At 41.6% G+C, this 105,848-nt stretch overlaps 4 protein-coding genes and 2 long non-coding RNA genes across 9 annotated transcripts; 2 read left to right on the plus strand and 4 right to left on the minus strand.

The window, feature by feature from the left end:
• Positions 1-4,843: 4,843 nt before the first annotated feature.
• Positions 4,844-12,744, plus strand: LOC112562990. Of its 2 annotated transcripts, XR_003098948.1 has the most exons (4): positions 4,844-6,578; positions 7,113-7,279; positions 8,448-9,234; positions 11,571-12,744. XR_003098948.1 is itself a non-coding variant. In XM_025236659.1 (3 exons), the coding sequence occupies exons 1-3, from the start codon at positions 6,317-6,319 to the stop codon at positions 8,868-8,870; spliced, it is 852 nt and encodes a 283-aa protein (XP_025092444.1). In that variant the 5' UTR covers positions 4,844-6,316; the 3' UTR covers positions 8,871-9,380. The 2 variants fall into 2 exon arrangements, 1 of the variants encoding a protein (XP_025092444.1); XM_025236659.1 differs by lacking the exon at positions 11,571-12,744 and having other exon boundaries at positions 8,448-9,380.
• A 1,991-nt stretch (positions 12,745-14,735) lies between these two features.
• Positions 14,736-27,658, minus strand: LOC112561314 (ankyrin repeat domain-containing protein 13D-like). The gene is made up of 14 exons (XM_025233719.1): positions 27,463-27,658; positions 25,241-25,376; positions 24,426-24,550; positions 23,892-23,937; positions 23,581-23,634; positions 23,152-23,241; positions 22,610-22,796; positions 22,279-22,345; positions 21,885-22,049; positions 21,480-21,759; positions 21,078-21,236; positions 20,027-20,124; positions 19,635-19,708; positions 14,736-19,020 (listed from the first exon to the last, which is right to left on the minus strand). Exons 1-14 carry the CDS (start codon positions 27,556-27,558, stop codon positions 18,792-18,794), a joined length of 1,806 nt encoding a protein of 601 aa, XP_025089504.1. The 5' UTR covers positions 27,559-27,658; the 3' UTR covers positions 14,736-18,791.
• Positions 27,659-35,657: 7,999 nt separating this feature from the next.
• Positions 35,658-42,992, minus strand: LOC112561315. Its single transcript, XR_003098668.1, has 2 exons — positions 42,149-42,992; positions 35,658-35,967 (listed from the first exon to the last, which is right to left on the minus strand). It is a non-coding gene; the product is annotated as an uncharacterized LOC112561315 (long non-coding RNA).
• A 9,946-nt stretch (positions 42,993-52,938) lies between these two features.
• On the plus strand, positions 52,939-58,971 carry LOC112563046. Its single transcript, XM_025236743.1, has 7 exons — positions 52,939-54,255; positions 54,734-54,976; positions 55,457-55,591; positions 55,710-55,867; positions 57,301-57,860; positions 58,008-58,245; positions 58,389-58,971. Exons 1-7 carry the CDS (start codon positions 53,215-53,217, stop codon positions 58,783-58,785), a joined length of 2,772 nt encoding a protein of 923 aa, XP_025092528.1. The 5' UTR covers positions 52,939-53,214; the 3' UTR covers positions 58,786-58,971.
• A 1,708-nt stretch (positions 58,972-60,679) lies between these two features.
• On the minus strand, positions 60,680-94,087 carry LOC112561801 (MLX-interacting protein-like). Of its 3 annotated transcripts, none has more exons than XM_025234536.1 (18): positions 93,607-94,087; positions 85,725-85,831; positions 84,824-84,897; positions 84,096-84,236; positions 83,727-83,907; positions 83,477-83,566; positions 81,374-81,483; positions 80,535-81,155; positions 78,852-78,978; positions 77,788-78,011; positions 77,299-77,419; positions 75,251-75,408; positions 73,946-74,065; positions 72,799-72,880; positions 71,584-71,683; positions 70,980-71,103; positions 69,011-69,140; positions 60,680-68,505 (listed from the first exon to the last, which is right to left on the minus strand). In XM_025234536.1, the coding sequence occupies exons 1-18, from the start codon at positions 93,972-93,974 to the stop codon at positions 68,360-68,362; spliced, it is 3,024 nt and encodes a 1,007-aa protein (XP_025090321.1). In that variant the 5' UTR covers positions 93,975-94,087; the 3' UTR covers positions 60,680-68,359. The 3 variants fall into 3 exon arrangements, with proteins under 3 accessions (XP_025090321.1, XP_025090322.1, XP_025090319.1); XM_025234537.1 differs by having other exon boundaries at positions 73,952-74,065; positions 80,535-81,158; XM_025234534.1 differs by having other exon boundaries at positions 80,535-81,158.
• Positions 94,088-97,799: 3,712 nt separating this feature from the next.
• LOC112561803 lies at positions 97,800-98,774 on the minus strand. Its single transcript, XR_003098726.1, has 4 exons — positions 98,672-98,774; positions 98,513-98,565; positions 98,111-98,329; positions 97,800-97,824 (listed from the first exon to the last, which is right to left on the minus strand). It is a non-coding gene; the product is annotated as an uncharacterized LOC112561803 (long non-coding RNA).
• Between the last annotated feature and the right edge of the window lie 7,074 nt (positions 98,775-105,848).

The following is a 105,848-nucleotide window of genomic DNA, read 5'->3' on the forward strand; positions in this document are numbered from 1 at the left end:
AAGCGCATACTCACACTCCTGAGGAGCATGCTCTTAGCACTTAAGTACAAGAACGAAACATGGACAGCATGCGAGGGACAGGAAAACAGACAAAAAACATATCAACTATAAAAGAATAAACAACAGAACTAAAGAATGAAATCAAATACAGAAAACACTAAGAGGAACCAAATAACAAGAATAAGAGCAGAGAGTAACATGATATTACAAAAGGAAGGAGGGACAAAGGACTAGAATTATGGTAAAGGCTGTTAGGAGTAATGTTCACGGAAGAGGTGCGTGTTCAGTGCACGTTTAAAGGATTCAATGGTGGGTAGGTGGCGGGTATGGAAAGAGAGAGAGTCATATATTGTTTACCTGCACAATAACTAAAAATCCCGTTGTCATATGTTGTTGTTTTTTTATGACAGGAAGAGTAAGGAGACGATCATCAGACGAGGAGCGGTGCTGTCTAGCTGGGGTGTAAGGGAAGAGCAGTACAGAGAATCTTAGTGAGAGTAATTTAAAGCTAGACAAACACAATAATAGATAATAGATAATAGATAATAGATAATAGAGGAGAATTTTAGTGAGACTAAGTTTTAGAAAATAGAAAAAAAGGACGAGGAGTAAGAATTACAAATAGAATAATGGCGGAGAACGTAGCCGCTGCAATAAAATCCACAGAAACAGCAAGCAACGCAGTCACAAGCAGTAAAAACAACAACAAAGGAAAGACTAAGACAAACAAATACAACATGTAGTTACAAGAAATCTATGGATACGGAAAAGCAAAGACCTTGCACAAGAAAGCAGAGAAATCGCGGGACAACCAAGCAACTCAGCCTGTCAGGCGCAGCCTCGTTTCCAAGATAGTCTTGACTTTAATAACATTACATAATAGATATCAGTCGCCATCTTCAAGAAAATTTTATTGTATTCTGTATTATAATTGTTAAAAGATCATAATCATTTATAACAAATGCATGATGCACTGGAACAACCAGCACCTCGTGTCAGGAGACAAAGTAGCGGCCTTTGATTATTCTTCCCTCCACACGGAACTTCTCTGTATGTAAATTAGAGATTCCAATGCACTGGTGTAACTACCACATCGTGCGACGACTCCCCTAGAGAACCAATATTTTATCGGCTTTGTTGTCTTGACAGGGAACGTGTGTGTATAACTACCACCTTGCTTGAAGCCAGAGTTCAAACCTCTGGCCTGCAGTCTTCTGTCTCCTCCACCTGGCGCCGCGTGCCTCACCAGCCATGTTCAGCCACCTGCTCTTACTGTTGTGTTTGATAACCGGAAGTCTGGGTGAGTAGAGCCACACTTGTTGTCTTCATCTGCAAAAATATGTCTGATGGTAAACATATTAGGTTGAGAGCAAAGTGTCCTTGTCGACATTTCTTCGCATTCTTCACCATCTCACTTTTTTAAGAAGACGTTACAAATGTTTTTTTTTAATTTACTGATTGTTTGTTGTTGCCTGTAAAATTAGTTTTCCTTTAAATCATCGGTCAACTGGCAGAATAAACGAAAATTATCGAGAGAAAGGCGAACAGAACAAGAAAAGCAAATGTGATAGTGATTGAAGAGGTTTATTGAGCATTGAAATGAATGAAAATAAATGTAAAGATGTCTGAAGTCATGGTTGCTGGAATCCAGGCAGACTGGTCGCTTTCCCTACTGAGACCTCCTCCAGTCACCTCACTAAATTACTAAATTACCACTTCACCTGCATTTCAGTCATCAAGGAGTTAAGGAGGTTATACTGTATTATAAATTACATTAAAATATTACAATAAAATATTGAATTAAAGCATACTTTTGATAAATATCAATTAATAATTATCGCTAAATGTAAATTATTATTGCAAATCTCTTGATAATTTGTAATGGCTTTAAAATATAAAAATAAGAATAAATGCAAAATTTGTAAAGCGCATACTCACATTCCTAAGGAGCATGCTGCTAGCGCCCAAGAGCAAGAACGAGACATGGACAACATACGAGGGACAGGAAAACAAACAACATACGACCTATGCTCAGTTCATCCGAGAAATCTTTGTACACTCTTATTTTTTCAGGAATGTCTTTCTTTAGTCGCCCTTCTAACAGGAGAAATCTTTTCAGTGACTGTAGTGCTGGGTCTTTGCTCAATTGTATTTTAAATAAGTCCAGCGTTTCACTGGAGATCGACAGACTGTTGATAATGAGGTGAATCTGTGCCTCCCAGTCATCGCTTGCCGCTGACTGTGATGGAAGCGTGGCCATGGACAATGTGTGTGATATGTGCATTTCTTGTCCTGGTGTGTAGACCACCTCAGAATTATACTTCATCAAGATCAGCACTGGGCAATGTGTGACAAGCATTTCTTGCCCTGCTGTGTAGACCAGCTCACTATTATACTTCATCAAGCGCAGCACCATTCTTTGAAGTCTTGGAGGTGCCGCTGACTGTGGCTTCTTGAGGACTGGTCCCAGAGGCTTGTGATCACTTTCTACTGTTACTGGGCGCCCGTACACATACTAGTGGCAGTGTTCTATGCCGAAAACTTCTGCCAACATTTCTTTTTGTATTTGAGTGTATCTCTTCTCACAGTCACTCAGGGATCTTGAGGCAAAAGCTACAGCTCTCTCTTCTTGCATCAACACGGCACCAAGTCCTTCTGGTGTTGCATCCACTGACCAAACAACGAGCTTACAGGCCGGAACTAGAGACTGGATAACGAAATGTTTTAGCTCATGGATGACACTGTCATGTTGCTGTAGCCACACATTCACTTTCCTGCTTTAGTAGAAGACGCAAAGGTGCTGCTATAGCTGAGAGGTTGGGAAGCAATTTGCCCAAATAGTTTACCATGCTGAAAAACTTTCCAGTTCCTGGATGTAGATGGTATATCTTGAATAGTTTTAATTTTACTGGAATCTGGCTTCAGTCCATCCTGAGATATTGCACGGCCAACGAACCTTCATTCATTCACACGGAGGCTGCACGTGGAGGGCTTCAGCTCGATGCCTTCTGCTCTGGCAGTTTCCAGCATTTGATCAGCTCTTGGTCGTCTTCTTCCACAGTCTTGCCGCCGCTCAGCATTTCATCCATGTTGGCTTCCACGTCTGGAATGTGCTCAAATGCCTGGTGAAATCGCTCGGCAAAATCCTGTGCAGAAGAATTCAGCCCGAACTGTAAACTACAAAGCTTGTGTCGACAGAAAGGTGTGTTGAATGTGGTCAGGTCGGAGCTTTCTGTGTCTTGTCTGATTTGCCAGAATGTGAGTTCGTGTCAAGCATACTAAATACTTACGTGTTGTTGCCACTTTGCCGACTTGCAATCTTCTCGATGGTGGGCAGCTGATAGTTCTCACATTTCACCGCCTTGCTAAGGTCTCGTGGGTCTCAACATATTATTAGTTCGCTGCCTTTCTTCTGACGACCATAGAATTCACCCAGTCATTCTAGTAGTCCCCCTTGTCAACGACAATTTTCTCCATTTGCTGTAACTCGTCTCGAAGCGCTGTATATATATATATTGTATATCTCATATTTCCAAGGCTTTGAAGCACATCCACACAATCTGATAAAGCTGGATCATCTTCGATGACTTCTATGCATTGAATTAGATTGAGGGTGTGGTAACTGAACAGTGCCAGTGTCGCGTGACCACCCCCGACGTCCCCGGATGCTCACAACCAGCTGGCAACGAGCGCCCACCTTCTCGCTCGGCCGGAGACGGTTCGCGACGTAACAATCGAACAGCAGCTGAGCGCAGACCACACAGAAATCACAAAGACAAAATTGACATAACAGAACAAACTAATTTACTACATACGTAAAATAACTCTAATAATAATATATAAAAAAATAGAAAAAAATCAGACGCTCTAACGCTCACACACAAATAAAAAGGGAATAGATTAAAAATAAGTAATCAAAACAAAAGGAGTATCATAAAACAGTTGCCCGGAGCACAGGCGAGATACAAAGTAATTACAAGGAGCACACGCCACCCGCACGTACTGCGGGGTGGCAGATCAAAAGTTCGCTCAAAGTGTCGCCCGTCCTCTGGCCCTGCGAGCCGCCCCCTACCCCCCTCTTCCTCTCCTCCAGCTGTAGGCCTGACGAGAGGGGGGGACAGGGGGCTGGTGTACCCGGGCCCGCGGCTGTCAAGGGGGCCCGGCCTTGGTCAGTGGATTTTTTTTTCTTCTTCTCCTTTTCTTTTTCTTTTAAAGAAAGGTCTAAGGACAGAACACCCAAGCATTACACATGCAGAAGTTGAGTTTCAAGTCTGTAGAATACAATTTTGGGGTGCTGGGGCCTGTCGTGAGAAGTGTAGTCAGCGGGTATCATATTCTCATTTACTAACCACTCGCATGTAAACAACTTTATGTTCAAGTAGTGATGTAGATCCTAGTGCACTTGTCCTACTGTTTGCAGTCTATATTTCGTTACTGAATGAAGTGTAGATATTGAGATTCGAATTGTAAACATACATTATATACTGGGAAAATAATTTACGATTACAAGTACAAGGGGCCAGGAGAGGTCGTCTGTCCCGGGGCCCGGGCTGGCTCTCGTCGGCCCTGTCCAGCTGGCCCCCCTTCCTTCCTCTTGTCAAGGTGCGAGACGATCGGGTAGGTCGCTGGTCACGTGACCTCCTGCTCGACGGTGCCCACACGAGGCTGGCCGCACGCTCGCGCAGCGAGGTCACGAGTTCACGCCGACGAGGTGACGAGGGTGCAGGGTGGACGGTTGTGGTGGACGCAGCGTCGAACAGTGGCATAAAAAGAGATGTGGAAACACGTGGGCGCGGATGAGGAGCACAACGACAACAGGAAGAACACAGAAGAATGAAAAATGAGCCTGTAGAGAAAACAATCCAACCAATCAAAAGACGGCTCTCCCACAACTGTACAGTTTGTAAATAAATATTCTAGTACAAGTATATACATGTGACCATTAAAGCACCGGTCCTAAAACACACAAGTCCATTGGAGAAAAGCGGGCGCGCGCCACATGCGCCGAGACCCGGCCTACACAAATGCCATCCTAACAAGATGCATGTCTTACACTCAAACGAAAAATTAGAACGTGAAAAATATACAGATACTCTAGCTCATTCACACTTCCACCCCCAACTAAAGGCCCCCAAGACTGCAGTGGTGTAGAACCCAAGGAACCCAAAACGGCTCGTGACAGGTCGGTTTGTCGAGAAGAAAAACGCCGGCTACCGGGGCCACGGTCTAGCACCGTCCCCCACGTCCGGCACCGTTCGCTGCTGGGTGGCGACTGTCCAGAAACTACAGCAAAACACGACAAGGACTCCACGCGCGCGAAAAGAACAAAAGTAAAGAAGAAAGGAGGGGGGGGGAGAAAGTCAAAGGGAGAGGGGGGGGGGTTGCGGTCCGGTCCCGAAAAGAAGAAACGACAGCGCCGCGAGTCAGGGTACAAGGGCCGCGTGAACTGTCCCTTGGTCCCCCTCCTCCGCGCGCACACACCCACCGACAGGTCAATACAGTACGGACACACAACACGGACTATACAACACAATCGCCGACACGCGACAGCCAAGATCGGCTTGATGTTTATATTGACAACCTGGAACTCCCTGTCATGTTTGTTGTCCTGAGTGATGCAAGTACGCGTGTTATTTACCGATGACGAAAAGTCGTTCACCACAGTATGTTGTTAGATGAGCCTTGGAGGCTTATATCGTGTTTTCTTCAGTCGACCATAAAGATGGTATCGCAGTATGTTGACCTGTGCGCCTGTGTCCAGAATGAGGATGATGCCGCGCCCTCGCACCTTGACCACTGAAGTCCACTGAAGTCCACTCCGTGGATGCATTTGATTGACAGCAACAAAGTCGTCGTCGCCTAATTTTGTCGATTCTTCAATGGTCTGCACAGGTTTTGATTTGCATTCTGCAGCAAAATATTTTATTTTCCGCATCTCTTGAAGGTCTGTGGCTTTTGATACTCGGCAAATGTCGCCAGCCGTCTGGAGCGAGAGATGAGCTTCTTGTAGTCGTCTTGCTCGTAGTTGGTCACTCTTGGTGCCTCTCACAACTCTGTCCTCGTCAGCCGAGTGTCGTTACTTACTGGACAGACGTGTGGACAGACGAGTCAACATGGCACACACCTTTCCCCCCGACAGTGGGTGGGCACAGCTCTGTCTCCTGTCTGCCCAGCTCCCCGGGACCAATGTCTCGTGTGATGAGGAACCACAGTAACATGGAAACAATTGACATTGGTATTTGTTCTCTCATGTGCAGGTTCTGTCCCGTGTCTGTGTGAAAATCAAGACCTCGAGGTACATCGAGATTCTACCGCTATGCTAAATTGTGGTTGCCTAAGTAAAGAGAACAGCATAGTCTGGAGTATAAATGGAGAGTTGGTCACACGGTGTCCACCATTTTCAAACGAAGCAAAGCAAGAAATGTGCACAACTTTAACTGATGACTCCAATATTTCCGCGAAAAGAACATCTGCATCATCAAGTGTGCTCACAGTCAGTTCTGTATCTGACCTGAACAACGTGAGCTGTGCAGTCCCGGAAACTGAAGAACAAACAACTTGCAAAGTGGACCTGATATGTAAGTGAAGGCATCTGAAATAATAGTCCTAGAAATACACACTTTTAAGCATTTTTGTTATACATGATAAAACTAACATTTTGTTGAAGTACCTTACCTTCAACCAGCTGGACGAGAGTTTGTCTGCTTTCCAAAGTGTTTACAATGATATCTTTCTTGTTCTCTCCTCCACGTGAATGAGTAAGGTCGGTGAGACTTGGGACAATATTTTGCAACAAGTCTGTCGCACAGATTTAAAGCTAGAGAAAAAAAACAGAACTAACAGTACACAGACAAATAGAGACATGGATAAATTGCAAGAGAATGTTGTGTAGAGTTTTGTGTACTTACCGTGGTCGTTATTCCGTAAGGTCAGTCGACTGAGTAAAGTGTCTTCTTGCATGTTAACTGTATTTTCTCTTTATTTTTTCACCTTTACACTCTTCTCTCAATACGTGGTGCTGTAGCCAGGAAAGCAGTAGTAATATAAGATGTGAATTATTAAAGAAGCCAACAAATTGATGATGTGGTTTATAAGACAGTAACACATTGCAGACCCCGCTAACGAGTCGTCCTGCCATGTGAAGGTGGACACAGGTAGAGACACAGGTGGAGACACAGGTGGAGACACAGGTAGAGACACAGTGTCAGCTCATTGCAACATCACCAAGGCGTATTCAGCTAATGGACGATACAGGTGTGACCTGTATCAGGTCCTGCAGGTGAGCATTTCCACGGAGCTTTCCAAACCAAATGTCATCTTGTACTTGCAGTGCTGCCTCCAGTGAATTATCTTGCATTGTAACTGCCACTTTTTCTTTTTAGTAGATTTTGTAACTAGGTTTCCCAAGCTATCATTGCCATCAGAGATTAATTAAGTTGCTCAGTTCAACCCTACCTACGCCACTTCCCCACACACAGCAGTTGAACATAAGTATTTTTCTGTCGGCTCTGTAGGTTGAATGTCTGATATATTGACATTAACTACAAGATAGAAGGCGAGGACATTTAGTCATCAGTTTTAATTAAGCTTTAAGTAATATGAGAATCGCTATTTTTCTCTCGTTTTTAAACAAAATAAATCTCAGAAATAAACTCGCATCCTTTCGAATTTTCGTTTCAAGCAACTGAGCTATATTTTCTTGTAGTCAAATGTAAAGAAAACGGGTTTTATGTTTTGATGAGCTCTAACATCATACATGAAAGTATATATCATACAACAAAGTGCCTGGCTATAAAGTAGGAACCATGCAGCAGTAGGTTCGATCCTGCAATAACCGCAGTCACCAGGACAGTGAACCTTGTCGGCCCAAAGACTTGAGAACAAACAGACTGCTTGGAATTAATGGCAGCATAATCACTAATCAGTAAATGTGGCCTCAACGACCCCTGACTTCCTCCACACCTCTTACATCTCTCCTTTATACTGTTAATTATTCCCTCCACGTCCTTCCCCCTTCCCTACACGTGCAAAAGTCAAAGGTACATGATGATGATGATGATGATGATGATGATGATGATGATGATGATGATGATGATAAATAATAATAATTTATTGCAGTTGGCTCAATAAATAGTTATGACTGATTGTTGGCTAAAATGATAAAGTTTAAATAGAGTCAATGACAGATGTTGACAACCTGTACGGTTTCTCTGTGAAAGAAGACACACAACACAAACACAAACCAAACACAACACAAACACAACACAACACAACACAAACACAAACACAACACAACACAACACAAACACAACACAAACACAAACACAACACAAAGTAAAGTAGGAATTGTTTTTAAGGTAAACATCGTCCCCTAACTTTTTGAAATCGTTTGGTCGACTACAATGTAGTCGGCTGTTACAAGTCTTCAATTCTGTTTTTTTTCCAAGAATGAAACGAAAACACAGCTTCTTAGTACAACCACAATAAAGACATTGTCGAGAGACAGCGAGGGCGACATGAGAGGAGAATGCTCTATCACGGCACGAGTTCTGAGGGGAGGAGAGCTTAAGATGCTAATCACCCCAGGAGGGGTGGAAATCAATTTAAATAGAAACGACGACCCCAAGGACATTTCCACCACATTTCCACAAGGACATTTCCATCCAGGGCACATAGGTCTCCCCACAGACCTCCCTGACAAAGACAGTACGGTGCCTCTAGAGCTGACCACTGACCACGTGACGACCTCAGCTACCAACGATGGTAAGCTTGTCTTGTTTGTCTTTAAATATTTTACTACTCGAGTCACTCCACGTGTTGCTACAGAAAACCGTATTTCGTCTGAGATGTGTGATAACAGTTGTGTGTAGTTGACACTTGATGTATCGGTGGCTTAGCGTTCAGTTCTTCCTGCAACAGTTGTGTGTCTGACAAATATTTCTAGGTAAACACATAACGGACGCCGTAGTCTCCACACAGTAAACAGTCATCGCAGTATTTTAATGTATGTGTGGATTTCTGTAATATTGTTGGCACAAATTCTCCACATGCTGGTAGGTGGAATTTCACAGGATTTGTTGTTACATGAATCCATCACTTTGTGACAGGCGGTGCTACCACGTGCACACCTGACGTCGCTACCACGTGCACACGTAACGTCGCTGGGTGGTTCGCGGGGGGAGTCTGTTTAGGACTCCTCATTGCGACAGTGGCGATCCTCTGCTGTAGAGGAAGGTAAGGAGAGCTCTGTGATGATAAGAAACTTAAAACATTGAGTAAACTGTAAGACGAACACAGGCCAGGACAGCCACTGCCAGACAGACAGACAGTCACACAGACAGACAGACAGACAGACAGACAGTCACACAGACTGACAGACACACAGACCGACAGACAGACAGTCAGACAGACACACAGACCGACAGACAGACAGTCAGACAGACACACAGACCGACAGACAGACAGTCAGACAGACACACAGACAGACAGACTGACAGACAGACAGACAGACAGACAGTCACACAGACAGACACACACACAGACAGACACACACACAGTTTAAGTTAATCTCATGTAAATGAGAATGCCTGCAATAGTAATACATCAAACAAAGTCATCATTGTTACTTCTCCCTCCCCCAAGACACTCACCTGCTCGTGCCTACAGACAGACACACAGACAGACACACAGACAGACACATAGACAAACACGGGTGTACTCGCTGAGACACTCGTTCTTCTCTCGCTCCGCACTGATCTGCCTGAAGAAAACACAAAGCCATGTGAAGAAAGATAGACACGACCGGGACAAACTGTGTTGTGATTATTCAGGTGGTAGGTACAGTCCCAGGTGGCCAACGCCAGACCACAAGGACCCTGCGTCCCTATACTTCCACGTCTTCCCTGCTTACCCCGGGTGCACTCCGTCCCCGTAACACGCGCTAGAGGCGGGGTGACTGGTGAAGACAGGTCACTTGTGTTCATGATCAGTCACAGTGTTGCCATGGCTACAGTTTCTCGAACTCGGGGAGAGAAGCAGCCGTTTAGGTCAACATGACAGGTAGAGATAGTGCGAGCTGGTGAAGCCTGCTCTCCTCTCAACTTGTAGCGTCCGGTGAATGGACTGCTTCTTCCTTCTGTCTGCCTCCGGGCATCCTCCACTATTGGTACACTTCGCACTGACAGGGGCAGTCCATTGGAGGGTGTCACACGTGTGTAAACCGGTGTGTTTGTGTGTGTGTGTTTGTGTGTGTATGTGTGTGTGTGTGTGTGTTTGTGTGTGTATGTGTGTGTGTGTGTGTGTTTGTGTATTTGTGTGTTTGTGTGTGTGTGTGTGTGTGTGTGTGTGTGTGTGTGTGTATTTGTGTATTTGTGTGTGTATGTGTGTGTGTGTGTTTGTGTATTTGTGTGTGTGTGTGTGTGTATTTGTGTGTGTTTCTGTGTGTGTATGTGTATGTTTGTGTGAAGGAGAGGGAGGGTAGTGTCGCGTAACGCGATGCGCGACTCGCTCTCACAGTCACACAGACACACAGGGAAAATCAAAGGGAAATCAACTAATGAGATAGTGACGAGCCCCACCCCCAATGAAAATACTGTAAACACACATACGAGTAAACACTCCCGTAATACATGTACAAGTAAACAAATAGGTGGCCGCGTAGTCCAGCACCGCACAGGATGTCAACACAACAACAGCTACCTCCCCTCCCAGACACTGCCTGGGGTCACGCGCTGCCCCACAACCCACACACCCCCCTACACACACAAACACACACACAAACACACACACAAACACACACAAACCTCCTGGCAGCCACCTTCGATCACATTTTAGACATGTGCGCACTGGCCACGCAGCCATCCACCCGTAAAACCGGCGACAGGAAATACCCTAGTTACTCACCCAGCGGCTCGTGATGCGTTGGTTCTGTCGGTCACAGGAAGCACAGTGGATGCTACTGGTTGCTAGGATCCGCCCCCTGCACCAAGCAAATGCTCAGCACACCAGCATGTCTCCGCACCAAAGCTCTTCTCTCCTCTCATTTCCAATCCCTACAAGATATACTCACGGTCTACTGTTCGACAAATAGGAGAAAAAGAAAAAAAAAAAAACTTCCATCCGTCCCACACTTCGAGATTCCGCATCCCTATCAGTCAGCAAGACCTGCAACAGTAAACCCTGTCAGGGGTGCGCCCACCCCAGCTCCCGGCGCCCCTAGTTTACAAGGCGCTACTAAGCGGGTGTGCTACCTACTACAGTAACTACACGGTGTCTGGCGACTGATGCGCGACACACCTGCCCTCTGCCCCCAAACACAACAAAGAACTACCTACACTAACCGCCGGCCACCCCTACACGGCCCCCGCACCTCCGCCCCTGCAGCAAACGACAGACGACAGGTTGATCCGCGGGTTTCGAAGCGAATACAATCTGCTGATTGGTTAATCACACCCACACACCCACACACCCACCCACAACTCCCGGGTCATTTCAACAATCCCATAATGTCACCTGCCCGCCACAAGTAATTCTTGTCTTACCTCGTTGTTATTGCTTTTGTCTGCTCACAGGAAAAAGGAATCGAAAAAGCCAGCAACCACACCCGTGTGTACTGCTCTATCTTCTATTACAACACAAGAGAGGTCAGAGGGGTCAGATCCACCTGTACCTGCAGGTATAGAACCAGTGAGGCTTGCTACACCTGGAATACCTGGCATTTACTGGCTCAGATTCAGAGCCAACAAGGTTGTCCCCCAGCCACTGGATGTGTGACTATAGCTACTATTGGTTTTTCACTTTCTTTCTTTGTTTGCAGGTAGTAATTGTTTCGAACTTGTATTTCTTGTACACAGTATTTATATTTGCCTTGGTAATAGCTTTCAATCTTGTTGCTGCTTAACAAATAAAATGAATTGTTTTCACATTATTGTACTGTGTTTTTAAGTTCAATTAGTTCATCACAATTATTGAAATACACATCACACTCATCAAGTCAAACATCAATACATGTTAAAGCCCTTATAACTACCTCTCCAGCCAGCAAACCAACCCACGCACAGACAGACTTGCACCTTATAACTTTAATAATAATAATAATAATAATAATAATAATAATAACAACAATAATAATAACAACAACTGGTGTAGCTCAGAATCCCATTCACACAGGAACATGCACATCACTAGAGGCACGAGTGAATGTCTCGTACCTGAAGGAACAGAGAGATGGACAACGATGAAGATGAGGTTCAAAAGACAGTGAAGACACAGAGATGAGAGAAGCAACAAGAAGTAATCAACAAAGAGATGTCAACAGGATAGACTAATCAAAGATATAAAGTGGGAGATAAAGAACTGGTTGTCGTAGACTGTACGAGCAGTAGTCAAAGACATACAGAGTGTCTGAATTCACACTTTAAAGAGTGCATGGTAGGTAAAAGAGCAAAGGTCACTGTCAGTTTTGGTACCTCCGGCAGAAGAAATGATGATGTTACATGATTTGTCCTTCATTGTGAGGAAAGTCTTGCGGAAACAAACAGTATTGGTCTTCATCTTGCTGTGGAAATGGGAGAAACACTGTGTGGAGAGGACCAGGCTCCTCCCTTTTGTAAAGTCTAACAGAATGATGGACTAAGGCGGTGGTTCTCAAAGTATTTCGGACCGCGGACCAATTTATTTAAGTAAACATATGGCGGACCTACAAGGCCTAAAAATCATTCTGTACTATGAATTTCAAATTTAAATTGCCGCATTTGTTTTATTACAATTCAAAACTAAATGTACTTCTGTATAGTAATAAGTTGACATAAAACTACCTACCTCGTTATTTGTAATTAAAATGTTAATGCGAGGAATACATCACTTTAAACATCACTTTGCTGACATATGACGACTGTCAGCCGCGGACCACCTGACCTATGTCCAAGGACCACTAGTGGACCACACTTTGAGAACCACTGGACTAAGGCACTTCAGGCCGAACTGTGAAACAGTTTGACACCCACGGGCTGATTCTTGTATTGAATTCCGAACAAAACATGTTGGCGTGTAAGAAACAACACTGTCTTCTCTCTACTCTGTACCCGGGTCTTGCCCTCGCCTTACAGCGGGTGGCTGATGCAGCACGTGTTGGGTAGGAAGCAGGGCCTGTGGCATGTACGTGTGTCTGCACTTTGAAATGCTTTTGTTTACGATACTGAAGTGAGTAAACACCAATAGTCTCCGATCACAACTTCCTTTCTGGCGAAAAGTTTTCTTTTATCGACTGATTAAACATTACCTTCCAGCATCATCCAGTCTTCTTTGTTTATTTCTTCGCAGGAGTTTTGAATCTCCACAAATTCGTTGTTTTCACCTACGTGTCACCAAGTACACAACTGACATCATCAGACCATAATTGTTCTCTTCGCACAATCTCAGTTTTATTCCCACAGAATCGCGAGTGTAAATGTTAGGATGGACCCCAGAATAGTCCGTGATGCATACATCTGTACGCTTTACAAATATACATCGATAGTAGACCAAGGTGGACACAATGGACAGTTGACGTGGTCATCAGACCGGAACTGGTGATGTGGAGGAGAGCACACAGAGGGTAAAGGCCATTGTGTTAAGGGTCAGCACATCACTGCGTTAGGTGGCCCCACAGGGGACTGGTTGTGTGTTACACGTGCTTGTCCTCGCCTCCCCCCTGCAAACATGCAGTGAACACTCGGGATTGTCATTAGTGATTAGTCCCAGCGGTGAGTGTTTACAGTTTGTTTACACAGTTTGTTTACACAGTTTGTTACACAGGAAAGGTAAAGGCTGTCGTGATTGCAAAACTCGTGGATAAATAAAAATCGCTGGGAACATTACGAAAATGCAACAAGGTCTGGAGCTGCAAGTGTCGGTGTGCAGAGAAGCACTGAACACACACACACACAAACACACAAACACGCAAACACGCTGAAGTGCACCCAACTGCACGCAGAGCTGCTGTCATGTGATCCTTCATTAACCGGTGTCCATCGGGACAAGAACATCGGTAGGGAGCGCATACACCGAGCAAGAATCCTCAGAACAACAACTAGCACCCTTCCCACACTTCTAGAGTCCGCATCCCCATCAAACAGACAAACAAAAACAAAAAACAAAAAACAAAGCACTAGCTACACTGACCGCTGGGCCCCCGCACCTCGACCCCCCTGCAGCAAGCGACACGCGACAACAGCCTTACCTCGCCTTCTGTCAGACCCGGGTACAGCCTCCTGCTCCACCCCACCGGCTGTCTCCCTCTGCTGCTGGCATCTGGTCTGTGTTCGCCAACTCAGGGACTGGATGGTGACACACAAACTTCAACTAAACGACGACAAGACGGAAGCCCTCCTGTGTGAGAAGACATCAACCTTCACGGGTATGTCCGCCAACTGACATCAAGATGGACGATAGCAACATCACCTCTACGTCCTCCGTCAGGTATCTGGGATTTATTGTCACTGGGTGTAAACACTTGATAAATAGGCTACAGCTGTCAGTCTATTGTGATAACAAGTTACAGCTGTCTGTCAGTCTGTGTATTATGATAGACAAGTTACAGCTGTCTGACAGTCTGTTATGATAGACAAGTTACAGCTGTCTGTCAGTCTGTGTATTGTGATAACAAGTTACAGCTGTCTGACAGTCTGTTATGATAGACAAGTTACAGCTGTCTGCCAGTCTGTCAACAGTTTTAGTTTTAGTTTCTGTAACATGAATTTTTTTTACATGGTGGGGTTGTTAGCCCTACCCTAACCTATTTTACCTCTAGGTGAGGTGTCCACCTTAGTCGCCTCTTACGACATGTCTGGCTGGACGGCAGGGACCCTGTTCTTACAATGCTTGCTAGGCAAGCATACCCCGGGGTCCCACAGGCTGATATCTGATGACTATTCTAACCATCCTGCTACCTACTATAGGCTGATATCTGATGACTATTCTATCCTGCTACCTACTATAGGCTGATATCTGATGACTATTCTAACCATCCTGCTACCTACTATAGGCTGATATCTGATGACTATTAGTGATGACTTTAGTGGCCAAGAATGCTGCTTAGCCTTCTATTGACACTTCTAATACATCGTAATGTTTTTTCTGCAGCTTTATAGATTTCTTGACAGTTGAAAAGCACAGCTTTACAGTCCAAATTATCATACAAACCATAACTAAATAAATGTGCTGCATATGAATCCTACACAGAATGGTGTTCATGCACACACTTCGTCAAACAAGCCAAGAAAAATAGCCACTGTGCTCAAAGCTACCAAAAGCTTCCATTCTGTCAGAAAAGCTCACTTCTTTACAACTGCCTAGTTTACAAATAGCATTACTGTATCTGCGTTTGTGTGAGTGTGTGCATGCTTGTGTGTACACGTGTCTGTGCAAACCCAGACTTGCATGAGTGAATATGTGTATTAAGCATAAAACACAATCACTTCTATACTCAATATCATGCACCAACCAACTGAAGAATTTCCTCAGCATGAAAAAAATGTTGTAAATAAATTAATCACTGTGCAAATCTTTAAAAAAAAATGATATACCTCAGTAATCTCAGCTGACTCACAATGTCTAGAGAGTTACATAAACATAATGCACTAAATATCAAGGAGTCACAGTTATCGTGTCTTTATGCTAGGGCGGTTAATGAACTGTCATTCCTTGGTGAAAAAGGTTCAAAAATTAAAATGTTAACATTTTTAGGGGACATGGATGCTAGCAAAAAGAAGTAGACCACTGAGCACAAATCTTTGCAAGAATAGTTTTCTCACCACTTCTGCTTATTTTGCAGAACTTTGAAAAAGAAATAGTTTTCTTCTTAGCAATAATCATAGGATTTACCATCAAGATCTGCTTGGCCAGTTCATGATTGGGGTCAAATATTGTCAAACCTGTTACCATTAGGTCATTTAATGCTTTAACTGCATACTTTCTAAGCTTCCTCACCACTTAATTAAGGTCAAGAGGTCACGGCATAGCTGATGTAGTGACAGTGGTTGCATAGCTACCACCCACTCTACAAAAGCCTCTTGTAATTTCTTCAAATATCATCTTCATCTGAGGCATTTTATTACAATGTAGAGGGCATTCTTAAATATCATCGCCATATGTTTGAGGCCTTTTATTACAATGTTTGGGGCAGAAAGTAAAGGATGAGGTCAAAGAAAATGAAAGCCACAATTTAATGAAACATAAATCAATGATAAATGTCTTTGTCAAAATATCCCTGCTTAATCTACAGGAAAAATCTTTAAAATATTTCAGTGATGAGCCCAGTCAACTGTGTTCAGCCTCTGAGAAAAACGAATCCAGTCAACAATGATATTAAATGTTTATGACCTCTCCCTGTTCTGCACAGTCCGTTTGGCTTACTTTAGGCAGTAACCCAAGACTATATGGCTAAAGGGAAAGAATCTGTGAGTCAATCCAGTGGAGGACAACTACCACAGTCTACAGCATTCTCTGTACAGGTTATTTAAAAGGCAAAACAGTAAAACCAACCAGTGAACAAGATAAACAACAATATCGAATATCAATGTAACACATTAAGAAGCCTTTTATCATTTACACTGTGTGGATGCAAATGTTTGTACAAAAGTGTGCACAACATAATCACCAGTTGTACATAAACTTCAAAGCACTAGGGCTCTCGTCTACAACAGGAAGTGAAGCATGCTAAAATGTACACAAGAATAATTTATATTGTACTAATGCTTCAGCGTTTCTTAATTTCTATAGCCAGGCGTGTGTACTGCAAGGATATATCCACTCAAACACTCACACAAGGAGACAAACCACATAACTGCATGTTTTTTGCACTCTGTCATTTATGCAAAGTGCTAGGTATGTATTCCTACACAAACATGTTCTGCACAGGTATACATACCCCATACCTAAGCGGTGTGTGTGCGTTTGTATGTGAAAGGTATGTCCCCTTTTGTTACACAAACAAATCTCCTTCACAAAAACGGAATGCATGTAAGAAAGCACATTAATGACAAGAACTAGCACTTACTACTTCAGCATGTTTCTATGTACTTTCTTAGTTCCTAGCTCACATGCTTCAACTTACCGCTTAATCTATAAAGAGATGGCAGTAAACACAAATGCACTACCGTGTACCTAGAATCCCTCACACACACACACACAGCCATGTCCATCATTAAAAACTATACCATCTAGAATTATTAATGGTGAAAACTTACAGGGGAATCATAGCAAGGATTAAATTATTTAAAAAGTTTGCTGCTGCAAAGTCTGTGACCTGCACCAATGAACAAATATTAGTCCTGCACCAACAGTTTCTCACACACATATCTGGGAAAGAATTGTTTTTTCTATGTGCATGAACACAATAATACCTTACACAGCAAAATTATGTGCTCAGACTTACAACAAAGCTGTCATGCCAGCCTATCTGTCAACAGCTAATGTTATTTTCAGTAAGCAGATTCATATTTTCTCACCACCCTCATTTGGAGTGCAAATGAAATTTATATCAGGAATGTAAAGCATACAACTGATCCAATGAATCATCAAGCTTCTTTACCATTCCAGATTTTCAGTGTTGGTTCAGGACAGGTTATTTAGACACAAAATTGCAAGTAAAACACATCACTGACCCTAATATTTGAATTCACAGAACACTAGTGACTACTAATCTCAGACATTGTGCCTAAATAGCAGACCTCTCATCACAGCTTGCTAAAAATGACTAGAGGAAACAAGCTCGCACTTGGATGCAGACAAGCACACATGTATGCATGCAGATAAGCAAAATGTCTAGTCCATGAAAGCTTCAGCTAGTCAGTTAGCCCACTTGAAAATGCTTCGCAGAAAATGCCATAGCTCAGTACGAATCAACCTTTGCCAATGGAATTCTCTCGTTTTCAAAAAAAGGAATTTTGGCCATTGTCTATTTTTAAAACCATGCCAGCTTTCATTTTACTGGACTGCACCATATTGCATTTTCAGGTAAGAATCTTTCTTCATGTTTCAACTGCTAAAATTTTGATCAAACTGATGTGATGAACTTTTTGTGAACAAGCTGCTAAAAATAGTTGATCTTAAAATTATTGCAGATTTCATAAATGAATTATTATACATCATGAGATTTGTTAAAAATTAGATTATGCTCACACTTGTACAAAGAAGCCTCACCACTCTGCTGGCAACACTTTACCAGAACAGGTAAAGGTGTAGAAAAATCTCATTCTGATATGGTTTTCTGGTACAAATTTATAAACAGACATGAAACAGATTGTTGCAGATAATGCAAGAAATTCTGCAAGTGAGCATGAAATACACGAATGCATTTTTCCTCTTGCGAATATACACACATGTATACAAATATACACACATGTATACATAAGGCAAGCACATTTACAAGTTATTTTCATCCATTTTTACTACACTAAGTCACTCCATCTCCAAAACATAAGTCTTATTTTTTTTCCAGCAACAACAAAAAGCAAACACTGTGCCTCGCTTCTGTCAATTCAACGCTTCTGTGGAGGAAAAACAAACAAGTGATAAAAAAGCCGCATTTAGTTCTGCACCTCCTTCACATAAAATCCAAGGCTTGTGATTACATGGGAGACACGAGCAGAAAATGACCGTCTGCTGAATGATGGCCCCAACTCCCAAACCTGGACTCAACATCTGCATAGGATATGGACACATGCATGTGTAAGCAACACTTTGTGATCTCCCTTACACAGGAGGGAATCTTCTGTGCAGAGACCAGGGGAGTCTTTGCATGCTGCCTAGCATCATTTGTCCGTCAGCGATAGCTGCAGAATGCGCTCCAGTTCCTCCTCTTCCTGCCGCTGTTGCTCAGCTGCTGCTTCTGCATCTTGCTGTGACAACTGCAGGGCCAGTCGCAGCTGTTCTTCGTCATCAACCAGGGCTCGGGGAGCAGGTGGCACCGACCTTGCAGCAGGCCCCTCCATAGCCATTGGGGCGGAACTTGGTGTGTTCATTAAGCTTGCTGCTATAGCCCTATTTAATGCAAGGATTTATGATGATTTTAATGGACATTTCAAACTGTTTCAAAGTGCCAATGACAATTACAGGAAATAAAGTTTCCCCATCCCCATACAACACAGAATGTTTCCTGACTTGAGCAAGTTGAATGTTAGAACACTATGCATTTATATTCTGAACTCAATGATGTGGTACTTCAAACCCATCTTTTCCCCACATACTGTCTGCCAGTCCTATTTTAAATGCTGAGATACCCCAGCATGCTTTGTGTGCATGTTTTTTTCAATCTTGTGTTTATGTCAGTTGATATATCTCTGTTTGTTTGCTTTGTCAATTGGATGTTCTTTGGTGAAATGTAGAGCACCTTCTGTTAAGAAGAAAAATGCTGATAAAAATTCTCTTTATCAGTAATGTAAAAAAAAAAATGTAAAGAAAACATTTCATTCCTTTTCTGACTCTTAACAAGTTTAATGTTGAGAGCAGTATGCACTCATTTTCTGAACGTAGTAGTTGTTTTTAATTGTATACCTATACATGCTTATATGTAAATAATCAGCACCTTTTTAATGAAGCTGGAGAATGCATTAGGGTTTTTAATTTTATATGTATTCATACTTATATGTAAGCACCTTTGCATTTGCCTGTCATCCTCCTCAGGGTTTGAGCCAGGATGACTGCGATTCAAAGCCTCCCAGAATGTCACCTGCATGCAAAGTAGAGATTGAAATCGATTGTTTCAAGTGACACATTGACTTGTTGCAGTCTCCAAATGTGCGGGACTACAGTTATCATGGTACTTAATTTCAAGCAGAAGCAACATTGTTTTGAAAACAACAACGAGCTTGGATGACATCATATATAAAATAGTCGGCACTCTCTTTACACGGAGTCTATGATGGGAGTTAACTGACTAAAGGGAAACAAGTATCGGCTGAGGAATTCACTCAGCCAGCCTGCAGCTCTGCAATAACTGGTGATAATGAGACATGCGAAAAACAATTCAGAATAAACTGGACCATACCTGTTCCTCTTCTGTTCCAGACTGCACCAAACTCTGCTGGATGGCAAACTGCAGCAGCTCATCATCTTCATCACGAAGCCGCTCGTGATGTGCATCGCCTATAAATCCACATCAGAAATAGTCACAGCCCTGTATCCATGGCCAAATTTGTTTATTCTGTTGCTACAGCTCATAATACAGTGTGACATTAATGCATGACTGATATATATTTATACACACACATGCACATAGTGCATAAAAGCATATTGATTATAACATTCTATTTAGAAGCACACTGCATATCCTAGTCTGTTCAATCTGAACATAGAACATTTAAAAAAAAAAAAGCAGAAATAATATCCTAAAGAGTGTGGATATTAACAGAAGTCAATGTATGTGATTTGCTCTGCTTGTGTTGTTGGAATTTACTGTGATACACTTTGTAGTTTTGTCTGAATTTTTAACCCTTTGAGGACCAGGGGACATATTTGTCCCATACTTTTAAATGGACTTCAAATGCGATTGAAAAAACGTAGAGCAGACAAATTTGTATGAAACTATTTAGCATGTCACTGACTTTATATAAATAAGGCTGGTTTGGCTATGTATGCATTAGTTTCATTGTTAGATTGAGAGGAATTTTCCATTTGAAGTGAAATTTGATTTTTTTTTTTTTTAAAAGCAAAGCAAACTGTGCCAAGCGGACAAACACCCACTGGTTTTCCTTGGGCGCGGTGTCCTTTATGTAATGTATTAATATTTTTGTTTCAGGATTGTGCTGATTTTTCAAAATTATTTGATTTTTTTGCTGTGGGACATATATGCCCCTATGGGCCATAAGAGAACCAACTTTTATGTTGTGCCTTTAACCTTCGGGTTTTAGAAATAGATGCAACAATGACCTAAATGAAGAACCCAATGCCTTTGAGATATTTCAAAAATCCTGTGATTCTTCTGGCTTGATAACTCTTGTTGATGAGCAAAGTACATGTAGCAGAAGATAATTCCTTTCCAAACTGCTAAGATGTTTTTACCTTTTTCTTAATAAGGTTTTGACATTAAGAAATCTTACCACTCCGGTTGTATGTGGATGGTGCTTCAAAACATCGTTCATCTACTGAACATGCCATGGGCATTTCTTGAATCACATTAACATGGTTGGCAGGCGTCACTGAACCAAAGATATTGCCAAAAGTAACTCTGGCATTGAGTACATGGAAAAGAGGAATTTCTGCAAAGAAATATTTCAATACAAGTTACAAATCAAGTTAGCAAACCCAAAAAATCTAACAGAAAATACATAAAACTTCTTCTAGCACAGAAAATTCATCTCTAGAAATGACATTTTATATGGCATATCGAAAGTTCTAAAAGAAAGAAACAGTTTAATCAAAATTTATTTCCAGTCACATGCTCACACGCATATACACAAGCAGACATGTTGGTTCATATGCAAACACCAGAGGTCACTGACCAATTTTAACAGGAAATCCAGAGGGCAGTTGCAGCGTAATGAAGTCACGGAGCTTAGCGAAGTGAGCATTGCTGGTAGCCATGAGATCGATGATAGGCAGGACTTGTTCCTGTAGTGACAGCGGGAAATCTTCACACAGCCACAGCGTTGCCCTGAACTTCTGAACCTTCGTGGACTGCTCAATGGGGCGGCCAATATCGCGGTCACCCAAGTCAACATGAGCATTAAAATATTCTTCTGGAGTGATTGAGGAGGGGTTGTATGACACAAGACTGATTGTCTGTAGGTAGAAAAAGTCAAAAGTGAAATGCACACAACCATGTACACGCACACACAGACATGCACTCAAAGTACGCACACAGATTCACATGTACACACAACTCATGAAGCTTCCAGAAAGCTTACCCCATTGCCATTGCTACTAGACTGGCTGAGGGTTGGATCTTCAGTGGCCCCAAGAAAAGTTTCAAGGGGTGTCTTGTTGTTCCGTTTGGACCGTTCTTTGTCTTGTTTTGTTAGATGCTCTGTCCGTGACTTGGTAATCAGTTCCACATTATTGGCACCAAATACCTGCACAAGCAGCGCTGTGTCAAACTAAAAAGAACATTAAGTTCACTTCCTGTCAACTGAAATTTGTTCAACAGTTTCACTTTTACTCACACTGCTGCTATTTGTAAAGCAGGTTTTCAAAATTATTTCAACACAGCAATCAGTATGAAAAAGAAAACTTCCACAAATCTGGAAAATCTGCTTAACTGGAAATCTGCCATTAATATGTCTTTTCAGAAATGATCATTACCTTACACTCATACCCATTAACAGATTCCATCTTGTCACTGCGCCACCCCCACAGCCCTGATCTGCTCCTGCAAAGGGAACAAACTTTGATATGAGAAGCCACATTATCCCACCCCTTCAAATGCCTTAAAGGATTCAAGGAAAGAGCACAAGGGGCCTCTCCAATTCACGGTAGCCTTCTAACCTGCAGTAATTTTACTTCTATTACTGAAAGCTGCATTGAATTTGGGTCTGTTAATAAATGCTGCACCAGTCACATCCAGTCCTTTTGCATTTCCTTCAAATGAGTAACCACTAATTATTGTGTTTTCAAAGAAATGTGGCATTCAGACCTTTCAAAGGAAATCCTATTTGTATCAATATAGGTGGTAACAACTGGGGATGTAAGTCGTGCAGCAACAGCTTCCTCGGATGGTCGCATAAGGGAAGGATCAGCTGCCACAGGTAATGTGCGGATGGTCTCGGAGTAGACATCCTTGTTATCGTGATCAACCTCCATCATCACTGCTGCGCCAGTGCCTATAAAAAAAATAAAGTAGCATCAATGCTCAAAATTAACTTCTGAATTCACAAAAATACTACCTCAACAGACAACAGATGACAGTAAGATACAGATCAGCAGCCTATTCCTCCAACCACCTTCTCACCCAGTCGCCCCAACCTACCCTCTGAGTATTACACACCCAGTTTGACCAAGCACCCTTCATTGAGTACAGTAACTTCTTGATGGTAATGGTACAACAGATACTAACAGCTTTGTCTGAATAAACACTGGGAGATGTGAAACCCATTACTTTTACGGAATAAATGGTGAGCATTTTACATAGAAGAAGGCTGTTCCCCTTCCCCCACATCATGATACGTGTTGCCATACCTGAACTTTTGAAAATGTAGCTGCGGCTGCCTCGCTGCCAAGACATGTTGTCAAATCCCAGCAGAGTAGTATCGATCCGCACACTGGAACCTGAAATGTGTGTCACAATGGGACTAGTTTTATCTGGTCATCAAGCACAAACTCATATTTAAACAATACAACTCCCCCTAATTCATGTCTGAACAAATCACATGTCAATGTTAGATTGAACCAGCAAAGCCAAGCAGTCGTACTTGTGGGAGCATGATTCATGACAAAGAATGGCAACAGTTCAAACAATCAGGATTCATGACAAAGAATAGCAAGATTTAAACAATCAGGATTCTGCAACTCTCTTGATTTTTCAAACATTTAAATATTTTTCTCTAACAGCTGAGTGACTACAATCTAAGTTGCTGTCTTTAGTTACAAAGTACAGCTGGAACTTACCACTTTTCCACACCCGATATGTATCACTTGGGCACATCCTTGATATGAGGGGCACTGGAAGAACAGAAATAAAAGAAATAAAATCTGATGATTGATTGGGGATAAATGGTATCACATACATAAAATAAAATCTGATAATAGTTTGGTGATAAATGGTACCACACCCTTAAAATATTTCATTTCACCTTTCCACCATCCCAGCTCATCATTACAAGCAAAAATTCTTGCAGGTCTTAGTTCAAACATTGATTGAAAATCATGAGTTAGTGATACTACAAGCTTTAACCAACTTTCTTTCTGGAATCACTTACCCCAACTGGTGAATTCCCACTTCATCTCCACATAGAAGTCTTGTGACTGCAGGAAATGAAAAAAATTGATAATACAAGTGCTGTTTAGTCGCTTCCACAATTTCAGTTTTATTCCCTTGCCAGTGTGTCATAAGATAACTATGAATTCTACCACTGGGATGTGCTAGCCTGCTTAGCATAATGACTTAGGTTATAAAGCAACAACATTAATCAGAAGAGCATCATGAAATGAAGTTTACCTTATATGCTCAAAGAACTTTCAAGCAGTATTTTTTAAAGTTCATTTTAGCATTTTTATTTCATCATTATCATTTTTTTATGTACTATGCAACAATGTTTTCCATGTTTCCCAGAAATCAATGCAGCTAAGGTGCTGCCTACAGTTAGCTGATCAGAGAGTGAACACTCTTGATGTCACTTGTTAAAAAAATTGCTCTTCCTGAAGTTTGTTTTTTTTAAAAGATGGATGCATTTGAGAGTACATAATAATGTTTACAGAAACAGTATCCTTCAACCATAAAGCACGTTTCCAACCTCCTTGAGTTTCTGCAAGAGTTCTGGCACACCAACGGTGCGCTTGTTATAACGCTGGAAATCTCGGTACTGCAGTACCAACTGCACCAGTTCTGGGTCTCCACTGCACACAGCCTCATGTAGCACTGGAAGCATGAACATACATTAAATAATATAGACCACAGTACATAAAACACACCAGAGTAAATAATATACACTCAGGTAACTGGATACTGCAGCCCTCCAGCTGTAAAACTTCACTGGAAGACACACAAATAGAGCATTTTAAGCATCCAAAGCTATTAATAAACTCAAATTTCTCAAATGTATACATTGATCTCTTCTCCACACCAATTCCTCATAATGTGCATAAATATGGGAATGAGTGCAACAGTATATCCTTAGTGTGCAAGAAGAACTGATGCATAAGCCAAGCAGCATCATTTAGTTTAGGCAAGCATTTATTTTCCCTGTAGCTTCCACAGGCATTTTATTCCTTGGCACTAGCACTGAGCCCAAAAGCATTTGGCAACAGCCACTGAACTTTCCCCCATAAAGAATAACATTTTTGCACTTCTGATTATCAAAGTCTATTAGTACCACTAAAGCTCTTAGATTTAGAATAAGGCTTCAAATCATCTCAAATAAACATGCAGGTTTGCATTCCATAAACCACCACATCATGTCCTTGAGAAGATGATATGGCCTGGCATATGAGAGTAAAACAATAAAACATGTTCTTGTAAAGAATTTTCTTAAAATAGTTTGTCGCAGAGTGTTATGCATACATACACCAAGATGGGGGCGGGAGACGAGGAGAGAGATGAGCAACTTACCTGACCAGCACCCTTTGTTCTCTGCAATGGCATCTGCTCCATGTCTCAGCAACACACGTGTGCTTTCCAAATGGCCCAGACTCACCGCCAGATGGACCGGTGTGCGGCCTCTTGGATCCTTCAACTCGATGTCATGCTGACAGAAATATTGAGATAGAAGGTTTTCCTCTGTTTTTAAACAATGTTGCTATGAACTTTTTTTTATAACTTATTTATTATTCCCCTACTGGTGAATAAAATAAAAATATAGATTTGTATTGACAAATCTGTTTCTGTTCTTCGTTAATCTTCAAAAATACACTTCTCCTCAGAATCCTGTAAATCTGTTTGCACTGAGCTGTCAGTGCTGGAGAAGTACGCCACCTAGAAGTGTAAGAACACCTGCTATATCCATAAATGCAGGACTGTGCTTATAATTCTTTGATCGTGTTATGCACTCATCATGGCTTTTCTACATATGTGTTATACAGAAACATATATAGTGGATTTCCCAAACATTTGCTAAAGAGAGTAAGAAGTATGTCATTCAGACTTTAGAAACAATTTTTTCAAGGATGCTGTATCTATTTCATCTTGTTTCCTACACAATCTGCTTCTCAAACTATGCAGCCAGCTGAAAAATCAAGATATGACTGTAAGCAAACAAAAATATTTTTACAAGTGAAGTGCTGCAGACTGAGTTTTAACAAGCAACAAGCCTTGAGATTCTGCTTCTAAGATATTGTGAAAATTTATCATACATTTATCATTATTGCTATATTACATCTAAATATTTTTATTAAGCAACTCCAAATAGACAAGAATTTTATATATTCCCAAATCTAAAATATTTTTTCTTTTTTTTTTTCTTCTAGAAAACTCACTAGTGTCCTGGCAGACTTTGCATTTTCCTGTTTTATTTCATATTCCTTTATTAATGACAGGTGCAGCCTTTCTTACATCGACATCATTGTTTTTACTATTGTACACAGCAGGGTCAGGGTCAAACAAGAGAGCAATATAAGGCAAATATTTTCTCATAAGCTTACGTTGTCCCATTATGCATCTACTTGTATAAAACTTTGACGAGAAAATGTATTAATGGCTACACATGTAAAAAAGATGAAGAAGACAATAATGATTATTTATTTTTGCCCAAAACGTATTTCGATAAACAGATGTCCACTGTAGCAGATCAATGTAAAACACAATGAGCAAACATGCATAGACTACAACAAAAGGGAAATATTAAAACTCCTAATAAGCTTACTGCAGTGATTATGATAAAAAAATTAATCTGTTCATGAAAACCCTGTTCATAAACGATCAACAAAGTCACTATAAATTACTTCTGTAAAAACAATTATGTTTTTTTAGCAAATGCATGCTTTTGGATGTGATTAACAAGCTTTTCACAAACTTTCTAAAATAATTATAGTAACATCACATTATTTTGTGACTTTCCTGTTCAGGAAACCCTTTTGATATAGAATCAATAAAGTAAATATGGATTTTGTCCATTATGTGTTTAATAAAAACAAACTAAGCAGGCATCAGCATTGTTAAAAAAGAGTTTAAAGGACAGAAACATGATTACTATTAGAATGTAAAGATAAGACTTATACAGAAAGATAAAAATGCTAAAAACTTAATTTACTCAAGGGTAGAAGATCACGGTGTGATTTTATTCAGACATAAAATTGTTAATGGCACTGATAATATTAATAGGCATACAGTTTTCAGTGAATCATTGATATGTCATACCAGATATTCTGAGGGAAAGATTTGTTTACTAACCACTGCCATTCAAATATAAGAAAATTATGCCATTATGGAAAACAAAACACTAACAGCTTTAAAAATCTTCTGGATGGGCTTCCAAAAACTTGATAATCATATTTTAACGCACGAGAGTCTTTTAGTATGCGCATTACAATAAAATGACAAAATGAAGTGACGTTGAACAAGCCCTGAAAAAAATCCTGGGCTTAGAAGTGTTGGTACCTAAAAATACCACTGCTGTACTACCTCTATCTACGTTTTTCTTGGAAAATGTATATTCTTGTTAAAACTTACGACTGATCAATCAGCCCTCGTGCCAAATAGAGTAGTCACATTACAATTACTACACACTGATATCAGAATAAGGACGTACACCAGCAATGTATCCGAGCCAACATCGCTGAAAGCTGAGGAACCAGATACAGTATAACGAACTGATTTTCGGTTCCAGTTTGGCTCACCTGTTTTTTCTTCAGCACCCGATCGAGTTCCTCATAGTTATTGTGCCAGGCCAGCCAGTGCAGTGGAAACTCTTGTTGTAATGTCTTACTTGCCATTTAGCCTTTCTCTCGCTGGAAAATAAATTTACTTGAGCATCGCTTGGCTTGTAGAAGCACTGTAAGGACTTCCTGCTCCACAGGTCACAAGGTCACTTCCGGCTAGCTGCGGTGTCAGCGGATGTGTGCGTGTCGTCTGCTTTATGCTGAGCTTTTTCTTTTCTTTTTTTGAAAATATATTTTCTATCCTTGCCTTGTTTTTATTTTGTTTACATTTACAGTGAATTAAAATAAGCTATGTTTATAGGTTACATGCGTGGATAATTAATAATGTTTAAGTAAACAACGATTAATACTTTGCTGGCAGACGGCGGCTAAGATGGCCTCAGTGCTGTGACTCTGGAAGAAAGGAGATGGAAAGACTTCGCTCAACGTTAATTGCGGCTGACAGAATAATGCCACAGATGCAGACGGGAAGGATGACCTATGCGGTCATCAGGACTCTGTATGTAAATGTACATTTGGGTCTTTGCAATCCACTGAAAAGACTGGGCTGTCTGGGCACATCCGTGGTTGCGTACTTACATGAGCTTTCGCCAACCCCTGACCGGGTGTCGTTTTTTATTCCTTTTGGACTCAAGTCTTGATCTGTTGTTCTGTTTCTCTTTGCCTCTTTTTAAATAAGTTATCATGTGAATTATTTATTTATTTCGCGCTTTCATATCGACACGGGTTGGTCTGCGCATCTCCAACGCCAGTTGGCCGTCAGAAGTTTGTTGAAGGTGGGTTCTCTGGAATGGACAGAGTGCTCAACAAAGCGGTGAGTCCCCTCGTGTTCCCACAGCGAGCAGTCTACTCACCGTGAGTCAGGACCAGCGCTGATCACCTCATATGTATATAAAGCCGTCACCGAAGCCTCAGTCGCCGCCTAGACGCTTCTTTGTGTAAACAACTTGGACATCGATATTTTTTCTCAACCTCAGTAGCTGTTAAGTCGATAACTACTCGATCGTTCGTTGTTTCTGTTGCTGTCTGCACTTGCTTATCGACGCAAATTGACTTATGTTTGAATGTGATGATATCACTAATAGCAGTATTAGTAATTTTCTAAAATTTGTTTTCCAGGACGAGTCAATAAATTCAGTTTTATTCACACTTAAGGCGCTAGCAGTGTGTCGTAAAATATCTCTCAATCCCTTTTCCACCAATCTACATCGTCAGCGCAGCCAGGTGGCCACCGATTGCCGTTATAGACACAAGATTAACGACGTACAGCAAGATTACTGTTTTGTTGAATATCCCAATATTTAAGCGTCCTTTCCCATCCAGCAGTTTTCTTTAATTTCGCTCAAAAAATGATTTCCTCATTGGGTTATTCCCGCCGTCTTATTAAAGCCGAGGTGTGGATCGCCACAGTCTGAACTTCGTGCACGCCTTCTTTCCCGAAGGTGGAGAGGGGAAGGGGTCATATGTGAACCATCTATGTTGTGTTATCGAGAAATGTGATCGAGGGTAAATAAACTAGAATGTAAAATAAGTACGTTGTCATATTTCAAACACCAGCTGTGTATTAGTGTCATGTCTCTCGCTATTTATATGAATGTGTGGAAGATCACATTTTTAACTCTCAAGTGATTCGCCTCTTGAATGTATATAGGGCAGAAATTGTCCAGAACATGAAAAAAAAAAAACAGTGGCAAAACAATGGCTGACGGTGACATCCAGACTCGTGATGGTGACTGCATCAGATATCCGAACCCAGCTTCTCTCTCTTGCACACTTTTAAGCCCACACACACATTCATACGCACACCTATAGTTGGAAGTATATCAAGTGGTTTATTTAAACTTCAGAGTCTTTACCTTTTTCCTTGACAGCTTAGCGATTGAATAGAATTGAGAAGTTTCTGTGTTCTTCAGTACTAAATAAGTGATTCAATATTTGTGTGGACTCAACCGATCACTCGTGTACGCTGGGAGTGGGATGTCGGAAAAACACATTTTTGTCGTCAGGATGACTTCTGCCGCCACATAAACTTGTGAATAAACCATCGAGCACCTCCTGGACATGGCCGCTCCTGAACATACTGCGTGCACCTCTTGCCATCTTGTCCTTGCGCTGGGGATGGGTCTTCTGCGTGTGGGACTTTACGTGTTTCTTCATTAGAATTTTCTGACTGCTTTTCGTCAGGTGTGGCTTCAGGTTAAATTGGTTCTGACTTCATCGGGATGACATTTAGTAGCGGAAATAAAGAGCTTGAGATTATAGCATATTGGTTTATATATATGTTGGTCGGCAAAGACGTCCTGTGATGAAAATATGAACAAATTTCTAATTGTGGATATTGAATAAACTGCATGACTATGGTACGTACACTTTATACAAATGCACAAAGATATCTGACCTCTGCTATTTGTTTTGTTTTTTTAATCTTTTTAGTTTAACCCCCAGTGAAAACATGAAATTCATCACTAAGTTGTTTGCAAATTTAATGAAACTTAAAGCTGTCAATTTTTTCTTTACGAAAATGGCTTATGAATGTGAACATTACCCGTGGATCGCTCAAATTAAAGATGACAGACAATATGAGAGCAGATGATAATAATTAATGCTTTAAACAATCAGCAAACCTCTTTCCAAAACATAGGTGAAAACTGCAAAGTTTAAAAGCTTGTATCTCTTGTAGCACAGGGGAGGAACCTTTTTTTTCATCCGACGACCATTTTGATATTTATAAGATCATGCATAGGCCATACAAAATTATCTACTTTAAGACCGACCTAAAATTCAAATTATTCGGGTGCTAAGAGTCTGCATTTTTGCGTGCTATAGAAGCGGTTTTCAGAACCGGAGGATTTATTGTTTGTTTGTTTGTTTGTTTGTTTGTTTGTTTGTTTGTTTGTTTGTTTGTTTGTTTGTTTGTTTTTAACGCCGTGCCAACAAGCAAAGCTATATCACGGCGACAAAAAGTAATCTTACCTTTAAAAAGTTTAGGGACAAACAACCCCTGAGTACTATAACCATTACATTATTAAAAACCAGCGCAAGAAGTAAACAATATGTAAAAGCGTGGGTAAAGCGTAAAATGGAGTGGTGAAGCCCAAAAAAGCCACCAACAAACCAAAAACCAAAAGAAAACAGAGGTCATGTAATTCCTTAAATCTTATGGTAAAGTTCTATCCTATGTAAAGACTGCTGCCAATGGGACGGACCTGAACAAAGAAAACAATTTTCTGTAAAAATTTGCCGGCGGATACTCAGGAGCTCAGCACAAACAACCATAATATGCACCACACTAAAACTTCCCCTACACCAGGGACAAACAGGTGGCGGTTCACCTCGTAAGACGTAGGAGGTGTCCTTGCGTGACAAAGGTGTGTCCTATCTTTAATCTTTAATCTAGCAAGGACCACCTGCTCCCGCTTCACAGGATGGCACGAAGGTAGGCGGTCAGAAAGACAGGAAAGGGTGGCATGTAAGTTATTTGACCCAGTGTCCCAGTGGCGTTGCCATAAGAACTGAACGTAGGCCGAGAAGAAAGGTTTAGAGTCTGATGAAACAAGTGTCTGTAATTTGCCAGGGGACTGACATGCAGCCTTGGCAGCCTGGTCTGCCCGAACATTGCCTGGTATACCAGCATGGCTAGGAGCCCAAACAAAGACAATGTCCTTTTTACGATAAATGAGTGCTGCATGAACTGTATGAAACTGGACCACAAGGGGATGGTCAGAATCATTGGAAAGGAGAGTGTGGAGGGCAGATAGAGTCTGAAATAATCAGAGAATTGTGCTCCGCAGAGCGGTGAGCATGCTGCAAGGCAAGCAAGATGGCGTGAAGTTCCGCCGTGAAAATAGAACATTTGTCTGCCAGTCGGACTGAAGCAGTTGGCAGGATGGAACTGCTGCCGATGCGACTGGGCCACCACTTGGAACTTTGGCGCCACCTGTAAAGATGGAACAGAATCCAGGATAGTCAGAAAGGAGTGACTTAAAATGTTAGAGAAAGAGGAGGTCACTATAGTGTCCCCTCTTTAAAAGCTGTAAGATCCAGACGAGTCTGTGGAACAGGAAGGGTCCAAGGAGGAGCTGGTAGTAGAGAGAGAGGCTCTACCTGTTGAATATCTACTCCGGCAGCTTGCAGGTGAGGTGCTACTCGGAGTGACAATGGCTTTTGTTCCTTGCTACGAATGGCATACAGGGCAGCACGCTGAGGTCCGCAGCCTTCTAGCTAAGCTAGGGCAATACGGGTGTGTCAGCCTCGTGGACACTCGCTGCTCTGGGGTACAGACACAGTATCATCGTCAACCTGGCAGGTTGGCCTCGTCAACCCCAGCGGCCCCGGCGTAGGAGAGTTCGTCACGGAAGATTATTCAAGGAAGTGTAGATGTGTGTAAGTGTGAACGTCCCTGGACATCACCAACCGTAAGTGAGAATTATGGGAACTATTGAAGTAACATTGCTTTATAGAGATGGAACTACGGAGAGGTTGAGAGTCGTCTATGGCATCGATGTTTAGTTTACGGCTTGCAGTCATTTACATTATTGATTTGAGTTACCTAAAGTTTGTTGCCCTACCCTAAAATAAATACAAGCTCCCGCATGATATAGTAGTGTGAGTCCACGTACACATCATTGTAGTCTGTTGACAGAAAGGACACGTGTGGGATGCAGTGTGTTGTCTGTGTGTCGGGTGTCGTCCCCGACACTCTTCAGTCACGTGATCTGGCAACCGTTTTGTAACAGTCAGAAGATTCTGTTTATCTTTTCATTTCAGTGTTGTGTCTGACAACAATCAGTGCGAAGTTTTATCAGATCTGGTGTCCACGTGAGTAATATCTCCAAAGAAGTTTATAACGATTGATTTGCTACCTTTTTGAATGTGAGGTTGTGAATGGTGCACCAGCGTGACGTAGTACACTTAGCGGCGCTCGTTGATTGCAGGTATGAATCGCGTACTTGGTTACGGGTAATTAATTAATGGAATGGTTTTGGAGGCTGGAATTTACAGGGTAGGTTTACACCACCTACGTCTGATGATGTCTCTAAAAGGCTATACATGTATAAGCATTCAGGTTGGTGTAATGATGAGCTTGCCGTGTTTTGTCTACTTGTACTCTATCCGCAGTGTCAACGGCCACTGCTCTTCTGAGTCACCACAGTCCTTTTGTAATTAGCTACCCTAATACTGTGGTCTTCTTGCATGAAAAACATTGGGAAACAACTGTTTGGAGTTTGTAAAATGTGTTTGTAATTGTAGCGGGCACGATTTTTGAGAGTTGGTGTTGTGTGGGAGGTTCACTTCCTTTCTTTATCACGTTGTACGACCCAAACACAAATTCGTCAGCTGAATTCTTTATTGGGATGACGGCTGGCGAAGTTATGAAGACATGAAGAAACAGGCGAAGAAGATTTGGGAAGAAAACTGAGGAAGTGGAAGTGAAGGTGAAAAAAAGGGAAAGAAAAAGAAAAGGAGTAGAAGGAAAAGAAGGAGAAGAAAGAAGAGAGAAGAGAAGAAAAGAGAAGAAGTAGAAGACTTGTTGCCCTGAAATCAAAACAAGAAAGTTCCATTACACAAAACCTCCCTAGAGCAACTTCCATCACGTACACTATACTCCACATGGCATTTCCTAAACATATGCAAAAACCTTTCTATAGCAAATCCCCCCACATACATTATATTCCTCATGGCATTGCCTAAACATATGCAAAAATCTTACTACAGCAAATTCCATCACATGCATTATATTCCTTACGGCATTGCCCAAACATATGCAAGAATCGTTCTACAGCAAATTCCCTCGCATACATTATATTCCTCATGGCATTTCCTAACATATACACAAATCTTACTACAGCAAATTCCATTGCATACACCTCCTTTCTCCCTCGAACAAGTTTAACATCAGAAATCTCCATGATATTATTCATTACACGGGATTTTGCTACACGTGGAGAACACGTGGAGAACACGTGGTACCCTCTCTGTACCTAAACCCATAACCTACGTATTTTCAAACTCAAGGCACACAAAACTACATCCATCCTTTCACAATATGGGTCCTAGATATTTAACCACCATATTCCCTAGCTAGTATCCCCTTATTCAATCAGCGTCGGCCATAGCCTCAAACGCTAAGATGGGAGCAGTCCTCCCCCTCAAACGAAATCATAAGACATCCTACTAAATACTAAATCCAACCTCCACAAAAACTGTAACATTCTTTAGGCCAAAGCCTTGGCAAACGAAATACAAGGTTATTTCAATGAAATACAAGGTTATTTTAACCAACCTGATTTAGGACAACCTTCCACTTCGACCCCCTCGTCCTCGACACTCAACAGAAAGGAAGTCTCAGCTCGACCGGAAGTTATTTATACCGGTCAAACTCTCGTCAAACTCCCGTTACCGCGAGAGTCGACATAAAAAATATAGCTCTATTTTACTTTTATAAATGTGTAAATACACATGACATTTTCTCTAAATGTCATGGGTGTTACAGTCACCCCCCCTAAATAAAATGGGCGCTATTTCCTTAGAAATGCAACCATTTCCCATCACAAACCCTAGCAAATAAATTCCGAGCCCTCATCCACACAAGTACACCCTACAAGGCTACCTGACAGACTATCCTCCTCAGGACTAGCCTCCCCATGCCACTATAATCTAGTGGGCACTGGCTCCTCATCCACACAGGTACACCCTACAAGGCTACCTGACAGGCTATCCCCCTCAGGACTAGCCTCCCCATGCCACTATAATCTAGTGGGCACTAGCTCCTCATCCACACAGGTACACCCTACAAGGCTACCTGACAGGCTATCCCCCTCAGGACTAGCCTCCCCATGCCACTATAATCTAGTGGGCACTGGCTCCTCACCCACATAGGTACACCCTACAAGGCTACCTGACAGACTATCCTCCTCAGGACTAGCCTCCCCATGCCACTATAATCTAGTGGGCACTGGCTCCTCATCCACATAGGTACACCCTACAAGGCTACCTGACAGACTATCCTCCTCAGGACTAGCCTCCCCATGCCACTATAATCTAGTGGGCACTGGCTCCTCATCCACATAGGTACACCCTACAAGGCTACCTGACAGACTATCCTCCTCAGGACTAGCCTCCCCATGCCACTATAATCTAGTGGGCACTGGCTCCTCATCCACATAGGTACACCCTACAAGGCTACCTGACAGACTATCCTCCTCAGGACTAGCCTCCCCATGCCACTATAATCTAGTGGGCACTGGCTCCAAAAATACATTACAGCCCACCACATCAATTCCTACAGTACACCCTCAACAAAAATTCCAGCGCTAGCAGTGTTGCTAGCCTGTTACATTAAAGGCCAAATGCACTTCAGATTGGTAACAGCTGATATGCACGGCGACTGGTTATCTAACATCCTCAATCCTTATCATTAAAACAAACTTCAGCATTACTGCCATCTCCTCATCATCATCATCAACCATACAACAATCAACATCTACATGATTAACATAAGACACAAAAAAAAATCGGCATAGTACACTCCTGCACACACCATAGGCTATAATCATTCATCACTACTGCTCCATCAAAGTCATAATCGCAATCATGATCATATTCATAATGCAGTCATCAACGAAATGTGGTCAAGACCTGACAATCTACTTCGTTACACGCTAGTTGTCTGTAACCCATATACTATGGTGGAGGTAACCAATTGTCTATAGTGCAGTTTTCTCTGTCTGGTTGCTCTTGTTACCAGGGGTAACCTCGTGGTAGGCAAGAGCTCTCTCCCTCCACTCTGCGAACTTTACTTCTTGACCCCCTGTGGGCGGGAGTCCCGTGAATATACCCAGCCGGGGTGGCGGGGAGCTCACGTTAACATTAACTGCTGCCGGCTGGCTCATGGTCGTCATTGCTCTCACCAAGTCTCTCTGCAGCTGCAGCAGCTCGCTCATTACGGCCGATGTACTTGGGTCTTGGCCTGGTCCTTCGGCGACTTGATCTTCTCCGTCCATCACGAAGTGTTAGGAAGTCTCTCTCCCGTGGCACTCTCAAATCATGCCCCACATTGGGCGCCAAACTGTAGCGGGCACGATTTTTGAGAGTTGGTGTTGTGTGGGAGGTTCACTTCCTTTCTTTATCACGTTGTACGACCCAAACACAAATTCGTCAGCTGAATTCTTTATTGGGATGACGGCTGGCGAAGTTATGAAGACATGAAGAAACAGGCGAAGAAGATTTGGGAAGAAAACTGAGGAAGTGGAAGTGAAGGTGAAAAAAAGGGAAAGAAAAAGAAAAGGAGTAGAAGGAAAAGAAGGAGAAGAAAGAAGAGAGAAGAGAAGAAAAGAGAAGAAGTAGAAGGACTTGTTGCCCTGAAATCAAAACAAGAAAGTTCCATTACACAAAACCTCCCTAGAGCAACTTCCATCACGTACACTATACTCCACATGGCATTTCCTAAACATATGCAAAAACCTTTCTATAGCAAATCCCCCCACATACATTATATTCCTCATGGCATTGCCTAAACATATGCAAAAATCTTACTACAGCAAATTCCATCACATGCATTATATTCCTTACGGCATTGCCCAAACATATGCAAGAATCGTTCTACAGCAAATTCCCTCGCATACATTATATTCCTCATGGCATTTCCTAACATATACACAAATCTTACTACAGCAAATTCCATTGCATACACCTCCTTTCTCCCTCGAACAAGTTTAACATCAGAAATCTCCATGATATTATTCATTACACGGGATTTTGCTACACGTGGAGAACACGTGGAGAACACGTGGTACCCTCTCTGTACCTAAACCCATAACCTACGTATTTTCAAACTCAAGGCACACAAAACTACATCCATCCTTTCACAATATGGGTCCTAGATATTTAACCACCATATTCCCTAGCTAGTATCCCCTTATTCAATCAGCGTCGGCCATAGCCTCAAACGCTAAGATGGGAGCAGTCCTCCCCCTCAAACGAAATCATAAGACATCCTACTAAATACTAAATCCAACCTCCACAAAAACTGTAACATTCTTTAGGCCAAAGCCTTGGCAAACGAAATACAAGGTTATTTCAATGAAATACAAGGTTATTTTAACCAACCTGATTTAGGACAACCTTCCACTTCGACCCCCTCGTCCTCGACACTCAACAGAAAGGAAGTCTCAGCTCGACCGGAAGTTATTTATACCGGTCAAACTCTCGTCAAACTCCCGTTACCGCGAGAGTCGACATAAAAATATAGCTCTATTTTACTTTTATAAATGTGTAAATACACATGACATTTTCTCTAAATGTCATGGGTGTTACATAATTAAAACGTTCCTACAGGAGACAGATTGTACAGCAACAATACCTTTTCCTAATGCACATGTTTGTGGTTTTGCAGTGAAAGTACATTAATGATAATCATTATCACCATCTTGACTATACAGTACACATGATGCAGGAGTCCCTGACATTTACAGTGTCCACACACACACATGCTTGCACATGCACAGATAAACCCATAAATCCAAACATTTTTACCAGCCAAAACTGTTTTCATTTGCTCATCCCTTAGAAACTAATCCATGACAGGCTAAAGTAGGAGACTTAAATGCTTTAACTGTGCACTGAGGTACACAGCAATGTCTACGATATATTGCTTCTTGTATTAGTCAAACGATACGCTATTTACAGCTGCCATCAAACCGGAAGTTGGTCTTCCCTCACCTTGGGCCGCGGGCTGCCGACGAGAAGCTCACGTGTCTGGCCCGTCATCTGCTGGATCACGTGTCCTGTCTACCCCGTAACGGACGTTCCTTGCTTGTCCATCAAACTGTACTTTATTATTATTATAATAATAAATATCACTATTTATTATTTTCCCCCAATACACGTTGATGTTGCTATGATAAAGCGGACAGCTGGACTGAAATCTGCGATTGCCTTGGCGGGTCGGATGATACGGTCCGCAGCTCGGACGTTCCCCATCCCCATCCCCATCTTACAGGGAAAGTAGTTAAATCCTCCGATTTTATGAACTGACACATTTAATGAATAAAACAAACTTCAAATATTTTTGCGCTCGTGTTAGCTTTTAACCGGGGGGTCGGGGAAGAGATCCCGAACATGGGGTTAATCTCCGGCTTTTTTCGGGATGGAGACAGAAACGAGTTTAGCAGATGCGAGACACGTGACTGATGTTATACCCAGCGACTAGACTTTTCCCCACGAGCCATGTAGACATTCCTTCGTCTGATGTTTGTGGTTTTCTGTGCTTTCATGTCGACCCTTCACACGTTTAGAGACGGACGCTTGTATGTTGCGAGCCACTTACCCTCGGGTATCGGCACGTGCCGGTGTGTTGACGTATTTGTGCTCAGCCGTTGGCGGCCATAGCGCCATGGTCATCCCCGCTGACCAGTCACAACGACTGACGATATCGTCAACAAGATGTTCGGCCCCTTGTCCCATCCGAACAAAAGTCCCACCGATCATCTTTAAGACAGACCCGCAAGGGCTTTCGTCCGGGAGGGGCACGGGGGAAGGAGGGGGACCGGGGATGAAGATGACTTGTCGGATGTTGCTGGCAGTTACAGCCGTCATGGCGGCCACAGTCAGTCCACCGGGTGGCGATGACGTCGCCTTGAGCTGACACAACATCCGTCAGGCTAGTTATGTCTGAACTGTGAAAACAGATAACCCTGGTGACACAAAGATCTGTCATAATGATATCATGTCATAATTAAATATTATCACTGATCATTAACAGTTGTACAAATTAATGTATCACAGGGCTAGGATACAGGATCTTTGTCTTAATACGAAATATCCAATTTATTATCTCTGTTACTTTATTTCCAAGCGATAGAATAATGGGATGTGGGCAGACTATTGTATGTGACTGTATTTTATATATATTTATAAATAATATTTATTACAGTAAAGCTATGAAACAAAGATACAGGAAAAGTGAGAGGATGGGGATGAAAAGAGGAAAGAAGGAAGTAGGTTTCTACAGGTGACGTCAGTAACCTGCAAGTTTGTTACGGATGAGGTCAACACCAGGTCAGCGACAACACCGGCCTATGACGGGGTCAAACACCAGGTCAGCGACAACACCGGCCTATGACGGGGTCAAACACCAGGTCAGCGACAACACCGGCCTATGACGAGGTCAACACCAGGTCAGCGACAACACCGGCCTATGACGGGGTCAAACACCAGGTCAGCGACAACACCGGCCTATGACGGGGTCAAACACCAGGTCAGCGACAACACCGGCCTATGACGGGGTCAACACCAGGTCAGCGACAACACCGGCCTATGACGGGGTCAAACACCAGGTCAGCGACAACACCGGCCTATGACGGGGTCAACACAGGTCAGCGACAACACCGGCCTATGATGAGGTCAACACCAGGTCAGCGACAACACCGGCCTATGACGGGGTCAACACAGGTCAGCGACAACACCGGCCTATGACGGGGTCAACACAGGTCAGCGACAACACCGGCCTATGACGGGGTCAACACAGGTCAGCGACAACACCGGCCTATGACGAGGTCAAGCTCCAGTGTATGTTTCCTGCAAACCTCTCAAGGACTTCATGAAGTGGTTTCAGATTCTACACTGACTTTCTACAAATGGCTTCAGGTCCCACCAAGGTTCTTACTGGTTTCAAAGTCCACGTTCACTATCTCGAACTTGACAGGAGTTTTGAGACACTGATTTCACATCTCACTGCCTCTGTAAATTTAAATACATCAAGCTCACAGGTGTTCTTGAAGTGACCCCGACATTTCCGTAATTGTGTACAAGTAGCTACCATGCAGGTCTTTACCAACTTATCTTCAGCCTGACATCGCCAGACTCAATAATCCTCCCCCTGACTGTTGTGCTGTGGGTCACAGCCAGGTAAGTCTTGTGTGTGTAGCCGGTACATGAGTAGTTAAAATTTGTCACGCGTCATTTGTCACATTTGTCATTTGACCAGTCGGTGCCTCCATGATTTTAGGTTATTTTAACCGCTTCGCTACTTAGGGACTGCAACGTAGAAAGAATGTAAGGGAGAATGAATGAGAATGTCAGCGGGAAAGGGTTAGCCGTGACACGGAGTATTTGGTGAACACTGTTCAGCCTAGAATTCACGGCGGGAAAGAGGGAGGAAATGTACTCAGGCCGGGATAGTGAAGGACGAAGACGTGCCTGAGTCACGACATGTCAATGTCCCGAGTTGAGATGACAGAGTAGACCAGGGTAGTGGCCATCCACCCTGGATGCGGAGTGGTACTGTCCCTTGTGGAGTAACCTCGCCTAGACGAGGTTTGACATCTTTTTCTGTTATTGTTTATGGAATTGTAATAGAACTCACGTAGGTTCCAAAGTTGGAAACACCAACATATGAGAGACAGATGTGTGGATTGGAGAATGTGGTTTAGAATAGTAGTATAGTGTAACCTCCAGTTACAGGTTTTTTGTTGGTGTGGGCTAATCAGGTTGGAGCCCTTTTGAAGGAGGAAGAATAACCAGGGTTGTCCATGGGACATATTTTTCTATCCCGTCCCATCCCGTCCCATGGCAATTTATGCCTGTCCCATCCCGTCCCATCCCACGGGATGTTTCCCATGGGATTCCCATGGTATTAACAATCCTATGGACAACACTGAAAACCACTTTTCGGCTTTTGTTCTATAATTCCTGCTACTTCACATACAATAGATGATTCAGAGGAAAGATTTAAATCCTTGATGAATGAAATAACAGTAAATTTATTTTGCAATATCAAGTATCGACTACCATGGGAAATACAAATGTGTGCTGTCCCATCCCATCCCGTCCCATGGGACGTTTCCCATGGGATTCCCATGGGATTCCCATTCCTATGGACAACACTGAGAATAACCCCCAAGACCATTCCTCGATCGCCTTCGCTCCAACACCCAGCAGCACGTGGGGTCGGTACACCATCGACCTCGTGACATCACCGCTGCTGTGACCCCGGGACCCCTCTTCTCCCCGACACCACCAGTGTGTACCTTGGAGTGGTATCCGTCGCTGAGTTACACGGAGCGACCAAAGAGTTTCCTACCTCCTCGGGGAAGGAAAAACCTCTTGGAATGGATTACAAGTGTAATTTGTGTTAGCCGCATTCAAACTGTGCCGAACTGTGAGCATGGCTACAGGCAACTGAGATTTGGAAGAGGTGCTGAGAAGACGCTTAGCGAGGGTGTGATGGTGAGTCAGTATACGTGGGGAGGAACTGATACACCGAGGACTAGAACATGGGGAACTGTTGTAAGCTATCAACTGAGGGATTGATATACATTTGTAGTTAAGAGTAGAGACTATAACATTACCATATGTTTACTTATCATACATGGTTTTCACCATCTTCCCCAAAGAACTGTGTGTTGAGACATGTTTGTATAAATATATTCGTGTTCTATGTCTTGAAGTCCTGAGCAACTTGATAACATGATGTGGACAGCCTCACACCATCGTTGTTTGTGTGTTGAAGAGCGCCTGTAGACGTCGTGTGTGTTGCTGTGCTGAGAGTCGGTGTTCGTCACGAATGTATACAGAAGTAAATTAATATATTTTTTTCACCGACACCAACCTCGTTGTCAGACGTGCCTAAAAAGGGAATTCAGTTTTAACCCAGGTACCACATTGACAGGATGCTGTTTTCACCTGTGCTTTGGAGAATGAAAGAGGTTAAGACTCCGTTTGTCGCAAAGTCACGAAGTACACTCACGGCCGTGGTAACCACTCAGTAGCATGAGATCGAAACTCGCATTGGCTGCGATATTCAACGGTGCACAAACTAATGTAAATAAGGCTGATAGTGTGTCCCTCAACAGGAAACAAATTGTTTAAAACTCACGATACGATTTTGTGAGCGAGCAATCACAGGTGTGTACTAGCGAGCAATCACAGGTGTGTACTAGCGAACAATCACAGGTGTGTGTACTAGCGAGCAATCACAGGTGTGTACTAGCCAGCAATCACAGGTGTGTACTAGCCAGCAATCACAGGTGTGTACTAGCCAGCAATCACAGGTGTGTACTAGCAAGTTGCAGCTGGATCCTTTGACTGACTCGGGTGGACGTTTCACACGATGCCGACGAGAAAATAGAGTTCAGCGTTTCTTGGTCTTCGTTGTACCTGTTGTCATTCACTGGGCACATGATGTTCTCTCTCTCTCACACACACGCACACTCGAATTGCGAAAACGTGTAGCTGGAGACTAGCCACAGACTTTATAGCTTATATCATATAGACATTCTGTCTTTTGTTTCCACGTCAAGTCTGACAACCAACTCATGCCCTCCCCTCACTGCTCGCTTTAAAAACGAAAGTAAGGCGGTAATTTATGCCATGCCCTCTGACCCAGTCGGATGGTGCCAACAGCTGGTGTCAGTCACGAGTCTGGTGACTCAATCTGCTTCGCGGAAGAAACGATTGAGTCACCTGACATGAGTAGCGGTTATAATAAATAAATCCTGACATCTGTCTACAGCTGGTTGTAGACATGTACCCAGGCCCGTTCTTAGCCCCCGCGGGGCCCGAGGCAAAGGGCATGTGCGGGGCCCTCAGCCACGGCTGACTACACTTCCATATGCCTAGTTACCATATCAATCACTGCAAAAACCTTTCTATAGCAAATCCCCCCACATACATTATATTCCTCATGGCATTGCCTAAACATATGCAAAAATCTTACTACAGCAAATTCCATCACATGCATTATATTCCTTACGGCATTGCCCAAACATATGCAAGAATCGTTCTACAGCAAATTCCCTCGCATACATTATATTCCTCATGGCATTTCCTAACATATACACAAATCTTACTACAGCAAATTCCATTGCATACACCTCCTTTCTCCCTCGAACAAGTTTAACATCAGAAATCTCCATGATATTATTCATTACACGGGATTTTGCTACACGTGGAGAACACGTGGAGAACACGTGGTACCCTCTCTGTACCTAAACCCATAACCTACGTATTTTCAAACTCAAGGCACACAAAACTACATCCATCCTTTCACAATATGGGTCCTAGATATTTAACCACCATATTCCCTAGCTAGTATCCCCTTATTCAATCAGCGTCGGCCATAGCCTCAAACGCTAAGATGGGAGCAGTCCTCCCCTCAAACGAAATCATAAGACATCCTACTAAATACTAAATCCAACCTCCACAAAAACTGTAACATTCTTTAGGCCAAAGCCTTGGCAAACGAAATACAAGGTTATTTCAATGAAATACAAGGTTATTTTAACCAACCTGATTTAGGACAACCTTCCACTTCGACCCCCTCGTCCTCGACACTCAACAGAAAGGAAGTCTCAGCTCGACCGGAAGTTATTTATACCGGTCAAACTCTCGTCAAACTCCCGTTACCGCGAGAGTCGACATAAAAATATAGCTCTATTTTACTTTTATAAATGTGTAAATACACATGACATTTTCTCTAAATGTCATGGGTGTTACATAATTAAAACGTTCCTACAGGAGACAGATTGTACAGCAACAATACCTTTTCCTAATGCACATGTTTGTGGTTTTGCAGTGAAAGTACATTAATGATAATCATTATCACCATCTTGACTATACAGTACACATGATGCAGGAGTCCCTGACATTTACAGTGTCCACACACACACATGCTTGCACATGCACAGATAAACCCATAAATCCAAACATTTTTACCAGCCAAAACTGTTTTCATTTGCTCATCCCTTAGAAACTAATCCATGACAGGCTAAAGTAGGAGACTTAAATGCTTTAACTGTGCACTGAGGTACACAGCAATGTCTACGATATATTGCTTCTTGTATTAGTCAAACGATACGCTATTTACAGCTGCCATCAAACCGGAAGTTGGTCTTCCCTCACCTTGGGCCGCGGGCTGCCGACGAGAAGCTCACGTGTCTGGCCCGTCATCTGCTGGATCACGTGTCCTGTCTACCCCGTAACGGACGTTCCTTGCTTGTCCATCAAACTGTACTTTATTATTATTATAATAATAAATATCACTATTTATTATTTTCCCCCAATACACGTTGATGTTGCTATGATAAAGCGGACAGCTGGACTGAAATCTGCGATTGCCTTGGCGGGTCGGATGATACGGTCCGCAGCTCGGACGTTCCCCATCCCCATCCCCATCTTACAGGAAAGTAGTTAAATCCTCCGATTTTATGAACTGACACATTTAATGAATAAAACAAACTTCAAATATTTTTGCGCTCGTGTTAGCTTTTAACCGGGGGTCGGGGAAGAGATCCCGAACATGGGGTTAATCTCCGGCTTTTTTCGGGATGGAGACAGAAACGAGTTTAGCAGATGCGAGACACGTGACTGATGTTATACCCAGCGACTAGACTTTTCCCCACGAGCCATGTAGACATTCCTTCGTCTGATGTTTGTGGTTTTCTGTGCTTTCATGTCGACCCTTCACACGTTTAGAGACGGACGCTTGTATGTTGCGAGCCACTTACCCTCGGGTATCGGCACGTGCCGGTGTGTTGACGTATTTGTGCTCAGCCGTTGGCGGCCATAGCGCCATGGTCATCCCCGCTGACCAGTCACAACGACTGACGATATCGTCAACAAGATGTTCGGCCCCTTGTCCCATCCGAACAAAAGTCCCACCGATCATCTTTAAGACAGACCCGCAAGGGCTTTCGTCCGGGAGGGGCACGGGGGAAGGAGGGGGACGGGGATGAAGATGACTTGTCGGATGTTGCTGGCAGTTACAGCCGTCATGGCGGCCACAGTCAGTCCACCGGGTGGCGATGACGTCGCCTTGAGCTGACACAACATCCGTCAGGCTAGTTATGTCTGAACTGTGAAAACAGATAACCCTGGTGACACAAAGATCTGTCATAATGATATCATGTCATAATTAAATATTATCACTGATCATTAACAGTTGTACAAATTAATGTATCACAGGGCTAGGATACAGGATCTTTGTCTTAATACGAAATATCCAATTTATTATCTCTGTTACTTTATTTCCAAGCGATAGAATAATGGGATGTGGGCAGACTATTGTATGTGACTGTATTTTATATATATTTATAAATAATATTTATTACAGTAAAGCTATGAAACAAAGATACAGGAAAAGTGAGAGGATGGGGATGAAAAGAGGAAAGAAGGAAGTAGGTTTCTACAGGTGACGTCAGTAACCTGCAAGTTTGTTACGGATGAGGTCAACACCAGGTCAGCGACAACACCGGCCTATGACGGGTCAAACACCAGGTCAGCGACAACACCGGCCTATGACGGGGTCAAACACCAGGTCAGCGACAACACCGGCCTATGACGAGGTCAACACCAGGTCAGCGACAACACCGGCCTATGACGGGGTCAAACACCAGGTCAGCGACAACACCGGCCTATGACGGGGTCAAACACCAGGTCAGCGACAACACCGGCCTATGACGGGGTCAACACCAGGTCAGCGACAACACCGGCCTATGACGGGGTCAAACACCAGGTCAGCGACAACACCGGCCTATGACGGGGTCAACACAGGTCAGCGACAACACCGGCCTATGATGAGGTCAACACCAGGTCAGCGACAACACCGGCCTATGACGGGGTCAACACAGGTCAGCGACAACACCGGCCTATGACGGGGTCAACACAGGTCAGCGACAACACCGGCCTATGACGGGGTCAACACAGGTCAGCGACAACACCGGCCTATGACGAGGTCAAGCTCCAGTGTATGTTTCCTGCAAACCTCTCAAGGACTTCATGAAGTGGTTTCAGATTCTACACTGACTTTCTACAAATGGCTTCAGGTCCCCACCAAGGTTCTTACTGGTTTCAAAGTCCACGTTCACTATCTCGAACTTGACAGGAGTTTTGAGACACTGATTTCACATCTCACTGCCTCTGTAAATTTAAATACATCAAGCTCACAGGTGTTCTTGAAGTGACCCCGACATTTCCGTAATTGTGTACAAGTAGCTACCATGCAGGTCTTTACCAACTTATCTTCAGCCTGACATCGCCAGACTCAATAATCCTCCCCCTGACTGTTGTGCTGTGGGTCACAGCCAGGTAAGTCTTGTGTGTGTAGCCGGTACATGAGTAGTTAAAATTTGTCACGCGTCATTTGTCACATTTGTCATTTGACCAGTCGGTGCCTCCATGATTTTAGGTTATTTTAACCGCTTCGCTACTTAGGGACTGCAACGTAGAAAGAATGTAAGGGAGAATGAATGAGAATGTCAGCGGGAAAGGGTTAGCCGTGACACGGAGTATTTGGTGAACACTGTTCAGCCTAGAATTCACGGCGGGAAAGAGGGAGGAAATGTACTCAGGCCGGGATAGTGAAGGACGAAGACGTGCCTGAGTCACGACATGTCAATGTCCCGAGTTGAGATGACAGAGTAGACCAGGGTAGTGGCCATCCACCCTGGATGCGGAGTGGTACTGTCCCTTGTGGAGTAACCTCGCCTAGACGAGGTTTGACATCTTTTTCTGTTATTGTTTATGGAATTGTAATAGAACTCACGTAGGTTCCAAAGTTGGAAACACCAACATATGAGAGACAGATGTGTGGATTGGAGAATGTGGTTTAGAATAGTAGTATAGTGTAACCTCCAGTTACAGGTTTTTTGTTGGTGTGGGCTAATCAGGTTGGAGCCCTTTTGAAGGAGGAAGAATAACCAGGGTTGTCCATGGGACATATTTTTCTATCCCGTCCCATCCCGTCCCATGGCAATTTATGCCTGTCCCATCCCGTCCCATCCCACGGGATGTTTCCCATGGGATTCCCATGGTATTAACAATCCTATGGACAACACTGAAACCACTTTTCGGCTTTTGTTCTATAATTCCTGCTACTTCACATACAATAGATGATTCAGAGGAAAGATTTAAATCCTTGATGAATGAAATAACAGTAAATTTATTTTGCAATATCAAGTATCGACTACCATGGGAAATACAAATGTGTGCTGTCCCATCCCATCCCGTCCCATGGGACGTTTCCCATGGGATTCCCATGGGATTCCCATTCCTATGGACAACACTGAGAATAACCCCCAAGACCATTCCTCGATCGCCTTCGCTCCAACACCCAGCAGCACGTGGGGTCGGTACACCATCGACCTCGTGACATCACCGCTGCTGTGACCCCGGGACCCCTCTTCTCCCCGACACCACCAGTGTGTACCTTGGAGTGGTATCCGTCGCTGAGTTACACGGAGCGACCAAAGAGTTTCCTACCTCCTCGGGGAAGGAAAAACCTCTTGGAATGGATTACAAGTGTAATTTGTGTTAGCCGCATTCAAACTGTGCCGAACTGTGAGCATGGCTACAGGCAACTGAGATTTGGAAGAGGTGCTGAGAAGACGCTTAGCGAGGGTGTGATGGTGAGTCAGTATACGTGGGGAGGAACTGATACACCGAGGACTAGAACATGGGGAACTGTTGTAAGCTATCAACTGAGGGATTGATATACATTTGTAGTTAAGAGTAGAGACTATAACATTACCATATGTTTACTTATCATACATGGTTTTCACCATCTTCCCCAAAGAACTGTGTGTTGAGACATGTTTGTATAAATATATTCGTGTTCTATGTCTTGAAGTCCTGAGCAACTTGATAACATGATGTGGACAGCCTCACACCATCGTTGTTTGTGTGTTGAAGAGCGCCTGTAGACGTCGTGTGTGTTGCTGTGCTGAGAGTCGGTGTTCGTCACGAATGTATACAGAAGTAAATTAATATATTTTTTTCACCGACACCAACCTCGTTGTCAGACGTGCCTAAAAAGGGAATTCAGTTTTAACCCAGGTACCACATTGACAGGATGCTGTTTTCACCTGTGCTTTGGAGAATGAAAGAGGTTAAGACTCCGTTTGTCGCAAAGTCACGAAGTACACTCACGGCCGTGGTAACCACTCAGTAGCATGAGATCGAAACTCGCATTGGCTGCGATATTCAACGGTGCACAAACTAATGTAAATAAGGCTGATAGTGTGTCCCTCAACAGGAAACAAATTGTTTAAAACTCACGATACGATTTTGTGAGCGAGCAATCACAGGTGTGTACTAGCGAGCAATCACAGGTGTGTACTAGCGAACAATCACAGGTGTGTGTACTAGCGAGCAATCACAGGTGTGTACTAGCCAGCAATCACAGGTGTGTACTAGCCAGCAATCACAGGTGTGTACTAGCCAGCAATCACAGGTGTGTACTAGCAAGTTGCAGCTGGATCCTTTGACTGACTCGGGTGGACGTTTCACACGATGCCGACGAGAAAATAGAGTTCAGCGTTTCTTGGTCTTCGTTGTACCTGTTGTCATTCACTGGGCACATGATGTTCTCTCTCTCTCACACACACGCACACTCGAATTGCGAAAACGTGTAGCTGGAGACTAGCCACAGACTTTATAGCTTATATCATATAGACATTCTGTCTTTTGTTTCCACGTCAAGTCTGACAACCAACTCATGCCCTCCCCTCACTGCTCGCTTTAAAAACGAAAGTAAGGCGGTAATTTATGCCATGCCCTCTGACCCAGTCGGATGGTGCCAACAGCTGGTGTCAGTCACGAGTCTGGTGACTCAATCTGCTTCGCGGAAGAAACGATTGAGTCACCTGACATGAGTAGCGGTTATAATAAATAAATCCTGACATCTGTCTACAGCTGGTTGTAGACATGTACCCAGGCCCGTTCTTAGCCCCCGCGGGGCCCGAGGCAAAGGGCATGTGCGGGGCCCTCAGGCCACGGCTGACTACACTTCCATATGCCTAGTTACCATATCAATCAAAAGCGCGGGGCCCTAGGCAGATGCCTCGTCCGCCTGCCCCTAAGCACGGCCCTGCATGTACCTACCATAATGCTAAGTAACTTGTGTAGTTAGCTTGGTGTCGCTACTTGGTCACGTGGCATGTTTTATATTGTGAACCAAAACTTTCAGCCTGTCTGCCTCTCTGCCTGTCTGCCTTTACTTATTCATGGATATTTTGATACTGTCTAATAACAGTAATAATCACAATAATATTGAAATCGCTGGTGACTTAACACAATGCCTTTCTTCTCTCACTCTACCTCTTTCCGTGCCTGTGGCGCCTCCGGGCCTGTCTCCAGTCTTGGGACTTAGACTGAAGGCACTATAAGTAGACACACAAGACCTCCCGCGCCCTCTCCAATCCCCCCAAAAGCTGAGGAAAGGTAGAAAACACAAATATTAATTAATACACTGTCGGTGCGTGTGTTTGTGTGTTCAGCAGGACCTACAACACGCTAATCGCGGATCATACAGGGAGAATGTGAAAGCATATTGTGAAATGTGTCCAGCAATTGTCAGTGCAGGCTGATCGATTGTGCCACGCTAGACTGCACGACGACGACATCTCACAGCCGACTACATCGCCATCTGCGCCAACTGCGCCATCCTTAAATCGACTTCTGGGGACGTGTGCTTATAGCAGCCTCCTGCCGCTAAACAACCAAGGTTTGCCTCTCATAGCTTTAGACATCATGTCGTCTTCACCTGTTGTTGTTGTTGTTGTTGTTGTTTTCCTCTGGTTTGTTTGTTTATATACTGGTCACTGTAAGTTTTCAGTTCACGATATCGAGTCCCAAAGTCAGCAGAAGTCCTAGTCTCCAGTCCCGAAGTCCAACAGCTGTGAAGTGTAGTGTGGTGGTGTACAGCGCTGACCTCCACTATCCCCATCCTGTACAGGTGAGTCAAGGGGACCATTGAGTGCTCAACACAAACAGAACTAACAGCCCCAGCACCGCAAAGACAGGTAAACATCAAAAGAGATACCGCCTTACCATCCACGTGAAACTGTCCTCCAGACACACTTCCTTGCCTCCGTCTCACCTTGAGTTCAAGCGGTGGAGAGTGTGGGACAAGCTCAGGTGGAAACGCTGCTGATGCGCGTGCGTGTTTTCATTGGTCCAGCCCCCAGGTAAATGCACGTGCCACGTGGCGACTTCAGCAACTCACCCTGCTGTTGTCAACGTCACGTCTAACGGTCCACACGACAGGGCACGTGTATGACCAGGCCTGCAGGGAGGCACTCGCTCGAAACACCGTGTGTGCGTGTGTGTGTGTGTGGGCGTGTGGTGTGTACGTGCTTGTAAGAGTGTGCGCGCGTGTGTGTGTGGATGATCGAAATGTTCCGATTACATGACTTGCGTTGAGTTCTACTAGCTAGTGTTTCACAAAGCAAAATAAGCAGAAATCGTTTTCTAAAGCCTGTGTGTGCGTGCGCGTGCGCGGGTGTGTGTGTATGTGTGTTTGTGTATGTGTGTGCGCGTACCTTCATCATTCTTCACACAAGCGTACGATGTCATCTTACCTTACACAAATGTCAAGTGTCCAGATACCTCTCAGTGTACTGTGATGATGACACGGAGTGCCGATGACAGACCGACCAACTATCACATGCACGTGTGTACACAAGTGAGAGATGTAGACAAATCAGTTTATGGTAAGATAATTAGTGTTGGTGTCTGTGTGTCTGCCAGTGTGTGTGTGTGTGTTGACATTCCTATTGTCAGTCTTAAGTTTCCTTTATTTTCTTTCTGTCGCCAGGTGTTTTGTCGAGGTTTTTTGGCGGGAGAGGAGCTGTAAAGCGCAATGAGCTTAGACGACGACGACGACGACGACGACGATGATGATGATGATTTCACAAAGACAGAAATGGCCAGCATCAAGCTGTTTTTCCAGGTTTGTCGCCCGCAGTGTTGAGAGAGAGAAAGAAGATTACTACTCGTTCATCGTATTTCTAGCGGGCTGGCCACACCTGTTGTCTGTCACCTGTAGCCGAGTGAAGTGCTGGTAGATTGTACTGGCGGAGGAGAAGGTTGTATTATTGTCAGGGTACTTCACGCTCAAAGCGGGTAGCGACAAGGGTGGACTTGTTGCCACTATCGACGATGCTCAAACTAGTCTTGCCTGCACGCGCGGCCGTCTTCCGGGTAGTTAACATCAGCAGCACACCTGGAGCAAGAGGATCGTCGTGCGAGTCTTCATCGCCACCCCACCCCACCCCACCCCGGCGCCCACTCACGGTGTGTGCGAGGGACACGATCAATACGCTCGGCGGCTTTTGTGTTGAGTGGAAACAGCTGTTTGTTATTGATTCCTCCCTGTATGTCACACACACACACACTTATACAAGTACGTACACACAGGTACGTACACACTACACATACAAGTACGTACACACACACGCGCACACACGTACAAGTACGTACACACACGGGTACGTACACACTACACACATACAAGTACGTACACACACACGTACACTAGTACGTACACACTACACGCCCACACTAATACGTACACACTACAGTACACACACACACTAGTACGTACACACTACACGCCCACACTAATACGTACACACTACAGTACACACACACACTAGTACGTACACACTACACGCCCACACTAATACGTACACACTACAGTACACACACACACTAGTACGTACACACTACACGCCCACACTAATACGTACACACTACACGCCCACACACACCAACTCACACACAAGGATCAAACCGTTGTTCACACAAGAAGCTGCCGGAGGTATCAGTGGTCCAACGTTCACTCTTACAAGCTCAAATGTCTGCACACATCTGCCTGATGAGAGAGAGAAGGAACTACTGGGTGTTAGGAGAAGGAGGGGCTTACAACTGTTGAACTTACACTTCTCGTCAGGCAGCTTTCCTCTTCTTCGCCGTCGTCGGCTTCGTCGTTAAGTTATTCCTCTTGTCATTACCGTTTTAGCAAAGACGCACATCAGACGCATACATATATTGTACACACACCACAAACGCGTCTGTGATTTTGTGAAGAATAGCCTTGGGTTTGCGAGTGAGTTGCATGGAGCCGGTGACTAACACACACGTTCACACATCCATCTGCGAGAACTTCTTGTCTTGAAGTAGTTGTGAGTGTTGTTTGTTTGTAAATCTCGCTCATGGTGGCCTAGTCGCTGGCACTACCTTCACCACCACAGTGAGGGTCGGGATCATGGGCTTGCATCTTGGCTCCGACACACCTCTGTCTCAATTAATTAATTAGTTGCTGGGTGGGTGTCACCGTCACCAGTAGAGGGTGAGCTTGGCAAGCACGTGTCAAGCTATTTTAGGTTCATCGTCTGTCCGTGCAGCACCTTCTTCACCCTGACTTCCCCTGGCCTACTTCCTACCCGGGAGGACTTGATGGGAAAGTGCATCAACCTAGAGATGCTTTCGTACTATGAAGGGAGATGAGAGAACCTTGACGGCCAGCCCTGCCAATAATAGTCCCGAGACGAGATCTGATCCCAAGACCTTTCACTGTATGTGTAAGTGTTTTAACCACTACATCACCGGGCCCCCAGTTCTCTCTCAGCATCACCTTTCCACAGAACTGATGGTGGTGTTTCTCTTTAAGTATTCTGGTTTCCTCATCTGTATTTGTGCGTGCGAGCGTGTGTGTCTGCCTGTCTGTCTGTGTGTCAGTGATGTTACAAGGCTTGTCTTCGTGCGTGTTTGCATATGGAAGGCGCTTTTAGTCCGCCTTCAGCGGGTGCCGCTCTATAAACAAATAGTCTCTCTCTGTTTTATTTGAAAGTGCTCGTACACATGAATGCATACAGACACAAACGTACAAGCACAAACAAGTGAACAAGAAAGACTCCAAGGAGTTGATAGGTTAGTGTTCACTTGCTTTAAAAGAAATATTTACCACGAATAATATAATACAAGACCGCCTGCCACTCCTCCTAAGTCCCCCTTCCTCTGACTGACGGCGACAGACGCCGAGAGCAACACAACATCAAGCTCTCCTGCTCCACTTTGTGTTACTCACGTGGTGGGCCTTCCACCCGCTCACCCACCCACTTCTCGCTCGGGAAAGTCGATTCTACAGCGTATTTTTGTATGTTGACCTTTGCAGTGAACACTTACCAATGAAACTTAGCAGTAAACCTCTGAACACACGAGTGAACACACCAATCAACACACCAGCGAATGGGCTTGATCTGGACAGGTATCGTGGCCACCTAGGGAGACAAAGTATCGTTATACCACCCCATTCCCCCCCCACACACACACACACACACAAAGCAAGATATGCATGTGTTGTCAAACAATTACTAGTGTCAAGACTCAAGAAGTCCCTGGAGGTGTTCCTACTCATCGTTCTCATTTATGTGTAGTTGCTGTATGGAGCACTCATTATCGACAGCCTGTATCGCTGACGGAGGGAGAGCGGGTCATCCCTCGTTTTGATTATGTGGAGTATGCTAAGTACCTTAATTAGCACCCTGTATGTGTTCTGGTCCGCTGTCAAGTCGCTATCACATCTTGGTGTGTGTAGTCCTGTGGTGAGCACGTCTCCCTCAGCCCGGCCCCGCAGTTATCTGCGCTTGTGACAAGTGTCGAGAGTAGTCTCCCTTCCGCTGTCGTCACTGGGCGCACCGCCGTGTCGTGCTCAGTGTTTACCTCGCTCATCTTCTCTGTTATCACTCGCTGTGCTCTGTATTATCACTCACTGTGTTTTCATTGATCACTCGGCGTTCACCTCGCTGAACTTCTCTGTTATCATCGCGTGCTGTCCGCTAAGTTGGAAGACGAACCTGTGTGTACTCGTGATGATGAGAGCAAGGGTCAGGTGTACTAGTCATCACTTTCTTATTTTGTGAAAATTTGGCGATGTATGAGACACAGCTACTGTACAGTCAGGGATGTCTTGTTTACATCAGTCAGGAAAATCATTTTATTTCTTTGAGAGTCTTTAGGTTGAACTATACGAAACAACTGAGCTGCATAGCAGAGACCAAGGGCTTATTACACACTTCAGAACACAAATGGATGCTGAATTCCTGTGCAAACTCTGTCGATTGTTTGACAGGCGATGTTGTCATATGTCTGTTAGCTTCTCACTTAGATGACAAGGGAAGTTTCAGACTATTGAATGTCAGACTAGACGGCTGCGGTGTGATGGACAACAGGCGACTTGCATTACATAAACCCACAGTTGGACGCTTGGAGATATCATCCTGGGCAGAATTCAGCAGTGTTCCGGGAGATCTTGATGTGCATGAACACAAAATAATTCTTGTTAATGGACCTTGTGTGCTTTTTCTCAAAAGTAATCGATTGACAGTTGTCTCGCGAAGATTAAATGAAAGTAAAATTACAAAACAAGTGCAGACAATTTTTGACGAAGACAGAATGAAGACCAGCAACAGATTGACATCTACAATCTTATGCGTGAAATCCAATGAGGATTGGATTGTCATAATTCTTTTAATCCAAAGAAAATGTGGACAGTCCAGGAATATGGATTCAAGGGCCAATGACACAGTACAGGCAATAGCTCTTGAAAGGCGGGGTAATGATGAAAACTTTTTGGTGAAGACTCTCCCAAACAAGGCTTTCTTCCCGGAAGAATATGCAGCCAAGATATCTGCAGCCTTAATAAAATCCTGCCAGAAGAGTTGTGAAAAGGATACAGTCAATGAAGTTCATTATAAAACTGACTGTGTGATAGGTTTGATTGATGGCTATGTCCTACTTTTTCACCATGGAAACATGCAAGCATGCATCATGTTGCAGTCCACAGGCCAAGACTGTTACTATGGGTTGCAGCATTTTTCGGTAGAGCGAATTTGGAACATGGAAAGTGCAAGTGTTCTTATCTGCCACACAAGCAGAAAGGAATGCTTTGCTGTCAGCAGTATAAACCACAAGGTACACAAACTTTATTACATTTGTAAAAGTAACTGTATTTCTATATAAACATATCTTGGAGAGTAGATAGCCAAATTGTTAGAGTGCTGGTGTCTGAACTGAGAGGTGCACTGGTTTGATACCTGAGTAATGTAGCTCACTTCCCCCAGACAACCCAGCTAACAAGAATGAGTACCTGACTTCAAAAAGGGTTGGGAAGGTAAGGCAGCAAGGGAGAGATGAGAACTGCCCTCGTGTAAAACTTGCCTGGAGAAAAGTGAGGACTTGCTCCCTAACGACCTGGAAAGGGTCATGGGATGAATTTACCTTTTTATGTATTCATGCATACATGAGATTGTGAGTGAATGTCAGTGTAGGATGCACATGCAAATATACATGCATTGTGCTTTAGATGACACCTGTCATGTCTTGTTCACACTAATCAAGATATTAGACATGTGAACAGGTAATTAATTTTTTTGTAATTTATCTGCTACAGGTAAACCAAACCTGGTCAAAAGTCAAAGAAGTCCTCATAGGAGATTTCTTGCAGCATGGAGGGCAACAGCTCTTATTGTTGTTTGATAGCTGGTCTTTACAGCAGCCAGACACAGAATTTCTCCTAACAGACCTGCAAGGCTTTGTGCTGGACAAGCGGCACCATTCTTTGACAGTTTCAAAGAAAAGCACAAGTTCCATTCAGCAAAAGTGCGCCTTCTCGGCCCTCATAGAACAAAATAAAGTAAATCTTTATTGACCCATTGCTAATACAGTAAATATGTTTTAATCTGTTTTATCTCTTAATTTTATGATTATTCTTAATACAGTATATACATTAGTGATGACATCCTGTTAATAAAACTAGTTCAGTGGACAAGAAGCAATGAAGAATTTTTTTCTTTCAAGCAGTTAATTTTCTAGTTTAAAAAAAAATGAATTAAGAAGTTGAGGCAAAGGACAACAGTTTGTTGCTTTTGAAATCAGATTATTTTAGTCTTATTTGTGATCACCATACAATTGTTCAGGTAATAAACGTGCCATCATTTCTAAACTGCTGCAGTTATTTTGTCATCAGTAGTAATCTTTGTGTTAATGTGTGTGTGCAACATTTTGTTGATATCGAGTATAAACATCATGTACTTGTGATGTATTTATCTGAAGTCATCAGCTTGGCACAATCTGACTTGTAGCATTATTGGTTATATTTCATGTCTGTGTCAAGACTATTGTGAGGCTTACTGCTGAAGAGGAACAGAGACTTGTTACAAAAGAGATCTTCCTGCAAGAGTTTTGGAAACATCTCCAGACTCTCAGTCTCTGTCAGAAAAAGGCTTCACCAGAATTACCTCATCCAGAGGTAGGTACAGTACAGTCAGGTATTTTGGTGGATTTTGCGACATTTAGGATTGAGCCCCTCAGTAGTAGCAGCAGCATTGTCTAAAGTAGCCTTCACGATTTTCTTTCATTCCCTGCAGGTCCCTTTGATCCCACTGGTTGGAAAGAAACATATTTATGGGAGACATCCTTCTGGGCTGCACAATCTACAGGAAGATATTGAGGTGACCTCTGTGTGGCACAGGGTCATTGATAGTGCGTGTATTGTTGGTGTCGCCATAGTCAACAGATCTGAACGGTATTTTTTTTTTTTTTTTAATGGTTTTGTCAGCTTTGATAGTAATCATTGACGGATACAATATAATTGTCATTGCATCACCACCTCATTCTAATTTCTTTGCACATACATGGCCTAAACTCAGGAGCTCCTTTGCAAATATGTATACCAAGTGCTGTTCTATTTTCATACAATTATTCACTACATGAAATGTGAAAGAAACAATGAATAAACTGACTAAACCATTTCCAAGCTTGGTTATTGCCCTTAGACCATGAAGGGATAGGGATTTCAGAAATGTTCCCATCACAAGCCTCCATTCACTGCAAAAATATCATTGAGCAGGGCTGTGCATGCTAAAAGCACAGTGAAAGAAGCTTATGACCTCTTAGACATGATCAGATTTGCCTGATGAGATTGAAAGCAAAGAAGACAGCAGCATCAACAAGTCTTTTTCAGAAGATTCAGTTGATGAGAATAAAGATGAAAATTCAACAGAAATGATATGTAAGCAGCACATGGCTAATTCTGAAGAAAAAAGACTTCATAATTCATTCATTCTGGATTTAAAAAACGGTAAACTCTCAGTATGGCTTGAGGTAGGAGCAGTTAATGTCTGCTTTATACATTTCTTAAAAGTTTGTTTTATCCTTCTATTTCTTTTAGGGTAAGAAATTTTTTTGGTGAAAATTTGGTATTTCCATGTACTCAGGGGTAACTAACTCCATTTCATCTTGCACTGAACAAGTTTTGAAAAAATCAGCTTCATGAGTAACCAGTTATAGCGGTGTAGCAAGATAGGATCTCCTACCCAGAATCGAACTCCCAGCGAGGTGTGCATCTTGCTGTAAGGACAGAACCAAATTCTCAGCGAGAACCAATGGTCTGTGCATACTACAAAATTAAATTTAAAAGTTGAGAGACACATAAAACTTTTAGGCTCAAATTATCACAGCTTGCAAAGAGATGCGGATAGCGGACTATTTTCCTTTGATATCACTGCGCGAGTGGGTGTTTGATCGTCTCCTAAAGAGTAACTGCAAGTCAAATTTAAATAAAAATAACATGACAAAGCTAAACACATACAACTCACGCTTTATTTTTGGTTTTGATAAAAAAAAATACCACGAAAATGTCTGCTAATCCATTCAGCAACACTAGAAAACCCAGCGTCTGCATACCTCGCTGGGAGTTCGATTCTTGGTAAGAGGTCCTCTCTTGCTACAGTGGAAACATTTGATTGAGGTCTGTTTACTATCGGCTCCAATCCATCACTATCATCACCAACTTCAGATTTGTGTAACATATACTTTTTTTTTTTATTTCAATGCTGCAAATTAAATCCAAAAAACTTTTTTTTCAAAAGGATTAATTACATGATGTTGCAATTTTGTAAAATCTACAACACAATTTCTTTTCCAAATTATGATGTTTCTGCATTCATCTCTTGTCAGAATGCTTTGGGGTTTGCACCTAACCCTCCACACTTCATCATCAGTGCATCAGTTCCAAACTGCACTGTCATCTACTTCCAAGACGTGGCACTTTTGTGATAGAGAGTTGTCATCCTCTGTCAAGACCTGCTTTGACTCTGGCAAGAGTCAGCATCTGGAACCCAGGCTGCTGATACAGCAGGTAAACAGCCTACTGCCAGGACAGGCTGCCACCATTACCTGCACGTTTCTAATGCCACCTCTTGGTCTGTCTGGTGACATGGAGTGTCTGCTGTATCTGCATGCTTACTCTCCACAGTCTAATGGCACTACGCTTTACAGCCATAGTCCATCAGAACAAGCAAATCCCAAGGAGGAATGTTGGGATGCCATAGAGCTGCAGCCCTCTGTATCATCAAACCTTTGTCAGCCTTTTTGGGGTAAAACCAGCAAGTTGGAATCTGGGCTTCAGGAGGAAAGGAAGATGGTGTGTTGTGGTACTCTGACCCTGAAGGCACAGGATGAAATGATGAAACCCATGAATTTATTGCAGCCCACGCAGGGACCAGCGTTTAGAAATGGTAAGAGATTTGAAATTGTAACTACTTTTACCTATTGGAACAGTGGTAACCTTCTCTTGTCACATCACCTACTTTTTCAGATCTGGCCATCATTTGCTGTGGATTTTTGTTGGTTTATTTTTTTTCCTTCTTTTTTGTTAAAACAAGGTGACTTCCTTGCCATGGCAGCAACTCAAAGTAGCTGGAGCATTTTGGTGACCTTTCACCTACATGACCCCAGCATCATCAACAGCTGTATTGAAAGAGCTGGGCTGGAATACCAAGAACAGGCGGGCCATTACATCTTTCTCCAAGCATCTGCATCTTTTCTTCACTTGACTCGTATAGCAGTCACAGACATTGCATGGTACCCCAAGAAACAAGCATCACTGCTTGTCTTTGCAAAGTAAGTGGTAATCCTTTTTCTTTTCTAAATTTCCTGTAATACTTTTGTTTTGGGGTTAAGTTTTTGTTGTTTTTGCTTTCTGTGAGACAGTGACATTGAGAGAAATTTATCAGTAAAAGAATCTTTGATGTTGTCTGCTTCAGGGATTCCAACCAGATGCTCATGCTGCTACAACATCTCATCAGCCACCTTCCTGATGATGCTGTCTTCAGTTCCCAAGGATCTCAAAACCAAAGATCTCATTTTGAATGTTTGATCAGGACTATGTCTGCTGAGTTAAGTCTACTCAAGAAGCACTTGCAATCTTTGTTGCCATCCCACCAGCTGTCGTCAAAAGCACCACAAGAGAAAGACAACTGTGCTGCAAAGCCAGGTGCTTTTTCCTCAGAATCAGAGACATTTACTCAAGTGCAAAAGCACTATTGGCAAAAGCAGGAATACCTACTCAAGGAGTCTGCTGTTCAAAGTTTCTTCAGCATTGCAGAAGAATGTCAAAGAGAGACAGACAAATCAATGGCTAAATTATGTTCTAAATCTTGAGCATTCAGCTCAGACCCTGACCTAACTGAACTGTCCTGGAGAAGACTGGAAGAAAGTGACCATCAGTGGCGTAGGAAGATGCTCAGCTTTAGCAGGGTGCGAACTCCATGCTAATGATGATGATGATGATGATGTAGTTTTATAGCGCGCTAGTATCCGCATCACAAAGATGCGCTCAATGCACGGTGATCCCAGCAGCCACCAAACTGCAGGTCAAATGAAAACTTCAAAAAAGTTTAAACAAGTGAGTCTTAAGATTTTTCTTGAAAGATGCAATACTATCAGACTCCTTGGTCGAGAGGGGAAGCGAGTTCCACAAAAGCGGGGCTACATTTGAGAAGGATCTAAATCCCGCAGTCTTCTTGTTAGTATTCCCCGACTGAACACTCGGTCGTTTAAGTCTGAAATGTGCTGCTATGTGCTAACATACCACATGTGCTAACATCTGAAATGTGCTAACAGTGAATGACATTCCCATTGTAGCCTCCTCCGTATCTTTTTTGAAACGGCAGCTGGCCCCTGCCCCCTTGGTTCCTTTCACTGCTGGTGGCAGTTGCCTTAGTTCACTAGGACGAGGGTAGTAGGTCGGGAGGTGGAGTGACAACAAAAAGAAAAAATTAAATGGCCAGTGCTCAGGGATGTAATGGCATTTTTATGGGACATAGTTCGAAATCTCATAACATTCATGCTCCATTCCTCAACTGTCTATGGTGCACTCAGCCAAGATACCACGGACGTATATAGGTGGACTGCTGTCTGTCTGCCAACACCAACGCTTAGCCTCTTGCGAAGTTCTCCGTTGTTAGTCTTGGTGAGCTTAAACAAAGAATGTGACCAAATTGGAAGCTTTGTAGTATCATGCCTTGTTTTAGTAGTTGAAATGTAAATAAACCGGAAGCTTTGTAGTCTCATGCCTCGTTTTGGTAGTTAACTGTAACAAAAAAATCGTCTGCCAGCAGTCCAGTATTACAAGTTCCTGAAGATACTGAATATTTAATGACAGGTGAAAACTTCAAGATTGCACAGAACTATTCACTTGTCTTCCTTTTCAGTCCTCATTGGGCTATTTGGATGTCTCTTTGTTGGGTACTTTTAAGGCAGAACCCAAGATTAAAATGCTGAAAGCAGTCTATTTTGGTCACATGGGACTGTAAACTTGTGACTGCGAGAGAAAAATTGGTCGAACTATAGCCATTAACAAAACTTATTTAGAGAGTTAACTGTGAACATCTGCATATTTTGTGCTGTGCAACATTAGCATGAGCCTTCAGCATCTTTCCATTTGGACTATGCAGGCCTTTATTTTATCCAGACTTGACAATTGTAATTCTCTCATTTAGCTTTCCTCTATTTTATCAAGGAACTCCAAAATTCACACATGCAATACTTGTTTATCCTTTGGCTTCCTAGCCAGGCTTTGCGTAGAATATAAACAGTCTACACTCTGCTCCATCATACTTTTCTGACCTTCCAATTTGCCACAATCCCAGCAGGCATCACTGTACTTCTGCTGACACAAGCCTCATTTCTGCTCCTAAAATTGGGATAAAAGCCGTGTTGGAACTCCCTATCTCTTGTGACAATAGCAGATGACAGAATCACTCCACTGTGATTCAAGAAGAATCGTCCTGAGTTTTTGGGTAAAAGTTTCAGTCCAGTTTGTGTTCCACATTATCTGTAGCTTTCACTGTGTTTATTTATCTACAGCTTCTACCATTCATATTTTTATATAACTGACGATGTGAATCATATATATGATAAGAACTTGGAGTATAACCCTAATGTTGTACTAAACAAATGCACTTTATTATATTGGAATATATATATAGAAAAAGGTACTGAAAGATCTCTGACATGACTACACTGAGATTAAAATAAGCAATTAACAACACTGTTAATATTTCTTATTTTTATTTTTTTTCAACACAGTGTTAATGTCATCACTGAGCAGGCTGTGAAAATTTTTCACAGAATTTGCAAGAAAATTGCAAAAGGCATGTATACATAATGGAATTTTACATAGTGTGCTGAGTGCATGATCCAAGCGAGCAACATCATGCCTGTCTGTGTGTCAGGAAGACAAGCTTTAGCCAGGCCTCAACTAGTTCTACTTCCATCTGGTGATAGTTTCACTAATAAAGCCATACAAACTCCAACACAATAATCCTGCCTGAGTATTATGGTTCCAGACAAATGAATAAAGACAAATTGGGAATCAGAAGCTATGGGGTTATACCAGGTCTGATGTATAAAAACCAAAAGCCACTTTATGTCTGAGAAAGAACAGCTTCAGATTCCCACTACATAAGTCCCAAGCTTTCTGAGATCAACCCTAACATCATGATTTAAACCTGGCCTAATCAAAATGTACATGGGCTAAATCTGTCAAAAGTCTGTGCACTACTTAGGCTGTCCGTGCACACGTATGATACTGTGGTGAGTTTTCATGCAGAAACTGAACTATAAGTGTTTGCCTATTTGCAAGAGGCAGTAGAAAAGGCTTGCATTTCTGACACTAAACGCTGCTTGCTTGTTTCCAACACAAAGCTTCAAGCAAATAAAAAGCCCCTGTTTTCGTATGTTGCACACGATGCCAAAGCAACTTTCAGTTCAAGATTATCTTTGGGAGAAAGGATAAATCTTCCTCTCTAAAGTGGTGCAGCTTTTGACAGCTGCAACTCGGGCACAAAGCATTTCACAAACAGGCATACCAAGCAGCCCCCCCTTCCTTCCCAGAAAGAAATGTATTCTCTCCCATCAACATTACAAGTCAAACATTGAGCACATCACAATACCTTTTCATAAGGCTGCCTGAATTCAAATGAACACAAAAGACATAGCAGATTGCTGTAAACTTTCCATTACTTAAATGCCCACAGAATGATATAAGGTAATTAACAAATGAATACTAAATTGTAACTTAAATCCAACCAAACCTTTCTTGACAACATAGTTTCTTCTATTCCCTGCAAAACATATTATCACTGTATCAGTTTTGTTAAGACTTCTAGCAGAGATACTGTACTGTGTTAAACCAAACAGTGCATCTCAGCTCACACGCCAAAAGAAAAAACCATGCCATAAACCTCCGAACATGAAAATGTTCAAAGAAGTAACAAATGCCACAGCTTGTGTAGAAAGACCTCCCCACCTAACCTGATGAACTTTGAACATCCTTCCAATAAGTGAAATTACTGAAAACACTGGCCTGCACACATTTCAAATCATCTAATCAAATTGGTGGAAACGTGTGACAGACAAGCTAGCGCAGAATCTGCACAATTCAGTTACAATTTGTTTCCACAATACATCTGTCAGTTTGTCGGCCACTCTGGACATTCAGCTCCCTGAGACACAAATGCTTTTAGAGGCAGACTTGAAATAAGACTTTGGATGGTGACAAAAAGGCAAAGATCTATGATCATGTGCAAGTCTAAATGTAACATAAATGTTGGCCATTATTTATGTGCTTTTCAACAGTGAAGTCCATGAAAACCTTGGTCAGTAACCAATGATAGTACAAACAATGTTCATTTATAGGTTACTTGTACAGACAAAACGAATGTGTCTGTGTGTGTGCACGTGCAGGCATGCACCAAAAAGTACTTTTGTCAAATAAAATTTAATTCTGTAATATAGTCGTTAAAACAAATCTTGACTGCTTAGAGAAGAGAATGAAAGAAAGAGACTGGTAAGATAAAAAAAAGTAAAACAGAATGTTCAATTTAACACTGCTGTGTTTTGGTAAAAAGGTTTTCAGGAGGATTACTAAACCATTCGTGTAGAGGATCTTTAAGACTTCTAATTTAGAAGCTTTGGCATATGGAAGTCCAATAAATAAATAGCTGCCAACTTTTTTGCATATGCAATAAAAAAAAGTTTATAAATGACAAATCATGAAAATTTTTAATGACCTTAACATATGTGTGCATATGCACGTGTGTGTGTGTGTGCCTGCCTGGCAGAAAACGGAAATAAGTATCCTACAGGGAACAAAATGCATGATGAGATTGATCAGCAATTTGCTGTTTGTAAGGGGCTGCTAAAATGCTGCTCCAGCTGTCCACTGTACCAAATCTGGCCATTAGATATTAGGATTCAGTGGGTTTAACGATGACTACTGCTTGTTTTTTTTCCTAAAAAGCCACTGCTACAGTCACAACAATGTGAATGCTATTTAAATTGAGGGACTAAACTTTAGTTCATTGTGAGAAGAATCTTGTTATTAGCTAAAAGACTCAATGCTGCCTTACACCTGTTTTGGATGTTATATAACAAATCTGATTTACTTTTAAGTGTATCATCAGCAAAATCAATCCACTTCACATCTGAGAACATGAGTCCTGAAGTCCTCAAAACCAAGAGGACTGACACCATTAAGCCACCCAATTCACAATTGACAATACTGGGGTCAGAAACGTATCTAATCCATGTCTCAAAGCATCTGAATAAAATTCATGACTAACATCATCAAACATATTATGCATTCACGTTTACTTTGAACAATATCCACATACCTTTGTAATCTAACACATTAGATGATTTCAGTAAACAAATTAGGTAAATAAATACCAGAAAATCACTTTTTTGCTTTTTCACTTTACACACACTAAACCCTGATAACTGGTTCTTAATGCAACAATGGAAGAAAGACCTTTCTGAATGAAGAAAATATTTAAATTATTTTATGCAGGACCCAAAAATGCAAAGACCAAGGACAATTATCAGTTACCTGATATTTTGTAAGGTTCAAAGTCGTGCACTTTTCTGTGGTCTTTAAGAAATCCAAAAATGAATACAAGTGACTAAAATCTACTACATCCAAGTGCTCATCCTTAACATGTCTACCTCAATAAAAGTGTCCAGCAACACTAATATTCCGACCTACCTACCAAATCACATATGTTGAGTCTGCTCCAAGAACAACAGACACTCTAATTTGCAGTCATTTTTCTTGTATTCACCAATGGCTCTCAAGATTATGCTTTTCCACCTCCAAATTTGCTCTCTCACACATAAACCATACTTACAATATAGTAAATAAAAAAAAAAAAGGAAAACCTTTAAGACATTCAGTTTCCCCTAACTTCTTTTCAAAGCAGCTTACAAGCACCATGGTTGCTGATAAAATTACAGACCCTTAAAACCAGTGCGATGCATGTTTATGTTTTAAAAATGAAAAGCTATGAAAACTGCTCTTGCTTTGGCATTATACAGCAGCGCGTTGAATGAGGTCAGTACTAGACCTAAGTTCCAAAGTGTAAAATCCTGTTTCATCTAACAGCTGTGACAGCAGCAAACAGTCAAATCTTTAAACTAAAAACCAACCCGACTACCATATTCTATGTGCACACCTTTTTTTATTTTGGCTGAGGGGAGGTCTCCAACATTTGGATGTTTTGCTTAAGCGAGATGAAAAACATGGATCAGGCTATGTGTGGTTTGGTGCTACGAGCTACATTTCAATCCAGCAGAACAGCCCCATCATGCTGCAGTAGGTCTCGGTCACTAATCGGCAAGTTCATGCCCTAATATACATTTACTTCAATGTTCGCTACAGCCATCAAGCCCCACTGTCAGCAGGCAACTATAAGACCAAAACATCGTTGGGACTGCTAAACAAGTCAGTATTTTGGAAACTGAGCAGCTCAAGTCTCCATAACATGTTGTCATCAGGAAAAAAACTTACACAACTTTGGTAGTCTCTTTAAATGTTGTTTGCGACAGTTCAATAAACCAGTATAAGTTGAGTGAATGACCAATTTTTGTGTCCTATTTTTCAAGCAAGAGTAAAATTAACATGAGCTGAATCTCGCTGCCATTCCACCTCAGCAATTGTTATTGGCTGTATGCCATTCATGTCTGGCACATAATGTAAGCCAGCACAGGCGCCGCACTTTAGACCAAAGGCTAAGTTGTTAGCTCATTTTAATTGCTTTTAATGATATCACTTTGAAAGTTTTCATGATTTATTTATGGCAGATATTTGTAACTGGATTCTTTCTACCATCACCTGAGGAGCTTTATAAAATTAGATCACATTTTTCTACATTATACAAGAGTCCCATAAAGCATGGCCTGTCAACATGCCCTGCCAAAGTCTCAGCAGTGGTAGCCACAAGTTATTTTCAAATTTGAGTTAAAAAGTAAAAATGACATGCTGCATTAGTCGCAGCTTTCCACAAACATCCATTTCATCATTTTCCTTCATCTGTTGAAGTAAGCACAGTTTCTGTTAGAATTGGCACTTATTAGCCACCTACTTATTTTTCTACTCCTGAGCACCTTCCACTGTAACCAATGCAGTTCCTCCAGAATATCTCCCACATCACGAGAGCTGCACTGCACTGACTGACCTGGCATCAAGGCATTATATAAGAGCCAACATCAATCACAAACACCATATTTGTGCACATTTATATACTGCATGCAGAGAAGCAATAATTAAAAAAGGTCTACCATTCTAAGGCACAAAATTCTGGATGTTATACATGCACATTGTGCAAACTGATTTTTTGCAGGATTACTTTGTCAGTAGAGATGTGATGACTCTTTTTTTCCAGATGATGATGATGATACATCGCACAGTGTAAAACAATTTTTTTTTTAAATCAACAAAATTTCAAGTCTCCTTCCACTGTTGAATTGATGGAATAAGGAGACTGAAACTCACAAATAATATTCAAGACATTCAAAGCAGACACCAGCAATGACAGTGCATGTGTGTGTATTCTGTCTCTAATAAATTTGAAGACAACATGAAGTGACCCTGCTCAATGTTTGTAACTGCAGAAAAATGACCAGCATGCACTGCACTATCTCACACAGCCCTGTCATTCATAACAGTTCTCAGGGCAAAGAGGTCAAACAAATGATATGAACTGAGCACAACATATTTTAGTCACATTTTCTGACACAGCAAGAAAGTGGGACCCTTCACTGTCGCTCTCTCTTGCACAGCCACTACTTTTGTATTTGTATGTAGCTTCTATGAAAGGACTAAAAAGAAATTATTTCTGGGACATTTTTATTATTTTCAATTAGCCCATCCCTTCACAATCACCACTGCTTGTCACTAACTTTGCTTTGAAAGAATGCAGATGCTGCCTGTTTTCATTTAAATAACCACAATCAGCCAAAACAAACGGCTTCCTGATGTTAAAAAACACGTCCAGCCCCCAGAATGGCAGCTTTTGGCCAACACAGGGTATCGATTACAGAGTACGAGCTATTTTTAACTAAAATATATCCAAGGAAACCAAACTGTCCTCTCATGCATCATCTATTTACTATCGGACAATGCACACTATTTTGCAGTGATCATGACATCTCATTTTAGCCAGTGCACAGTACTTCTGGCAGGACCGAAGTATTTTAAGTATTGACTAATCGATGTATGTCATGAAAGAGTAGTAATAAAAACATGAAGGAGGGGGTCGAGGCCACTTACGTAGGAGCAGTCATTGCTGCAGGGGACATACCCCAGTTTAAAAAAACACGTTCAGGGGTATGTCTGCTAATTAAAAGACCATTCATGTCACAACGGACACATAAGGTCACGACGTAATGCAAGACGCTAGTTGTCGCCACTGACATCACGGCGGTCAAAATATGCCCTTAATTACGACTTAGAGAAGGACAACATTGCCACACGTGGGGTACAGCCGTGAATGGAAAGCCAGACAGTTGGGCACCAGAATTACATACCGTGTTACTCGTAAGAAGGTGGAAACCCAGAGGCTCGGGACTTTTGTCTCACACTAGCGGTGATGCATGATTGGTCGTAGTGGTATGTTTGTGGTATGACTGACCAATCGGGTGCATGTGTGGCTGAAGCCAGCTTTTTAGTATCGTGTTGGGACCCCAAATCGACGCTTTTGCTTCTTGACTCTTGGAGGGTGAGCATCAGAAGAGGACTTCGCAACTCAAGTCTTCGCCACTACGTGTGTCAGCTATCACCAGTCAGACAAGGGATGTGGGGTAGGGACAGGCCAAGAAGATGTACAGCCTACTCATCAACCTGAATGTAAAAGAAGAGTGACCTCTGTTCCTGTGAACCCACAATCAACTCTTGGCAGCGCAGTGGACACATTGCTTGGTCACAAGAGCCGGCGCTGATGTCTACTTGGAGAAACTTCAGGCCTGCTGGCAACAGAAACAGGGTTCACACTGGTGCAATTCTCCACTTCATACAACTCTCATCGCGGTGCCGGACAACGGATGAACTAGGTCATCGGCCATCATTTCTTCTGCGTCGCGTCAGAGGGCTCTCCATTCAAGCACAGTTGTGCGAAATCCCAAGTGACAATTGTGTGTGTTCATCAGAGACTAACACCCCACACAGCAAGGACACTTTGGGTCAAGCCAAGTGGCGTGTGTATGCGTATTGTATGGAGTGGGTGATTGTGTAGTGTTGTGAGCGTGGTAGCTAATAGATTAATTGACTCACTAGGTATCTGGATTAGTATTAAGGAGAATAATGAGTATTAACAGGACACCCTAGTTAAGATAGGGAATTAGATCATTTGTATATTCTTTTTATTCCTACACTGTTTTGTAAGCTCTCGGCATTTTGTTTCTTGGGACCTAATAAGTATTTTTTTGCTTTCACTAAAATTGCATTGTGTTGTTTGTTGGGGTGTGCACTGGGGGCTGGAGTCAGTAATTAGCGTTAATCAGGAATTTTGTGAAAGTGCATTGCGCACATGATTATGTTGGCGCGGATGGCAGAGTAGTCGAGAGTGTAGTAAAGACCGTACTACAAGGCTCCGCCCATCCCACGGCCAAGACCCATAGGACTGATGACAATGTAGCAGGCTCCTAATCATAATTTTGCACTGAAAACACTTTCAAGCATTACAGAGCTTTTTAAAATAAAATGGGCAAGGGTAAGTTAAAAGCTAAAACCTGAACAAAATGTGCTAGGATTTATAATGCCCTCTTATGAAGAGGATTCCATCCTGCAGATCAGCAAATCCAATGAACCTCTCCAGCTCACATAATGCTCTCCCGCTCTTCAAAAGACACTTTACCCCACTTTTGTCATCTCAGACTTATATTTTCGTTAATTGCCATCTACTATGGCAAAAAACAAGACCAGTGTATTCACAATTCACACACAGCACGACACCCACAGATCATTTTCTGTCCAGTGTCCACTCATCCCACATCATGTTTTTTTATGCCTTATCTAACTGGAATTCATCATAGCATCAGCTATTTTGCACACGAACAAACTACCATTCAGCTGACAGTGACAATGTGTGATGGGTACAGCTACTGGACCTTTCCAAAACATCAAAAAGACATTATTTTCAGCACCACACATCTTGCACTGCCCTGCGGTTCAGTCTGTGAGCACAACCAAATCTAAAAAATCTCAGAACCTGTTTCCTAGCTTGGTTTCTGTTTTCAATCCTGTGTAGGAGTCCTTGCTTTACAACAAAAGCAGAAAATCTTTTCCAAGGCATTCTTGGTAACGTCTGTGTCAGCACTTTCAATTGTAGGCAACATGGGCAACAGCTAACTGAAGCACATCAGGAACAGTCACCACTGCTTCCAGCTGACTGAAGCATCAAGAACGGTCACCACTGCTTCCACCCTTGCCTTCCTTTCCTTCACTGCCTTTGATGACGGCCTGTGTGGCCTGCTCTCGAACACGGTGTGGCTCATACAAGATGGTTGTGGTGGTACTCAAGTGCCGCAAAGCATTCAGAACGGCTGCAGGGAAGAGAGAGGGGAAAATCAATATTAGCCATACCCAGCAGTTTAGTATTACTGCTTCTGCTTGCAGCTGCTATCAGGTCTGTTCTAATACATGCAAAAATCATTTAAATCTTATCTTCATGCATAAAAGAAGAGTTTGTTCTTATATTTATCCCTATTACACTTTTTATTTTATTTTTTTCAATTTCAGAGCATCATTATTAAAGTTTCATCTCATGAAAACCTTATGTTTTATAAGAAATTAAATGACTTCTATAGTTTTTTTCCAATATTGTTTTCACCCTCATATAATACCAACTTAACCATACTGGAAGCTTTTGACATTTTTGCTATATAAAGCTTAAAATTGCAAGACAGCCTCTTTATTGAAGGACACTTGCTAACAGAAAAGAAATCCATTAGAAATATGAGTGGATGCTTATAAGTAACTGATCAATGACTGCACCAAATCTACTGTAGAAGAAAGAGGCGACAAAGTCATTTAAAGAAAACTGCTCACTGGGTCTAAGAGACACAAGGGAGCAATGTTGGTCAAGCCAAGCAAGCGTTGTGCGGCAAAGCTCCTCCATGCTGGCTGTTGATACCATGTTGTTGTATGAATCGAACAGTGAGCGGATGATGATTGAAAACTTAGTATCAGAATCAAGGAAATATAAATAATGCAACCTAAAAATTACAAGAAAGGCAACTCTTAAATCAACAGCAAGTGAAAAACAGAACAAAACAAAAACAAAATACAGTTGTTGAGAAGTTCTCAAAAACATTTTTTAAAGTTGCAAACAGGCACAGTAATGTCACATCTCAAAATATTTTTATTAAAAATAGCATTAGCGCTTGACCACAACACGCACACCTTAACCTTCAATATCACGAATTCTTTCACAATGAAATGACAGGAGAAAATATGTGAAGGTGCGATTACTTGATTAGTCTGTGGTGGTACATAAGATGTCTGCTAGCGACCTCCATTCTGTCTGTCAGCATGTTTTGATGTGTTGTTCGCCATCGGTTTCTACTCCTTTATATCTTGGCTGATCTTTGCCAGGTTTTTTTAGGGGGTCAGCCATGTTTTTCTCTTACCATCAGCTCCAATGAAAGGTTATTTTGGGCAGTGCATTTGCTTTCATTCTGTACACATGGGCTAGCCATCTCCGTCTTCTTTTTTGGATGGTGGCAGCCATACTGGTGCAACTGAATTTCCTTGTTGGTGATTAAGTTTATCCAGAATATCCTGAGGGTTTTCATCTGACATTTGGTTTGAAGATCTCTAGCATTTTGCCTGAATTTTGCTGATGTCTTCCACATTCGCTCACACAGATTGAAAGGACAAAGTTTTGTGGATTCTTAATTTTGTATTTTTTGATTAGAAACTGAGACTTCTAGATGGCTTTAGCATAGTAAAGGCTTGATTTGTTTTGATGAATGTGTTTTTCACATTCTGTTTCCTATCACCACGTTTTTACTAGGGTGGCAAGATATATAAATCTGTTGTTATCAGACTGGAAAGGTATGTCAAATCATGGACTTTCTCCATTTCTTTGTTGTCAATTGAGATGAGTTTTGTTGACGAGCCATTATTGCAGTCTCCTAAGTTGCCCTTTGGCAGTTTGAAGATAATACCAATTCTTCTATATCTCGTACTTTTGCATCTAGTAAAGCAGCTTTAGGAATTCTTCTAGCTCCAACTTTAACATTTCAGGAAAAAGCCAATCATGCCCTCATCCTTTACCATTATTTTAATTGTTGGATGGCTTCCCATACCTCTGCCACAGGGATGGGGCCAAATCTATGTCTAGGTTGGTTTTTTTGGTTTTGTTTTTTTTTTACTTTTTGGAATATCCGCTACGCTGGAGTTAGGCTCAGCAGTTGCCTGAAGTGCTTCTTCCATCTCGCTACTTTCTTACTTTCTTCAGTGATGATGTTCCCATGTTGAGTTTTTAAAGGAAGATCTTGACTGTAATGTTTATGTACTGTTAACCTATTTTGTATAGCGAGCTACTGCTGCATCTTGTGAAGGTATCGCCATTTTCTGTCAACTTTATTTTATCTTTTCTAGCATTCCTCTTCACTTCCTTCTCTTTCTGGGAGTATTCTTTACCACTGGCTCTTTTAGGCTCCGAGATTTTGTGTCAAGCAGCTAGATGTTTTATTTCTTTCTTTTGCTTATTTCCATGGATATCAGCTATTACTGATTTTCTGTAGCTGATGTTCTCCTTAATCATTTCTTTTATGTGCTGTCATCTGATAGATGCTAAACTTATTTTTCAATGTTATGACAAGTTTTGATTATATGCTGAATGAAAAAATGAATCTGATTCCACCTTCTATGCCCAGTTTTAACCAAGCTTTGTGTGCTTCCCTCCTTTCCAATTATCCACCCGGCCAACTAACAAAATCAAGTTTTCTCTATCAAAGCTGTCACCATCTGTCTACATCTCTCTGTGCTTGGTGATAACAACGAAGGATACAATCCAGAATTTCCAGTTCTGCAATGTTCGGTTCCTGACATACTCCTCAAACATCTCCTTCATCTGATCTACTCGCTGACGCGTGACAGGCACTCCAGTTTCAGGAAGTTGTGACTGTACAAGGCTGCAACAGTCAACTTGCATCATGCCTTTCTGCTCTACAGATGTCTCAGAACTTTTGCTCTACTGCTCATGTTACACAAATTCTGACCTTTAATGCAAAAACATTTGTCATAAAATCTAAATGCATGTGGCTGTTCTGCCTACAGCATCCACACCTGACTAGAGAGTGAAGTTGTCATTATAACAGACTAACACTCATTTAATTTAGAATCAAATGATGTTGAGGTAATGTTTTCTAAGATCGCATAATTTACTTGCACATTGTCAAATATTTAGATATATCATCCCAAGAAACATACATTTAGTTATCAATGAATATCAACAGTTTTTAAAACGTGTGCAATGAAGCAGTCATTTCTTACAGACAACAACAGCTTCATATGTATACTCACTGCTAAATTTTCTGACAAGAAATTAGGGTTTACCTCTAGCAGATATTCCTGCTCACTGCTAACTTTACTCACAAAAGTCAATGGTTTACCTGATAGCAGTGTTGAGAGCTTCAATCTCTTGTTTCAAGATTCCAGCCTCATGCTGGATCTGGGCACGTTCAGACTTCAGCTTACGGCAATGTTCAGCAGCTGCAAAGTAAAATTCTCTGTGATTGTTGACTGCCTTTAAAGCTACATGTGCTCAATAATCATGTTTATATTCTCTGCAGCATGCACAGGTGTGTGAGTGCAGACATGAGGCTGTTTTGTCTCAATAAAAAGTGTCACCACTATTTTTCAAAGATGAGCAGTCCCTGTCCTGGCCTGTGTTGGGGAACTGGAGGACTGGTTTGATCGCAGCTTACTGGAGCTGAATGTTGAGAAAACGGCGGAGATGGCCTTTTGGAAAGCCAATGATGGAAGAGATGGCAGTACCCCTCTCTCCCAACCAATCCAAATCAAAGGACAGTAGGTACAGAAGGCTGCTAGTGTTAAGTACCTTGGTGCAGTGATAGATTGAAGGCCCTCCTTTAGTGATCACGTGAACCAAGTCTATAAAAAAAGCCCAGCAAAGGCTGTACATTTTGAGGAAACTCTGCAGCTGCAACATCAGCTCTGGGTGCTGGAGACTGTTTACAGGTCTCTCATTGAGAGCATCCTCACATTTAACATCGCTGCCAGGTATGGTCACCTCCTCGTCAAACACAAGACAAGGCTGGCCAGAGTCAATCACCAGGCCAATAAAATTACTGGTACGCCACAGCTGCCACTTTCTGACTTGTATCTTCGTGCAGTCAGAAAGATGGCACATAACATCACTTCAGACCAAACACACCCTCTCCATCCCAACTTTCACCTGTTGCCCTCGGGCAGGCGCTACAAAGTGTCACGTGTGCAGAGAGCTGCTTACCAGAGGTCCTACGTGCCAGCAGCCATCAGCATCCTAAATAAAAGGCACAAGGAGTTACAGGGCTCCCATACTACCTGGCATCACACGGTGATACTGATCCTCCAAGAATATATCTAGCAGACTTCATGCTTTCAAAAACTCTTGTGCTTATGTGCATGTATTATGTGTATGGTGTGTGTGGTGTGTGCTATGTGTATGGTGTAAACGTTTGCACCAAAGACCAAAAAGAAGGATGCAGACTTTTATACGTGACTGAGAGCACAGATGAACAATGGCAAGTGATGAGAACAATGTTAGATGCATAAAATAAAAATACAAACAGTAACCGGTATGTCTGATAGCAAAAAATACTCACTTTTTTGCAACATGGTAGCTTTGCTAACTTTTGGATTCTGGGCAAGGGATGGCACGAGAGTATGCAGCAGGTCAAAGCCACTCTTGAAAGGAAAGAATGCAATGCCAAAACAAAAAAAAAACAACCACTGCACAATATCAAATTGATTCTCCATAGACAGAAACAAAAAATGGAAGAAAGTGTGTGATTCCTGACTGCCTAAGCGTTGTTGACAAGGCAGCTATCAATCATCTTTTGCACAGCTGAAAACTGCTAAGTATTTAAACTGCCGCTGTGCAGTTCTTCAAACCCATACCTGCACAAGGTAGCTATCATGTTTTTCTGCAGAAGAAAATCTTAGGAACTCTTTTCAACCAGATTGCCATAATTTTTGTTAATGTCATAAAAGATCATCATTTTTGCCATAAATATAAAATCTTGATCAACTTTAAGCCCAATAAACTAATTTACAGCGACAATAAAAATAAATCTAAACTTAAAACAGTTTTTTACTCAACAGATCCTCACCAACAATTGTGCTCTTTTGCTGACCTTACATATCCTGAATTTATGTTTGTTTCTTTTTTTTTTAATAACTACTCACTATACTTGTCTTCATAAACAACTCTTTTTTATGTGGATCACAGTTGATTTTATGTCTGTATCTTCCTAATATATACAGTATATAACTTATAGGCTTTCTGTTATATACAGTATTAAGGACACCAGACGTTTCGGTGGCGAAAGCAGGACACGTGCCGATGATGGTGTCGTCACTGTCAAAAAACGCCGAAAAAGGTGATTTTTAAAGACAACCGGGACATTTGATGGACTTGCTAGAAAGCCAGAAAGCGGGACATTGATGGACACGAGGTCAAAAGCGGGACTGTCCCGCCTAAAGCAGGACGTCTGGTCACCTTATACAGTATATAACTCATAGGCTTGAAAATTCTGAAATATATTTTACAAATACAACAGTACACGAATGCTTGAAATGAACAAATTATGGATGTGTATAAATCAGAATGTGGATGCATAGAAGTGTGTGTGTGTGCTTACTTTTGTATGTGGGTGTGTGTGTGCATGTTTACTTTTGTACATTGGTGTTTGCGGACTCTTAAGATCCTGAGCATGCCAAAGATGTTTTGTGAAAAAAAAGGACACGAACTTTTACCTTGAGGTTACCACGCCTCTTCTGCTCTGCTGACAAATGGGCCACCCTCCGCTGCTCATTCTGAGCCCCTCCCTTTTCTTCCTTCATGTGGGGTGACATGGCTGATGGAGAACCCTAATATGTTACAAATGGATGTTTTATGCTGATCAAAATTTCAGCTTGATGGCAAGTTTTATATGCTGCAGCTTTTGAAACTTTCTCTTTGACAATGAAGAAGTTTTCATTTTTCTTTAAAGCTGAACAAAATAATTAATGTTTCTTTCTCAACAAACTGACAAACATACATAACTGTTTTCTCACAAAAATTATACACAGTCGAACTTCTGTAAGTCGAAATTCTACCTAACTCGAATTTTAAATATCAATTGGTTCGCTTCTCATTAAAGCAATGCATATTAACTTCCGCAGCCTGAACTGGCCTAGCCAAAAACTTCCATAACTTGAATAATTTTAAGCCCATCAGCATGTTGAAACCATTTGAAAATTACATGGAAAGTGTAAAATTGTGTACTCCTCCCCCGTCGACCTTGCACTCCTATATTCTCCTTTCAGTATTCTGTACAGGAAACACATGTGCAATAAGTGTGACTCTGTCTCCACAGAGGGCCAGAGTGTCTTTAAAAGATTGACAAGAAATTAACATTTGGTTAAAATCAAACATCCACAGTTTTAAAAAAAATGTTCTTTTTTTGACGAATTTCCTCAATTCGAACCTTCTGTAACACAATTTTTTCCAACGGTCCCTTGAAGCTTTGACTTATAGAAGTTTGACTGTATATATAGATAACAGGTAGCCATATGGCCAACATCATGAAACATGATAAAGAAAAGAGCATAATGTAAGTAACGGAGCCTCCAGAACAGAAGTGCACAGTGGCTGAAAGGACAAATGAAAAGTGCCGAGAAACAAAGGCGTTGACAACTGCAGCTAAGGCAGCTTTCCTGTACTAGCTTCAATAAAGTAGTTCCTAGGACTTCATCAGGAGATATGTGATAAGTCAACATGAAATGAGTCTTAAGTCGCACAGAGCAGTTTCATAGTAGAGGCCGAGAAAGGTGATTAGTCAACTTCGTACCATTGGACTTGGACACTTCAAAACTTTATAACTCGCTCAATTTTAGGACTAAAAGAACAACTTTATTATCAAAAAAAAGGTCAAAACCTGAACATTTTACTAATATACAATTTGCGAAATTCCGACTTGAGACTCGTCCCTGTGGTGGTGGATCACATATATGTTCAAAGAAAAAAATGTTAGCTACAGAATGATTTGTAGTGAAACAAGTCTCATAACTCACCATATCCAGAGGTGAGGAAACCGGAGAAATGGAATCAAAAGAAGTGCTGGCAAGGGCGCAAGGAGATGTGGGTGGTGACATACTTGACAAGCCTACACCAGCAGGAGGTGGACTCTTAGGACATATGCTTGTGACAGGTGAGGGAGCAAGCTCTGGCCCTAGAAAGAAAAAAACTGGTTATCCTGTAACCAAAACTGTCAATTCTGAACTGAAACCAGTCAATGCTATCAAAACCTGGCTTGATAAGCTATATAAAATTAAAAACAAATCAAGTATTTTTTAACAATAAGCTATACCATGTTGGCATATACTTAAACATCAAACTATTAAATACTTCTTTAACTCAAGTGTAATATTAGAAATAAATTTCACAGTAACTCAATGCAGAATTTATTCTATTTTCAAATTCAGCAGTTCCTTAAATAAATGGCATGTAGCTCTTGGGGGGAAAAAAATACGATTTTTGGTAGAGAATTCCTTTCTTTGAGTAACAAGATCATCCTAACAGCTACCTCTCAATTTCAGCTGTCCACTCTTGTTTGGCCACAAATGACCAATAAAGAGAACACAAAATCAAGCAACTCCCCTTCCCTCCATCCCTTCCTGCCTAGCTAGTGAGTTTATCTCTCCAATTTTTCATCATAGCTGAGAAAGAGTTCCACAGCAGGGAACTGGGTGTCATTTGGCAAGTACTTCAATATTTTACAACCAAATATGGTATTTCTTCTTTATAACCATGCCAGATGATATGACCATATGGAGAATAAACAGGTGATGGGAGTGGTTGCCTTGAAGAAAGCATACTGCCTCTGCGGCAAAACATTTTTAAACACACTTCAATTCCAGCTAGATTGCAGAATAACATGCACAAAGCTTGCATTAAATCCAGAAGCCTGTCCAAATCTAGCTCTAGGATGTAGGTAGACCTGAAGACCCAGCGAGGCCAATAAAACCTAGGCTGGTAAGGAGAAAGACCGATCCATCCATGTTAAACTCTTGGTCAGGTCAGAGGAAAAGGTATGAAAACTGAGTCGATGAGATGACTATGATCAAGAAGCAGGTCTTCCAGGAAGCTTAAAGGTTTACGGGCAGGGGTGTTCAGGAACATGAGGACCCACATGAGATTCTAAAAGGGAAACAGTAAGCAACATATTTATTGGTCTGACAAAGAAGTCAAAAGAATCTCTGTTAGAGCACATCCAACAGCCTCAAATGATGAAGGTATCGAATAGCATAGCTCTACAGCCTCTCACTGTAATATGCGCCAAGGCTTTGACACTGATGGGCCGCAGCAGGAAATCCACTACATGAGCTGAAGACAGTTCCACGACTCCAGGCCCTGTTTAAGTCTCCCACTCTTGAACATCCTCCACTTGCCCTCATACACCTCTTAAGCGGAGGTCATCTAAGCAATCTCTTCTCCTGACACAGTTCATCCCTTACCGCGGGCACCCAACTGTCCTTGGAGCAGGAACAACAAACATCAAACAGTGAGTGCAACCGGCAAGTGGTACAGTAAAGACAGCCAGTTGGAGTGTTGGCAGGGGATTTGCAACAAACGAAACAATACTCCTTTGTGTTGCAACAAAACCTGCATGCAGTAAAACAGGTAGCAAAATCCTGACTAATGTGGTCAAACCCAGGCAAAAAACTGGAAAGGTAAACTCACTAACCGGCCAGGAAGGGATGAGGGCGAGTTAGTTATTTTGTATTTTCCCTGTTTACTGATCATTTCAGGCCAATCTGAAGTGGACAGCTGGAATTGCAAGACAGCTAGTAAAGTGATCTCTATGCTCTCATCATCCAACCATTCACCATGCTCTTTTCCCCATCCTACCATCCACTATGATCTCCACACCATCCAATCATCCACTATGCTCTCCCCACCATCCATTATGCTCTCCTCACGACTATGCTATGCTGTCCTCATCATCCACTATGCTCTCATCATCCTACCATCCAATATGCTCTTCCCACCATCCTATCATCTACTATGATCTCCCTACCCCTTACATGCACAAAATCACATCCTGTGAAACAACCCTCACCTGAAGTGACGGTTGATGTGTTTGGTGAAAATCGTAAGACATCCTTCAGAGTGGATGTGCTGGCCCCTAAGGCTGTGCTAGCTGCTGCCAGGAGAACACTTGTTGCAAAATCAGGTCTGGCCTAGAAATCACAGACAGCATCAAATGCACACACTTCTAATACAAGCTTACATAGTATGATCACTGCTCACTACCAAATAGCTAAAAACTAAAAACAAATAGCTGCCCACCATTATTTATTAACCATGACAATAGACCTCAACCAGAGAAACCCCCCAACATGATAATATGCTGAACAAGATCCTGACACACAATTACACAGTATCAAAGCAAAACCTCTGATGAACATGTACACATACTTGACAATAAGAAAGGAGAGATGTGCACACACAACACACAAACAAATTAAGAAAAGAATCAGACACAAGTTCCACTGATGCGAAATGGAAGCCTGGTCACACAATAGAGAACAAAGCATACATAGTTTACCTTTGTAAACTCAGCAGCTATTGTAACTGGCAGCTTCATGGCTTGATTAGTGGAGTTGACAGACACTGTAGAGACAGTGGGAACTGATGCCAGCGGCACCTGTTGAACTGTGTTAGGCACTGCAGGCAAAATAGGCGTGAAGTTGGATGATGCTAAGGATGCTGACAGAGCTGCACTAGATGCCGGCTCTTTTTTAACACTGATGATTGCACCAGGATAGGTTCCTGCAGACAAAATAAATGGTGAAGTTTTAATTTGAAAAAAAAAAAAGGTCAAAGATAACACTATCTTGCTGTTTGTTCATGTGTAACTAATTAAAATCATTTAAATACCAATGATGTGTGTAATGAGTTGCCCCTGATTATTTCATGTACGAATGGTGTCTTGTGTCTGACATCTTGTGTGCGCCATTTGTTCCACGTCACTTCAAGCAGAAAAAGACATCATATATGTGAAAAGCAGTTGCTCTCTAATGGCCGACTGAGCGGGAAAACACAATGATCTTCGTCCACCATCTTCTTTATGACTCTCTCAGTGGTATTCCTCTGAACTTTTGATTCACCTACAAATCTCTTCATCCTCATTGTTATCTGCAGGAGCTCATCGAGCTTTATGTTGCGTGTGTAATATGACGTGTGTATATGCAAGGTACGTGTACCTTCGTCTTATTACGTGTAAAATGAATCTAGTGAAATCAACTCTTGATTACAAGAAAGGTATCACAAGGAATGAACTGTGGTATTCAGCAACATATACATCATGTGACCCTGCAAGAGGAGGCAAAAGGCTGTTCCTTCCTGTACTCCCAAGAATTTATCTTGTAAGGCAGAGCCAACCATCTCAAACTTGCTACCAAAGAGGTGGCATCCAGGCAACATCATTATTCCCTCAAGCAAAAAAAAAAATTAAACCCCTGGCTTTCTGATCCTAGTCCAAACGTTCAGGTCTCTAGATGTAGACGACTAAAATGTACATTTCCACATAAGATAAAATTGTCAAATTAAGAATGGTTTGATCTGTAAACAACAATAATTCATGAAGAAGTAAAGGAGTTTACAACAGACCTTTTGTAAGCAGCTGTGCAAGGTAAGTGCTCTGTGTGGGGGGAGTGCCAGTTGGGGAGGACGTAGGAGTTGATGGTGGGGCTGGAGCAATGGTGCGTGGTTTCCGTGGCAACTGCACTGGCTTGCCCTGCAGACAAAATGTTTTGACATCTATTTAATTCTTTACTTCATGAACATTCTAGAGGTTACTTCATGGATTATACTGACTGTACAAACTATGGAGCATCAGTGAAAGTATTTGAATATAAATTTAAAAAGTGAATACATATGCTCTGAAAAGATTTTTGGGTGTGGGTCCATGTGTTCCTAACATGGTTATTTTGGAAGATACCCACTTTTCATTAACGTATATGTAAGTCGTGCATTCCCGATACATGATGCTCTTGTCAGTATTCTATTTCCATGAAACTAAGGGCAAAAGGTTAAAGTGGGGGAAAAAAAATACCAGGAAACTTTTATGACCGGAATATATTCGTGGCATAAATGGGTGGGGTTGGAGAGGGAGGAAAGATCTAGAAACAAGTGTATGCTGCCTGTATGGATGGGGTTGGAGGTGACAAAAGCGAAAGCATTTGCAGATTTGTTAAGCAGATATTACAGTCTATCATCTTCTATCCTTGTTATTGCAATCTAAATCATAGGTGAAAGCTTCAAGATTTTACTATCAGAACTTTTAAGATCATCAGGAGTCATCATTACTTGCAGATTCTAGTGATGTAATTTTATTCCAAGGTATTTCCCAGTTTTCATTTTATTTTGCTATATAGTAATTGGATTTCAATTTTGCATCTTCAAAGAATTATTTTTTTCAGCGAGATTCATTTCTTTCACTCACACATCAGAATTTCATTAAACTGAGAGTCAATTGCTACTGAGTTGGAGAAAACAAATTCAGCCATTTTGACGACAGCAGAAGCAGTCATTGCTATGGGTACAAATTAATCAGATCCTGTTTTAAATTTTTAACCAAAAACTACTATATAAGGCAACAGCAATGAACCATTTGGAAAAAAAGGTGACACATAAAAGTTGAAAACTTCTTTGGGACTGTTTATAGCTTAGGCCTTTCATTCACATAGCAAGTGAGAGGAAAGAATGCTGATTCCAATGATAATACAATGCCAGGATTTGCAAAACCATCGTGTGCATCATCATGGCTTAAGAGCATTGTTTTTTCAGCATCAGTGCAGAAAATCTGCAAAGAATGGTGTGGAAAATAAATTTATATAGCATCAAAATGCTAATTTTTCAAAAAATCATATTTGAACCTTATATATTATATAGCAAAGTATTTATTTTTGGTGTTGTTTAAAATTTAACCACGGCACCCAAAAATTGCGATTTTCTTGTGCTGCCTCTCACCTTTAGAAAACTTTTTAAAGTTTTTAAAATGGGAAAAAGTAACATTTTAACTACAAAGACAGATTAACGATCTGCAAGATCACCATGAAAACTATTCATTAAGGGTCAAACAATGCATAAAAATAATTAAGAGAAACAAGAAAGATTTTATTGCAACAAATGCTGATAACAAAGACTAACAACAACGTGGTGGACAATGAATGTTTGATATTTATTGAAATTTTTACACACCTTGTGATTCCTTGTCTTATAAGAGCCCTTCCATGGAACACATGCATGCATGCACACACAAACACTTTAAAATATTAACAAAGTGCAAACCTGTGGGACCACAAAGCCATCTTTCTTCTGTGTCAATCCAGAGTTGTTACTGGAGTGACTGCTGGTCCCAAATGCTTGTCCTGGAGATGAGGACATGTTCAAGGTACTTTTAGCACTTTTAGGAACCATCTGTGGCTTTGCTGCTTTAGCCAGTGACACCGGTGACTTCTGCAAGCCTTGAGACACCTGCACTCTCACGGGAGGTGCAGCAGGGGAAAGAGGAACCACTTGAGGAACGGTGGACTGGGTCAGTCCCAGATCACACAGATTGACTGTCTGCACAACAGGTTGAGTAATAGTGGCTGCTGCCTTGTTGCCTGAATTCAGTGCTATCACTAGAGGTGTTTGCTCCATGCATTTAGGCAAGTCAAAAATAGATGGCTGTGGAGAATTAGAGTAAGTCTGCTTGCTTGACAGTTCATCCAGGAACATGGTAGCATCTGCTGAAAAAGGAGGACTGACTGTTGATGCAAGCCCACCAGAGGATGAGAGTGTGTTGTTGCCACTGTTGTTGGAGGTCAAGGCTGCCAGTGCCGTCAGCATGTTAATACCAACATTACTATTTCCTCCACCACTGAACATTGCGTCAACAGACCCCAACACAGAAGTGGAAAGCTGGTTCTGCTGCAAAAAAAAAAAACAACAAAAAACGGGGCAGGCATTGGACAAAACTCTAGCACATGCTTCTATATTCTCCCTCACCATTAAAATCTGCAAACTCTCAAAATCCACCCAAAACGCTATAGCAAAAGATAGACTTTACTGGCATTCCAATTAAAATACTGCTGTTAGCAATTAATCTTTACACCTTCATTAAAATTAAGCAAAAAAGCAAATACCTGCATACGAGACTGGTTATAATCCATGGTAGTGCTCACATCAGACAAGATACTGGTGGAGGTAGGCACAAATGATGAACTGGATGTTGTTCTTGATGAAGTCAGCAGTTCTGATGATAAACCAGGCAACAAATCACTGGCTGGTTACTAAGAAGCACTTGATGGGTTCTCTACGATCTCCATCATAAAGACAATAACGACTAAACATTCCATCTGTTTCCCCTTCAATAACACAATTTTAACCTTAATGATTGGTTTACAGTACAATTCTTTGAAAATTCTTGAGCATCTGTGATAATAACTTCTTACTTTAATAAACTCACCACTAGTCTTGTCAGCAGCAAATATGGTTGTATATGATATTCAAAAAAAGCCTAAAATGGTAAAATATTGAAAAAAATAAGCTTTTCTAATTTGTAACTTTATCACTACAACTGCCTTCTTCATTGCGTTCTGCTGCAAAACCATCCCTTTGCAAGTTTCTCGACTAACTGTGACTGCCATTTTTCTAGGAGTATGTAATCAAGAGATCTAAGCTTTCAAAAACCATATTTTAAAAAAGGGTTGTCAAATTTGTCAAAAAAAAAAATAAATAAATAAAATAAGGCCCTTTTTAACAGAGAACATTTGACTAAATTTGGGAGTTTTCTTACAGCAATCATATCAATTAATATTGATATTAATTAACAGGGTGATTATATAAAAACTAGCAAACTTGGTCAATGTTCCTCCATGTTTTCACATTTAATAAGAGCTCCAAGGTTTTCCTCCGAAACCCATTTTTCTGCTCTTCTGATATTAACATGATTAAAATGGAAATTAACATAAAGCACAAAAATGTTCACACAGGCGATCACCACAGAATGCATTAAACTCCTAAATCCCCCTTTTCTTCATACTCTCTCGGCGCTTACCCCACCGGTGGGGGATGAAACAGCTTCTTTTTTTAGGCTTGCGCGCCAACCTTCTGTGATGGATGCATTGTTGTATTTTTTAAAGACATGTACAACTCGTAAATGAACGAATACACAAGGGAGAAAACACGGGAACCTTTAGGACTTGTTCCTCCAACGATTACTTCCCTTTAAAGGCTGAAAAATTCAATTAATCAGGTGTTTCCTCGTGTTTTCTACCACTGTATGGTTTGTTTACACGTGAGCGCCAGATTGACATTCGTTGGGGTCGCTCGATTTGACGTGGATTTGTACTCAAACAACAGAAAATGAGAAGAAAACAGTAATATTTAAATTCTAATGTATATTCAAATAAAATATGATCTTGTTTGGTACTTTATGCTTGTATATATTATGTAAAAAAAATTTTCTTAATTTCTGACATGAGGCCTTCCACTCGGACTGTGAATGGTCTTCTCTATACAGTTACTATCTTTGATGTGAGCTTACTACAAGAAATCAGAACATATAATTCTTGAAATTAACACCACGCAAATGTGTTTAAAATGCTCTTTTAAACGGCGTATCACATATATTTGTCTTTTTTGTAGTTTAACAGATATACATTTTTTAATACGGGTGAAAATTTGCTTCTCAGGCAGTTGGTGCTGCGTAGTGATTTTTTTTTTTTCGCGCGGCTCTGTACCTTCTTAGTGTACCGATAATAATATTATTAAATGCATCAATCTGATTTTTTTGTGTGGACAAGATCAATGTTTATTCATTTCTAGTTTATATACAGTTATCAAAGTGTGATTCCTGGAGGTGTAACTTGTGCTAGCATGATATATCCTGTGCAACCCCGTGTGAACATTTTTTGAAAATTCCATTACACCTACCTAATTTGCTTTGGATTACCTAATAAGTGACTGTTTATGCAGGATTCAAAAGTAAACATTTTTGTTTCACACAGTTTGATCTCTTATTATTAGTTTCAATAATTTTTCTATCTCTTACAGTTATAATTTTATGATTTTTTGAAATTGGTCAATTTCCATGCGAAGGGAAAAAGCGTGACCTAGTTAAAGCCTGACAGCGCGAAAGAGTTCAAAGCCAATAATACAATCAGTTTGGTTAGAATCATTATATCTTGGAGACTCTTTAACTTCATGACAAGAGAAATAAATCCAAGCTGGAGAAAGAAACTGACCATGCATAGTGTCAATATCCATGAAGTCCTCAAGATTGGGCTGTAGCTGAACAAGCCCAGGTTGGATGAGATCAGCACAAGTGAAACCACCTGCAAACATATTATGCAGTTTACATCTGTGATATGTCTCCTTTTTGTACATGTGCTAATATTCCCTCCCACCAAAATCCCTCAACATAATACATGTCAATTTGCACTTTTATTTTTAAAGTATTTTTCCTTGTCTGTTCAAAATGACTGCAATGCTCACCCAATTCACGAGGGTTGGGAAAAGGAAAAGGTTGGTTGAGGTTTGAGAAGAAGTTATCTGTAAAGTCCATGTCCATCAGGTCAGTGTTCAGGAGGCTGAGGTCAGTTGATGACAGCTGCACGTTGCGTGGAAAGCCACTAACATCCTTGACTCTTTCCAACAGCTCATCATCGGTCAGGTGCTAACATAAAACATCACTACAGATGCCACGAGCAGTTTGCCAAGTGTTTCTTTTTAAGAAGAAAAATTAATTCAACAGAACTGTAAGTGTCGATAATCAAATTCAACTGAAAACCGCTGTTATTTTTCTGAAAAGAAAGTTGTCACCCCTATCTAAAAACAATGAAGACAGCAGACAGTATCTTTTACCTCACTCAAAGGAAAGAGGCGTGATGGTGATTCAGGCAGTTTCCGCAAAATCCGGTCTCGAAAATACCGACGCCATTTCTTGTACTCCTTTGTAACTGTGTCTAGTCTGCGTTTCCAGTACTTGCCCTCCAAAACAACTGCCTGGAACAACACAGATGAATGCTACAGATTTTCAATAACTACTGTTTCATAAGCCATGCTAGTATTAGCAACAAATCGGTCCAGAGGAGGCTTGGAGAAAGGCTTGTCATTTAAGCCTGTCTTTGTTGTATGCTTAAAGAAAAAGGTCACAGAAGAACCTATAAAACTGTACAAGTCAGGTTGCACCAAGGTATGCTGCTCAAGACACAAAAATGACAACTGAGTTCTTGTCATGTCTTGTTCTAGTCTTTCCTCTCTACCACAGACACTTAGCATCACTAATACTGCTACTAAAAACAAGTCTCACTAGTATACTGCAATATTCTAGTCTACAGGCAAGCTCACTGCACTGTACACATTTTAATAATTCACAACAATCACAGTCAATGGTGTAAAACAAAGAACATTGCAAAGACTTTAGCCATAAGACTGATTGCCACAGACTAAAAGCAGAGATGCTTTTGGGAAAATCTGCAGAAAATAGGAATCGCCAGATGTTATCAGAATCTTAAAATGTATTTCCATTTAACTCAGCTATTGCTGTTAAAAACTTGTATTAAATATTAAAAGAACTTAATTTAATATACCTCAGGCTTAGTGTGAATATCATCAGACAATGGTGTTGCAAACTGGCAGACAATAGGTCTTCTCTGATAAATGTCTGCACACAAATCATTGATGATATGACATAAAAGAAATACTAACATAAAAAATTTGAAGCACATTAACACAAACACTTGTTTCATTAAAATACATCTTTACTATTTCTTTTCTTTCATCTACTGGCTTTATCAGTAACTCTTTTTAAACACTTAGCATAATTAACCTACTATACTGTACAGTTATAAACTGTATTACAATAGTCTTTATACTGTCTAAATTTAAAAAATACATCTTTATTGTCTATTTCTATGTAACAGAGATAGAAATTTTTCTTTATTGAGAGCTTGTGAACTAGCCAACTAAGCAATGAACTAAACAACATGCCATTGCATCCCACACACCCATACAATTACTATACTCTTAACCCCCCAATTCCTCCTAGCAATAATTATCACACACACACACACGTGCGCGCGGTATATTTGTTCATCCTGTTCAAGTGTGATATTGCAGCAGGCATAAAGGACTTGGCCAAAGCACTCTTCTTGACAACCAGGTGTTTCTATCTATGGCCAGAGGGAAGAGTTTGGAGATATGTGAGTGTGTACATAAGAGTGAGAGCAATTAAAAGCTGATGTGCTACTACTGACTCTCTCACAATGCTGTGAATAAATTCTTCAATCTGGACACAATCAGACAGTAAGTGCAAGTTTACTGTCATCCAAGTTGTTGAGTGAGTTGGATATATTTAAACTCAAAGGAAAACCAAAGTTCAAGAACCTAAAAGTTTAAACTGTAGAGAAGTCAGGCTTAATCATCAAGGTTTGGTTGCATGACGATAATGATAACAGCAAGCTTTGATCACAATAAACAGTTTCAACTCACACTGCATGTGCCACTCTCGCCAGATGATGTTATTTAGCCGCACACGGTCCTTTACTGTCAAGTGCATTCCACGGAAAGGTTTCCATTTTGGAGATGTTATCTTGCCACTGAAACAGTTGCATGTGGTCTATGATTTGAGTTTATCCACAGACACATGTGTGATGTTTACTTGGGACAGAAGACAAAAGATGACAATGCCAGCCCCTAAGGCATCACACAATTATTAGTCGTACGTCTGTGCACACATGCAAGTGCATACAAGTGTATGTGTACAAACACACACAACTGCATGATGACTGCCTTCATAAGGAAATGAGGTATGGTGATTTAGTACACTTGTTCTAGTTTTCTACAACTGTTGGTTGGTCCTTTAATGCTTTAGCAGTTAAAATTACACAGTAAATGGGCTGGGCTCCATTTAATGGTATTCAAAATAGTTTGAGTAAGCTTGTTTAAAGGTATTTAATCTCAAGTGGCTTCAACCCTACTTTTCATGTTTAATGCTTTAGTTTACTTTCTCCTACACAAACCCTTCCAAAGGAGATCAGCACAGTTGCAGTTGTAATAAAATCTTATGACTGCTATGATGGAGCTACCTGAGCTTGTCACACTCAGTTGGAGACAACCATTCTGGAGTCATTACTGGCAAGCCCTGTAAGCTAATACAGCAAAAAACTACAGGTGTACATATTTTTCACTTTGTGCTTTTCTATTAACAATGCAGCCTGTTCTATTTTCAGTGTCTTAATGAGGACTACAGAAATGTAAAATAAAACAGCAACACAGAAGGCTGAATTCTGATCTGATATTTTTCTCATTCTTAATAAGAATTTTTGTCATTTGCTCTCAAAATGCCAAATGCAATCACCAGCTGATGTTCTACTTCTCAATTTTCCATTTGCCAAATATGTTTCATTCAGATTCAACAGGTGTGTTAACTGAGATTCACAGCCTAAATGTGAAACAAATATCTGATATGTGCCAGTTTAGCCATGACAACATTACTGGGAAAGATACATAGCCTATAGTAAGAGGTGGAGAGTACAAACCTAAAATGTAGATGGTACAGCCTAACCCCCTTTGTTCTAGGTCAAAACCAAGTCCCCTCCCTCTTCCTCTTTTTTTTCTTCTTTTCCCAATCATAGACCTTAAGCAAGCATGATAACTGTACTTCCTGCTGTGAAGTGAATGAACTTACTTCACAGCTAAAAGCAATTATGTCTAAATTTCCCATGTCACACCAAATGTGATTGCCAAACCTTGGCTGCTAATCCTTTTTTTTTTTTTAAAGATTTTTCATCATATTTGAAATGTTTTATCTGGATGTGTAACTTGTAATGTGTTTATGATGTGCTTTAATAGGTAGAATATGATCCTATGTTTGCTTTAAATAAAGAACTTTCCAAATGTTGATTATTATTAATTTGACTGTTAATAAATGTGCTGTATTTTATGGGCAGCACTTGCAATGTTTGCAATTACAAGTGGATTTTCTTGTGTTCTGTATGTAGTTTCCGTGAAATGTCAGCAGTCAAAGTACAAATGTGCTAATAATGCACAAAAGGTGCACAGGTCTCAGCCCTATACTACTCTTGAGGTGTGTCACAGATACTGAGCTACTGACATTGTAACGGATAAGTACTTAGTAGAGGGGGTTAGGCGGGAAGATCGACAACCGTGGTTGATCTGATCTAGGGTAGTAGGCAGGAAATTGTTTGCCCTTGAGCAAATGATGTAAACTGTGATGTCAAAATAAGGTGACGAAAAAGATAGAGGAAAATAACGTTAGAAAAAAAAAAACGGTAGGCAGAGAGCAAACGGCGGAACAGAAGTCGGAGTTGGTGGTTTTTCTCTGGACTTTCTCGCTACTGCTGCAACCGCGGAATAAGTATTAACGGGGAAGTAATACTGCGTTTATACTACAGGGGGATATACTTCACAGATCGTGATTTACTGTAGTCCGTGTCATCGCCGTGGGGAGCTCTGTGGCTTGGGCATCCCGCAGTACAGTTTCTTGGTGGGGCCAAGAAACCACACACTGGTGTGAGTGAGTAAACGACGGTTCCAGAACAGAAAACTTGGTGCAAAACTGGTGCACCGACCTCCATCTGTCGCCTGGAAAGGACAGTTCCAAACAGCCTGAGAGTAAGCGCCGGTGGAGGAAAGGTTTCCTCCCGGCCTTCAGCTAACCTATCATCATCCTGCTAAACACCTAGGAGGCAACCGCATGTGCATGTCCGTGACGTTCTGCTTGTAAACTGTCGGTATCGTAAAAAAACACTTTTTTTTTAATGATAAATCGACTCCTAGGAAATAAGATTAGTATTACTCATTAGAATAGAGGACTTGGGAGGGTTACAAAGATTTTAATATAAAAAGGTTTGGGTTTCGTCAAGAACGAACATTTTTATACTATAATACAGTGGATATTAACATTGGTAATTCATCAAGAAAGGACAGCACCGGAGACAGCAGAATACTTCATCAGTGACAGTATTTATGGGAATCAACTTTATTGTTAACTCTAATAGTACGTTGGATGAATGATAATATATTGGTAATATATCTTGTGTGGCGAAAGAAGGAGTGAATCTCTGATTGTTGATACTTTGCCTTTGTTTCATTTAAAATTGTGTTTGAATTCAATAATTATTGGTGCCTCTAAGGAGGTACGCCCACCCTCAAGCGATCAGAATATTTTGGTTTGTGGAAAGAATGCGCATGTCCGCGGACGGTCCGTGACAGACATCTTTCATGCACGATATCCTATTCCATCATCTGGATTATAGGTCAATTCATCTCTAAAGTTCAATAATAAAAACAATGAGGATTTATATAGTGCTTTTCCAATGATTTGCTCTGAGTGATTTACATAAACAATGCACAGAAAGAATCACCAGCAACCATGTAGCCATATTTGCATACAAAATAACCTGCTGACTTCAAAAACAGACACCTGCTCATTCACAAAGTAAATTACAGACATGCGTTATGCACTCTCAGGGTCAGGACAGGATTACAGTGAAGTCGTCATTCAGAAAAGATGCATCTTAAGATTAGACTTCAGTGAGAAAATAAGAGTGACAAAGGTTGATGGGCAATCTGTTCCAAGTTGATGGGGCTTGGTAGGAGACGGGGGAGGGGGGAATTGGTGTTTTGCCCCAAGCTAGCATCTGAGACTATATCACGGCAAGGCAGCCAGCCCTGTAAACAGAGAGAAAGAACAACGTGCCTGAGACGAGAGCTGAACCCAGGACAGCCAACCTTCACTGTATTGGTGACAGGCGTTAACCGTTACACCACCGGACCCCTTTGATAGGAGACAGACCTCTGTCCATACATTGTCTTAGTAGGACTCGCAGAAGCCTGGTGTCAGAAGATGAGCAAAAGAAATCATGTGCGCGTATAGATGGAACTGAGTTCAAAGAGGTACCGAGGAGCAGTGCCACAAACGGCAGAATAAGTCAAAGTGGAAGCTTGTAGGCTATACAGTCCATGACTGGCAGCCAGTGACAGAATAAACAAACAACAAAACAAGTATATACAACACCTATCTTCCACAGATCCTGCATATCAGATATATCTTCAGTCAAGAACTGTAGGACAAAGTTAGACCAGTTCCCATTGTCAAGACATTCAAAATGGAGGTGAACTGGACTGTCACGCCCTGCACTGGAGCCCCTAGGGCCTAGAGGCAAGGAGAAAGAGGACAGCCATCATGTCCTACAAACATGCAGGATGCACTGAACTGAAGGCTTATTTTTCACCTTTTCTATGCAGTCTTAAAGAAACTAATATATCACAGTTTACTGCAGCAAGCTATCTCCCATCATCAGACACCCTGCCAGAGAGCCAAAGACTGAATTAAAAACATTGTTGTGACACATTTAGAAGATACACACAGCACTGAAACATTGTGTAGAAAGAGGGGTCTGAGACCACAAATCAAGAGTCACTGTGATAAACGTAGGCAATATGTATGCACAGAGCACTGTAATACTCTTTGTGTAGGAAGAAGAGCCTAAGACCGCAAATCAGTATTAACTACATGTTTGTATCTACTTAGTAACAGAACACAAGTGGTTTGCCACAGAATCACATTTGTATATATCAAATAGTTTTTTAACAAAAAAAGCTCCAACCCACTGAATACAGTGGCTCATATTACACAGGGGAGTTGGGGAAAGGTCTAGTGCCGACCTCAGAAGAATAACTAGTTGACCAAGTTTTCCTTAGCCTCATTCCTGACCTTATTATAAAACCTTGTCATTGTACAATGTTTTCATTATCAGACCAGTTCCCCCCATTCCTCTGTGTGTGTGCTCGCTTATCCACATGTGCACACACAATGCTGGAAGCAAAGTGGCGCCATCTTCCTCATAATCTTTGCCCCACCAGTTCCCACTCCCACCAACAACCTCTTTCACTCTATCTCAGTTTCGTATAATTTCATAAAAATGTGCAAGCTTCGATAAACAATAAAGCACCACTTCAGGTTCTGCACTGAAACCAGACAAGTACCAATAATCTGCTGCCAGTTACCAGGAACATCGACAACATCGATTAGTCATCCAGCAAAATCAATTTAGTAAATACAGGCAGCAGATGAGCTCAAAACTAGTGGCTGCTTGTGTGGATGGCTGGCAGCTCCTTATCTGACTGACCCGCACAAGACATTAATCTTTTGCAGTCTGCTTCCCTGCCATTGGATCAGGTACCCACAGGGTCCTAAATAATATGGCACACAAGGAAATCAGTATGTGTTGCCACTATCATTACAGAGCAATGGGGCTGATCTGATAATGTTCAAAGAAAGCACAAAGAAACTTATCTATACATGTTTTTTTAACTTTTGAGGGTTTTTTAATTTTTAGGGTTACAAGGATTTTGGGGTTATGTTGACAAGGCCTTTTGCTAATTTCAAAATTTCCACCTGCACATGATTCTGTCAGTAGTTTATATGGGTCAATGTGTTTGTACGGAGCTATGATAAGAGTAAACCTCCTCCAAGAAAGAGTGTTATGCTAGGATGAAAGGAAAAAAGTTCCTCTGCTATGGTTTATGGGTAAAAAGAAAGAAAAAAGGAGGGTGGGCCTTTCACCAAAAGATTTTTTAATGTGGTGAAATAATACAAGAAAAGTATACAATGTACAAGTGTATGCAGACGTGGAAAAACAAGTCTACCTATGCTGCATGTTTTTCACTGCAGAATTTATAGCAAACTTAAACTCATATATGTGCATGCATGCACTAGCAAGCACACAAGAGGCATAATGTTTTTGCTGTGATTTTGACCTTTGCATTTAAATCAATTCACTAAAATATATAAGTATTAGCTAATGGGCAAAGAGTAAGCCAGTTTCTTCTGGATTATTTTCTCAGCAGACTGGAGTTGACCTGAAGCAATGGAATCTTTCCAGTACAGAATTTCCAATGGCTACATCCCTGTTTATATCAGATCTCATGCTTTCAAATACTTCCACTATGAATCGGCCCATAGCTTTCTGTAAACCTACACACCAGTCCAGGAGAAAAATACTCTCTGAATTTTATTTTTGATTAAATTTTATAATGCAAAAAAAAAGTATGCATTTATTTGATAAATAAAAGTTAAAGTCATGCCTTAACCTTTCAATCATTTAAGTCTGAGAAGTTATGGACCACATTTTTCGTGATGCCAGCCTTTTTAGGAGGTGCCACTCCTCCTCCTCTATATCTTCCCCAACCCTCTAGAGTCATGTACCCACATTCCCAGCTGGGTCAACTGTTAACTTGTTAACATAAATTTCTACAGAAATGTGCAGAATTAGTATCTACAGATTTCTCATAGGTATAAAAAAAGCAACAACAAACAAAATGCAGCCACCTGAGCTTCTCAACAAAGTTTAATCATCTTCATGTCCTCTGAACATACACCTAAGGTAAAGTTTCAAACTGCTTAAAGATGACAAGAACACATATAGAGTTCCCTTACAACTTTTGCTAGACATAAAATGTTCTTCTCCCCTGGTCCAAATATCACTATGTTCCCATATATTTCTATATATTTCTTCAGTTCCAATCCGGTCGTCGATGGCCTATGCACCAGGAGGGGCGAAGGGCATAACTAATCCACAAACAAAATTCTGCACATAATAATAATGACAGCATAATCAGTATTTACAAAAGTCATTCACATTCTCTGCCAAATGAATCTTGGCTATACACCAAGAAGCTTCTGGTGGATGAAGCCTGTTTAGCAGCTACTCTGTCATAAGTCTGTACCTGTAATTGTTTACTTTGTGTTGCCTTATGGGCACTACATAGTAGAGCATGATGGCCTGTTTGCAGGTAATAAAAACAACCTTCATGTGAATTTATTCAGTTATCACAATTTCACAAGTTATTTTATGATCTTTATCTAATTAACATTTTCACTGATGCACAACAATCAATAAATGGTATGACAAAGGATTTCTGAGTTTATACAGATAGTTGGATGCAGATACACTAAGACTTAGAGAAATAATAAAAGGTACTTGTGACAGGCTATCAATACAATTGGAGAAAATTTGTAGACTTCTAGGTATTTAAAAAGTTGAACTTCAAATTCCAAAATGATTTTTCCAAGGGCAATGATTGACTTACACTTAAACCTTTCATGTCAACTAATCCAGAGATTGAGTGTCAATGCAAGCATGACCGAGCATTTATTTTTAGGTATAAGGTGCACATTTGTTTAAATCAGCTTTTATTTGTACATAAATTTATAAACTGTCATTCAGTGTATCTTCCATGTTTAAAAAAGGACATGAAACTCTCAATTTTGATGAACTAAAATACTTTAAAAATGTACTGAGGGTACCCAAAAACCAAAACTTCCAGAGCTACTGTTTTCATAGATTAAATATAGAACATAACATCAACCAATAATTTTAAATCTCTTATAGCACTAGAGGCAGACATCTTGATCATACATGTGCTTTTTTTTTTTACTAATAACAATACTCCTTTATTTTACAATCATCTACGTTAACATACATATGGGCATCATGGATGTTTACAATGATCAAACAGGATGTTTTGCACTTCAACAAAAATTATTCAAACTTGATCCATAATTCAATAGTGTCACAGAACCTGTCTGCTACATGCTTTTAGTACAGGAAGCATTTTAACACACTAAAGATGTCTTCCTAATAATGATTTCTTATGTACACTAAAAATTTGCTGAATATAAACAAAAAAGTGGTATCATAATCTTTTAATAAACATCAAAATGACACTCCCATCTTATGGCTGAACTTTAGAGGTCAAAAAGACCACGAGCACAAGTCAGCATGGTTTACGATGTGACCTACATTGCATGACTTGTTGCACTTATTTATCTTTCAACTAGTCAAGTCAAGACCAGTAACTGGTCAATTAATCATGCTTCTTTAGTAATATATGAACCAATAATGTATGCTTTGCTTTTTCAAATTCTGTCAATGCTTAATCAATTACTGTTTCAAATTCTAAGGACGCAAAAAACATCCGATGACAGGGAAACACCTTCAACTTTCCCCCCACCCACCCAGTGAAAGTCGACAGTCGGTATGAAGACGATAATGTTTGAAAAAGATAAGAAATATAAGCCTTCGAGGACACGAAGCACTACACATGTAACATATATGAAAACCTAATCAAGACTTCTCTGTGACCACCGGTGCCTACCTCACCATTTAAACAAACAAGCAATGCTACTGCATGGTGACCCTTGCTTTTTAATAGTCGACATGAAATTCCTTCCCAGCAAAGCCAGTGAAATCCCCGTGTGCGTTGTCCGGCATTATGTATTAATGTGTAAATATCAGTTTAAATAAAAATTAAATTTAAGAGAAATACGGAATGCAAAACTTACCTGTATGCAAGAGTCATACATTCGAAGAGTTTGGTCAAGGAGGCATCGATGGATAGAGTACACGTACTTTTTGGCCCAAAACTGTATGTCTGTGAGGTTTCCTTGGTGGCTTTCATGAAATCAAATCCCATCAGTGGCTCGAACTCTTTGGTATCGTCAGTAAAGATGGGCGTCTCGTCATCGTCGTCATCTTCGTCTTTATCTTCGTGCACCCTACTCACCATAAAATGGCCACTATGGATCGTAGCAGATTCCTTATCGGGCCGCGAAACTTCGTAAAAGCTACTCTGCAGCAAGTTTTTCTGCATGCTTTGAATTTGCAACATTTTGGACGTGGTACAGGATCCTTGGATACTATCTATGGCCATTCACAAGTCCACACAGCAGGTAATCCACTGTCGCTGCGTGTTTGACGTTGTAGGATCACAACAAGCTCCGCCATGGCGTACTCCACGCATCACGCACTAGGCACGTGCTCATACGATCCAACCAATCGAAAGCCTCGCAGGAAGCATCAAGTTCAAGGCCGACAATTAACCCCGCAAGGGAAATAACTGTGTTTACCCCGCTACTCGCTCGCCTTCAGCAGGAAATGTCTGCGGGTCGCTGCCTACATCCAACGTTTTGCTCAGAAACTCCAAAACAACGCATGTGATTATTATCCTAAAATAACTATATATGTATATAGTAGCTTTGGGGGATGACTTGTCGTATCACCTGACAGCTATCGCTACACTCGCCTCGCTGGTAACTGAACTTTTCACCTTCACCTTATCATTGTAGTGGCCAATCAGATTAGAGGCTGACAGACACGCCTCCGTTGGCGTGGTGGGAGGTGTTGGGGGTGTGCCCCAGGTAAATTAATTATGAATGCAGAGCCTTATTCTCTCTTTTACTCCTCTGCCCACGCTAGGTGTGTGGGAGCGAAGGTATGAGTTGTACTGACACTGTGAGCCTTTATCTAATGTACAGAAAGTGTGCAGAATTGTTTGTTGTTTACACTTGGAAGAAACAATGGACGGGCGCACACATCATTTACCTTCAGGCACAAACAAGCATACACATAATTATAATTTAAGCACGCACGCACGCACGCACACACACACAGACAAAGGAGAAGGAAGCCGGATCAAACAATCTGGCGAAGGCTGGCGGATAATTTGTTTCAAGCTGATGGTACCCTGCCGCTCTGTTTACCATTACTGTCTGCTTAGACAGCCGTTATTCGTGTCATATATATATATCCGGTTAGTACAATATATATATATCAGTCACAGCAGATAAATTAAAATGTATCATAACGTCGAACATGATGCAACACATACGCGCATAGCCTCAGAGCAAGCAGCCGACTTTACGAGTTTATACAGACAGACTGCACCACCTATATATGTTATCCCCTCGTGTTTTTTAATGTTTATTTTATAGCTTATTTTAATTTCTCTTTTTCTCTCTCAGTCCTTTGTGTGTGTGTTCCTATGACTACTCTTAATCCTCTGTATGTTAATTTTGTCAACGCGTAGGCGAGCCGTGAGTAATGACATGTGTCAGACCTGTGATAGACGAGAGAGTTTAGAGTTGAGTCTGTTTACACTCGGCTGCAGGTAAAACAACTTTCTCACGTCACCCACAGAACAGCATGATGCACCCATGCACTTAATCAATACTTAATTGTCGTCAAAAAAGAAGAGATAAGTTTGTGGGCGATGACGATATGACAACGACGATCGATGATGATCTTCAAAAGATGTTTGAAAAAAATGTGACGCGGAAATTAGTTTTTAGTGCATATAAGATATTTTACAAGCAGAGCCTCTGTTTTTATTTGTTTCGGGTGTATCGTTGTTTGTGATCATGCAAAGTTGAACGTTTCTCATTCTAATTCTTATGGTTTCCCTAGTAGCATTGAAAGAGGAACCCATATGGGACTCACATGGGACCCATATGGGATTTACCCGGTTACCCGGGATTCATCTGCCAAAACCCATATGGGTCCCAGGCCGAAAATGAAAGCTGGCAAAGCATGGGACCCATATGTGTTTTTCCGTGTAAAAACCGGGTAGATCCCAGATAAATCCCAGTTGAATTCTTGAGGATATTATTGGTATTTTTAGGTATTTTGACATATCCTGATTGACAACAATGTAAATCATGATATGCCAAAATTCCTAAAAATACCAATAATATCAAATACATCAAAATAACTTATAAATGCCAAACAAATGGATTAATAAGGAGTGTTTTGACATGATTACATTAATTAAGCAGCAAAAAGTGCACAAAAAATGCAAAATGTTACACACAAAAAACAAAAACATGATTTGTCTTTTACTGACGTTTATTGAAGTTAAAATGTCTGTGAAAATAAGGATAAAAAGCAAGGTCATTAAAAAATAATTTTAAATATACAACAATTGTGAAGCATTGTCCCATTTAAATGCATAAAAAAATGTTTCCTCATGACATGTTAATGCAACACTCGTTATTTGATTATGAGTTGTAGAAGAAGCAAAACAAGAATCCACTGACAAAACCATTAAAATTAAATTGCAGTTTTACATTAATTAGATTTTTCCCAAAGAAAAGGTTCAAAGATCTATTACAATATATCAAATGATGAGCATGAACTGAATTGCTTTCAAAAGGGAGTGATTAAAGCTTCAACAGACATTTCTTATAATAAATAAAATCCACGAGATTAAATATAAACGGTTCCAGGCTGGATTGCAGCTTCTGGTATTAACTACAACCATTTAAAAAAAATATGCAAATTTAAAACTTGTACTTTTATAAATAGCTGATAAAAAAAAATCTCGTTAAAAACCTAACAGTCTTTTTTTCTGCAGGTAAAGTTGTACAGCTTTACTCGTCGTCCACCCCATAACAATTTACTGACTTGTACAGGCTGTGCTCAGGCCCTTCCCTTCTGCTATTTTCTCGATCCCGAGCACCAGCTAACCAAATTGATGTATACACATGCAGGTCAGCATCTGTAGCTTCAGGATAACTTTTTCTTGCAGCATCTAAAAATAGAACAAATATAAGAATATGAGGTTCGCATAAAAAGTAATCACTTAATTGCAGGTCACCGACCCTAAAATCCAGAATATAATGAGAAAAAATAGGAAGGTACAAGCAAATCATATAGATATGTAAAGTGCCATAACAATTTTAAGTGTTATAATCAGAAAGATACAAGTGGAACTGCATTAGAATTTCTTTAGGCACACAAACTCTGGACATATACTGATTTTTTTAAAAATCCCAATACATGCGAAACGTAAAGACGTCTATCAATTATTGTGTTCATTCCTTTCTACACAGCGTTAACCAGCTGATTAAAGGACTAGACACTGCATAAACATGTGTCCATATTTTTAATTTTCCAATGTAATTGGATCACAATGAAATGAGGTAGGAAAAGTTCGCCAGGCTAGAGTTGTTTCCCTGTAATGTTTTTTTTAATCTCATGAAAATACAGTCAAATATTTAAATCCTTACCTGAACTGTTTGTAAAATAAAGGAGTGGTTCTTGAGTCCTTCTTCTCTTTCAGACCATTGAAGTTGTAACACCGGGCTGAGTCAGTTGACAATAGCACAGATAGTATGCTCCTCACCACATGCTTTAAAGTGAATATTCCACCCATCGTCAAATGGCATTCCTGGAAACAGACAATAAGCATACATCATTTTTTAAAATAAAAGTTGCTGTGGGCAGTATCATGATACATGTTATGAGAACTAGTATTATAAAACCAAAATATGGATGAAAACCATTAAGGAAATTTCCCATTTTTCTCTGTAACCAAGCTGAAGTTGTTACAGAAAATTTTATTATCAGCTGTAATCCATGCCAACATAACAATGCCTTTGTTACTTTTTAGTACTGCAGACATGTCATTTGTTCTATAAAATAAAATGCTATAAAAACCTTCAAAAGCAGAAATAGATTTGACTCCTCCTACTAACAAATCAGAATACAGCACATACCAAGTGTGTCCATTTTCCAGGGTCAGTCTTCCAATCCACTCCAGATGGTCAACATCCTCTGAAGATTGTAAGGGAAACTGGAACCCCTCTGGCAGTTTCCTCCTGTCACCTCCTTTTCCTGGTGTTGTTTCTCCATCCTTGAAGCCTCCTTTCACATCTTTTATATCATCTCTCATCTCTTCCAGAAAGACAGTTGCTGCTGTCCAAGTTTCTCTAGTTGAGCTGAAACTAACGAACACAATAGCAGAAAACATATAAGATGTCATCTTTGCTGGCTTCGCTATAATTCACAATGCTTGGAAAATATAACTACTCTTGGTTGCTTTTCCTATTTTGTCATATATCTATTTGATATCTGATCCATATTTATTTCCATTTTTTTTTCACTATGCCAAAAGAAGGCTGGGATTTTCCACTTCTGGCTATATTTCACAAAAACACTTAATAAGTCTTGGCCGAGAGTAAGAAAAAACAAACTTTTAAAATGATTATAAACAAAATGACTTCAAATTACCTTCCAAGGGGTTGGGTCCCTATGCTGGCAGGATGAAAACCTGAGAATGAGTGTTGGAGATGTGAAGGCAAAGGTGAAATAGTACTTTGGCGATAGCTGCTACTTGGGGACACCCTAGGGCTGACAACTACTGGCGGCAGAGAGTATGGAAATGGTAGTGGACACTGCTGCATTGAATGGTCATTCTTTTCTCCTTCGCTGTCTGTTAGCTGTGCATCCCTGTGTCAAATGAATATATTTGCATAAACTTATTTAGCTCACTAAATTTAAAACTATAAGCTGTTGATATGTTGTTTAAAAACTTTATTACATTTCACCAATCCAGACCAAAAGTATATCATAAATTTCCCTTTAACAATACTACACTTTTATAGTGCAGCATAATAACCAAAGTTACAGTACCTGTTACTTGTTCCAACAGTCCAGATATCATCTTTTTATCTCCTTCCTTTGTCCTGCAGTACATAATGGTATAGCAGTCATTTTGACAATTAATGCTCACATGCTTCATAAATTTTCTTTCTGGTATAAATTAATTATGAATTAAAAAATTGCACTTACTTAATGACTTGTGCAAGCGAACTGGATGTATGGGCCATGAGGAATCTGGTGTTTAATAATGAAGCTTGAAGATTTTGATGGCCAGTTGCACATCCTGCGACCATGGAATCTTTAAAAATGCTAGCAGCCAGCTGTCTGGAATTACAGCTACTGGCCCTTTAAACCTTCTGCTTCTTCCAAAAACTCACCATGGAATAGGCCATCTGCTGAAACAACATGCAGTTTGTAGGCATTTTATCCTAAATATGCAAAGCCTATCTCTTTGTAAACATCACTGTTAAATGTGTAAAGCAAGCATAAATAAAATATGTATGTATACAGCATATTTGCACTGATAGTTCAAATGCAGGTGTTAAACACAACACAGCCCAGTACATTTCTTTCCCTCCTAAAGGCCCCCCCCCCCCTGTACCCATGAATTTACCCCCTTTTCAAGAAATTATTAAAAAGTAACTAAACAAGACAGAAGAACAATTCAAATTGATAATGACAGATCAAAATGTGTTGAAGTGGAACAGTCTTACCTTAATCTTTCTTAAGAACGTACTTTTCTGATAATCCAACCAGACTAGATTTAGACAGAGATTCTTTAAGTCCAAAGTGAAAATAATATTCAGAACTATTTTCTACAGATCTAATGTTTAACGTTTGGGGGTTTTCAACAGTGTTCTGGGATGCTTGGGGAGAGATGGATGGTAATTACGTAGAATACTCAGTAAACGAGACAAGAACTAAGTGTAATGTTACATTGGCTTGCCCAGTGCTAAATCCTGATACAAATCGTTTTCTGATATGCGCTTGGTATTCTGTAATAATTCAGTGTCGCTGTCTGTTTCACTTTGATCTTCCTGATCTAAATAATCAAGAAAAGAATCCCTTTCCATTACATCTGTTTCGTTTTGATCCTGATCTAGGTATTGCGAAGCTGAAACCGATCGCGAGTGGATGCTATAACAGCTGATGAAATATCGCCAGATAAATCGTTATCACAAGTTATTGGAGGAAATTCTGACAGCTCCGAATTCTCTGCATCATTAATTACGACTAAATAATTATCAAATTGCTAGGGTTCAGAACTGCTGAGCCTGCTTTACTTCTTTCTGGAAAACTTCTGCATTTATTGCTTTCGTGTATTTCTGAACGTGTGCTCTAATTCTTCTTCTCTGAGCGTGGTATTCTGCATTGAATTTGGACATTATTGGAATGAATAAATAGCTAATATATTTACCTTAGAGTATGTATAAGTTAGAAAAACGTACTGTATTGTCGAACAGTCGAATGCTGCTTGCAATTGATCCTGGAGAACACTTAAATTTCCGCTCAGCTGCTGGAGAACAAAATGGCGAATTGAAACAAAAATTTAAAAATGGCGGCCGCGGTGGCTGTGCACGTCTGCCATTGGCTAAAAGTAGTTGCTTGTATTAGGAGATCCAGTCAGAACCGCATTTTCGAGATCATATGGGACAATCTTTATGGGACCCATATGGGACCTATTTGCCATGCTGCTAGGGTTATTCGCCAAACGTGTTTGTTGTTGTTGTTGTTGTTGTTGTTGTTGTTGTTCCGTAAACATATTCGCCTGCACATGTGTCATTGTGACAGAAATGCCGTGACCCTGGACCCCTGACCTTCACGACCCTTTGCAATTGCTGCAGCAGCGGACGCCCGAGTGTTTCATGGCCGTCTCGTCACAGACTCACAAGGGGGCATATATATAATATAGTTATCAAGCCAGGATACATCTCGATCTGCCGTGGGGTAACGCGGAGAATCCATCTTGTTCCCGAACTTACAAAGCGAATGTAAAGCCCTGAATATCTTCCTTCTTGGCTTTCTTAGAATCATCGTCCGACTGAAGAACTTGCATCCTTCTAGCCCACGTACGCCATCCTGGGGTAGCCCGCTTTATTTTGCCACTAACTGCCATATCAAGAAGCCAGTCTCCTATCTGCCACCTGCTGACCTGCTGTTCGTCCCGCTACCGAACTGAATCACCTAGCTGCAGATTATAAAGTTATTCTGGTGATGTTACTGGTGAAGTACCGCAGACGATGAAGTGAGCGCTCATTCAACAGCCAGCCATGCAAGGTCAAGAACACCATAGGAAGAGACCGTTTTTCCGAGTTGCAACATCGTCCATCTAATCTCTCGATAAGTGTGTCACCTGTGTTTACTTCATGTGCAGTTTGAAACCATCTTTATCGAATCTGATTAGCCTGAAGGCGTGTTTACATTTTTCATCATTACCGCAGGGCTGAACATTTCCTGTAGGACGAATGATACGTGTAACCAGTTCACATCGTTTATATTGTGAAAAATATATTCACACAGTTATGTTAGACAAGTGGTATTCTGGTTACAGATGTGTCTGTGTCACAAATGTCCCTTATAGATGTATTTACGCTCAAATCGTTTCATTGCCCTTCCTCGGCCGATGAGAGCAGCGTCCCCGAAGCCCTGACCTCAAAGGTCCTGGAAGCACGTGCAGACGGGTTTGCTCGCCCCGTGTTGGGGATGTACAGCGCACTTGGCCAATGCCAGACAAATAGTCAACATACAACATCCTTGGCGAGGTGCACATGTGAAGGGCAGACAAGTTAGTCTTTCTTGAAAACACAACTGTACAAGTCATGCTCCGTGTGTCTGTGTCTTGGACTGGCTTCACGGGATTTGAAACATGAGACATGGCAGGTACCTGCGACAGCACCTGTATGGAATTAAACCCTCATACACTGCTGTTAATTATAGACACATGCATCCCCAGTAATTAAGCTTTTTAATAAATATGTACAGGCTCTAGTACTTTACTTGCCTAAAAAGCTTTCCATCCACTTGGTTTGAACTGACATGCAGTTAGAGACGATCTCAATGTTTATGGCGCAAACAAATGTGAGTGAAATCTTCGGGAGGGATACTGAGAGGAGGGGACGGTAGGGAGCGTTGGTAGAGAAGAAAAGGAATAGTATGGTCAGTTTGAAGCGTTTTACCTTTTTCAAGTTTCAAGAGGGCATCAAAGACTTCTTGGGAAATGCATCTTGCAGCAGCTCTACTTTCTCGCTGCAGTCTTATATAGTCCATGATTAAGATGTGTGTGTGTGTGCGTGCGTGGGAGAGAGAGAGAGAGAGAGAGAAAACAAATACTATTATTGTTACACCCTTCTAACAATTGTATTTCATATGTAAAGCCTTTGGAAGTGCACAAGCATCCTGATTATTTTTTGCGGAGGGGATACTTAATTGTTGCATAGATTGTTGTAGTTGTACTTGTACATGTCTTATAAAACCACCTGTCTTTGGATCACACACACACACGTGTAGGAAATTTCCACCCTAGGCATATCGGTGCACACGCTGCAAGTACACGCACCGTGCACGTACTGACCCCCGTTACCTCCAGCACACCCGACTCTAACCGACGTATGACTTCTGTAAACATGGCATCAGCTCTCGTAAACAAAACCTCCATACCCCGAAACATTACCAGTAAATGCTCTAGAACTCTAAACAAATGCTACACAGACAACTTAATTCAAATCTGCACACGTGCGCGCATACAAACACATATGCATATGTAGCCATGGACCACATGCGTGCACACAAACAATTGTACACAGAAATGTAATGTACTTACAGCTACAGCTCGAGCTATACTGTACATATATATATATAGTTTGTAGCACGTGGGATCGCTATTAAACTGTAAAGTTCAAACGGCGCAGCGTTTGCCAACAATCAACTAAACAATGAACATTAATTGATACCAGCAAGAAAAAGAATGCCATGGTCGATCTAATGGGGGCTATACAGCAGATCGAGGTCTTTACAAACACAGGGCAAAGGTCAGCGTGTTGAAAGTATTTGCATGCTACCTGCACATTGTCCGAAGATGTCACCCACAGCGCATAAATCCGCATCATAGCAGCAATAATCAAGCAAAAGAGGATTTGAGGTTTAAGACAGTAGCAGGATGCAGTAAATGTTGCTACCAGTTTAAGTACACATTACAAAAATCATTCTTGTTTTCATCCTTTTCTACGATCGAGTGTATATAGAGAAAATAATTAAGACGAATCGATCTATGTATTCGAGGTCGATCAGCTCAATATTAAGGACATTATTCAAAATATCTTTCTGCCTCCAATAATAAGCCGAATATAACCTCTCTTGTGCGCTCTATTTTCATCCTGGCTATACATGTATATACTGTAAAATAGTTCTGGCTATACGTACTGTTCCTTGTACACATTCATCGAGCTACGTATACGTATACTGTATACGATCGAGAAATACATTATCTATATTCTCGGACATATTGACCAAAAAAATGGTTGATGAGGATGACATGAGTGGACTGGACTCAATGCTCGCTTGACCTGCTTTCTGTCGCTTAGCTATGGTCATAATTACAAAGTCTGTCCGCCACTGTCTATATATATATATGTCTATACATATATGGACAGATCAACCTGCAGGTCACATCATCAGGATGGAGCGCGCGTGATCAATGTACATGCACGATCAACCATGTATGATTGTCAGGCCTCAGTGAAGCTTAAAGTTGGAAATGGGATATATGGTCAGGTCAGGTCAGTCCCATGCCCGGTCCGGGCGTAGGGGGGACCGTCCGGCAGCAGCAACAGACAGAATTTTCCACCCGGTCCTGTCTTGAGCAGATGACAGCAGGTCTGGCATCTCGCGTTCGGTCCATTCTTTAATGTTGGTGACCCAGCTTTTCCTCGGACGACCACGACGACGGCTCCCTTCGAGGGTTCCTTGTAGGATCGTCTTGGACAGGGTGTTGTGGCGGGTGACGTGACCGAACCAGGCGAGCTTGCGCCGCTTCACTGTTGCCAGAAGGGGTTCATGTGGGCCCACGAGGGAGGTTACGGTGCTCCGTACGTATGCGTTGGTCTTGTGTTCGCGGTACGAGATGCGGAGCAGCCTTCTCAAGCACTTGTTCTCAAGGCCTGGAGCTTCTTTTCCGTTGCGGCAAGCAGCGTCCAAGTCTCGCAGCCGTAGAGTAGGATTGACACTACGAGGGACTTGTACAGCCTGTGCTTGGTACTGAAGCTGATTGAGTTGCTTTGCCAGATCCTATCCAGCCTGGACATTGCGGATGTTGCCATACCAATCCTGATACGGATCTCTGCTGTACAGCAACCATCTCTAGTCAGGGTGGCACCAAATACTTGAAGCTGTTGACCTCCTCCAGTTTCTGGCCGTTCATGACGATGTTGCTGCTGCTGTCGGTGGTGGAAATAATCATTACTTTGCTTTTTTCTGAGCTTATTTCCATGCCATAGGCCCCCGCTCGCCTGGAGAGTCTGTCCGTCAAATCCTGAAGTTCGTTGTTACTGCCTGCCATGAGGTCAATGTCATCTGCAAAGCGGAGGTTGCACAGGGGTCTGCCACCAATGGAGATTGAGGTAAGGTGGTTGTGGAGGGTGTCCTGCATGATTTTTTCAAGGAAGATGTTAAAAAGGATGGGAGAGAGTAGGCACCCTTGACGGACCCCGATCGTCATCGCGAAGAACTCGCCTAGGTGGTTGTTGAGTAGTACCGCGCTGGAGGCGTTCTTGTAGAGTGCTGCTACCATCTGGATCAGTCCCTCCTCTATGTTGAATGATCTCATGACCTGCCAGAGTCATCGTGCCAGACACGATCAAAAGCTTTTTTTGAAGTCGATGAAGTTATGGTATAGTTGACGTTGATGCTCCAGGTGTTTTTCTATCATAACACGGCAGTTAAAGATCTGTTCTACCGTGCTTCTTCCAGCCCTGAAGCCAGCCTGTTCTTCTGCCAGCAGTTCCTCTGCAATAGGTTTTAAGCGGTTGAGGATGATTCTGAGCATTACTTTGCTTGGGTGACTTATCAGACTGATGGTTCTGTAGTTCTGGCACTGCGCAGGTTCCCTTTCTTAGGGAGTGGGATGATGATAGACTGAGCCCATTCTTTTGGCCATTTCTTTTCTTCCATATCTTTTGACACAGTGTGGTGAAGGCCTTGGTTGTTGCATCTCCTCCATGCTTCAGCAGCTCAGCAGGTACGTTGTCCACACCAGGTGACTTTCCTCCCTTCAGACTGTGCATAGCTTCTCTCACCTCATCAGTGAGGACTGGCAGGTCTTCAGCCTCTCTTGTCCCAGTCTGGTGATGCTGGAGAATGCTGGTGTCTGGCTCGATCTTGTAGTTGTACAAGTTTGGCAATATTCAGTCCAACGACTTAGTACAGCAGCGTTTTCCGTAAGGAGCTGTCCGGCGCTGTCTTCGATGACTGTGGCTGGTCGCTGCTGAGTCTTGGTGAGGGCCTTCAGTATTTCATATGCCTTCTTGCTGTCTCCGCTAGCCATGCCTATTTCCACGCTGCAACACTGGTCTTCGATCCAATCTTCTTTTGCCTCCTTCATCCTTGTTCTGATCTGCTGGTTGACAAGTCTGTACTTGTCTGCTGACGTCGGGTCTCGACCTCTCCCTTTCTTCAAGGCTCTCCTTTCGTCGCAAAGATCAAGGATGTCGTCTGTCACCCAGGGTTGTTTGCGCTTCCTCTGCTTCCCCAGCACTTCGTCTGCAGTAGAGAGTAGCACCTCTTTGATACTTCCAGCAAGGGCGTCTATGTCGCAGTCTATAGTAGCCAGGGCTGCAAATTTGCCCCCCACCTGGGCCTGGAAGATCCTCTCTGTGTCCGGATCTTTGAGCTTCTCAAGGTTGAATCGGATGCGAGGGCTCTTATTGTTGTCACGTCTCAACTTCAGTTTCAACTTGAGGCTAGTGAGGACGAGGTTGTGGTCGCTGCCTATGTCAGCGCCAGGAAAGGACCTCGTTTGTGCTTTGTTGATGCTTGATTTGAAACGCTGAGGCAGCAAGATGAAGTCAATCTGGTTATGGACCAGACCTCCCGGCGAATGCCATGTTACAGTTCTTGACTTCTTGTGCGGGTGGAGGGTATTGGCAATGGTGAGACGGTGACTCTGAGCGAATTCTAGTAGCCGTAGGCCTCTTGCGTTGGTGTTGCCTAGGCCAAACTTGCCGACTGTTCCTGCCCATTGTTGGTAAGCGTCAGGGCCGATCGTAGCATTCCAGTCGCCAAGGACAAGCAAGATGTCTTTCTTCGGAGTTTCTTGATGATGTTGTCCAGCTCCTCGTAGAATTCCTCAACCTCTTCATCTTCGTGTTCTGAT

This window comes from Pomacea canaliculata, linkage group LG4, assembly GCF_003073045.1.
Source record: "Pomacea canaliculata isolate SZHN2017 linkage group LG4, ASM307304v1, whole genome shotgun sequence".
Taxonomy (NCBI): domain Eukaryota; kingdom Metazoa; phylum Mollusca; class Gastropoda; order Architaenioglossa; family Ampullariidae; genus Pomacea; species Pomacea canaliculata.

Bases quoted from the DNA above. Each gene is read 5' to 3' on its own strand.
- LOC112561801 (XM_025234534.1), bottom strand. From the start codon at position 93,974: ATGGCCATAGATAGTATCCAAGGATCCTGTACCACGTCCAAAATGTTG. The intron at 74,066-75,250 runs GTGAGTTATGAG...GTAACATATTAG, and splicing joins TTTCCTCACCTCTGGATATG to GGTTCTCCATCAGCCATGTC. The intron at 72,881-73,945 runs GTTCGTGTCCTT...TTTCCTTTCAAG, and splicing joins GTGGTAACCTCAAGGTAAAA to AGTGGCTTTGACCTGCTGCA.
- LOC112563046 (XM_025236743.1), top strand. From the start codon at position 53,215: ATGTATGAGACACAGCTACTGTACAGTCAGGGATGTCTTGTTTACATC. The intron at 54,256-54,733 runs GTACACAAACTT...TATCTGCTACAG, and splicing joins TCAGCAGTATAAACCACAAG to GTAAACCAAACCTGGTCAAA. The intron at 55,868-57,300 runs GTATTTTTTTTT...ATCTCTTGTCAG, and splicing joins ATAGTCAACAGATCTGAACG to AATGCTTTGGGGTTTGCACC.
- LOC112562990 (XM_025236659.1), top strand. From the start codon at position 6,317: ATGCTAAATTGTGGTTGCCTAAGTAAAGAGAACAGCATAGTCTGGAGT. The intron at 6,579-7,112 runs GTAAGTGAAGGC...AACACATTGCAG, and splicing joins TTGCAAAGTGGACCTGATAT to ACCCCGCTAACGAGTCGTCC. The intron at 7,280-8,447 runs GTGAGCATTTCC...TTTTTTTCCAAG, and splicing joins ACCTGTATCAGGTCCTGCAG to AATGAAACGAAAACACAGCT.
- LOC112561314 (XM_025233719.1), bottom strand. From the start codon at position 27,558: ATGGCAAGTAAGACATTACAACAAGAGTTTCCACTGCACTGGCTGGCC. The intron at 25,377-27,462 runs GTGAGCCAAACT...TATTTCTGTCAG, and splicing joins GGGTGCTGAAGAAAAAACAG to CATGACATCGAGTTGAAGGA. The intron at 22,050-22,278 runs GTAATGATCATT...CTGCTTGTGCAG, and splicing joins TTAATGGGTATGAGTGTAAG to GTATTTGGTGCCAATAATGT.